General features: G+C 36.9%; 2 protein-coding genes and 1 pseudogene across 5 annotated transcripts; 1 reads left to right on the top strand and 2 right to left on the bottom strand.

Annotated features, from left to right (window-relative positions):
* Positions 1–26,815: 26,815 nt before the first annotated feature.
* Positions 26,816–35,312, top strand: LOC123001788 (60S ribosomal protein L4-like; annotated as a pseudogene).
* A 2,879-nt stretch (positions 35,313–38,191) lies between these two features.
* STK31 (serine/threonine kinase 31) lies at positions 38,192–111,393 on the bottom strand. The gene is made up of 23 exons (XM_057304403.1): positions 111,354–111,393; positions 111,215–111,267; positions 105,151–105,249; positions 101,231–101,305; positions 99,588–99,746; positions 93,611–93,969; positions 92,478–92,652; positions 86,230–86,345; positions 84,057–84,216; positions 81,154–81,276; positions 75,967–76,146; positions 74,241–74,357; positions 72,511–72,630; positions 71,101–71,232; positions 69,795–69,896; positions 67,911–67,991; positions 66,171–66,296; positions 65,216–65,341; positions 64,948–65,034; positions 64,121–64,270; positions 60,734–60,856; positions 46,893–46,961; positions 38,192–38,419 (listed from the first exon to the last, which is right to left on the bottom strand). Exons 1-23 carry the CDS (start codon positions 111,379–111,381, stop codon positions 38,192–38,194), a joined length of 2,988 nt encoding a protein of 995 aa, XP_057160386.1. The 5' UTR covers positions 111,382–111,393.
* An 8,882-nt stretch (positions 111,394–120,275) lies between these two features.
* FAM221A (family with sequence similarity 221 member A) lies at positions 120,276–141,303 on the bottom strand. Of its 4 annotated transcripts, XM_044387161.3 has the most exons (8): positions 141,188–141,273; positions 140,548–140,736; positions 138,304–138,477; positions 135,193–135,383; positions 133,076–133,282; positions 129,196–129,303; positions 124,516–124,598; positions 120,276–120,796 (listed from the first exon to the last, which is right to left on the bottom strand). In XM_044387161.3, exons 2-8 carry the CDS (start codon positions 140,613–140,615, stop codon positions 120,728–120,730), a joined length of 900 nt encoding a protein of 299 aa, XP_044243096.2. In that variant the 5' UTR covers positions 140,616–140,736; positions 141,188–141,273; the 3' UTR covers positions 120,276–120,727. The 4 variants fall into 4 exon arrangements, with proteins under 4 accessions (XP_044243096.2, XP_026363452.2, XP_026363444.2 ...); XM_026507667.4 differs by lacking the exon at positions 140,548–140,736 and having other exon boundaries at positions 141,188–141,303; XM_026507659.4 differs by lacking the exon at positions 141,188–141,273 and having other exon boundaries at positions 140,548–141,079.
* Positions 141,304–144,179: the final 2,876 nt, after the last annotated feature.

Raw genomic sequence — 144,179 nt, 5'->3', positions numbered from 1 at the left:
AAATTACAAATCAGCAGGCAAAGTATATAACAATATGCAAGAATACTCATTCCTGGGACCCTCCTGAACAAATGCCAGAAGTCTCCACATACACGGTCTTAAACAATTCTCACAACATTGTGAAAATGCAGTATTATCTTCATTTTACAGGTAAAAGAACTAAGAGAAATCAGTAACTTAAAGTCACTCGGTTAGTAAGTGATAAACACCCAGTTCTGGTAGATTTCCTAAACTCATGTGTGTTCCTCTACACTCTGAACAGGAAGAACAGGTGCCATCATAGGCACTGAGGGATAAAAAGTCTACGCTACGGACCGAATTGTGTCCCCCTAAAATTCCTATGTTGAAGTCCCAATCCTAACGTAATTGTATTTGCAGATAGGGTCTTTACAGACTTAATTAGGAATAAATGAGGCCATAAGGGTGGAGCCCAGATCCAAAAGGATTAGTGTTCTTGTAAGAAGAGATACCAGAGGGGCACCTGGGTGACTCAGCCAGTTAAGTGTCCAGCTCTTGGTTTCAGCTCAGGTCATGACCTCAGAGTCATGAGATGGAGCCCTGCATCAGGCTCTGAGCTCAGAGTGGAGTCTGCTTAGGATTCTCTCCCTCTCCCTCTGCCCCTCCCCAGCTCACTTGCATGCCCTCTCTCTCTCACTCTCTCTAATAAATAAATAAATTTTTTAAAAGAAGAAGAAGAAGAAGAGATACCAGAGAGCTCCCCCAACTAAGGTGCACAAAAAAAAGGTCAGGTGAGCACACAGGGACAACACAACCATCTGCAAGTCAGGAAGTGGACACTAACCAGAAACGCCATTGGCAGGAATCTTGATCATGGACTGCTGGCCTCCAAAACTGTGAGAAAATAAATTTCTGTTTGAGGCACCCACGGTACAGTATTTTGTTATGGCAGCCTGAACAGACTAGGACACACTACATACCCTGTGAACCCCCTCACTCTTCTCTAATCCTCCCACCATTTCTTCTTTCACCTGTTGCATTTGTCCGCAGTCCACCCTCTCTCCTACCGCCAATGTGATCTTTTCAAAAGGCAGCCCTGACCCTCACTTTCCCTGAAACACCTCCACTGGCTTCTGAACTGTCAATAAAAAATCCACTCTCATAGAGTTTTCAACATCATGAGGGGAAATCAGAACAGACATAAAACAGGAGTATAAACTCCAATCTCCTGAGCTGACGAGTCTCATCACAAAGCCCCAATCTGCTTTTCCATTCTTACCTCTGACCACTTATACCATACCACTCCCCAACACATACCCTAACCAAATATAAAATATCCTAAAATATATCTTATATCATATTCTCTCCCCCTAGAAATGCAGTTTTCCCTCATTTCATACTCTCCTCATCCTTCTGGATAATTCCTATTCACCCCTCAAGATCCACTTTACTTCCTCTTTGAAACTTTGAATTATTTGGTCTTTTAGCTATTGACCCCTTAGATATTAACCCCTTATCAGATAATAATTTGCAAATATTTTCTCCTGTTCTGCAGGTTGCCTTTTCATCTTACTATTTCTTTTGCTGTGCAGAAGCTCTTTAGGGTGATATAGTTCCACTTGTTTATTTTTGCTTTTGTTGTTTGTGCTTTAGGTATCAGATCCAAAAAAACAAAAAAAAAACCAAAACATTGACAATACCCATGTCAAGGAGTTTTCCCATGTTTTCTTCTGGAGTTTTATGTGTTAGGGTCTTTAATCTATTTTGACTTAATTTTTGTAAGAAGTGTAAGATAAGGGTTTAGTTTTATCCTTTTACATGTGAATATCTAAATTTCCCAGTATCATTTATTAAAGAGATTGTCTTTTTCCATTGAATATTCCTGGCTCCCTTGTCAAATATTAGTTGACCATATATACATACATCTGGGCTCCTGATTTTGTTTCACTGGTCTAGGTGTCTGTTTTTGTGCCAGTACCATACTGTTTCGATTACTATAGCTTTATGATATAGTTTGAAATCAGGAAGTACAAAAAAAAATACCTCTGGCTTAGTTTTTTTTCTCAGGATTGCTTGGCTGTATGGGGTCTTCTGTGGTTCCATATGGATTTTAGGATTGTTTTCCACTTTTATAAAAAACACCATTTGGAATCTTGACACGGATGGCACTAAATTTACAGGAGGCTTTGGACAGTATGGACATTTTAACAGTATTAATTCTTTCCATTCATGAACACAGAATACCTTTCCATTTATTTCTATCATCTTTAATTTCTTTCATCAATATTTTTAGTTTTCAGTGTAGAGGTCTTTCATCTCTTTGGTATAATTTATCCCCAAGTATTTTTTGATGATATTTTGTTTTAAATGGGATCATTTTATTTCTTTTTCAGATAATTCACTGTTACTATATAGAAACACAACTGACTTCTGTATGTTGTGTATCCTGCAACTTTACCAAATTCATTGATTAGAACTAACAGTTTTTGTAAAGCCTTTAAGATTTTCTATATATAATATCATATCATCTGCAAATAAAAACAGTATAGTCTTCCTCCCAATTCTGATGCCTTTTATTTCTTTTTCTTGCCTGATGGCTCTAGTTAGGACTCCCAGTACTATGTTGAATAGGCGTTATTAGAGTGGACACACTTGTCCTGTTCCTGATCTTAGAGGAAAAGTTCTCAGCCTTTCATCACTGAGTTTGATGTTAGCTGTGAGCTTGTCATATGTGGCCTTTATTATGTTGAGGTATGTTCCTTCTATACCTAATTTGATCATGAACAGATGGTGAATTTTGTCAAATGCTTTTTCTGTGTCTATTGAGATGATCACATTGTTTTTTCTTTCACTCTATTAATGTTTGATTTGCATATGTTGAACCTTCTTTGCATTCCAGGGATAAATCACACTTGATCATGGTGAATGATCCTTTTAAAATGCTGCTGAATTCAATTTGTTAGTTTGTTTTGTTTTGAGAATCTTTGAATCAGGATATTGGCCCATGGTTTTCTCTTCTTGTAGTGTCCTTGTCTGGCTTTGATATCAGTGTATTTCTGGTCTCATAAAAGGAGATTTGGGAGTGTTCCCTTCTCTTTGATTTTTTTGGAAGACTTTGGGAAGGACTGGTAATTGATTCTTTTTTAAATGTTTGGTAAAATTCACTTGTGGAGCCATCTGGTCCCAGGCTTTTCTTTTCTTTTTTAAAGATCTTATTTTTTAAGTAATCTCTCCACCCAACATGGGGCTCAAACTTACAACCCCAAGACAAAGAGTCACATGTTCTACTGACTGAGCCAACCAGGTGCACCTGGTCCCAGGCTTTTCTTTGTTGTGATATTTTTTATTACTGAATCAAGCTCCTTATAACCAACTGATCTGTTCATATTTTCCATTCTTTCTGATTCAGTCTTGGTAGATTGTATATTTCTAAAAATGTTTCCATTTCTACTAGGTTAGTCAGTTTGTGGGCATATAATTGTTCATACTAGCCGCTTATAATCTTTTGTATTTATGTGGTATCAGATGTAGTATCATAAATATTCTTATAGAGATATTCTACACATTTAAAATAGTATATTTTTTATTCTTTTCCTTACAGAAATGGTAGTATACTATAAATGTTCTTCTGTGTCTTGATTTTAACTTAACCTAAAGCCATTCGATATCAGTACATAAACAGTATTCTTATTTTTTCAGATGCTCATAGTTTTCCATTGCATGGATATATAATAATTATTTACCCACTCCCCTTCTGTTGTACAATTAGGTTGTTTGCAGGCTTTTTCCATTATAAACAAAGCTGCAGTGAATAGTCCTGCGCTGAGTCATTTCATACATGTAACACTTACCTATTTTTGTCCATTGCATAGGTATAACATTTGCAGAATTTCCTCATGGGCCTTCAGAATTAATCCTGTTAAAGAATTCTCCCCACGTGCCTACTTTCTTGCCATTCCATTATTTTTCTTCTTTGCTTTCATCTCCATGCCTCTTCTAACTAGCACTGTCAAAATCCTTTCTGTTTTGCACTTAAGAAACATGAGGTTCATAATGTTCATTTTCAATCTCAAAACTAGATGCAAACACAGGAAACATGCTGAAGATTGATAAGTTATGTAGTGACTACATACAGCCATGGTTGCTATCATATCTTTGTTAAAGGCAAGCAGAGATTATATGTTTTGGCTCTGGAGTGTAGCTTTGTTCCTTATTTGCAACTTTGGGTAAAACTGCAGGTTAAGGAGTTTCTACAGCAATAACAAAAAACATGTATTCTTCATGATAGAGCCTGTATATCCCTAGAGCCTCTGTTTTGGCTCTATGTTTGGCTTACGAGCAATACTAATGAATAAAGTCGTCTGGGTTCTCTCCCCAGAAGATTAAAAGTAGTACAAAATAAAGCTAGAACTAGACACTAATAACAGCCTGAAGTGATGCTTTACAGTGAAGGTGAGGCATCTAAATGATAAAAACATAAAATAGCAATCTAACACCATTTAATGTAGAAGAAATACCCTATATAGGTAAACTGTTCCTGAGGGCACCATAACACAAGTAGCCAATGAACCAGAGTCACTGAAATACTAAATCATGGTTATTCTGTTCTTTTTAAGAAAGCAGAAAAAAGGGGAAGGGGAAAGATTTCTTTATATATAAAAAGATAAAGAATATGTGAAGAAAGATTTTTGTATTACTTTATCTCATCTAATCACCAATCACTTTGAGTAGACATTATCATTCTCATGTTACAGATGAGATTCAAAGAACTTAAGTAATTTGCCCAGGGTTACCCAATTACTCAAACTCAGGTCTAACAGATTCTGAAGTCCTTATTTTTAACACTATATCACACACTGCCTCTCTCGCCATGCTCACTGCTACACTGAGGATTAAAGGGCTGTGAGCCAACCCAGGAACTTAATCCCTGTTCATAACATCTATGGCATGAAAGGGTGACCTGTGTCAAGCAAACTGCACATGAATTTTAAAAATCCAACATATTCTTTCCTTGAGTTCTTCCTGTAATTGATTTGTTATCCCTTCAAGTCCTACCTAGCACAATGCAGGTAAGAGAAAACATTTCATAAATTTTTGTTGGGTTTTTAACCAGTTTCCCATGTCTTCATATTGTCCATTTAGACTTCTATTTTAGGTGCATCCTTATAATTTCCTAATATTTGGTAAAAATACTTTTATGGAATTAAGACATCTTTGTCAATTATGTATTATATACAATGGATGAAAGCATTTCCTCCTACAACTCTTGCGGCAGAAAGTTCTCTCAAATAATGCCAAACACACACTAGGTACTTAAGAATTTGCCAGCGAATGAATGCATAAATTAATGAATGTAGAGTGTGGCTTACAAAAGGTAGCTCAACTTTGGCAAACTGGTTTGCCTGGGGGATCAGAATCTGAAAGCAGACCAATTCACTGAAAATCAATTCACTGAATGAGCAATTTGCCAGTATTACAGCAAAACTGAAACAAATTGGTGAATTGATTACTTGACAAATTAATCATCTGGTAAATTGATGTTGGCAAACAACTTAATAGGTAAATTGGTTGCTTGAAAAATTGGTCATTGTTTTTAAAGCACTTCTTGAACAATGACTGAGCCTTGCATTTTAAAAGCAGAGATCTACGGGCGCCTGGGTCAAACCATCTGTAAAGTGTCCAACTGCTGATTTTGGCTCAGGTCATGATCTCAGGGTCATGAAATGGATGGAGCCTTGCATCCAGCTCTGTGCTAGCTGTGAAATCTGCTTAAGATCCTCTCTTTCCCTCTCCTCCTGACCCTCCCCACGTTGCTCTTCCACCCCACCCCTCCCCCCCAACTCACATGCACACAGTCTCTCAATAAATAAATAAATAAATAAATAAATAAATAATTTTTTTTTTAATTTTTAAAAATTAAAGCAGGGATCAAGCCTGGACTGTCTCTGTGGCACTGTCCATCTGATCAAGTCATATGTCAAAAATCCATCTATTTAAGTTCTCCTCCCCTTTACCTAGGTGACCCTTCCCTTCCCTTTTATGTGTCCTTCTACTCCTCTAGCTACTGCCTCCTGTCACAATAAATTTCCCTTTCTCTTATCTCTAGTACATGCTCCCATTGTTCCTGTCAGGTCTTCTGCTCTGGGAGCAAACTGTTGAATGTTTTTATCCTTTCCACTCTTACTCTTTATCACCCGAGTTCTACCCTAAGCTTCTATCAACATTGTAGCCTATTTGAGGCAACATTTGGTGAGAAAAAAAAATGTGTTTCAATAGGGAACTATGCATTGTCTAGAGGATATCCCTCCACGTCATATGATTCTAACCTTTCATCCTTGAATACTCTCTACATACGGCACACTCTGACAGGTTATCTGATTCTAGCCCTATCCATTGTCTTTGTTTTACAACTCTGATACGTCTGTTTTTTTAATTCTCTTTTTTTAAAAGATTTTTTATTTATTATTTGAGAGAGGCAGGGGGAGGGGCAAGAGGGACGGGCAGAGGGAGAGGGAGAAGCAGACTCCCACCTGAGCAGGGAGCCCGATGTGTGACTCAATCCCAGGACTCTGGGATCATAACCTGAGCCAAAAGCAGATGCTTAACCAACTTAGCCACCCAGGTGCCCCTTTAGTCCTCTTCTGAAATGGTTATAACATCTGCCTAATTCCTTCAATGAATGACTTAAATAAAATCTTTAACATATGTTCATTTTTAAATCTGTATGAGAACCATGATTTTAAAAATATTATCTTTTAACACACTCCTTTTTCCTCTACCTTACTTGCATTTGTACAGTATTAACAGTATGGTCACTGAAATGGGACTATGTACTGATGTCTACGGTCTTGAATAGACATTACAAGCCTGAGTACCTTGGTTCACTGGTAACCTTTGACCAACTAATACTAATGCTCACAGTATCTTCTTTGCCTTTACTTTTTACCATAGTGAAAATATTTACAAATAGCTGAACCATGAGTTATTTTTAACATCTTTATTGATACACAATTTCTATATACCATAAAGCTCACCCATTTAAAGCATATAATTCAATAGTTTTTAACATATTCATAGAGATGTGCAACCATCACCACAGCCAATTTTAGAACATTCTCATCACTTCAAAAACTCTCCATATGGATTATCCGTCATCCCGCATTTTGCCACAACTCCCTTCATCCCTGGCAACCACTAATCTAGTTTGTCTCTATTAATTCACCTATTCCAGATATTTAGTATTAATGGAATCATGCACTATGTGGTCTTTTGTAACTGGCTTCTTTTACTTAGCATAATGTTTTCAAGTTTAGTCCATATTGTAGTGTGTATCAGTAATTCATTTCTTTTTATAAACAAATTACCAAATTATATTTCACTATATGGATATACCCATTTTATTTACCCATTCATCAGTTGATGGACATTTAGTAGTTCTACTTTTTAGCTATTATGAATAATGTTAGTAAACATTCTGTACAAGTTTTTATATGGACATGGGTTTTTATCTCTCTTGGGTATATACCCAGGCTGGGTCATATGATAACTCTGTTGAACCTTTTTAGAAACTACCAAACTATTTTCCAAGGCAGCTGCATTATTTAACATTCCTACCAGCAATGTACAAAGATTCCAGTTTCTCTGTCAACCATCTCTGTCAACACTTGTGATTGCCTCTTTTATTGTAACCATTCTGATAGGTGTGCCATGACGTATATTTTGTAATTTACATAATTGATTTCACTTTCTCATGACCACTTTCATATATATGACCACTCATATATATGTGACCACAAATTTCTAAATTCCCCTTGGAAAGTTTTTTGGGGGAAGGGTGGAATGTATGTCTTATGTTACTCATTCATAACTACTCCTCTGACTATCTTTCCTACTCCTTTCCTGGCTATCCATGAAGATACTATCATTTCTCACTACCATTATCTATGGATGCTTCATGTTATCTAACTTAATGTAAAAGGGTGAGAGAAGAGAGTTGGTCTCATGCTCATTCTTCACACCACTTTGGAACCATGTAACTGTCACATATATCTGATTTCTTTGTACAGAAGTCATTCTTGTATATCATCCTTAACAAATCACTGCTGCTATTTCTTACAACCACATGGAAAATACTGTCAGTTGTCGTCCTATATCCAGGCTTTCCTACTTCCTTTACTAATAAAGTATTTGGTTTTAGCTGGGAACACAATTGCTAAGTAAAGAACCCAATCTCAGTTTCCTTTGTAGCTGGACATCATCCTGTGACTAGTGGTTAAGCATACAACTTCTGAAACATCCTCTTAAAAGGAAAGGTTATACTCTTCCCTTTACTTTTGTCCTTCTTCCTCAGGTGTGGACATGAGGTAGTAAGCCATCTTTGAATGTGTTAATGAACAAGTTTAACTTCAGGATGGCTAAGCAGCAAGAGAGGAGTTGAGTCTCTAACACCATGTAATTGCCATGCCACCTCTAAGCTATTTATGTTTAGACTGCTATGTAAGAGAACAAACTTTTGTCATGTTTAAATCATTGTAATTTTGGTCCATGTTATGGCAGCCAGATCTAGATGTCAAGTAGTATATGCCATCACCATAACTCCCCGGACCTACTATCTGGCCCACTTCCAAACTTGCCAAGGTAATGGTTTGCTCACCATTTTAGTCCTATATTTATAGACATCAGTGATCACACATCTTCCTCTGTTGATAAGATCCTTTAACATTGATATTTCTCAGCCTCTCTTATTCAACAGACCCAGCACTTCCCTTCATATCAGTACAATACCAATGAATGCCAAAGTTAATCAGATTCTCACAACTTAGCGTAGTGTTTTTATCTCTCTTCCTTAGCATACTCCCGAAAATAGCATTTCCCCTTTTGTGATAGGTCTGTTTTTCTCTTTCCTTTCACTATTAAACTTCTCAAAAGAGTAACCTACAAATGATATCCTCATGTTTCCCAGCATACTCTCTATATTAGTCATTGTTTTTCAGAGAAAAAGAAAGAGAAACAATAAGTATTTACGTACACAAATGTGTGTCTGTGTATGTGTGTGTACAGATACAGAAAGATTTTAAGGAATCGGCTCACATGATTACGGAGGTTGGCAAATCCAAAATCTGTAGGGGAGGCTGCCAGGTTGGAGACCCAGGGAAGAACTGATGCTACAGTTTGAGTCTGACCGCAGTTGGCTAACAGAATTCTCTCTTCTTCTGAGGATGGTCAGTGTTGTTTGCTTGGTTTTTTTAATTAAGGCCTCAATTACGTGATGCAGAGAGTACTCTGCATTACTTGAAGTCTACTGATTTATATGTTAATCTAATCTAAAAAATACCTTCACAGAAACCTCTAGAATCATGATATCTCATATCTCATTCTGTTCCTTCAGCTTTATATAAAGGGGAGCTAGAGACTATGAAACCCTAACTGTTTTAAGGTTTGGCATGTAACCTTTTTGCTGATGAGAATTCATCAAATCTCAAAAGATGAAAACTAACATCCTAATCACTAAACCCGGTGTTCTTTCCCATCATTCTGCCCCTTGATCTCTCTGTGACCTCTTGCCCTCCCCACAGTTGTTTAAGAATCCAATAAAACCTACTTAGTTGTTCAAACTACTTCAATTTGGTTTCTGTAGCTTACAACCAAAAGAGTCCTGGCTAACCCTCCATGGCTAGTTCTTAATCCACTGATCTTCTTGCTATACCACTTTCTTTGAGAGATTTTATCTATGCTCATAGCTTTAATTCTATCTCTGATAGAAAGATATTGGGTGTGGAAGCTTTTGGATCTCAGTTTAAGCCCCAGCTCTGCTAATTAGCACCTGAGCAAATTTATTTAACCTCTCTGAGACCCCAATCTATAATGGCACAATAAAATATACTTTACTGAGTAAGTTAACAGATTAAAGTCTAGAACATGGTAAGCATGCAATAAATAATGTTTCTCTCTCTGCCTCCCTTTTCTAAGTAGACGACCACCAGGACCAGCACTTCGGCTCTCATTTCTCTAACCACATACGAGTTTAGCCTTTCTCTCTGCCTGCCAGTCATTTCCATTCAGTTGTTCAGTTCCAAATATTACATGTTTAACCTGCCTAAAGGTGAGACCATGGCCCCCTTAAAATCACTTCATTATCTTACTGTTTCCCTCCACAGTATCACTGTTTTCCAAAACGAAAGTTCTTTGATTCCTCCCTTTCCGTCAATCAGGCACCAGGATCTTTCATTCTGTGCTTTAGAACGTGTTCATTCCCTTTCATTTCCATACTATCATCATAATTTAGATCTTAATCACCTCAAGTCTCAACTTTCCCCTCTGGAGTCTTTTCCCTGCCTTTAGAATATCTTTACTCCAATCTATCCAAGGCCAGGTTAAAGATCAGAAAATACTTTATTTGACCACGTTGCTACTCTTTTTAAATGGTACCTCAAAGATTACAGAATAAAGAACAGCTTCCCAGCCTGGTATTCAAGATCATGAATGATCTGATTCCAACTACTAATCTTCCTCCACAAACCTTTTACTTTAATCAAAGAGGTTTTCAAATGATGCCCAAACATATCCGGTATTCTCCACCTCTCCATACTGCAATACTTTCCCTGTCACGTCATTCTTCTGAACACTACCCACTTCTATCTATCTATCTATCCTACCCCTATCCTTAGAGACCCATCTAAAATACAATCTACTTTGTGAGTCATCCTGGATGACCCAACCCAAAGTAAACTCTTAATCCTCTAAAGTCCCTTTGTTAAGGTCCCAGGAAGAATAGATGAAATACTAGAATTAGGATAATTTGAGGAGAGTTTAATCAAGGAACTAATTAGGAAGTCAAATCAACAGTTAGCAGTCAAGGCCTTCAGGCTGAAGAATATATCCAATTACCAGCAATCATGCAGGGAGGGAGACTGGGAGATTAAATAACCCAACCTTACACTTCTTCCTTCGTCTGATTCCTACCATCACTTTCCATAATCTGAACCCAACCAGAAACCAGAGGTTAGGGAAGCCTACTGATGTAGTCAACGTTCATGACACAGAGTAAAGAGCAGAAGGGTGGGGAGTGGATCTGAAAGAATAAAAAGATATTTAACATTGTAGACTACAAATTTTCTAGTCACTCCCATGAAATCATAGCAAAAGTATTTTTAAGCAATTACTTTGAAATGTATCAAAAAACAAAATGGATTAAAAGGATAGATAGATAAAGCAAGTATGGTAACATGACAATTATAAAATTTAGAGTTGGATATATTATGTTTTCTACAAAATGCAACATTATTCCATGATTGAAATTTTTCATAATTAAATATTAAAAGTAAAAAGGGAAAAGGTGTTTAAAAGAAGCAGTAAGACTTTCCTACTATATGACAAATTATCTTTTTCCTCCATACTCTTTATATTTTAAGCGTAGCTTCATATTTCAGTTTGTCATAACCAGGCTACTGAAACCTCATGAGTGAAGAAATTTTCAAAGGGTCAGGAAACAAAACATTCCGCTTGTTGCTGTTGTCATGATTGCTGCTTTTTAACACTATCTTTTAAATGTGTAAATGTTTCTTCCATAACAAATACTCTGTTCCAATTATATCATTTTTCCCTGGTCTTCAATAGAGATAGAGATAGTCTGATACAGAGAAAAGAAAGGGAGGAGAAAGAGGAAAGAGAGAGAGAAAAGGGAAGGGAAGGGAAGAGAAGGATAGGGAAGACAAGACAGAGAGAAGAAAGGAAGAAAAAAGACATCATTTTTATAAGAATGGTTTGAGGGTAAACAGAATTCAAAAGAAAGAATATTCATAAAATGGAGTTTGGCACTATGAGTTGGCTTTCACCCTCAATGTTTGCAAATTTATCACCATCAGAAATCAAATATGAAATACTTTTATGCCCTCTAAAAGACTGATGGTCTATGAAAGTCCAATGGCTATTTCCTACTGCACAGATGTCCATTTTGCAATTCTAAGTAGTATTACAACACAGGTTGGGGGGAGGGTGGGTATGTGATGAATTAGGTATGGAAAAAGATCATTCCCTGCCTTCCTCTTCCAACTCAATGCAAATAAGACATTGACTTTGCATAATACTGTGATCACAATACATTTACCTACAATGAGGAAATAATCTTACCTGCTGCTACAATGTCTGTCCTCTCCGATGAAGGGAGCAACCACATATAGTCTGTTCTATCCTGTGTCTCCAGTATCTGGTATCCTGCTATGCACATGATAGGAAGATGCCTTACAAATCTTTTGGGTTGTATTTTGAGTACACAAGATGACAAAGAGAAGGACAGGAAGCACAGTGCAATGGACAATGGAGAAATTAAGGGGAAAAGTTCACAAGGCATGCACAAGGAGTAGTGTGTCATCCCCCCCGCCCCCAGCCCGAGGTCAACTGTTTTCCAAGCTAGCAAACTAGGCAGGATTCTCTCCATACTTGTTGACTAAGCCCCTTTCCATTTCACAGATCTGGTCTTAAGAGAGATTAAAACAATCAAATTATAGTCAATCATTCCAGATTTAAGAGCAACCCTTTCATTTCTAGTCTAGTCCGATATATTTTTAACTTAAACTTTAACCTCAGACGGCAATATTTTCCATTTCTAAGTTTTTGTGTTGAAACCAGTTTATCAGTTATGTGGCCATGGGAGATAATTTTCTGTGTTTTATTTCTTCATTTGTAAATAGGGATTGTTGTATTATGTCACTGGATCATTGTGTAAGCTTAACTGAGATAATATATTTAAAAGGTATTTTATTATATATGTCAGGAATTTTTATCTTTACTGACTTTCAGTTTTTTCACCCACTTCCACCCCAGTACACCTTCTTTAAACCCCATAGCAAATATAAGAGTATGTCTCTCCTTTTTGATGGTGGTGGGAAAATTGGGAGCCACCTGCCCTGGAAGGCCTTATTTGTCTGACATCCACTCACATTCTTCCTTGTGCTACCTATAATCCACAGACATGCGCCACCTATAAGTTCAAATATCAGGAAATCCTGTTAGTAATGACCGTAAGTGGATATCTCAAATTTCCCATGCAAAGGGAAGAATCTATAACTACGAAAAACATTATAGAACTGTCAAAATTATACTAACTCAACTACATTCATTATGAGATATAATGAATTCCATCCATTCTAAGACTATATAAAAATGAAAGATTTTCCACCAATAAAAGAGACAAACAAAAACTGCAAATGTTTAGATTGCCCTATCTTTCAAAGACTTTCCAAGCTATTTCTAAGGACTATCTCCATTAGTTATTCAGCTTGGGTAGGGTAGGAAAAAGAGCACCACAGATTGTAAGAGATATCCAAGTCCTGGGATGTGTGAGTAACTTTGAGAGCACAAAACAGCCTTTTTGTTGTGCTTACAAAAAACATTACCAACTCCTATCATAAACAAAGGGAAAATTTCTCTAATATATAAAGACCTACTAAAAATTCCAGTGGAGTGCCTGGTCCGAGATGGTGGCATATCAAGACCCCTGAACTTACCTGATTTCATGGATGTACTGAATCTACACCTACATATACAATAATTCCTCCTGAAGAACTGAGGACTGAATGAACACCTTCTGTAGGACAACAGGTACAGGAACCATATAAAAAATGGCAGGAGAGACAGAAACATGGTAACATCAGGAACTGTACCACAAATACTAGGAACTACAGTAGGAAAGGATAGCACTGAGAGACCAAACACAGATTCACCTGACCTGGGGCACAACATTAAAAACAATTTAAAAGGCAACTAGACTTTAAGTGAGGAAACCCATCTACTAATCTTAGAGGATTCACCAAATGGTGGGGGAACTGTTGGAATTGTCTCCAGAGTCATAGCTGCTGGCAACACCATGGTTTACATTTCCCTTCCACCTTGGTAGTACAGATAAGAACATGGTCATGGTGCTCCAGTTGGCCTGCCACCCCAGTGAGCCCCAGATGCCCATTCCACACTAAGTCTAGCAGTCCCCCCAAGGTGTCCCTCACCTACCGGTGCCCACCCCAGCTCTAGCTGTCCACCAAGGTTGCCCCAGCACGGTGTCCACCAGGAAATCCCCACCCTACACCCACTACAGTAAAGGCAATCTCATCAAGGCTGCCCAGGTGCAAAGAATCCCCACAGCACCCCTGGCTGACCCACTTGAGTTCCACCTGTCCCACCAGGACATCACCTGCACAGAGTGCCTCAGCCACACCCACCCCAGCTCCACCCAGCCAGCCAAAGCCACCAGGCACACAAAGTCTATACAGGGGACATTCCTACACAAGACCACTCCTTCAAGACTGGGAAAGGCAGCTATTTCACCTAATTCATAGAAACAAGCACAGAAAATCAAACCAAAGGAAGGGACAGAGGAATATGCTCCAAATGAAAGAATAAGAGAAAACTTGAGAAAAAAACTAAACAAAATGGGGATAAGCAATCTAACTGATAAAGAGTTCAAAGTATTGCTCATAAAGCCCCTCACCAGACTTTAGAGAAGACTGGATAATTTCAGTGAGAACTTGAACAAAGAAAATATTGAAAGAACCAATCAGAGTTGAAGAATACAATAAGTGAAATAGAAAATACACTAGGGGGAATCAACAGCAAATTAAAAGCCACAGAAGAACAGATCAGCAACCTAGAAGACAAGGTAGTGGAAAGCAACCAAGCAAAACAACAAAGAGAAAAAAGACTTTTAAAAAATTAGGATAGGTTAACAGACCTTTGGGACAACATCAAGCATAATAACATTCACATTATAGGGGTCCCAGAAGGAGAAGAGAGAGTGAAAGGGGCAGAAAAATTATTTGAAAAAAATAATAGCTGATACATTTGTGGTGAGCATAGCTTAATTTATGGAGATGTTGAATCAATATGCTATACACTTGAAACTAATGTAACATTGTATGTCAACTATACTGAAAAAATATTTTTTTAAAGATTGAGAATAACTGGACTAGACTATTCCTCCATGTACCACAATTTTTAATATTTAATGCACATTTAAAAATTATGAAAAGGGTTACCTGGATAGCTCAGTTGGTTGAGCATCTGACTCTTGATTTCAGCTCAGGTCATGATCTCAGGGTCATGAGATCCAGCCCCACATCTAGCTCCATGATGGGTGTGAAGCCTGCTTAAGATTCTCTCTCCCTCTGCCCCTCCCCACATGCAACTCTAAAAGTTATGATAAGATATTAGGTAAAGACTAGAGAAAATTAGAATAAAATACGGACTATAGTTTAAAAATACTGTATCAGGGCACCTATGTGGCTCAGTTGGTAAAGTGACCAGCTCTTGATTTCCACTCAGGTCATGATCTCAGAGTCATGGGATCCTTCAGACTCCAGCTCAGTGCAGAGAATCTCTGTTTGAGATTCTCTCTCCCTCTCCCTCTATTCCTCCCCCACTTGTGCTCTCTATCTAAAACAAACAAATAAATCTTTAAAAACAAAAATACTGTATCAACATTAGCTCATTAGTTGTTATATATGTACTACAGTAATGTAAGATGTTAATAATAGGAGAAACTGGGAACAGGGTATTTAGAAATCCTTTATGTTATATTTATAACTTTTCTGTAAATCTAAAACTATTCTAAATTAAAGCTTAAAAAAAAAGAAAGGAAGGAAGAAAGAATAACTAAAAATTTCCCTAACCTAGAGAAGGAAACAGACATCCTGGTACAGGAAGCACAGAGAAACCCCCAAAGAAGATGAACTCAAGGAGATCTACATGAACACACATAATGGTTACAATGATAAAGATTAAGATAAAGAGAGAAATTTTAAAGAAGCCAGAGAGAAGCAAATAGTTGCATACAAAGGAAGCCCCCTAAGGCTATAACCTGATTTTTCAGCAGAAACTTTGTAGGTCAGAAGAGAGTGATATTACATATTCAAAGAAGTGAAAGAAAAAAAACCTACAACCAAGAATATTCTACCCAGCAAGGATATCATTCAGATTTGAAAGAGAGATAGTTTCCCAAACAAGTTAAAAGAATTCATCATCACTAAACCAGCCTTATAAGAAATGTTAAAGGGACTTCTTTAAGTAGAAAAGAAAGGCCATAATTAGAAGTAAGAAAATTATAAATAAAAAGATGTAAAATATGACAACATACATATAAAATGTGGAGAGGGAAGTAAAAGAGAAATTATTTTAAAATGTGTTCAAACTTGAGTGACTATCAATTTAATATAGAGTGCTATATACTTAGAATGTTATATATGAACCTCATGGTAACCACAAACCAAAAATCTATAAAAGATACATAAGAAATAAAGAGAGAGAAAGCCAAGCATAACACACACAGTCATCAATCACCAGGAAAGAGTACAAAAGAAGGAACAGAGAAGACCTACAAAAACGATCATAAAACCAGTAACAAAAGTACATAACCATCAATAATTACTTTAAATATAAATGGTCTAAATGCTCTAATCAAAAGACACAGGGTGGATATAGTGGAGTGCCAGAAAAATGGTGGAGTAAGAGGACCTTAAACTCACCCCAACCCATGTTTAGAACTAGATATCACTCCCATCCAACTCAATAAACTGGAGAGCAACTGGAAGACTAGCAGAACAAACCACAACTAAACGTAGAGAAGGAGCCACACTGGAAAGGTTATGAAGGGCAGAAACAGTGGTTGGGAGCTGCCCATAGGAGGGATGGGGCTGCAGGTGCAAAGAGGGAAAAGCACCAGGGAGCCCACACAGGGAAAACAAATCCCCACAATGTCTGTTCTTGAAAACCAGAGGGAATGAAATATATGAGTTTGTATAATCAGTGGGACTTGGAGCCTGGAGCTTTAAAGGACTCAGCACTAGGCAAGCAAGTAGGGTTAGTGATAGCTGGGTCCCTACCCTTACAAAGACAATAGCCCACAGAGAGGCAACGTAGAATCAACAGTTTGCACAATGCCTGGGCAAACGGGAGGAAGATTTGGTTATAAGGATTTCAGAGGGTGTTACGGGGCTTGTCTAAGAACAAAGTAGCTGGCAGTCACCATTTTCCACTCCTGCCCTTCAGGATAAACACAGAACCACCTGCAGGAGGCAATGCTGCACAGACACTTGCTATCCAACCTGTTAGCAGTGTGCTCCGCCCATGAATTCTCCCGAGGACTTGCCCACTCTAAGCCTGCAGGCTAGTGCCCTAGGCTCAGTACAAAAAAAAATTTTTTTTCAGTGCAAATTTTTTAACACTGCCTGTGCCCCACCCAAGTACCACCTTGAATGCCATGACCCCAGGACCTATCATATTTCAGGAGATCTGACCTAGGAATAGCTCCCTCTACTTCTCCCTCTGCCCCTACCCCCACTCATTCTCTGTCTCAATTAAATAAATAAAATCTTAAAAGAAAAGGAAAGAGGGGTGCCTGGGTGGCACAGCGGTTAAGCGTCTGCCTTCGGCTCAGGGCGTGATCCCGGCGATCCGGGATCGAGCCCCACATCGGGCTCTTCAGCTATGAGCCTGCTTCTTCCTCTCCCACTCCCCCTGCTTGTGTTCCCTCTCTCACTGGCTGTCTCTATCTCTGTCGAATAAATAAATAAAATCTTTAAAAGAAAAGGAAAGAAAAAGACTATCTTCCTTGATTATAACATTTATTTAACTTTCACTTTGTATTTTTTTAAACATTTTTCAAAACTTGAAAGAACTTGCTTTTGTTTTATATCATCCTAAAACTTCCACAATAGCTTACGTTTGTGAAGCACATTACCAAGAATTTTCAAAGACATTATCAAAATCTCTTCAATAGGTCCAAGAGGTAGATACTATTTTATCTCAATTTTATAGAAAAGAAAGTAGAAACCCAGATAGAAAAAAAGTGACTTGCATAGTGTAATATTGTCATTTATAATAAGAATTACATACATTTGGTCTCTGTCCCTGTTCCTATCACAGAACTCCTAAAACCCTTAAAATTTCCAAAGTGATAAGAACCATAATGGTGCTGTGATATCCTAACAAACCTCTTTCAAACACACCAGAGTTTACATTAATGTAGTGAATTTTAAAAAGCCGGGTAAACCAACTGTGCAATCCCACTGTTAGAACTTTCAATCCCACGGTCAGAACTTTCAATCTCACCCACCGTGACCTCCCAGGAGGGAAGAGGAACTGGAAGTTGAACTGATAGTCAATGGCCAATAATTTATCAATCACACCTAGGGATTGGGTATGGAGAGCTTCTGGGTTGGTGAACATGTGGAGATTTAAGGAGAGTGGTACACTCAGAGAGAACATCGAAGCTCCATGGCCACATACTTTCCCACCCATCTCATCCTACGCATCTCTTCCATGTGGCCGTTCCTGAGTTATATTCTTTTACAGTGAACTGGTGATCTATTAAGTAAACTAGTTTCCTGAGTTCCTGAGCCACTCTAGCAAATTAATCAAGCCTAAGAAAGAGGACTCAGGAACCTCTAATTTATAGTCAGTTGGTCAGAAGCACCCGGATTTGTGATTGGCATCTGAAGTAGGGGCAGTTTCATGGATCCTAGCCATCAACATGTGGAAGCTGACACCATCTCTAGAAAGACAGTATCAGAAATCAGTTGAATTGTAGGACACCCTGCTCATGTCAGAGAACTGCTTGATGGTGTGTGGGGGGGGGGGGGAATACACATCAGAATTAGAATCAAAAGCATACATAGTAATGGAGCAGTTTGGCTTAAAACCTGATACCTATGACCCCAAGTTTAGCTCTAATTCAGATACATGCATCTGAAACACATATTATCTACCAAGAAATTTTTGGTTAGAATTCATTATGTTTGGTAGAATTCCCCAGGGGAATCCGTCAGGCCCTGGACTCTTGTTTTTGGGGAAGCTTTTGATCACTGCTTCAATCTCTTCATAATCGGTCTGTTTAAAAAATCAATTTCTTCCTTTTTCAGTCTTGGTAGTTTATAGGTTTCCAGGAAGACCTCCATTTCTTCCAGGTTGTTTAATTTATTGGCATAAAGCTGTTGATAAAAGTTTCTAATGATCCTTCCTATTTCATTGGTGTTGGTTGTGATCTCTCCCCTTTCATTCATAATTTTATTAATTTGGGTCCTTTCTCTATTCTTTTGAATAAGTCTGGCCAGTGGCTTATCAATCTTATTTATTCTTTCAAAGAACCAGCTTCTAGTTCTGTTGATCTGCTCTACTGTGCTCCTGGTTTCTAATTCATTGATCTCTGCTCTAATCTTGATCAACTGCTTTCTCGTGCGTGGGTTAGGCCTGTTCTTCTGTTCCAGCTCCAGCTTCTTGAGGTGAGAATATAACAACTGCATTTTAGATTTTTCTATTCTTTTGAGTGAGGCTTGGATGGCTATGTATTTCCCCCTTAGGACTGCCTTTGCAGTGTCCATAGGTTTTGGACATGCCCCCCTATGTTTACTGCAGCATTATTTACAACAGCCAAATTATGGAAGCAGCCCAAGTGTTCACTGATACATGAACGGATAAAAAGGTGGTGTGTGTATACCTACACACACAATGGAATATTACTCAGCCATAAAAAATGAAACCTTGCCATTTGCAACAACATGGTTGGATCTAGAGAGTATAATGCTAAGCAAAATTAGTCAGAGAAAGACAAATATCATATGATTTCACCCATATGTGGAATTTAGCAAAACACCCGAGCAAAGGGGAAAAAAAGAGAAACCAAGAAACAGACTCTTAACAATAAAGAACTGATTGTTACCAGAGGGGCAGGGATGGGGCTTAAAGAGTACATTTATCACAATGAGCACTGAATAATGTATAAAATGGTCGAATCGCTGTATTTATTCACCTGAAACTGATATAACACAATGTTAGCTATGCTGGAATTAAAAACTTAATAAAAAATAAAATATAAAAAAAAAGAATTCATTATACTTGATAGTCTTTAAATTATTTGAATACTTTCTAAATTAATTATAACAGTAAATATAATCATACTACAGAAAATTTAGAAACTTAAGAAAAAGAAAAAATTACTATTACTATTATTCTAACATATAACCTTATTATTTTCCCTTTAACATGGCACCATAATGCAGAGACTTCTTGAATATACTTAGAGAAAACACATTTAGCAAATAAGTACAAGACCATCAGTAGGAAAATTACCTTTACCCCCCAGTTCAAATTCCTATGTTCTGATTATTGGTGCTACCCTGTCTCTTTCTGCTCCTGTTTCCTGGATCTTTGTATTTTCTCTTTGACAAATTAGACCTGGTTGTTACAGTCTCTAATTTCAGATCCTTGGCTTTCACCTAGAAACTGAATATCTTAAATCTCTAGTCTGTGATGGCAAAAGTACCTGAGTTCATGGAAAGAATGCCAGGATCTACTAAAGGATCAACCATGGAGCCAGAGGGTAGCATTATAGTTTTTGTTGATCTTGTCCTGGACCTTGATCTTTAAGTTGCTTCTAATTTAGGTAATTTTAATCATTAACTTAATAGTTCAGAATCCAGACTTCTGTTCCACCTTCTAAGTCCAATTCAACTAACTAACTTAACCCTATCTCGTCCTACCAGAATGAACTGAAAAAAAAAAAAACATTAAATTAAGTGACCTATGATATATTTACCTAAAAGAATACTTTCTAAAGCCATTTTAAAAGGTTTATGCAAACTTCATAATAATATGAAAAAGTTATGATTTTTATCTGAACAAACTATTATATATCCAACATTAAAATAACAGATCTTTTTTAACCTCTGCAGAACAAATGAAATGGAAAACACTAATTTTAAAAAATTATTTTTTTAGGCTGTTGAAATGTGGTATTTTATTTCCACTTATTTTTATTTTTGAGGGAGAGCACACACTCGTGCTCAAGGGGGGGGGGCAGAGAGAGAATCTCAAGCAGGCTCCATGCCCAGCCCAGAGCCTAATGCAGAGCTTGAACCCAAGGCCCTGAGATCATGACCCAAGCAGAAATCAAAAGTCAGACACTTAACTGACTGAGCCACCCAGGTGTCCCTTTTACTACCTCTTATTTCTATTCTACATTTAGTAATAAAAAATAAACATTACAAAAAATACAACTTTAAGAAGCAACAAAAAAGTCTAAGGTATAGTTTAATACCTCTCATTTCTTAATTTTCAAAAAGCAATACATAAATAATCAAATTTTCCTTTGTCAATTCAACCAGAATCCTAAAATTGTCAAAAGTTCTCTACCTAGGAATTGATTCTCAACTTCTAGACTGCCATAGTCTTCAAAGTTTCCAATTTCTTTATTCCCAGATTTGGTAGAACATTAAGAATTGAACGATGCCTCTGAGTATGCAGGAGAGCATACCTAGAAGAGTCAACAGTCTTAAACAGTAACAGTGAAGAATACAATAACTGTGAATGAATTTTCTATTTCCCAAAACTTTTTTAAGGAAAAAAAAAAGATATCCATCTTTTAAATCCCTCAAATGGCCTGCTGTAATTTCTACTCTTCAAAAGTGTATAATGAACACAAAAAGTTTGGGAACACTGAGGTATGTAACACTTTTCTATTCTCTCTACAGGTAATGCCTCTGTTCCCTTTCTCTCAAACACTGATAATAAAGAATGAAAGCAAAAACTATTTAGCCTGTGTCTGATTTCCCTAAAATTGAGAGGCATTTCCCTCAAACTGGTGTGAGAGTTAATACACTCACCTTAATCTCTTACTCACACCAAAACTGACAGTTTTGATTCCATATTACATTATTTATTTGTTCTACATAGATGGTCCCTGGCACTGGCTTTGGCCTGAAAAATAAGCTTCAATTACAAACTGTTTCTATTAAAGGGAGCATATCTCCTACAATAGAGTATTTTGATTAAAAAATTAAACTTCCACAGATATTAAAATTTATTTCTTTACACATATAGTGAATCTTTCTGCCAGCCATTCAAGAAAATTATCTCTACACTTGAAACTAACAAGCTTCTAATTTACCAAAGTAGTGAAATAACATATGGCTCGTGACCTAAGAACATTTTATTTCCTATACAGAAGTTATCCTTCCATTTCATTTCAAGAGAATAAGGGGAAATAGATTTTAACTCTCAAGAAGGTAAGGGGAGCAAAAATAGTGGAGATGTACTTCATTTTGTTCTCTAGAATGGAGTCTCAGGTAGGTGTGCTGACCCCAAGATTGACTCACCTCTCCTAGGAGATACTCCTGTAGGATTAATGGCACTTACAAAGAAATTCTTATTTCTTTTTTTTTTTTTTTTCCCACAGATATGCCTTGTCTCAAAAACCATACTGAAGATTTTCTAGAATAAAGACTCATACCTCCTGGTGTCTTCAGCATCTATCCTGGTGTCCCACACGTAATTTCAACGATGATAAATGTGATCCTTGTCAAGAACCTAGCCCTTCATGCCTCACTTTCCTTCCTCCTCTGTAAAAGAATACTACTACTTGTACTTTATAGGGCTATTGTGAAGATTAAATGAGAGAATGTAGACATGATGCCTAGCACACACTCCACCTTGTGCACTACAGTAATTGTGCGTAGGCTTTCATTATGAAACAAAATAACATTTCCACACGTCATGAATTTTTAACACAAAAGGAGGTGAAAATTGAAAGCAGTAGATCAAACTAACAACCAAAGTATATTTTAAAATCAACTGTTATATCAGGGTCTGAAGGTTTACTTAATTATACTGATGGTGTTCGGGCAGGCCACCCCATAATGTGCCACTTTGGCATATGGATTATTTGAGCGGAAGGCAAATCAAGGCCTACCAGACTCAAAGAGCTTTTTACCTCCCCCTTAACTACAAAAAAAAAAAAAAAAAAAAAAAAAAAAAAAAAAATTTAGATATGGGGCCTATACCAGGAAGAGAGCTATTACGAGAGATAATCTTTTCATCAGAAAGACTTATCCACATGACATGGCAAACATTTGTTTACCAAAAATTTGCTCTTCCCATCTTCCTGTGAATTGTCTTCCTTCCCTTTGGAGCCCCAGATACCTACCCTTTTCTCTTTAGCCCAAGATGGCAAATAAGCCTCAATTGCCTGTCTTTGACCCTCTCATGCCTCTGTCAAGCTCCCATACATACAAAATTAAATTTTCTTTTTAATTAATCTGTCTTATTTTGATGTAATTATTAGACCAGCCAAAGAACCTAGAAGAAAAGAAGGGGAAGGTTTTCTTCCCCTACAACATTAAAGCTATCTAGGGCTACTCTGGCTCAGATTTTTACTATGAATGTGCTACAGTCATGTTAGAAAAAACCACATACCTTTCCAACTTGGCAAAAATAAAATGAAATAATTTTGTCAAGCTCATTAATTTGTAAAAAATCAAATTTAAAATAACCTGTAAGCACTACAAAACAGAAAAATATATGTCATTTAGCTGCAAAAAGTTTATTGTTTAAAGAAAAAGCTGAAAATTCTTATAAAAGCCCAAAAGAAATTATCCAGGTTTTCCTACTATAGCAAATTGTAATCACATATTTATCTGCTATGACCGATGCTTATGTGGGGACTGAAAAGATATCGTGGAAATAAAATTTACTGAATCATAAATCAGATTGAGGAAGATGATACAACCCATGAGTCAGGCAAGTACAATAGTGATGATCAAAATTATGCTGGCATTTTTCATATACATTTTGTCATAACAGTTGTAATTTGTAGTTATCAGCTGATTATCATAAGTGGAGCTGATGCTAGGAAAAAATGAATCATGAGTTTCAAGTAAAAGCAAATAAATGTTAAAACATTAATCTGTATAATATTTTTGGACAGTTATAAAAACATGATGATAATGATCTAAGTCTGTACCTTATTTTATATTGCCCAAATATCTGTTGTAAAATTCCCTCAGCAGTAACTAATCTTTCTCTAAACAAACTAGTAATGGTAAAAAAAAAAAAAAAAAAAAAAAAAAAAAGTATGGGGTGGAGATTCAGTGAGGAGAAAAGAGGGGAAAGAGGAGAGAGAAGACAAAGGAAGGGAGAGAAGGTTTGCAAGACAGTTACGCAATATAGACATTACTTACCTTTCAAGGAAATGAAGAACAGTAAAGATCGTCAAAGTTCCAGCACTTCAGACTATATCTATGACTCTTCCTTGTCAAGTACAATTGAAAGAATACATGAAAAGCAGAATACAGTGATAAAACAGAAAGTTTGCCAATAATTTAATTCTTTTTGTGGTCCTATTTTTCTGGAATATCCCTTTTTTCTGTAAAACAAAAATCCTTCTGAAAACAACTACAATGCTTATTCTCCATGAATCTTTCCACCTTATATCAAAAATTCCAAAACGTGACATTAAATTCTTTGAGAAAGACATCTCTACTTACACTAAAATTCTCCCAACACCTTTTATTCCGAATAGCTTCATTCTATGAAAAAAAAAAACAAACCCAAAACTATTATGTTTCGTAGACAGCTTATCCAATATCCTCTCCTTAAAAGAAAAAGACTTTAAATTGAAAAATCCTTCCTCTGGTTATTCCAGTAGACATCTTAATTTATTTGACTATACTATTACATTTTTGCCTCAATGATTTTATTCTCTAGTATGCAGAAACAAATTGATAGTTGATGACGTCTAACACAGAGAGAAATTGAGGATTCCTTTAAGGGGAAGAAAAAGAAGAGAGAGTGTTTTTGGTTAAAATGGATTTCAACATAGTTAGGCTCTATTGTCCTTTAAAAATGACAACATTCTTTTTTGCCATTAGAAACAGAAAAATATTTTTATCTAGGAGCCATTTTAAACTATGAAGGATATTTAAAGTTAATCTTTTTATCCTTTATTAAAAGAAAATAAAAATGAAACAATCACTTCTTAAAGAATAGATTTATCAATTCCTACAAAACAGCCTTCAGAAAAATGATTCAAATTATTCTTTATGTGTATTTATTTAATAAATATTCACTGAATGCCTGTCACTGTGCTAGGTATAGTCCCAAACCTTATGGAGTTTATATTTAAAGAGATAATCACACTAAGGAAAAATTATAATTGTGATGATTTTTCATTGTACAAAAATATATGAACATTTCCATTTCCATAAGTAATTTTAACCTTCTTACAATAATCATTTCAAATAAGTGATAATATAAACATACTTGCAGCATGACCCAAAACTTCTGACCTGGACACTATGGAGTTAGAAAGTCAAGTTCCAGGCAAAAGAAATTGTGGCAAAGACTTCTGAACAATAAAATAAATATATAACCTAAATTACGTTAGATCTTAATGAAAACGAGATTTACTGTACCCTTACCGAATAAACAAGTCTGATTGCATTTGGAAGTTACCTTCAACTAAAACCCTTCCTTGCAGATGCTTACCCCAGGATGCTGTGGGTCCAGAGCTACCCCTGGTGGCCATACACAAACTTACAGGAAACTGTTCTAAACCATTTAATGGAAATCTATTAGAAGTTACGCCTCTGTTGGATGTACTGTATGGTGACTAGCATAATAAAAAAAATTAATTAAAAAAAAGAAGTTACGCCTCTGTTGATCAAAAGTATCTCTCAAGAAATTATTATTTGATAACTGGGGGAAGTTTTAAATTTTTCATGAAAAATAAATTTAAAAATATTACGGCAAAGTATAACAACATGTTAGTGGCAAAATTTAAATGATAATATATGGATATTCACTGGAAAACTCTTTTTTTTTAATGATTTTTTATTATATTATGTTAGTCACCATACAGTACTTCCCCGGTTTCCGATGTAAGGCTCGATGATTCATTAGTTGTGTATAACACCCAGTGCACCATGCAATACGTGCCCTCCTTACTACCCATCACCAGCCTATCCCATTCCCCCATCCCCCTCCCCTCTGAGGCCCTCACTGGAAAACTCTTTTATCTTTGCTGTATGTTGGGAAATTTTCATAATAAAATGTTTAAAAAATTAAGAATTTTAAAAAAGTGTTCCATCACTGTTATTCATAGCACAAACACATTTTTAGGTAGTGTTTCCTACCTACATAATGTATGTCTTCACAATTCATCCTTTTGTAACAGTCTATGATATTGACATACAATGAATTATTAAAGGATTCACTTGTTGGGACGCCTGGGTGGCTCAGTTGGTTAAGAGTCCGCCTTTGGCTCAGGTCATGATCTCGGAGTCCTGGGATTGAGTCCCACATTGGGCTCCCTGCTCAGTGGGGAGCCTGCTTCTCCTTCTGACCATCCCCCTCTCTCTCATGCTTTCTTCTTCTCTCTCTCTCTCAAATAAATAAAAACTTTGGGGCAAAACAAGGGTTTATTTGTTCCACATTTATTCAATTTCCAATTTAACATCTAAAAATGCCTATTTTTGTTTCTGTTAAAACATGTTTCAAAGACAAGTTTTTTAAGACTGATATCACTGGGATCAAAGAAGATAATCATTTTTATGGCTCATGACACATTATCAAACTACTTTATACCAACTTCACACTGCTTTCATAAATGAAAACTGACACCAATTTAACCACAACCATGGAACCTGGCCATTTTAATATTTTGCTGCTTTACTAAGCATAAAAATATAATTCAGAGGTTAATTTGCACTTCTTTTATTTTTGAAAATTTTTAACATATTTATTTCTGTATTCATCTACTGGAATCTTAATAATTTTCTTATAAATTTGAATTATCGCTTTATGTGTTGTAACTAGTAACCCACTATCTCCTAAACTCAGGCAAGTTTTTCTCATCAGCTACCATCCTTTACCATTTCATTATGTTTATTTTTATATTTTCTAATCTGTCAGTCTCATCTTTTGTGATTTCTTCAATCCACTCAGAACTAAGAAATAGACTATTTCTTCATAAATATAATAAATATTTTAAAACATTTTTGTTTTCTTTTTTCCCCAAAGGAGCCACAGGACTGAAAGGAGCATGGTCCTCTCATGCCTGGGTCCCCACCCCCCACCCCCCACCCACCCCCTGCCCAGGGCATATGCTCGTCCATTGATGTCAGTGTACTCCAAAAAGGGGGAGCCATCTGGCAAAAATACTACTTTTCCTGCTGGGTTCAAGGCTCCCATTTGACCTGATACTGTGAACTTTGTTCACCAACTTGTGCAAAAAAAAAACACACAGCCCTATGCTGTCAGTGAATAAGCCAGTCATCAAACCAGTACTGAGTCTTGGGGTACTGGCAGATCCATGGCTTGAAGTCCCAGAGTTCGAGGTGGTAGGACTCACTGTTCTGGCCAGGGTGCTTTTGGAAATATGTGTCGTGGGGGGCTGCACATTTGCACCAACCAAAACCTGGAGCCATTAGCACTGCAGAATGAACACAACTCAAGCTATATATCATCTGCTCTGCCCTGGCTGCCTCAGCCTTACCAACACAGGTCATGTCTAAAAGTCATCATACTGAGGGCAGTTAGGATGGCAGAGGAGTAGGGGTCCCCTTTTTCAACTGGTCCCCTGAGTCGAGCTGGATAGGTACCAGACCATCCTGAACATCCACGGAATCAGCCTGAGACACAGGAAGATACATCTGGATCTCTACAAATGAACATCTCCAGAGATGAGTATTGAGGTACAAAGCGGGGAGCTGTGAAACCACACACAGATATCGGAAGATAAACAGAAGAGGGAGTGAGCCGCCACGTTCGGGCACTGGGAAGCTGTAGCCACCTGCACTGGGGAGTGGGCAGACTCGTGGACCAGCACCCGCAAGAGAGCAGACTGAGACCGTGAGCCCGGGAACGCGCATGACCAGTCTGAAAACCAGAGCTCCAGAGTGCACAAACAACACTGAAACGGAGCTCCAGAGCATGCAGGGGCAGCTGCCGGTGTTAGAAACACAGAGGACAGAGACGGCCGGCCCTGGAAGTGAGGGCTGGGATGCCAGGTGTGGGGCGCACATCCCGGGATGCAGCAGCGTTGAGCAGCACCAACAGAAACAGAGTTAAAGTGGCCAGAGGCGCCCAGTGGAGAACTGTCTGCGATCCCTCTGTTCTGAGACAGAGGCTGAGATTCGGCCACTGCTGCTCTGACTCTCAGAAGAGGCACAGCAAACCGCCAGGGAAAGCCGCCAGAAAACAAAAGCCTGGAAATACTGGCGCACAGTGTGCCCATACCCATCCCCCCTCGCAGGGGACATGGAGACTCTACCCAAACATGGTTGCCTGAGTATGGACGTGGCAGGCCCCTCCCCCAGAAGGCAGGCTGAAAAATCAAGAAGCCCACATCCCTAAGGTCGCTATAAAACAAGTGCACACTGCCTGGGTCCTGGTCAATAATTTGGGCTCTGGACAACCCCACAACCTTTGCTCATCAGAATGACAAGAAAGAGAAATCCCCCCCAGCAAAGAAAAGACAATGAGTCTGTGGCCTCTGCCACAGAACTGATGGATATGGATATAACCAAATTATCAGAAATGGAATTCAGAGTAACAATGGTCAAGATGATGTGTAGAATTGAAAAAAATATTAATGAAAATATTAACGAGAATATGGAATCTCTAAGGGCGGAGATGAGAGCGAATCTGGCAGAAATTAAAAATTCTATGAATCAAATGCAGTCAAAACTAGATGCTCTGACGGCCAGGGTGTATGAGGCAGAAGAATGAATCGGCGAATTGGAGGATGGGTTAGTAGAAGAGAAAGCTAAAATAGAAACTTGGCTCAAAAAATCCAATCTCAAGAATGTAGGTTACGGGAGATTACTGACTCAATGAAACGATCCAATGTCAGAATCATCAGCATCCCCGAGGGTGTGGAGAAAAACAGAGGTCTAGAAGAGATATTTGAACAAATTGTAGCAGAAAACTTCCCTAATCTAGCAAAGGAAACAAGCATTCATGTCCAAGAAGCAGAGAGGACCCCTCCCAAGCTCAACCACGACAAACCTACGCCACGTCACGTCATAGTGCAATTCGCAAATATTAGATCCAAGGATACAGTATTGAAAGCGGCCAGGGCAAAGAAATCTCTCACGTACCAAGGCAAAGGTATCAGAATTACGTCAGACCTGTCTACACAGACCTGGAATGAGAGAAAGGGTTGGGGCATTTTTAAAGCTCTTTCAGAGAAAAACATGCAGCCAAGGATCCTTTATCCAGCAAGGCTGTCATTCAGAATTGATGGAGAGATAAAGACCTTCCAGAATCGCCAATCATTGACCAATTCGTAACCACGAAACCAGCCCTACAGGAGATATTAACGGGGGTTCCATAAAAGTAAAAAGGCCACAAGAGTGATACAGAACAGAAAGTCACAATCTATAGAAACAAAAGACTTCACAGGCAACATGGCATCATTAAAATCCTATCTCTCAATAATCAGTCTCAATGTAAATGGCCTAAATGCTCCCATAATGACACAGGGTTGCAGATTGGATAAAAAGACATGACCCATCCATTTGCTGTCTACAAGAGACTCATTTTGAACCTAAAGATACACCCAGACTGAAAGTAAAGGGATGGAATACCATATTTCACACCAACGGACCTCAAAAGAAAGCTGGGGTAGCAATTCTCATATCAGACAGAATGCATTTTAAACTAAAGACTATAGTTAGAGATACAGAAGGGCACTATATTTATCTTAAAGGATGTATCCAACAAGTGGATATGACAATTATAAATATATATGCCCCCAACAGGGGAGCAGCAAGATACACAAGCCAACTCTTAACCAGAATAAAGAGACATATAGATAAAAATACGTTAATAGTAGGGGACCTCAATACTCCACTATCAGCAATAGATAGATCACCTAAGCAGGAAATCAACAAAGAAACAAGGGCTTTGAATGCCATACTCGACGAGTTGGACCTCATAGATATATATAGAACACTACACCCTAGAACCAAAGAATACTCATTCTATTCTAATGCCCATGCAACATTCTCAAGAATAGAACATGTTCTGGGTCACAAAACAGGTCTCAACCGATACCAAAAGACTGAAATTATTCCCTGCATATTCTCAGACCACAAAGCTTTGAAATTGGAACTCAACCACAAGGAAAAATTTGGAAGAAACTCAATCACTTGGAGACTAAGAACCATCCTGCTCAAAAATGATTCGATAAACCAGGAAATCAAAAATCAATTTAAACAATTTATGGAGACCAACGAGAATGAAAACACAATGGTCCAAAACCTATGGGACACTGCAAAGGCAGTCCTAAGGGGAAAATACATAGCCATCCACGCCTCACTCAAAAGAAGAGAAAAATCTAAAATGCAGTTTTTATATTCTCACCGCAAGAAGCTGGAACAGCAATAGAGGAACAGGCCTAATCCACACACGAGAAAGCAGCTGATCAAGATTAGAGCAGAGATCAAAGAATTAGAAACCAGGAGCACAGCAGAGCAGATCAACATAACTAGAAGCTGGTTCTTTGAAAGAATTAATAAAATTGACAAACCACTGTCAAGACTTATCCAAAAGAATAGAGAAAGGACCCAAATTAATAAAATTATGAATGAAAAGGGAGAGGTCACAACCAACAACAATGAAATTGGAAGGATTATTAGAAACTTTTATCAACAGCTTTATGCCAATAAATTAAGCAATCTGGAAGAATGGAGGCCTTCCTGGAAACCTATAAACTACCAAGACTGAAACAGGAAGAAATTTATTTTTTAAACAGACCAATTAATTATGAAGAGATTGAAACAGTGATTAAAAACCTTCCAAAAAACAAAACGCCAGGGCCTGATGGATTTCCCGGGGAATTCTATCAAACATTCAAAGAAGAAATAATACCTATTCTCCTAAAGCTATTTCAAAAAATAGAAACAGAAGGAAAGCTACCAAACTCATTCTATGAGGCCAATATTACCTTGATCCCCAACCAGGCAAAGACCCCATCAAAAAGGAGAATTACAGACTGATATCCCTGATGAATATGGATGCCAAAACTCTCAACAAGATCCTAGCTAATAGGATCCACAGTATATTAAAAGGATTATCCAACACAACCAAGTGGGATTCATCCCCGGGATGCAAGGGTGGTTCAACGTTCACAAATCGATCAGTGTGATAGATCATATCAACAAGAAAAGAGTCAAGAACCATATGATCCTCTCAACTCATGCGGAAAAAGCATTTGACAAAATACAGCATCCTTTCCTGTTTAAAACCCTTCAGAGTGTAGGGATAGAGGGTACATTCTTCAATCTCATAAAAACCATCTATGAAAAGCCGACAGCAAATATCGTTCTCAATGGGGAAAAGCTGGAAGCCTTTCCCGTAAGATCGGGAGCACGACAAGGATGCCCACTCTCGCCATTATTATTCAACATAGTACTAGAAGTCCTTGCAACAGCAATCAGACAACAAAAAGGGATAAAATGTATCCAAATCGGCAAAGAAGAAGTCAAACCATCTCTCTTCGCAGATGACATGATACTCTATATGGGAAACCCAAAAGAATCCACTCCCAAACTATTAGAAGTTATAGAGCATGAATTCAGTAATGTGGCGGGATACAAAATCAATGCTCAGAAATCAGTTGCATTTCTATACATGAACAATGAGACTGAAGAAAGAGAAATTAGGGAATCCATCCCATTTACAATAGCACCAAAAATCATACATTATCTTGGAATTAACTTAACCAGAGACGTAAAGGATCTATATTCTAGAAACTACAAATCACTCTTGAAAGACATTGAAGAAGATACAAAACGATGGAAAAATATTCCATGCTCATGGATCGGAAGAATTAACATAGTTAAAATGTCCATGCTACCCAGAGCAATCTACACTTTCAATGCTATCCCGATCAAAATACCGATGACATTTTTCAAAGAACTGGAACAAACAGCCCTTAAATTTGTGTGCAACCAGAAAAGGCCCCGAATCGCCAAGGAATTGTCGAAAGGAAAAACAAAGCTGGGGGCATCACGTTGCCAGATTTTAAGCTGTGCTACAAAGCTGTGATCACAAAGACAGCATGGTACTGGCACAAAAACAGACACATAGACCAATGGAACAGAATAGAGAACCCAGAAATGGACCTTCGGCTCTTTGGGCAATTAATCTTTGACAAAGCAGGAAAAAACATCCAGTGGAAAAAAGACAGTCTCTTCAATAAACGGTGCTGGGAAAATTGGACAGCTACATGCAAAAGAATGAAACTTGACCACTCTCTCACACCATACACAAAGATAAACTCCAAATGGATGAAAGACCTCGATGTGAGACAGGAATCCATCAAAATCCTAGAGGAGAGCATAGGCAGCAACCTCTTTGATACTGGCCACAGCAACCTTTTTCATGACACATCTCCAAAGGCAAGAGAAACAAAAGATAAAATGAACTTGTGGGACTTCATCAAGATAAAAAGCTTCTGCACAGCCAAGGAAACAGTCAAAAAAACTAAGAGGCAGCCCACGGAATGAGAGAATATATTTGCAAATGATACTACAGATAAAAGACTGGTATCCAAGATCTACAAAGAACTTCTCAAACTCAACACGCGAGAAACAAATAAACAAATCATAAAATGGGCAGAAGATATGAACAGACACTTTTCCAGTGATGACATACAAATGACTAACAGACACATGAAAAAATGTTCAAAATCATTAGCCATCAGGGAAATTCAAATCAAAACCACACTAAGATACCACCTTACACCAGTTAGAATGGCAAAAATTGACAAGGCAAGAAACAACAATTGTTGGAGAGGATGTGGAGAAAGGGGATCCCTCCTACATTGTTGGTGGAAATGCAAGTTGGTATAGCCACTCTGGAAAACAGTGTGGAGGTCTCTTAAAAAGTTAAAAATTGAGCTACCCTATGACCCGGCCATTGCACTACTGGGTATTTACCCCAAAGATACAGACATAGTGAAGAGAAGGGCCATATGCACCCCAATGTTCATAGCAGCATTTTCCACAATAGCTAAATCGTGGAAGCAGCCGAGATGCCCTTCTACAGATGACTGGATTAAGAAGATGTGGTCCATATATACAATGGAATATTACTCAGTGATCAAAAACAACGAGTTCTCACGGGGCGCCTGGGTAGCGCAGTCGTTAAAGCGTCTGCCTTTGGCTCAGGGCGTGATCCTGGTGATCCGGGATCGAGTCCCACATCAGGCTCCTCCGCTATGAGCCTGCTTCTTCCTCTTCCACTCCCCCTGCTGTGTTCCCTCTCTCGCTGGCTGTCTCTCTGTCACATAAATAAATAAAATCTTTTAAAAAAAAAAAAAAAAAAAAAAAACGAGTTCTCAACATTTGCTGCACCATGGACGGCACTGGAGGAGATAATGCTAAGTGAAATAAGTCAAGCAGAGAAAGACAATTATCATATGGTTTCTCTCATCTATGGAACATAAGAACTAGGAAGATCGGTAGGAGAAGAAAGGGATAAAGAAAAGGGGGCAATCAGAAGGGGGAATGAAGCATGAGAGACTATGGACTCTGAGAAACAAACTGAGGGCTTCAGGGGGGGGTGGGGGAATGGGATAGGCTGGTGATGGGTAGTAAGGAGGGCACGTATTGCGTGGTGCACTGGGTGTTATACGCAACTAATGAATCATCGAACTTTACATCAAAAACCAGGGATGTACTGTTGTACATGTACCAGCATTATCTGGTACTGTCTGGTGACTAACATAATATAATAAAAAATATTATTAAAAAATAAATAAATAAATAAATAAATAAATAAATAAAAGTCATCATACTGAGGATGTTCCCAACCTTTCTTTGGTGGTTGAAGATAGAGTTGAAGGCTACAAGAAGACCAAGGAGGGGGTGCCTGGGTGGTTCATTGGTTGAGCGTCCAACTCTTGATTTCAGCTCAGCTCATGATGTCAGGGTTGTGGGATTGGGCCCCATATCGCGCTCCATGCTCAATCGGGAGTCTGCATGAGATTCTCTCTCTCCCTCTGCCCCTTCCCCTCCCCGCACATGTGTGTGCTTGCTCTCTCTCTCTAAAATAAATAAATCTTAAAAAGAAAAGAAGAAGAAGAAGAAGAAGAAGAAGAAGGAGGAGAAGGAGAAGAAGAAAACAAAGACGACGACGATGACCAAGGAGGCTATTTTGCTTCTTAAGAAACTGAAAACCTGCTGGGCTGAAGCCTTTATTTGTTGGTGCAAGACTCTAGTGATTTTTCTGCCTCAGTCATAGAAGCCCATACAGAAAAAGGGGCCAGAAACTCAAAGTAGTTTGGAATGCTGAGCCCCCTACATGGCGAGCAGTTGTTCTGCAGAATCCCATAGTCCTGTGATGGACTTTATAGGAATGAGAAATAAACTTTTGTTAAACCATGAAAGAGAGAAGGAAAGGAAAGGAAAGGAAAGGAAAGGAAAGGAAAGGAAAGGAAAGGAAAGGAAAAAGGAAAAGGAAAAGGAAAAGGAAAAGGGAAAGGGAAAGGAAAAGGAAAAGGAAAAGGAAAAGGAAAAGGAAGGAAGAGAGGAAGGAAGGAAAAGAGAGAAAGAGAAAAAAGAAGGGAAAGAAGGAAGGAAGAGAGAGAAGGAGGGGGAGGGAAGGAGAAGGGAGCGGAGGGGAGTGGAGAGGAGGAAAGGGGAGGAGGGGAGAGGGAGGGAGGGAGGGAGGAAGGGAAGGAAGGAAGGAAGGAAGGAAGGAAGGAAGGAAGGAAGGAAGGAAGGAAGGAAAGAAGGAAAGAAGGAAAGAAGGAAAGAAGGAAAGAAGGAACGAACGAACATAAAGCCTGGAATAATATCAAAAAGGTCTATGCCTCTCTGCAAATGAGAGCTGGGAAAGGCAAAATGAGAAACAATCATACTCAGCAAAGAGGACCCTGCATCATCTATAATGAGGGCAATAGTATCACCAAGGCCTTCAGAAACATCCCTGGAATTAATCTACTTAATGTAAGAAAGTCAGACATTTTGAAACTTGCTCCTGGTGGGCATGTGGGACTTTTCTGAGTTTGGACTGAAAGAGCTTTCCTCGAGTTAGATGATCCATATGGCACTTGGCCATACTCTTGAGGTTGCCTCCCTCAAGAGTATCCTACAACCTTCCCATGCAGAAGATGTTTAATACAGACCTTAGTAGAACTTTGAAAAGCCCAGAGATCCAAAGAGCCCTCTGAACCCCGTGCAAGAAGAGTCATCGCGGAGTCTTAAAGAAGAATCTGCTGAAAAACCTGACAATCATGTTGAAGCTAAACCCACATGCAAAGACCATGCACTGGAACACCATTCTTTGCCAGGCCAAGAATCACAAGTTCCAGACAGATCAGAGACAGAGGGAGATGGAGAGGGAGAAGCAGACTCTCTACTGAGCAGGGAGCCTGATGAGGGGCTCGATCCCAGGACACTGGGATCATGACCAGAGCCAAAGGCAGACAGTTAACCGACTGAGCCACCCAGGTACCCCACCCATAAATTTCTTTTGAGAAAAAAGTTTATATTCTTAATTCTCTCCTTTTCAGTACCTTGATCTAAAACAGGACATTTTCTTTGCCTGATTTACTTTAGTGAAATGTACCATCCTTGACCCCTTCCTCACCTCCTTTATTTCCCTGCCCAAATCCTCCTCTCTGGTTATTTTACTTGAAAGTAAACAGAACTGTGTGATTCAGCTGCTCATAAGTTCATAATAGTCTCATCTCTTATAGAGCAACTCACAACCCTCTGTGATCTGTCCCCAAAATACTTTTCCAGGCCTATTTCTCAGCTCCCCCATAATGTCCTATACTCCGGCCAAATTCTTGTCTTTTCCCAAATCTACCGCTTTGAGCTTTCTTAATTCCCTTGGCCTGGAATACCTTCTCCAATTCCAAACAAGTAAAATCCTACTGCTCCTCTAAAATTGTTCAAATGTCTATTCCTCAACCTCATCATTCTTCTCTTGCATTCCTTTCTTGTAGTGACATACATTACTGCTTTTCTTATAGCTTATTATACACCGCACCATTATCAAACTGCCCATAGGGCAGTGAACATATCTGCTTGGCTTTGCATTGCCTTTACACATATATACACATATTTCAAGAAACATTTGTGGCATTGAAGAGATACTTAAAAAATTATCTCCTTCCATCACACATCATTATTTGCCATTTTAAAACAATAAATAAAAAACTACCTCAGTATGCCAAAAAATGTGATTCTCACCCCAGTTTCACAACAGGGAAGCTGCTAGGTATTTGTGAAAAAAGGGAGCTCATCAATTTTGGCAAACACTGGGCTAAATAAACTAAACAGGTTTCAGGGGCACCTGGGTGGCTCAGTCAGTTAAGCGTCTGCCTTCAGCTCAAGACATGATCCCAGGGTCCTGGGATCAAGCCCCACATTGGGTTCCCTGCTCAGTGGGGAGGCCTGCCTCTCCCTCTCCCACTGCTGCTCCCCATTTGTGCTCTTTCTAATAAATAAATAAAATCTTTAAAAAAAGAAAAAAGTAAATGGGTGTCTTCTAGACAACTTTTTAGAAACTTACCATCTAATATGAATAATCAATCTCCAATTTACCATTCATTATTTTCCAAACAACTAATCACAGAACTTTTTGTGCTGAACATCGCAAGGGACTAGTGTTCAGCAAAACACATTTGGAAAATGCTGGTCTAATTCTTTATTTTAAACACTGGTATAAATAAAGTGATCTATTCTTTGTTCTCTTTAATTATCCAACTTTATTTTAAACCTAACTACTGTGTCTTTACAACTGAATCAGCTAAAATTAAGGTCTACTATAAAACAGGAAACCCAAAAAGTAGCAATGGTTTGAATATGTGGCAATGGTTCTCTTTAGTATGCATTAGAATGACTTAAAGTGCTTGTTAAAACACGGATTTTCAGGCTCTACTCCTGGATTCTCATTTAGTAAATCTGGAATGGAGCCAAGAATTTGCATTTCTATTAAGTTCCCAGGTGCTGTTGAGGCTGCTGATACTGGAACCATACTTTGATGTAAGGCTTTATTCTCTCAAGTAATGTGAAAACTTGAGGCTACTACAGAGGTTCCAGAATGATTAAGGACATTAGCTCCTTCTAACTTTCTGCTCCATCATCCCAGTCATAGGTTTCATCCTCAAAGTCACCTCATGATGCAAGGAGGCTCCTTAAATTCTAACCACCACATTCACTTCTAGGCAATAAAAAAAGGGGTAAAGGCAAAAGGACACATCTCCCAGCTAAGTCAGCTCATTTTAAGGAGCCTTATTTGCAAGAACTTATTGAAAAGGCCTCAACTAGTGTAGAAAATGGTAAATATAGTCTTTTAGACAAGTACACTGCCATCCCAAATTAAACTGGAATCTATTACCAAGGAAGAAAGGATGGCTGGGTTTTAAATAGGCAACTAGAGACTCTACCATACTACTTTAGTCCACATACACTTCAATCACCAAGTTCAACTGGTCTGCCTTCTAATTATTTCATAAATTTGTCCCATCTGTTTCACCACTATCTCTACTTTCATATATTTCTCACCTACTTTATTATATTAGCCTTCTAAACAGTCTCCCTACCTCCTATCCTAGTGGTAGGTAGATGGATTTTGTGAGGAACTAAAGCTGTTTAAAATTCTTGAATGATTCCACGTTTTCTATAAAATGATTAGGTAGGTCTGAGCATTTTATTATTTTGTACAAAGCCTTTATCCACCTACTATATGACTATTTCCTGCCTTCTATTTTGTACTATTAAATGCAGCAAAAAGTTTCTCCCTTCAGTGTTTTTATCAACATTTTCTCTGCCAATTAAGATACTCTTTCCCCTCCTTCGACTTTATTACTCATTCTATAAAATTTAACTAACGTACTATATCTTCCAGAAAGCCTTCCATGACATCCCTCTTCCACAGTATGAGTACCCATCCTGTGTATGCCTATAAAGCTCTGTACAGAGCTAACACTGATTATACCACATTGTATTATGAAGATTTGTTTCTATCTCTGACTTTCTCAATAGATTGTGTGCTTTGTAAGTATAAGGACAATGTTTTAATTACATTTATATCCCCAGAACTGGGTACAAGGCCAATTATCTGTTGAATGTACCACCATCAGCTGGCTCATATAACTGAACATCTGTACTGGATTTGTCCAAATATCAAATAACCTTGTCTATTACAAGGATCATAGTCTATGCAATATCAAAAGGTACTATAGACAGAAAATCCTTCCTTAACAACTCCAATTAAATGAAATTTCAAACTATACAATTTTTTGCATAGCCAAACATCTTTTATTTTTCACAACTGGAATACCAAAAACACAACCCAACTAGCTCCAGAACTCTTCCAGATTTTTTTTCTGTTTATTTAACCAAACTAAACAAAGTTTTAAAAGGAACATCTGTAACAAAAAAATACTAATCTATCAATCAAAGTCAGATTCATAATTTCTTGTCTTTTCCTTATATTTATCCAAGTTCTCCATCTTTAATTCTTCTTTTTCTTTATATTGGTTATATTCAGTATCTTTTTCTGAGTTTGGAGTTGATTTCCCCTTTGGCACCAAAAAACATTCAGCATTCAAAACTTGTTCAGCAGTCATTGAACTTCTACTATAGATCAAGCTATAGAGGAGGGATTTGATATTATAATCCTGCAAGGAAAAAGACAGGTTACAAAACAAAAATAAAATCAAAACAAAAGGACAAACCTGAAATAAGGAAGGAGGATCCATTTCAAAAACACTTTTAATCTATAATACAGAGCTAACATCAATTTTTCCTATTTAGATTTTTTAAGATTTCTACAAAATTCAACTATTTTATTGGAAAGGAATTATTACTCCAATAATAAAACAATGGAATTAAATCACAGGGAGAAACTGTAATAGGAAAGAGAATTGCAGCTAAAATATCTCAAAAACAAGTGAAATTCCAAAAAAGAATATTTTAAGACTACCACTTTTTCCTCTTTTTTATGGCACTGATCAGAGTTTGACACTGAAAACTTTACACTGAACCTTCTTTGGAAGGGTAACCTCCTTTACTGGTCAGCTGCCTATGGTTTCAGTTTTGCAGTGATCTCCAGGAACTCCTCTACCACCACTACCATTATCATCATCATTATGGGGAACTAGAATTTATTAAGTACCACTATTTCAAGGAAATATTTCAAAGTTATTTGTATTATCACATGTAAATAACACTATAATACTGCTCTTCCATTATTTCCACCTGACAAAGCACCTGGGTATGCCTTTTTCTTTTTCCCTCTATGATGATTCCAAATAGAACACACTTGACACTGAATAAAAATCACCTGTTTATTGCTAGTGTCCTCATTAAATTCTAAGATCCTTAAGATCAGAAATTTTAGATTATCATTTCATCCCCAACAACTAGCACAGCGGCAGGGATATAGCAGATATTCAGTAAATACTTGTTATATTAATGAATGCCAATGCCCATACTGTACTCTACAGAATATGTGTCTAAACATGTTCAAAGACAGCACCTTTAGCAGGTATAAACTTAACTAAAATTTACAAAATCTACAGGCTCCTAGGTGGCTCAGTCAGTTAAGCATACAACTCTTAGGGACGCCTGGGTGGCTCAGATGGTTAAGCGTCTGCCTTCGGCTCAGATCATGATCCCAGGGTCCTGGGATCAAGTCCCGCACTGGGCTCCTCACTCAGCGGGAAGCCTGCTTCTCCCTCTGCCTGCTGCTCCCCTGCTGGTGCTCTCTCTCTCTGTCAAATAAATAAATAAAATCTTTAAAAAAAAAAAAAAAAGCATGTAACTGTTGATTTTGGCTCAGGTCGTGATCTCAGGATCGTTGAGACTGAGCCCCACATCAGACTCCACACTGGGCATGGAACCCACTTGAGATTCTCTCTCACCCTTTCCCTCTGGCCCTGTAACCCCATGCTTGCACTCACTCTCTTTCTCCTTCATAAAAAAAAGAAAAAATTATTGCTGGGAAGTAAGCTGGTACAGCCACTGTGGAAAATAGTATGGAGGGTCCACAAAAAATTTAAAATAGAACTACCATATGATCCAGCAATTCCACATCTGGGTATTTATCTGAAGAAAACAAAAACACTAACCCAAAAAGATATATGCACCCCCATGTTCACTGCAGTATTATTTATGATAGCCAGGATACGGAAACAACCTAAGTGTCCATCAACAGATAAATGGATAAAAGAACATGGTGTAAATTATAGAAGCAGCCCAAGTGTCCACCCATAAATGAATAGATATAGAAGATGTGGTATACACACACACACACAGGAATACTATTCATCCATAAAAGAAAATGATATCTCACCATTTGCAATGACATGGATGGACCTACAGAGTATAATGCTAACTGAAATAAGTCAGAGAAAGACAAATACCATATGATTTCACTCATGTGAAATTTAAGAAACAAATGAGCGAAAGAAAGAAAAAAGAGAGACAAACCAAGAAACAGACTCTTAACTATAGAGAATAAACTGATGGTTATGAGAGGGTAATGTGGGTAGGGGGATGGGTGAAATAGGTGATAGGGATCAAGGAGTTCACCTGTCATGATGAGCACTGGGTGATGTATGGAATTGCTGAATCACTATATTGTACACTGAAACTAATAAATAAAACACTGTATGTTAACTACACCAGAATTTTTTTAAAAATAAAGTGCTATTCTATGGCAAAAAAAAGAAAAGAAAATATGGTGTGTGTGTATGTATATACATACATACATACATACATACATACACACACAATGGGAGTATTATTCAGCCATAAAAAAGAATGAAATCTTACAATTTGTGACAACGTGGATGGATCTTGAGTACAATATACTAAGTGAACTAAGTCAGAGAAAGACAAATATCACATGATCTCACTTATATGTGGAATCTAAAACAAAACAAAAATAAAAACCAAGGTCATAGATACAGAGACCAGATTAGAAGTTGCCTGAGGCAAGGGGGTGGGAGGGGGGTGGGCAAAACTGGTGAAGGGGGTCAAAAAAGTACAAACTACCAGTTATAAAATAAATAAGTCATGAGAATGTAATGTACAGCAGCATGGTGACTACTTAATAATACTGTACTGCCTATCTGAAAGTTGCTAAGAGAGTACATCTTGAAAGTTCTCATACGAAGGAAAAAAAATGTTTCGAACAATGTATGCTAATGGATGTTAACTAGATGTTATTTTGGTAACTATTCTCCAATCTACACAAATATCAAATCATTATGAAACTAAATGTTATGTGTTAGCTAATGTTATGTGTCAATTACACCTCAATTTAAAAAATGGAAAAATAATCAAATTTTGCTACATGATATATGTATTTTTGAATATAATTTAACCACTCATGAAATTGTTTTAAAAATAAAATCTATTTCATAATCAATGCAATACAATAAAGAGTAAAATAATAATAATGTCTTTAAAAAAGGGGGGAGGTATTATTTTCCCAACTACAAAAATAGTATATCATTAAGCCCGCAATTCTCCACAAATTAACCTATTAATTCAAAATACTTACAAAGTAACAACAATGTTTCTCAGAGGACTTAACAAGTTGGTGCCAAAATTCATAAGGAAAAATAAAAGGGCAAGAATAACAAAGACAATGTTGAAGAAAAACATAAGGAAGGAAAGTCAAAACCCTATTGTATAAAGACACAATATTTTAAACCATGGAACCCCACAGTGTTGGCACAGGGAATCAATAAATAAGCCAAAGAACAGAATAGAGCCCCAAACAGATTCCTGAGTACATGAAAACCTGGCACAGCACAGAGTGGCATTATTTTTTTTTTTAAGATTTTTCATTTATTTATTTGACAGAAATAGAGAGAGCCAGTGAGAGAGGGAACACAAGCAGGGGGAGTGGGAGAGGAAGAAGCAGGCTCATAGCGGAGGAGCCTGATGTGGGGCTCGATCCCATAACACCGGGATCACGCCCTGAGCCGAAGGCAGGCGCTTAACCGCTGTGCCACCCAGGCGCCCCTAGAGTGGCATTATTAATCAGGATAGACTGACTACTGAATAAATGGTGCTGGGTCAACTATCTGTCCACATATAAAAAAAAATTTTGAACCTTTACTTCATACAGACAAAATATATATATACTTCATATATACAAAAATGGATTCCAGAGAGGTTGAAAATATAGGGGGAAATAGAGGAAAAAGGCAAGTTCAAAAAATGGCAGATGAAGAATATTTACCAGAAAAAATATAATAAAGATTCATTCATTCAAAAAGTATTTATTTAGGTCTTAACTATGTATCAACTATTGACACTGGGGATACAATGATGCATGACACAAAGCTCCTGCCTTTACTGAAAGTACAGAGCAAATACAATTTTTTTTAAACTTAAAGAAATAATAATCTGTCTTTAAAAGGACACATACATACATAGACCTTCCTATGTATGTATCTATAATCTGGCAACTTCTAATCTGGTCTCTGTACCTATGACCTTGGTTTTTGTTTTTGTTTTGTTTTAGATTCCACATATGACTTTCTGGAAAGATTCACAAGAAACTAGCAATACCACTGGGAGAAGAGACCTAGGTAGCTGGGGGACATATCAATAGGGATGTGCTTCTCTGTGTAACTTTTTAATATTATATCACACACGTGTTATATGAAAGAACATCTATTTGAAGGAACTACCTTCAAATAAACATAAGAGTTGTACAATAGAGAATGAATTTATCTGAACTTAGAAGTACTTAAGCAAAGGCTGAAGGCCATTTGTTGGACCTATTACTAAAGAAATTCTTCTAGGGGCTGGGAATTAGTGAATTAATTATCCTCTAATATCTGTCAGTTACATAATTCTATGATTTCTCTCCACTTTTGATATGGCCCCTGTAATGTCTACATTATAGTTCCCTCATTTGTTTGGTAACTACATATGATAAAGTATATAGATAAAGACAATCCCATTCCCAGCACTAACAGCTGTCTCAGATCACACAAGCAAGTACTACATAAGCCAAATATTTTTCTAATTTTAGATCTCCATAAGCAGCTACCCACATTAAATAAGAACTTCTTATATTTATTCACCTTCTTTATTCATACACCTAACAGAGTGCCTAGCACACAGCTAATAACTGTGGTAGGCAACTTCTAAGATGTTGCCCGTTGATCCCTACTTCCCAGTATTCACATCCTTATGTAATCCCTTCCTCTTGAGTATGTGATTAACCTAGTGAGTTGGTTATGAAAAAACTATGACTTCAGTCTAGCTAACAGACTTTCTGCTCCTTTCTCTGCTTATACACTTTGATGGAACAAGCTATCATAATGGAAATATGGCAAAGAATTGAGGGCAACTTCTAGTGAACTAGAGGGGAAATGAATTCTACCAACAATCATGTGAGCTTGAAAGCAGATCTTCCTCAGTCAAGCATTAAGACAGCCCAGTCAACAACCTGACTGCAGCCTGTAAAAGACCCTGAAGCAGACCCAAATAAGCTATGCCCAGATTCCTGACTCACAAACTGTACGACAGTGAATGTGTGTTAAATCACTAAATTTCAGGATAATTTGTTGCAATGTAATTTTTGTATCAGGTCTGAAAGAGCAGGAGTTTCAAGTGTTCACTTTGGGTGAAGCTACAACCTCTAATGTAGCAGTACTGGTATTTTTCTAACGACAAGAAATCTGGATCCTGTTTTTTAAAAGTATAAAGTGTCATCACCTTCTTTGTTATCCCATTCTATACTACAGCCAGTAAGCGTAATAAACAATTTAATAGTCTCCCAAAAGTTGTCTCCAGTGTTTTTTACTCTTATCCAAGAAGTATGGCAAAGCTCCTTAGTAATCATGTCTAATGTGTGTTTTTTAAAAGCTAATTTCATGGGATATTAGATGTTATAAAACACAATATTTCTGTGGTCAAATAAGTTAAAGGACTACAGAGTTAAATGAAACTGTATGTGTTCCTTCATTACAGTGCAAATAATCAAAATGGCATGAGACCATATTATCTGGAAAGAAGAAATAAAACTGTTTTTATTCATAGACAGATGACATGATTATCTATAGTGAAAATCTGAAAGCATCAGAAAAAAACTTCTGGAACTAGTAACTGATTATAGCAAGGTTGCCACATATAAAGTTAATATACAAAAGTCAATCACTTTCCTATATACAGCAATAAACAAGTAGAATTTGAATTTAAAAACAATACCATTTACATTAGCACACCAAAAAAATACTTAGGTATAAATCTAACAAAATAGGTATAAGATCTACATGAGGAAAACTACAAATCTCTGATGAAAGATATTAAAGAAGAACTAAATAAATGGAGAGATATTCCATACTCATGGATAAGACGACTCAATATTGTCAAAGTATCAATTCTCCCCAACTTGATCTATAGATCCAATACAAACCTAATCAAATTTCCAGCATGTTATTTTGTGGATATGAACAAACTGATACTAAAGTTTACATGGAGAGGCAGTAAGACTTAGACTAATCAACACAATATTCAAGAACGAAGTTGTAGGACTGACACTACCCAATTTCAAGACTTAGTATAAACCTACAGTAATTGAGGCTGTGTGATATTAAAGAATAAACCAATAGGTTAATGGCACCAAATAGACCCTTAAAATATAAAATATAGTCAACTAATATTTGACAAAAGGGAAAAGGGAATACAATGAAGATAGTCTTTTCCTCTTTTTTTTAAGATTTTATTTATTTATTTGAGAGAGAGAGCACAGAGGGAAAGTGAGAGGGAGAAGCAGACTCCTTGTTGAGCAGAGAGCCTAACGTGGGGCTTGATTACAGAACCCTGAGATTATGACCTGAGCTGAAGGCAGACACTTAACCAACTGAGTGACCCAGGTGCCCTGAAGATAGTCCTTTCAACAAATAGCACTGGAACAACTAGACATCCACATGCAAAAAAATGAACCTATGCAGAGACCTTACACTCTTCACAAAAATTAGCACAAAATAGATCACAGATCTAAATGTGAAATGCAAAACTATAAAATTCCTAGAAGATAACAAAAAAAAAAACCTAGATGAAGTTGGGTCTGGTGATGACTTTCTAGATACAACACCAAATGCCATTAAAGAAAAAACTGATAAATTAGACTTCATTAAAATTAAAATTAAAAATTTCCGCTCTGCAAAACACACTGTCAAGAAAATTAAAAGACAAGCCACAGATTGTGAGATAATATTTGCAAAAGACATTTCTGATAAAGGATTGTTTTTCAAAATATACAAAGAATTCTTAAAACTCAACAATAAAAAAACAACATGATTTAAAAATGGACCAAAGACCTTGCCAGACACTTTACCAAAGAAGAGACACAGATGGCAAATCAGCATATGAAAAAATGCTCCACACATCACGTCTCATGGAAATGTAAATTAAAACAAGATACCACTATACATCTAGAATACTGACAACATCAAATGTTAGCAAGGTTGTGGAGCAACAGGAATGGTAATGCAAAATGGTACAGCCACTTTGGAAGACAGTTTGGCACTTTCTAACAAAACTAAACATACTCTTACCATATGAGCCAGCAACTGTGCTCCTTGGTACTGACCCAATGAAATAAAAATTTATGTCCACACAAAAAGCTCCACATGGATGTTTATTCATAAATGCCAAAACCTATAAGCAACCTAGATGACCTTCAGTAGATGAATAGGTAAATAAACCATGGTACATTCAGAAAATGGAATATTATTCAGCACTAAAAAGAAATCAGCTATTAAGCCATGAAAAGATCTAGAGGAACTTAAAATGCATATTACTAAGTGGAAAAAAGTCAATCTGAAAAGGCTACATACTGTATGATTCCAATTACATGACATTCTGAAAAAGGCAAAACTGTGGAGACTGTATCAATGGTAACCAGGGGTTTGGGGAAGGCAGGGATGAACAGGCAGAGCACAGAGGATTTTTAAGGCAGTGTAAATACTCTGTATGATACTATACTGGTGAATACATGCCATTATACATTTGTCTAAACTCACAGGAATGCACAATGCCAGAAGGAACCCTAATGTAAACTACAGACTTTTGGTGATAATGATGTATCGATACAGGTTATCAACTGTAACAAATGGACCGTTCTGGTTAGGGATGTTAATGGACAGACTATCCATATGTGGTAGAAATGGATATATGGGAAATCTCTGTACCTTCCTCTTACTTTTGCTATGAAGCTAAAACTGCTCTTAAAAAAAATTAAGTCATAAAAACAGTTGTAATATATATTTAAACAAATATTTTTTTTCTTAAAAAACGGCATGAGAACTTTTAGAGCTTGATTATTATACTTCCATAAACTCATTTACTGCCATATTTATAACCTCTTAATATCAGGTCATACAGGACTATTCCATTTCAAAAGAATTTAATATTTTCAGGTCTTAGTGTAGGTTATTTATTGTCTTTACCTGGAATACCATCACCTCATTCTATCTCTTGTAAACTAATTCAATCTGGAAGATTCACCTCTAACTACTTGGTGGCATTTTCTACCTACCTCTCTTCCCTCCACTTTCCTCTGCAGAATTAAAAATTAGCTTCCTCCAAAATACTTTCTTAATACCCTACTTAGAAATCTTGGTTGTTTATGTGTTCACATTTCTAAATTATTCATTTATTCAATGCTGCAATCCTGGTAATCCATCATCTAGTTCAGTTCCTAGAGTGGAGCAGCTACTCAAAATATGTTGGCTGAGTACATACATAAATGGCAAAGCAATATGAATGACAGATATATGACAAAGAAAAGACACAGCTAGATACTTATAAAAATTAGTAAAACATTAATTTTAATATAATATGATCTTGGAAGATAAAGCAAAGACTATTTTTCTTTAAGTATTACTTACAACATTATATAATTTGTGTGACAAATGTACAATCCAGCAATATTCTCTAGCAGTAATTTTCTGGCAGCAGTGTAAGGCACTTGAATTTTTTTCAATCTTTGTTGTGAATGCTATTTTGCATTCTTACAAAAAGCAGAGGACATTTTCAGTCAAATATTTATGTTTACATTACTGCTACAACCACAGCATATGTTTCCAACCATTAAATCACAAAAAGGTCACATACCAAATTAAACTGATCCACTTTTGGGATTCCATCTTCATTTGTCTCAAATTTCTGATTTTGAACAGAAAGCTGTTAAAGAAAATGAGAATGGATAAATTCCCAATGTAACAAAATACCAATCCTACAACACAGTCAAATTTGGAACTCTTCACATCCTGGAGAAAAGAGAACAGCTCACTCAAAGAACACACATTAGCTCTTAGAAGATAAAAAACACTTTCATGTTAATAACTAATTGTTCACAGGTAACTAAACAGTTCTTGGGGCTCCTCAAGTATCAGTCAGAGTTGATGAATACACTATAAGCAATTTCAATACTTCCTCCCCTTTCAAGCAAATAAATCAAAATTAAGTATCTATACCATGCTAATTTCATACATTAAGTACAAGGAAAATAAATCAAGCATGTTTCTTTCCTCCCTAATTCTTAACCTATGTTCAAGAAATACATGTTAAACTTTTAAAACTATTAAATATGGAGATTTCTTACATACCCAAAATATTCTGAATTCTACGTATTCATCACCCAACCCCAAAACCATCAACCCTATGCATAAACCTATATAAATTATTTTTGAGGTAAATCCTATACATCTCATAATTTCATCTGTAAATATTTTAGTACATATTTCTAAAAGTTAAAGTCTTTTATTTTGACACAATAACAATATCATCACACTAAAAATTCAGTAATTTTTTTTTTAGTAATTCTTTAATACAGGCATACCTCAGAGATATTTTAAGTTTGGTTTTAGACTACCACAGTAAAACGAATATCACAATAAAGCAAGTCAAATGAATCTTTTGGTTTCCCAGTGCATGTAAAAGTTGTATTTATATCATACTGCAGTTGATTAAGTGTAACATTATGCCTTAAAAAAAAGCCAATATACATACCTTAATTAAAAAATACCTTATTGCTAAAAAATGTTAACCATCATCTAACCTTCAGTGAGTCATAATCACTGATCACAGATCACAATAAATATCCTAATAATCAAGAAGTCTGAAATATTACAAGAAATACCAAAATATGACCCAGAGACACTATGTGAGCTAATACTGTTGGAAAAATAGCATCAACAAACTTGCCTGACACAGAATTCTGCACCTTCAATTTGTAAAAAAATGCAGTATCTGCAAAATGCAATGAAGTGAAGCACAATGAAACAAGATATGCCTGTATAAAATATCCAGTTTTCAAATTATTTTTAAGATTTTATTTCTGAGTAATCTCTACACCCAACGTGGGACTCGAACTTACAACCTCAAGATCAAGAGTCACATGCTCCACAGACTGAGCCAGCCGCGCACCGTTTTCAAATTTATAATCATCCCATGTCAGAAATTATTTTACTTTTTATATCAGAAATTACTTTATATCAGAAATTACTTTACTTATCAGAAATTATTACTTTTACATAGTTTACTTAAATCCAGATCCGAATAAGTTTAAAAATGAGCAAAAGGACTTAATGGTTTCTTCCTGTTCCTCACCACTAAGTAAAATTATGTTGGAAATAACAAAACACACCAAAGGAGGTCTCTGAAAGGGTAAAGAGGAAGACAAACTGGTTAAAGACCCCAGGACTGGAGTGTCTTATGACATCCACATCCAAAACAACAAAAAATGACTCAACGAGGATAAACCCAAATTAATGAAATTTCTGAAAACTAAAAACAAAACAAATCTTGAAAGCAACCAAAGAAAAACATTACCTACAGAGAAATATCAATTTGAATAACAGAGGATTTCTCATGTGAAACCATGGAAACCAGAAAAAGTGGCACAACATTTTTCAACTGCTAAGAGAAAAGAACTTTCAACCACAAATTCTATATCCAGTGAAACTATCCATCAGGTAGAAAAGGTGAAATCAAAATGTTCACTGATGAAGGAGAACTAAAAGAATACATCACAAGAAGACGCATTCTTAAAGACTGGCTAAAAAGTATTTCAACCAAAAAAGAAATGAATTTTTGGGACACCTGGGTAGCTCAGTTGGGTAAGCGTCTGCCTTCAGCTCAGGTCATGACCTTAGGGTCCTAGGATTGAGGCTTATGTCGGGCTCCCCTCTCAGTGGGTCTCTGCTTCTCCCTCTGCCCCTCTCCTGACTCATGCTCTCTCACCCTCTCTAATAAATAAATATAATCTTTATTAAAAAAAAAGGAGGGGCTCCTGGGTGGCGCAGTCGTTAAGCATCTGCCTTCGGCTCAGGGCATCATCCCGGCATTCCAGGATCGAGTCCCACATCGGGCTCCTCCACTGGGAGCCTGCTTCTTCCTCTCCCACTCCCCTGCTGTGTTCCCTCTCACTGTCTGGCTCTCTGTCAAATAAATAAATAAAATCTTTAAAAAAAAAAAAGGAAATGAATTTTTTTAAAAAGTATTGGAGGGGCGCCTGGGTGGCTCAGTCATTAAGCCCCTGCCTTTGGCTCAGGGCGTGATCCCGGGGTTCTTGAATCAAGCCCCACATCAGGCTTCTCCACTGGGAGCCTGCTTCTTCCTCTCCCACTCCCCCTGCTTGTGTTCCCTCTCTCGCTGGCTGTCTCTCTCTGTCAAGTAAATAAAATCTTTAAAAAATAAAAATAAATTAATTAATTTAAAAAGTATTGGAGCATCAGGAAGGAATAACAATGGAAAGAACAGAAATATGAGGGAATGCTAAAGACTATCCTTCTCATCATAAGTTTCCTAAGTCATATACAATGACTTTATACTATATATAATGACATTATACTATCTGATGCCTAAGACAATGATAGTTAAAAGTGGGTAGGGTGAAGGAACCTAAACAAAAGGCTTCTACATTTCACTCAAAGTGTTGAAACACGGATACCAGTAGAATGTGATAAGACACATACAAATATTGTAATATCCATACCAACCATTCAGAAAAATATAGAAGGCAATACACTCAAAACACCATAAATAAATCAAGATCAACTCTTAAAAAATGTTTAATGGAAGGCAAGAAAAATCAATGAGTAAGAAACAAACAAAACAAATGATAAAATGGTAGATTTACCCCCAACATATCAATAATCACCTTAAGTGTCACAACAACATGGCTGGACCTAGAAAATATTATATTAAAAGAATCACAGACTTGTACCCCTGAAACAAATACATTATATGTTAATAAAAATTAATAAATTTTAAAAAATGCAATTAGAAAAAAAAGGAAATAAGTCAGAGAAAGACAAATACCATATGATTTCACTTACATGTGGAATCTAAAAAACAAAACAAACAGTGTTACATGCTGAAATAGATTACTATTTCCCTTATCTCTGTTATCCTACATCTTCCAATGTATATGAAAGCTTTAAATTCCTATATTAAAACCCTTTATAACTGAAATATGTAAAGTGTGGCTTCTGTTTTCCTGACTAAACCCTGACTAACAGAGTCCTCACAACTATGTCCTATCCTGCATCAAAGCAAAGCAAATTGCAGATGATAAATTAGAAGACACTAAAAAGAAAATCACAGGCTCAAAAATGGTGTCACTCAGGTTAAGGTCCCACATCAGTAAACCATGACTTACTACTTAACCTAACTACAGCTTCATTCACTCCCCCAGGAATGTAACCTCTAACTAACCAACATGGGAATTCCCTGGTCAGCACAAGAAAATTTACTGACAGATGCCCTCCATCCCCTATAGGAGGATGATCTTGCCTAAAACAATGGAATCTTTGCAAATAATTTTTTTCTTTCTATTCCCTCTTTACCTTTAGAAGTCTTTTCTGTTCTGTAACACTTTGGAGTTCCCTTTTACTTACTAGATGGGATGCTGCCCGACTCATGAACTGACTAATAAAGCTAATTAGATCTTTAAAATTTACTCAGTTGACTTTTAGTTATTTAACAAAGTCTTATCTTCTAACAATCCTGATCTTCCAACAAGGCTCTTACTAACAAGCCATAAGAGATACTGAACTAGCACACCGGTTTAAGGATAGAAGAGAAATTTCAGAATTCATAAGACAGTAAAAATGCCAAAGCATGATTCCCAGAAGAGAGGATGAGGGAGATGTAAGAGTCAAAGAAGACAACAAGCTGTCGGCTCAGATGACTAGAAAAGACTGTCTGGGGAAGGCTGGGAGAAACAGGATTGTGGTAGAGAGTATGCATTCTGGAGACAGACTGGCTAGGTTTTAATCTTCTTAGCAGCCAATGGATCTGGACAAACAACCTAATTTCTCTTTGCCCCAGTTTCCTCACTTATAAGGCCACAGCAAGAATTAAGTTGGATAAATACTTGCAAAGTAACTGATACGTAGTAAGTACTTGATAAGTGTTACCTATATTTGTTTTTTAAATTTCAGGTAATTTGGGACATCTGCATTAGCAATGTGAAATGCTGTCTTTATGAGGGTGCCTAGTTTTATCACCAAGAATAGCTTGGTAATTAAACATTGACAATAGCTGTATCTGGCTGAAGAGTATAAAGGGTTTCATTATTTACTGTTTTTGTGTGAAACTTTCCACAACAAAAACAAAAACTCAGACAACAGCTTTGCTTGTCCTAATTGGCCTGCTTTTATCTTAGAGATAATGGTTTGTATCACAGACTAGATTTCCTTTCTTACAATTGCTAGAAGAAAGATTAGAGCATTCCTAGTGGTTTATTCATAGAAAATATATTCATCAAGGCTGGGAAACAGGCTTGTTTTTCAATCAATACTATTCCTTATGGGTGTTAATTTGAGGTCATATCTGAGCTCAATGAACATGACCATGATCATTCTGCAGTGTCTGCTACAAGGACAGAATGGCAACACATGAATTGTGTATAGCAGCTCTAAACAGGTTTCTGTGGTATACATTTTGTTGTTGCTGTTGTTTTTAGATTTTATTTAGTTACTTAGAGAGAGAGAGCAGGGGGAGTGGCAGAGAGAGAGGGAGAGAGAGAATCTTAAGCAGACTCCACACTGAGCGCAGAACCAGATGCGGGGCTCACCCAAAGATCGTGACCTGAGCGGAAACCAAGAGTGAGACACTTAACCGACTGAGCCACCCTACTCTCATTCATGGTTCATTCAACTCTTATGTTCACACCCTTTTTTTTCTTCCTTCTTCTTTTTTAAGATTTTTATTTATTTATTTGAGAGAGCAGGAAGACGTGAGAGATCACAAAGGGATAGGGAGAAGCAGACTTGCCTCTGAGCAGAGAGCCTGATGTGGGGCTTGATCCCGGAACCCTGAGATCATGACCTGAGCTGAAGGCACACTTAACCAACTGAGCCACCCAGATGCCTCCCCCTTTTTTTCTTTCTTATCTACTTTCAATTTATCATGTCTTGCACTGTTTTAAAGTACTTCTGTGAACTGATTGCCTTGTATACTTTCTGGAACAAGATAAAATATCTAGTAAATTAAGGTAAAGTTGGCCAGCCGGAAAGCATATGTACGTAATTGGAAACTCTGGCAAGAGCATCAGGTTACTGCCATAAATGTGGGAGCTACTAACAAATAAATGGTACTAGACACTATGAAAGTAAATAAGAACACCTAAGGAAAGGCTACACAGTGAAAATTTTAGAATGTAAGCAAAATCCTTGGGGACACTAACAGCTAATAGGAAGTAAAGAAGAGTAAAAAAAGATGCCCAATCACAAAGGTCAAAAAAACTAAGAAGTGTCACAGAAAATAATGGGTAAAGGAATTACTGTGGATTTCTTGTTTTGTTTTTTGATATACCAGACTTAATAGCCATATTTTTAGACTGAAGGAAAGGTACAGAATAAAAAGAAATACATTAAAGATGCAAGATAAAAGTAGGGTAAAAGTGATGTTTGAGAATAGAAGATGAGAGAATGGGGTCAAGGCCACATGTGGATGGCCTGCACTGAAGGAATATTTTCTCTGAAATTGGACTAGAAGACAGAAAATTGGGTAAAGAAATGATTCGTTTGTAAACAGAAGAACTGAAATTTGAGAGAAAGCATGTATGATCTCATTTTTTTTCAAAAAAATAAGAGGCAGAGACTACTGAAAAGAATGAGGGTACAATTTCAATAGGTGCTTGAGGAAAGCTATAAAAGGTTTAAGGTAATCTCTGAGGGAAATATGAGAATGAGCTGGCTGTGGGCAAGTAAAAGGACTAAAAGAAAGCACTGAGGACCCAAAAGAAATTAAACTGATGTGGTGGTAACATTCTGCAAAAGCATTCAGCTTCCAAGGTAAAAGGCATTCGAGGGATTCCAGCCAAAATGGAGTAGTCCCATTCAGCATCAGTCTTAGCAAATCTGGATATAATACAATACGCAAATATAAGAAGACTCTGAAAAGTGGAAAGAAGAAGGTGAAGTAGCTAGGGACACCCTGGGACTTGAGTAATGACACAATGGTGAATTTCCTGAGTTTCCCTTTTGATCTTCCTATATCCCAGAGGGAGTGCTAGAGAAGCCTGCAATTCAGACACACCAAGAGCCACAGATCAAAAAAAAAAGCCCCTAGAAAAGCCTGCTCCCTCTAGCCAAAGAACTGGGAACAGGGTGGTCCAGCAGCAGAAACTGTTTTTGGTAATATTCCCTACTCCAGCCAAATACCAAATGAAAAACTCCCCCTTCCCACCCAGTGTCAACAGGGCTGAGTGGGAAGCTGGACTTCCACCCCCACCATCAACAAAGAGGCAGGACAAGGCAGTGTGAGATGGCACTAGCTGGCACTCTACCCAAACGGTACTGTCAGTGGGACCCAGCAGGGAAGCTAACTTCCAATCCTATTCAGAAGCAACAAAGTGGAACAAAAGCAATGTGAGGCAGTGTTAGTGAGACTCTATTTTTCCTTCTCCACTCCCCAAGTGTCAGCTGGACCCAGTGGAAAATAGAACTTCCATGCTTACCAGGCCTCAACAAGGTATGAGGAAGTAAAATAAGGTGGTGGTGGTAAAGCAGTATGGCTCCTGCTCCCCAGTGTCAACAGGAGATGAATTTCCACCACCACCCATCAGCAATGAGAAGACTCAAGGCACTCACTGCAAGTCAGCATTCTACTTTTGCTGGGGTGGTGTCAGCACAGCCCAGTGAGGAGATAAAACTGTACACTACACCTAACTGGGGGCCTGTGTGCAAAACAGGAAGGTTAAATAGAATCAGAGTCTCAGAACACAATACACAAATGTTCAGGATATGATCAAAAACCACAAGTCAAACTAAGAACAAAAAATCCCAACCTGAATAAGAAAAAGGCAACCAACAGATACCAAGATGACACAGATGTAGGGATTATCTGACAAAGATTTTAAAGGAGCCATAATAACAATACTTAGAGATCAATTACAAACACCCATGGAACAAACAAAATAACAGAAAGCCTCAGTAAAGAAAAAAAGAACAGAATTTTTTTTTTTTAACTCATTGGATTGGCTCAATGGCACGAGGCATACGACAGAGGAAAGCACCAATGAAATTAAAGAAAGAAAAATAGAAAATACCCAATTTGAACAGCAACCAAAAAATGGACGGAACCTCAGAAACCTGTGAAACAATAACAAAAAGATCCAAAACTTATGTCATCAGACTTTCTGAAAAAAAGAATGAGTGTAGGGCCAACAAAATATCTGAAGAAATAATTGCTGAACCAAATTTTACAAATTTGGTGAAAACCATAAACCTACACATTGAAGATGAGCAAGGCTCAAAGGAAATAAACCCAAAAATATATGCCAAGGCACATCGTAATCAAACCGCAGTAAACTAAAGACCAGGAAAAATTGTAAAAGTGCTAAAGAAAAACATCATATTACCTAGAAACAAATTATTCAAATGACAGTGGATTTCTCATGAGAAACCATGAAGGCTCAAAGAAGGTGGCACAGCATTTTTCAAGTGCAAAAAGAAATATAAACCCAGAATTCTACACACAGCAAAAAGTATTCTTCAGAAACGTAAGTGAAACCAAGATTCTCTCAGATGAAGGAAAAAAGAAGAATCTGTCATTGGCCGACTTATCTTAAAGAAATGGTGAAAAGACATTCTTAAAACAAAGGAAATGACAAAGAAGAAATACTGAAACATCAGGGATGAAAAAACAATAAAAAAAGTAAAAATATGGGTAAATAGAATAGATTATCTTCAAAATAACACACTTTGGGAGGTGAACTCCTCCAAGCTCTCTGCACATGGATCCAATAAAAAAGGAATGGTGAGTCTCAAGGTCTTGACGGGTCTCAAAGGAGGTCCAGAAACACAGGAAATTCCTGTACAGAGGAGAACACTAGAAATGTTAGTGGGTTTATTCAGTCTGGAACCCTTAATTCTCTGGCATCCAACTCTGCAACAATGACATCGATTCCACTCAATCTGCTTAAAATGTTAGAATCACTTCCAGATTTTAGGGGGCTGCCACCCCTTTTCCTTCTCCTAAGATTTCTTCCTTATTGGAATGTTCCTGAGAGGCACACATCACAGGCTACATGAGCTGGATCTAAAGGAATGACAGGATATGGAATATTATTTTTCCCACTGTCTCTTATTTTTGGATTAAGCATCAAAACAAAGCATAATGTGTGAAAAGTACACCTAAATAGAAAAGAAATGTTAAACATGTCCCTGCAAGACTTTCTAAGAGGACTTCTCACTAAACAGCTCATAGAAGATAAGGTTAGAGATGCCTTGAGAAGCAGATTATATAATGTTAGGACTTCACAGTAATCAGTGCGATGACATTTATTGGTAACTTATTCCTAAACCCTGGACCCCCTTCGGCAACTATTCATCATCAGCTTCAGTGATGGCTATGCCTTCAAGACTTAATAATATGTTTAGTGAAGGGAGAAGGTGGTCTGCACAGAGCCTCAAAAGACTTGCTCCCTCACAAGGATGATGAAATAGTTTCTTAAAGTACTTAGTTTAGTGCCAAACATGCTTTATGTGCTCCTAGCAAGGGAGGATATAATCATCATGTTATAAACAGACATAATGTCCTTAAATTAATAATGTTTGGTCATACTGTGGGAAAAAATCAAATAAATGACTTTTATAAAATTTATTCACACTTGAAAATAAAAATTTTTTTTAAATGGGGAAGAACTTTTTTAAGCATATATAGCAGGCCATAAAACATACCTAAAATTAAGGTCTTAAAGAGGTAAAGAGAAGAAAAGGAGTAAAAGGGAATACAGTATAGTCTGGATTTTCTATGATGGGGTTCAACGCTGATGAAGGAAAGAAGAGAAGCTAGGAGGTTGCTGATACACGAGCAGAAGAGACAGTACACAAAACGTATTGGAGATTTAAAAGCAGTTATAGTAAAACGAGAGGTTAGAGAATCCTGTCAAGATAAAAATGCATTGGATTGAATTCTACTACTTCTGTGAAAGAAAAATCACAGGGGATCACAAAATCCTGGTTTTAGAAGGTAACTGAAATTGCAAGAAGGTATGCATCTCAAGTTGTTGTCCACAAAACCCAAGGTTAGTTGTTCAACGGATCAGTAGGACTACTAACATCTCCTAGAAACACATTAGGAGTTGGAATTTTTAAAAATATTCAAACAAAGCTCCAAAGAAATGTACAAGGAGCCATAAATAAGAAATGATTAGATGAACTCACCAAGAAAACATGGTATACTTAAAAAAAAAAAAAAAAGCCTACTACTTCAGTACATAATTGTGGCTAAAATTTAAACATTCATTCTGATATCATAAAGACATGCATTCACTCAATTAATGTGTGCGTGCCTCTTCTGCACCAGGCACACTACAGATATAGCAGCAAATAAGAACACGAGCTGTGTCATTCTATTGGCAGAAGCAGACAACAATAAACATAAATAAAAAGAAAAACATAGTACGTTGGGAGAAAACTAAAGCAGGGAAAAAGGTTGCATTTTAGACTAGGCTGAAAAAGTGTCATTTGAATAAAAGAAAGGCGCCATTCACTTCTCTTTAAATTACTCAGCTTCCTCACAGCAGCACCCACACAAAAACAGAATTTTTGTGTTTCAAAAACATTTTTTCAATACAACAATGTCAGAATTGCTCTAATTTTTAAAACTAACTTCCAGCAAAGCCTTTAAGGATTTCATTATAACCGGGGTGCTTGAGTGGCTCGGTCAATTAAGCATCTGACTCTTGGTGTCGACTAAAGCCATGATCTCAGGGTTATGATCTCAGGGTCATGACATGGAGTCAGTAGCAAGCTCTACACTCACTCCAAGCCCACCTGAGATTCTCTCCGTCTCCCTCCCTCTCCTCTTCTGCCCCTCCCCCTACTCCCATGCGCACGCAGGCGGGCGGTCTCTCTCTAAAATAAAATCTTTAAAAAAAGAATTTCATTATAACCTAAAAAGAATTGAAGAATCTTCTTTTAATTTTTTTTTAAGATTTTATTTATTTGTCAGGGAGAGAGAGAAAGCACAACCAGGGAGAACAGGAGGCAGAGGGAAGAGGGTCCCTGTGGAGCAAGGAGGCCTATGCAGGACTCGATCCCAGCACCCTGGGATCATGACCTGAGCTGAAGGCAGACACTTAACAGACTGAGCCACCCAGGTGTTCCAAGAATTGAAGAATCTTATACAAATGACTTTAAGATAAACAACCTTTCAAATGTACCAGTGAAAAGTTATGGTTTACTGGAGGTAGAAGGGTCAAGAAAACTCAAAACGCCAGTTTTCTGTAGTTGAAAGCAGTCTTCGGAATATTTCCATCATTTAATCCGGGTATCATAACAAAAAATTACTCAAAACCAAAATATCTTATGATATGACCAAAATATCTATTTTAGAGTTTTAATATCAAATAAGCTGTTATTTTTATTTTTGCTAATTCTAAAACTTTTAAAAGCCATAAAGTGACAGTCATCCATTCATGGCCCTGGAAATAAGATCCTCTGACAATGAATGGTTCCAGTTTAACTCTGAATAATCCCTTTCAAACACAGCCCCTAGGTCTTGACTTTCTGTCATTTTATAAATTTTGCTCTGTATGTTTTTCCTATAACTTGCCTAATTCTTTGAGAAGAAAGATCAAAGTATACATAATCTTTGGTACTAAACTAACTTTCCTATCAATAAAATAATTTTTTAAAAAAAGAGCTTGAACTAAAAAAACCAAAACTTTTTTTTAAATACCACAATAGCTCCAAAAAAGGAAATACTTAGGTATAAATCTAACAACACACGTATAAGGTCTCTAAGCTCAAAATAACAAATGCTGATTAATGCCTTTCATTTTTGTAACAGTGTCTTTAGAAAAGCAAAGTTTTGAATTTTGATCAAATCTGAATTATTGATTTTTTTCTTTTATACTGGATGTTTTTTAATATCCTATTACAAAAAATCTTTGCCAAACTCAAAGTCAATAAAATTATCTCCTATGTTTTATTCCAATTTTAAAGACTTAGGTTTTAATAGTGATTCTAAGGGGCGTATGCACTCCAATGTTTATAGCAGCAATGTCCACAATAGCCAAACTATGGAAAGAGCCCAGATGTCCATTCATTAATAAATGGATAAAGAAGACATGGTATACATATACAATGAAATATTACTCAGCTATCAAAAAAATGAAATCTTACCATTTGCAATGACATGGATGGAACTAGAGGGTATTAGGCTAAACAAAGTAAGTCAATCAGAGAAAGACAAATATATGATTTCACACATATGTGGAATTTAAGAAACAGAACAGATGAACATAGGGGAAGGGAAGGAAAAATAAAATAAGATGAAATCAGAGAGGGAGACAAATCATTAGAGACTCTTAACTATAGGAAACAAACAGGGTTGGTGGAGGGAATAGGGGTGGGCAAATGGGTAACTGGGTGATGGGCATTAAGGAGGGCACTTGATATAATGAGCACTGGGTGTTACATGCAACTGATGGATCACTGAACTCTACCCCTGAAACTAATAATACACTATATGTTAATTAATTGATTTTAAATAAAATAAAATAAAATAAAATAAAGACTTCAGTTTTACATTTAAATCTAATATACATTTAGAGTTAATTTTTATAAACTGTGCAAGGATTAAGTCAGTTTATTTTTTATATGTAGATATCCAATTGTTACAGCACCATTTGTTGAAGATGATCCTTTTCCTCACAGAATTGCCTTGAAATCTTTGTCAAAAATCAACTGATCATATATTTCTACTATTTCATCTATTTCTACTGCCTTTATTCTGTTCCATTGATATGTATGTCTAACTTTACACCAACATCATAATGTCTGATTCATTATAATTTTATTAAGTCTTAAAATCAGATAGTTTAATTTTTCAAAACTGTTTTAGCTACCCCAGTTCCTATGTATTTTCATATTAATCATTCCTGATTGTCAATTACTGTTAAAAAAGGGGAAAAAAGGCCTAGAAGCATTTTTGTTGAAATTGTATTGAATCCATAGACTTTTTTAAGAATTCACACCCAGGGGCACCTGGGTGGCTCAGTCAGTTAAGCATCTGCCTTCGGCTCAGGTCATGATCCCAGGGTTCTGGGATTGAGCCTCATGTCAGTGAGACTTCCTGCTCAGTAGGGAGTCTACTTCTCCCTCTCCCTCTGCCCCTCCCCCACCTCGTGTTCTTTCTCTCTCAAAAATAAATAAAATCTTTAAAAAAGAAAAAAAAAAAAAGAATTCACATCCATACAACATTCAGTCTTCCAGTCTGTGACCATGATACAGCTCTCCATTTATTTATGTCTTCTTTAATTTCTCTCAACAATACATTATAGCTTTCAGGGTGCACATTTTTTGTCATATTTATCCCTAAAAATTCCATGTTTGATACCCATGTAAATGATTTTTAATTTCAATTTCCTGTTTTTGTTGCTTGTATATAGAAACAATTATTATACTGATTTTGCATCCTGCAACCTTGCTAAACTTGTTAATTCTAGTAGCTCTTAAGTACATTCCTAAAGATTACACATAATTAATCCTGTCATCTTTAAATAAAAACAGCTTTGCATCTTCTTTTTTAAACTGTATGCATTTTATTTCTTTTTGTTGCCTTATCCTACTGGCTAAAACCAGGATCAGCAAACTATGGCCTGCACGCCAAACTATGCCACTGCTTATTTGTGTACAGCCTATAAGCCAAAAATGGTTTTCACATTTTTAAATGTTTAAAAGAAAATTAAAGAATACTATTTCATGGCACATGAAAATTATATGAAATTCAAATTTCAATGTCCATAAACAAAGTTTTATTGGAACAGAGCCATTCATTCATTTATGTGTATTTATGGCTACTTTCCACAGCAGCAGAGACCATATGGATCCCAAAGCCTAAAATATTTACCATCTGGCCCTTTATAAAAAATTTTGCTAACCCCTGGGCTAGAATCTCCAGTACAATGTTAAGTAAAAGAAGTAAAAACAGACATCCCTTCCCTGTTAATACTTAACCCCTCATAATTTGTAGGAAGAATAAATTTAAGCCATGAATAAAAAAGCAGTTATTTGGTCTATAGTGAAAGCAGGAACACTCACTCAAGGCTCATTTAACATTTTCCACATATGCATGAACTGTTTATAGATTAATATAGGACAAAATCATCTTTACTGTTAATCTTGATTTAATAAAACTAACACAATAGCATGATATGTAAAATATATATCAAGCCAATTGGTAGTAAGTATACAATAGGTGATAGGAAGTATACAACTTACAATAAAACTTTTTTTAAAAAGGGAAAAAAACAATTTTCTACTAAATTTTTTTACTAAAGAGCTACCACTGCTTTTTATCCAGAGCAATACGTTGAGGAAAACCATTATAAAATCATCACTTTATATACTTAAATATAAATAAATATATTTGCACATACTTATACATTTTTATAAATACAACTAATCTATTTCAATAAAAAAATAACATACCCATAATAAAAGGCAGCCATAAGCATACAAGTCAGAACTTGGAGAAGCAGGCTTTCCCATTTTCAGTTCAGGTGATATTAAACTCAAGTCACCAACCACCATATTCACTGAGGCTCGCTGACTCTGCAAGAACAGTAAGTTAAATATTTTAGAGGCAATACAGATGAGGTAGCCTTCTGTGAAGTCCTCTGCATTTAATCAACACAAAAAACAAAGTTATTTGAAATATTTCATCCTCTCTTGCTTTCAAATATTTTTACCCAATTTCTGCTATTATAAATTGCTCTTAAAATCAGTCTCATAAAATTGACAGTGAGACTTTGGTTACATTTCACATTACAGACTCAAGTAGATTCAAAACCAAGGAACACCGATTATTTAAACATTTGGAACCTCTTTTAATAATAAAGTTCATAAGGGCAAGAAGGAGTGCTATTCTCTAATTTTGAAAATTCTAAATAGCTTTTTTGAAAACTGGAAGTCTACAAAGTACTTTCCTTCCTTACTGATTATTTTCTAAGTATACCATTTCTTACGTGTCAGGTCAGTGATAAGAACATGAACCCTGGATTCAGACAGACCTTGGCTGCAATTCCCACTCTCCCATTTACTTGCTGTGTGATCTTGACTTTAAACTCTTTGAGCCTAAATTAACTGTAAAATGGAAATATCTATCTCACAGAGTTACTGTAAAGATAAAAGTAATTAGCACAATAATTACTATCACTAAAAGTTAATTACCTCCTCTCCTCCCACTACCTTTCCGGTGTGGTCAAAAGTCCTATAGCTAAGGCATCACCTGAGACCTTGTTAGAAATGCAGAATCTCCCCCAGAAATGCTGAATAAAAATTTGAATATTAACAAGATCCCAGGTGATTCATATGTACTGTAAAGTCTGAAAAGCAATGATCTTGACAACAGACTATCTTTCAAATTTTTCTTCCTGATTAATACTTTAATCTGAGAGCAGTATGAAAAGAGTGGAGCAAAGGTGAGTTTGAGCAGTATTTCAGAGTAAGTAATTTTAAATGAAGATTAAAACAATGTTTTGGGAGATAATAACAGTTGACAAATCAGTATAAAAGAGGAAAAATAGTCATGATATACATAGTTGTGCATATGGCATGCTCAAAAGGTAAACTAACCAGGATCCCTAAGAGTTGAGAACTTTTTTAAACTCCTAATTCAGTCATTTTTCTTCAGACATTACCTTAATTTTCAGATAAATATGATAAAAAATACTTCAATAAATCTCCTTTGTATAAATCTTTCTTAATCCAGCATTTCATTATAGTTTTACATGTTCATTTTCTCATCTTTTTGAGCTACCATATGAAAACCATTAAGACTACATATACACAGGTGTCATTACCTTATGACTTGCAAATGACCAAAGTGTAAAGCATTAAGACTTACACTAGTCAAAGGGAAACTGCTCAGACAATAAAATCTTAGCAAGAATGTAGAGAAACTGAAATCCTCATACATTGCTGATGGGAACGTAAAAAGATGGAGCCACTTTGGAAAACAGTTTAGTTGCTCAAAAAGTGAAACAAAGAGTTACCATATAGCAAAACAGTTCCACTCCCAAGAGAAATGAAAACATATGTCCACACAAAAACTTGTATACTAATGTTCACAGCAGCATTATTCATAATAATCAGAAAATAGAAACAACCCAGATGTCTGCCAACTGATGAATGTAAAAACAAAATATGGTATATCCACACAACAAAATATTATTTGGGCATTTTTATTTATTTATTTATTTTTTAAAGATTTTATTTATTTATGTGACAGAGAGACAGCCAGCGAGAGAGGGAACACAGCAGGGGGAGTGGGAGAGGAAGAAGCAGGCTCCCAACGGAGGAGCCCGATGTGGGACTCGATCCCGGAACACCAGGATCACGCCCTGAGCCAAAGGCAGACACTTTTAACGACTGCGCTACCCAGGCGCCCCTATTTGGGCATTTTTAAAAAGGAATGAAGTTCAGATACATGCTACAAGACACATGAACCTTGAAAATGTTACGCTAAATGAAATAAGCCAATCACAGAAGGCCACATATTGTATGATTCCATTTATAGGAAAGGTCCAGAATAGTAAATCACAGAGACAAAAGTAGATTAGTGGTTTCCAAGGGGCTGTGTAAAGGAGGAAATGGGGAGTGACTGCAAATTTGTATGGGGGTGTTAAAAATGTTCTGGAATTAAAGAGTAGTGATCAATACACAACTTTGTGAATATACTAAAAACTAGTACTGAATTGTACACATTATGTGAATTATATCTCAATAAAGCTGTTATTTTAAAAAAGAAAACTGTTCCCATGTGATCATGTATATTTTGAGCCTGCCCATTCTACAAAAAAAAAAAAAAAAAAAAATCACGGTATGCTCTTCCATTGTCTAAAATCTCCTATCTTTAGGAGTGCCTGGGTGGCTCAGTTGGACAAGCGTCTGCCTTCAGCTTAGGTCATGATCCCAGGGTCCTATGATCAAGCCCCACATCCATCGGGTTCCTTGCTCAGCAGGGAGCCTGCTTCTCCCTCTCTTCCCCACTCATTATCTCTGTCTCTCTCTCTCAAATAAATAAATAATAAAAATAAATTTTTAAAAAAAAACTCCTATCTTTACTAATTGCCTGTTCTGAGGCACTAAGATTATGATACCAAATTAGCAGCTAACATAGTTGAACCATCACTTAAACTAAATGGAAATATCCAAAGTTCCCAAGTTTCTAAAAATATCTCATTAATCAAAAAATTAGCAAAGTATGTATATCTATATTTAATCTACTGGTGGGAGAAGGCACCAGCAGAAAGGGAGATAGGAGATGGCCTCCTGGTTTTCCTTGTGTATTTACAAGCAATTAAATATTTCTTTTTTTTTTTTAAAGATTTTATTTATTTATTTGACAGAGATAGAGACAGCCAGCGAGAGAGGGAACACAAGCAGGGGGAGTGGGAGAGGAAGAAGCAGGCTCATAGCAGAGGAGCCTCATGTGGGGCTCGATCCCATAACGCCAGGATCACGCCCTGAGCCGAAGGCAGACGCTTAACCGCTGTGCCACCCAGGCGCCCCTCAATTAAATATTTCTTGATGATGATAAAATAATTAATCATTAGTGTTTTCAGTGCCATTGACTGTAATGTTAGGTTGCTCTTAATACTTAGAGTTAAAAAATATAATGCACAAATCTAAAAACTCTTGTTCTAGCATCTAGCACCTAGCTAGTAATAGTTAGTTGCTTACACTACATGACACTACATGCTTAACCAAAACAAAGTTCTTAGAATAAATTACCATATCATGTAAAAGGCTGAACTAATGTCTAATAATATTAAATGAAGTCTAGAACCTATTTGTAAAACCACAATACTTTACCCCAGATTTGGTGAAGTCAAAATCTCCAACAATTCCTTGTTCACGATTTAAAGCAAATACATTGTTCTGATGAAGTGATCCATGAATTATGTCAGCCTTGTGCAATGTATGCAGGCCCTGGGCAACACCTTTCATGACCTTTAAAGCTTCCTACAGATAAGTACACACAAAAGATGTCAGAAAGTCGGCATATCATTTTAATACCTGAACCTTTCCTTTAATTAAAAGACTTTAACAGACGTGAGTAAAGCTTCTTCCAAATGAACCTTTAATAAGAATACAGCATAGAGAAAAAATAGAAGACCAGAAGCCCTGATAACGTAACACCATACACATATAACTTAAAACACTGCAGTCTCTAAGAAGACTTAGATTACAAATAATGTGCATATAAAGCATCTAGAAAAGAGAGACTAAATAGTGTTACCAGGTAAGAGGAATCAGGGCATCCTCTATTTTTATTATTAATTCAAATTTACAATGCAAATTAAAGCTGTCACTTATGCACTTACAATATCAAGCGCTATACCACACAATTTACATACAGCACAGCTTAATGGTTATAAAGCATGGGTTTTGGTTCCAAAAGACCTAACTTCAATTCCCATCTCTGCTTCTTGTTGAGAGTCCTGTGCGAGTCACTTAAACTCTGTGAGCCTCATTTTTTTCATCTGTATATAACAGGATAACTCATATCACAGGATTGATGTGGCAATTACAAAGCATAATACCAGTCAAAAATTTACATAGTATATAAAGCATACAGTATGCCTTCTAACATTATTTTCTCATTTAATATATCCATGGAAATAGTGGTTTTTACTTACTTCTGAAGTTAAAGGCACACTGGCTTGAACAGCACTCAGATTTGCCCTAGGATAGTATGGGACCATCAGATAAGCCATAGGATCAGACTAAAAGCAAAACAGAATGAAACTCAAAGTGAAAAATTCTTCAATGTATTTTTAGTATACATCAATTATACAAGATAACTTCTTCTTTATGTTAAAAGGAATAAACTACCTCTCTAAAGCTTGGAGCTAAAACTTACTGTAAATAAAATGTTTTCGGCAAGAGATTAGCTAAGAACTTTACCTTACATAAAAATAGGAATATCAATGGTAGTAATCCAGACTCTTCTTTAGTTTTTCTCCAAGCTCTGTGATAGGCGGCTGCTCTCTGAATCACCCTGGCTTCTGTGTCCACATCTACAGAATAGCCCTGAAACCAAAAAGAGAGGCAATGGTAAACTCCAACATTAAAAATCTTACTCTAATTATACATCATTTCAACTTAAACATAGTGATTTTTATATAAATTAAGTTATATCTAATTTCATCTTTTAATTGTATAAGTAAGTAAGTACCTTTTCTATCTGCCTTGAATGCTATAATTTACAAAAGAAAGAACAATTCTGCCTGTACCTTAATATACATTCTATAATGCATTGCCACTAGGGCCAAATTAATTATCCTATTATGATTAACAGTTTCCCAGCTCAATAAATAAATCAAATAACAGAAAATTGTATTGGCAAAACTGTTGAAATTTCAAAGAGAAGTGTAAGTAAAGCAAGAATTTTAAAAGGTTATTGGATAGAATGTAGTAAGTTCACCCAAAAAAGAAAAGCCAAGTATATCCTATTAAAGATACATATTATTTAGGGAAATGAGGAAAACTCTGAATTCAAAATTAGTTCTGGCAGCCAAACAGGAAACATAAGCATCATGCCAGTCAACTCAAATAATTTTTTTAAGGGAGGAAGAGGGGGCTGTGGGGCGGAGGAGGGGTAGACAGAGAGGAAGAGAGAGAGTCTCTAACAGGCTCCATGCCCAGCATGGAGTGCAATGTGGGGCTCAATCTCACAACCCTGAGATCACAACCTGAGCCTAAATCAAGAGTCAGACACTTAACCGACTGAGCCACCCAGGCGCCCCTCAACTCATATAATTTAGAAAACAAGCAGTGGATTTTTCACTTTCCTGAAAAGTAATACCACCATTCCCCCTTTATACTTCTGAATCTTCCACAAGACAGAACTTAAACTTACCTTTAAAAGAATTATCTTCCCATTAACCTCAGAACAAACCAAAGGGCGCTTGCTGCTAAGTTCCTTCATGGGCTCAGCATCAAGAAGATCCCGTTCCAAACTCATAGTAAGAAGACCACCAGAGTTCTAGGCACAAATTTTTGTTAAAGAATCCAAACCATCCCAGTACTTTTATATCATCAACATAATTAGTTACATGCTATGAAATGATTTGGACATCATCAACCCTACTGGAGAAACTTGTAAAATAAAAATACTGAAAGCTTCCTAGTTTTTCCAGTTCCTGTCTCTTGAAGTCTTCTCACCCAAAGTGTAATCAACATACATTTAATGGCTGCTACAGTTCTAGAACAAATTCTGAATATGACTGGGATTAACCAGATATGCATCCAAAAAACCCTGATGTTTACTTGGAAGACTTCATGTGTTTCCTAAAAATATTAAAATGATGACAGATACAAAGAAGGTTGTAGAATAAGAATGAGAAGTATAAAAATTATGACTACTATCAAGTAATTCTAACACCTCTGCCCCTGTTTGAAGTGGAATCCTTGAAAGTGAAAATGGTTTTCAAATATTTTAATTCTATTAGATATTTCTGCCACTTTTTAAAAGGAATAAATTTTTTGGAGAAAACCTGATGATCAACATTTTAGATCAAGGTAAATTTATTGTGGTGTAATTTTAGTAAGAGGGGTTGTGAAATTATTTTCTTGTTTTTATTGTTATGTGTTGTCAATGTTATTTAAGTAAACCACAAAATATAATCAACCTACAGAGGTTTCCTGGGCATACATCATAGTCGAACACCTTAAAATCATTAAATGAGTCCATCGGCTATGATTAAAACGTTTTGTAATCTTCCACAATAAAGAGATCAACACACTTCTAATTTTTCAAGTCCTACACAGCACACATACTCACTCATCCATCCTACATGAGTGTCTAAGCTAAAGTTAAATAACCGCGAAGAAAATCCCACATTATTTTAAAGTCTAGTCTAGAAAAATTTTACAGTAATTGCTTTAACAATTTAAGGTGACTTTAATCTTACATATTCATGAGTTCATAACTCTATGTATACAACCATATCTGTACTATATTTAAGCTATTATTATGAATTTAATGACAATCTTAAAGAATAGATCTTTCATCCAATCCCTCATCCTTAGCAGGCAATATAAAACACAGAGCTAACTGATGCTGCCCTGAGAGCCAGAGTTTACCAATCCTGCTCCATACCGGCCTTCTGTCCAATGCATTGATCTCCCAGGCTTTGAAACCTGCAGGCCTAGAAAACTATGCCCATGTCAACATCTCTACTTAACCAATTCTCTAGAATTCTTTCCCAGCCTGCTTTAACTTAAAAGATATTTTCTGCTTAAATTCCTCATGACGGGCAATGTCCTGCTTTTATTCTAACTCTTGAAACAACAGCTAAAATTGCTTTACCACTTCAAAAAATAAATACCTGTAATTCAAACAAGTGGCATGCAATGTACTGTATAGATATGAGGAAAAGAGAAAACAGAGAAAAACATGCAAATTAATATAAACGTTAGAATACAATACGCCAATACTAAAGATAGTCTTGAGGAAAAGTTCTACAATACCCAGAAACTATTCATCAGGAACATCTTCATAGTAAGGATGGCATAAATTTAACACTGACACATAATTTTATATCATCACTTTTCAACCCTCTACAAAGTAGTGATTCTCAGGGGCAACAAAGCTTACCATGTACTTAAGTAACCCTATTTCAGGATAAAGCAGAGGCAGCTCAGGGAACCATTTCTGTACCAAGCTATTCAGCTTCTCCTAAATTTAAAAAATATTTTTTATTATAAATCAATATATATTCAATTGTGACGTGTTGCTCTTCAGGAAAAAATAACATACTAGTATCTCCCTTACTATAAATCTAACAAGATATACAATCTAATAAGATGTATAACCTAATAAGATATGTAATCACTGATTCTGCCTTCTACTACAAGAAATATCAAATGAAAACCAAAAGGCATCATTGGTCAGAGTTACCATCTGACTAACAGAAGAAAAACTTAATTATCAATTTTATCTTGGTATACATATATAGGCACAAGATCTTGCCTAAGATCAAAGTATACACTCACTTCCAAGCTAAAATGAAAATGTGTGTTGATAACATCAATTTGCATCATAAAATTGTCATCTCTCAAAATATTAAGAACATACTGACACTTTAAAATAATACCTATTTCATTTAGAAAGGAAAATATCATAAAAGCCTTGAAAGAAACAAATATACAGCTCTACAAAAGCCACTTTGAAGCAAATGTGAAAACTGAGGATCCTTAGAAAAGTCGTTTGTCACATTTATTAAGTAAAACTTCTAGACACTTGTCAACTCATTGGGAGATAGCTATTTTATCTAAGGTTCATAAGGTGAATAACTAAGCACACACAGATCAATTTGCTAAATTAAGCATAACGCTTAGAATGTCTATATTTTCTTTTTTTCTTTTCTTTTATTTAAATTCAATTAACATAGAGCACGTTATTAGTTTCAGAGGTAGAGTTCAAGTGACTCATCAGTTGCATATAACACCCAGTACTCATTATATCAAGTGCTCTCCTTACTGCCCATCACCCACTTACTTCATCCCCTGTACCGCCCCCAACTCCAGCAACCCTGTTTGTTTCCTGTAGTTAAGAGTCTCCTATGGTTTGTCTCCCTCTCTCATGCGTATTATTTTCATTGTATTTTTATTGTTCAAAGCAGTGTTTACCTTACTTGTTCCCCCATAACATCCCTGAAACATAAAATATAATATTATTTCCATTTATTTATTTATTTATTTTTGAGTGAAAGAGAAGCTGCACACATGAGCAGGAGGGAAAGGGCAGGGGGAGAAAGAACCCCAAGCAGGCTCCACACCCAGTGCAGAGCCTGACACAGGGCTCGATCTCACAACCCTGAGATCATGACCTGAGCCAAAATTGTAAGTTTAACGTTCAACAGACTGAGCAACCCAAGCATGTCATCTTCTTTCCCTTTTAAAGAGAAAATACACAGACACACTCTCCCAAGGTCACAAAATATTAGCATAAGGATGGAGACTTAAAGATGTACATTCCCCCCAAAATTCAGGTAGTTGCATTTTGTTATATTCTTCAACTAAATTATGCTGCCCCATTAATGTTTTCATTGCAGCATTAGATTGAAACAGTGTTGATTTAGATTTTATTAAAGGAAAAAATCTTTATGTAAAACAGAAATCAAGCAATATGTAGAAGTATGCTTGCAGTATAATCTCCACTCTTGTAAAAACAGGCAGAAAAAAGACTAACAGGAAGTTAAGTGAAAAGTTAACAGTGACTACTACTGTTATAACTGAATGGAAAAGTTACAGGTGATATTTTTTCTTCTTGATAATTTTCTGTAATTTCCACATTTGGTACAATAGTTATGAATTATCATCAGAAATTAATATCTAAATTCACATAATTACTATGCAAACATAACTATGCAAATATAATCTCTAACCTTGTCATTATAGTCCACTTCATAAAATGGATATATGAATTCAATTTCTACAGTAAAAACTAATTCAAAACTAAAAAGAACTAAATACTTACATATTCCTCCTGCTCACGATAAATTTCCTGAAAGACTCTATCACGCAATTGAGTTATTTCTTGTTTTATTTTCTCAATTTCAGATTCATCATGGTCATCAGACTTTGACCAGAAAGAAAAAAGTGACTTTACAAGCTTATTAAAGTAGACCAAAAACAAGTCTTCCTAATAAGAATGCAACTTCTATAGCAAATCACTCTGATTTCTGTGTATCCGTCTGTATCTAACAGATAATAGACCCTCATAACACTTACTTTTTCTAACAACGACTTTTCCCAAACTTACAAAAAGGAATAAAAGATAAAGACATAAAATCAACACATATTTTTCTTGTCTCTTACTTTGCTGCAGAATTTCTCTAAGAAGATGACCAACTGCCATTATAAAGTAAATGTCAAGAATAGGAACCAAAATATAACTAAATTCCTTGGAATTGTTTTCTACATGAGATTTGGTTAAAAAAAAAAGAGTAAATGTATTTATGGTGTGTCTATTAGAGGAAAGACAATGTAGGCCTCAAAAAGACTCCTTAAAACTCCAACAATAAACCACCTTAAAAAGTATATATGTTTTCTATGTTATAGTTCTCCAAAAGTTAAAAAATTAAACTAAAAAAGACCCCATTCCCCACAGTCCAGAATAGGATTAAAAAACTAGAAAAAATCTTAAACCATTAAATTAGTTTCACTCCAAGTCCAATCAAGTGCTCCAAAGAGGAAGAGCCAACTCAAGTTGGATTAAGACATAATGTAGATTGCTTTTGTTCATAAATCGATCCTCAGGGGAACACAAAGAATTACCAGTTTATTCAGTTTCAAACTGAAAGAACGAGGTTAGTAGTACAGATTAGAGTTCTGAATTCTTCCAGTTCTATTATTGTATGAAAACAACTTAGAATATTTAGGAGGAATAGTATGTCCAGCCATTAAAAAGAGAGCTAACAGAGAACATCATGATCTTAAAAATACCTTATGACAAAATTCTACCTTTAGGGGATACCTTGAATGTAATAGGTTTGTATTCTATTAGGTCTTGTAACAGTCTAAAACAGAAGAATTTTTAAATTGTTCTAAAATATTTATGTTACTAAAAAAGGCAGCCATGTGGAATGTTTTCAAAAAACATCTAATGATATGTTTACACTATTAATATAATAACTTTTCATACATAGAAAAAAAAGATAAGATATATAAAACAAAATGTAAATAAGAATTCTATTTTAAAGAATGTATTTACGCATTACTTTCAGGAAGCAGAGCAAAATGAGGTACACATGGAATTTCATAAGAACCAAGTGTTTCCTTACTTCTTCCAAGTTATTCTTTTCAACCAATTTCCATCTCAGTCGAGCTTTTAGGTTTTTCAATGTCTTTTTAATGGACAGCAAGTGATCCACACTGGGGCTCTTATTTAAACATTCAATAATCTGCTTCTTAAACTAAGTAAGAAAAAAAGTTATTACATTTTCAAAACATAGACAACAATATTTACTGAAGACATTTACTGACCATTTCTTATTTCTCTATTAAGATTCACCTAGTATTTACTGAGTTTGGATTGAAATAAGAAATTCCACAATTTTCAAAAAGACAACCTACTAACTGATTTCTTAGTTATCCACATTCCTATTCAGGAGAATATGAGTCCCAGCAATCAGAGTAGCAAAGGTAAGAGAAATATTTCAAGCTAAGAACTATCTATATCTTTGCTAGATATGATGCAAACTGAATTTCTAGTGAGGATATAAATTAAAATTACCTTCCCCAAAGAAGTGTGACAATATGTATCAACTTTTAAGAATGTCGATTCCTTTTGACTTAGTAATTAACAATTTTTAGGAATCTGAGGAACACATAAAATTATGAACAAAGATTATGTACAGTGTTGTTTATAGTTAAAAATAATTGGAAGTAACCTTAACATCTAACACAGATGAAGGTTAAATAATATTATACATCTATGCAAGTGATGATGCTTTAGTTGCTCAAAATGACAATATAAAATCATTAATCACATGGGGCAGTATTTATAATATACTATTAAATGAAGAAACATTTTCAAAACAGTTTATAAAACAACACAATGCACATGATATATGTACATATATATAAGTCACCCTCCAAAAAGAAAATACTCTGAAACTAGCCCTGAGTATCTATCTCTTAGGCTAAGGAAATTATTATCAATGCTTTCATTTCTTCTTATCTTTCTGTATTAGCAAATTTTCTACTGTAAACCTGCACAGGTATAAAGATAATGATGGTAGAGATTAGGTTTAATTTTTTTTTTTGAGATTTATTTATTTTAGAGGGAGAGAGAGCATGAGCAGGAGGGGCAGAGGGAGAGGGAGAGAGAATCCTAAGCAGACTCTGTGCTGAGAGTGGAGCCCAATGGCAGGCTCCATTCTTTGACCCCGAAATCATGACCCAAGCTGAAACCAAGAGTTACTCAACAGACTGTGCCACCCAGATCCCCCAGTAAAGGTTAAGTTTTGAAGAACACAAGGAAATCAAAGATTTAAGGCAATCCAAAAATTTAATATATTTTTACCAATTAAACCACTGTTTTCACTGCAGGGTGATTTAATTACACATCAGATAACTATACTGTTTTTCTAGCAATAATAATTAGTTACCTATACACTAGGTATTAAACTACTTGAGAAAAATTCAAAGCATCAATATAGAAGTCCAAAAAAAATAAAGCATAATCCAACCTCAATACTGTCCTTGTACTTGGATTGTACTGTAGCAATAAGCCTTTCCTCTGAACGGATCTTTTGTAGCACTTGACTATATGTATTTAAAATGATCTCCTTGTCTGAATCACCTTGCTCCTAAGTGAAATAAATCATACATATGGAATTATTCACAAAAGAGTATCCAAAATAATTTAAACCTCCAATAACAATGAATAAACTTTAAAATGCCTTTTTAAAAATTCAGTTTTTTCAAAGTATTTCTTAAACACATATCTTTTTCTAGACAGAAGAGAGACTGATGTCAAAGATGTTAATACAGAAAATTTTGCTTCCATTACGTTATTATTCCTACAGCTTTCTAGAGTAGTGTTAAAGGAAATCAAGGATACCACTACACTAAATTTTAGAACTAAACAACACATAGAACTTCAACACTTTATTTTTAGAAATCATCTATTAACAACCACTTCTAAAATCAAGTCTGAAAAAGAGGTACAAACTCTCAGTTATAGAATAAATAAGTCATGGAAATGAAAAGTACAGTATAGCAATCGATAATACTGTAATAGCCTTGCAAGGTGACTGACAGTGACTAAGATTATCCTGGTAAGAACGAAGTATACAAATGTCAAATTACTATGTTGTACACCTGAAATTAATGTAATATTGTATGTTAATCATACTTGAACAATAAAAAATAAAATAATAAAGTCTGACTAAACCATCTAAAAATACTATTAAAAATTATTTAAAAATAGGGAAATACAGAAATGTATATGCATTTTTCAGTGCCAACCTGAATAAAACTGCAAAAGGTTAAAAGAAGCAAGTAAAAGGAACAATATAACCAAAGAAACTTTGATAAGCAGCCTGAAAAACTGGGAAAAGAGTCCCACTGAACAATAATAACATTACAAAATGCTCTTTTGAGGAGCTACACTAATTTTTAAATTGGCATGACAATAGAGAACATACACAGAACAGAAAGGGAGCTACTAATCAGTCTTGTATATACTTCCAGAGCTTTCCCAGATTTTATCTTAATTTTTCACAAATTCTAATAAAGTCTTTTCTTAGTCATTGGGTATGATGGACTCAATCAAATGACACAGAAAGCTGATACACTCAGATTAAGAGTAGTTTTCCTAGAATTAAACATTAGATTTTATTTTTTTAACATGAAATGTCCTATTAAAATGAAAATATCAGGTGATGGGTATTAAGGAAGACACTTGTTGTGATGAGCACTGGGTGTTAAATGTAAGTAATGAATCACTAAATTCTACTCCTGTAAGCACTATTACACTATATGTTAACTAACTTGAATTGGAATAAAAATTTGAAGAGAAAAAAAAAGAAAGTACACATCATTTAACAAACTGATGGTTACCAGAGGGGAAGGGGGTGGGGACATGGATTAAATAGGTGATGGGGATTAAGGCGTGCACTTGTCAAGATAAGCCCAGGATGATGTATGGAAGTGCTGAGTTAACTGTACTATACACCTGAAACTAATGTAACACTGTATGTTAATTAACTGGCATTAAAATAAAAACTTTAAAAAAAAAGAAATTATCACTGTGGAAGAATAAGAATTTGCATTGTGTTTGGATTAGAATTTAACAACGTTACTATTTCAAATAGGTCTATAAGAGGAAAACTAAGATCAGTCTTCATACTTTCTAATTAGCAAGAAAAACTATATTGCTTCAAAGGAAGCAGTAATACAGAATATCAATACTCACAATCAGAGATATCTCCAGCTCTTTGCAGACACTTGACTCACTCTTCTCTAGGATTTCATCCAGACTACTGATTGTGTCTTCAGAAGTTTGTGATTCTTCCACAGAGAGATCAAAAGCCTCATTTGCAAAAAATTAAAACATGAAAGTGTCTCATTTAATTATTTCAATTAGTATTGTGTCCTTATACCTAAAGCAGAGCATTAGCCTATGCACTGGGCAATGTGGGGGAAGTAAGGATACACATGAAAGATAACGTACTCCCTCCCAAAACTTACACATCAAAAAAAAAAAAAGGCACACACATATCACACACACAAAACACAGATTTTTTAACATAATCTGTGGTTAAGAGAGATAAGAGGAAAAGTATGAAGAAAAAAAAAAGAAGGAAACAGAAACAAGACCAAGACTTTGTGAGGATAGTAAAAGAAGCAGTCTGACTAAAAGCTGGTTAGAACCTTAAATGCTCAGGTGAATAGTTCAAATCTGATAGGTAGTAGGCAGACAATGTCAGCTCTTTAACAAAAAAGGCATATGATTATGCCTGGTATTTAGTAATGATCTACTAAGGATTTAGGAATCTGGAGATTAAAAATTAAAGATTAAACACAGATGACTTCCATCTCATTAGGAAAACAAAGGTATTTTCTATCAGGAAATAAGCTTTATAATAAAGTGTTAAACAGAATAAAATCATGGGCCCAAATTATAATATAGAACATAAAAGTCATAAGCAGTCACTTTGATTTCAGAAATTAGATATGTGATTATGGAGATTTGGAACAGCTATGGAAATGAAAGAAAAGGATACATAATAGTCAACCTAAGCAGAAAGACATTCTGATCAATAACAAATTACAACAAAGAAGCAACTTAGTTATGTTAATATATCCAAGTACCAAAATGAAGAGTTCTGGAGGTAGCTCGAAGATTAAGGACTTTTTCCCCCCAAAACGAAGCTAGAAATACATATATGTCAATCATTCACACCGATAAATGACACCTTGGGTGTCCTTGCCCTTGCTGAGAAGGTTGTAAAGCAGACAGAAGAACAGAGAAAACAGAGAATCAGTAACAAAATAAGGTTGAAATTTAATTAGGGTTCCAAATATATTAATACAAAACTACATGCCCCCACAGCTTTTGGAAAATTACATGGTGTTTTTACAAGAATAAATAAGAACTAAAAAGAATAATACACAAAACACCATTTCCAATATCTAGTATCAACTGAGATTAGTATTCTCCATTTATGTCAGATACCTTTAAGATATTTAAGATATCTAAAACTTAAAAGACTTAAACACTCTCAATTAACATATGTTCAGCATGAGTAGTTAGCCAACTAATGTTAAAACATACATGTCTTGCTAAAAAAGAAACAAAGAAAGCTCTACTACCATCTAAATCACATGTATATACAATAAGACCCTTATCTCTACACTATAGCTATAGAAAATATACTACACTTGTAATAAATTGCAGTGATACTATCTTATACCTAGAACGGCTTATGAAACTGTTTTTCATCTATGTTCCTAGAGAACACAAATATGTAAATCCCTCAATCCTCCATCCCAGCCCTCTTCCCCTCAATCCCTCTCTTCCTCTTCCTTTCTTCTCCACAGAAAAGAAGTTAATTATACTTGGAAAATTATTTAAAAACCCATATACCCTGGTTTAGGCTACAACACCAACACCACCACTGGGCAAGAGCTTTTATTACCTTTACAGTGTTCTGGAACCATGCTACAAGACGTTGTAGAGAAACCTCTGTTTCATTTCTAACACTGGTGAACTCCTCTCTTTTATCACACTTCCAGACATAAAATTTCTTAAGTATTTCTTCAGAGTTTGTCCCTTCTTTGGCCTGTCCATATACTGCCTCTAAAGAGGTTGACAAATCCTATAGAAATATATTCTGTTTATTAAAGTTTATTAACTTCATATTAGGATTCAAGCACCATATGAAAATCTGTGAGACAGAAAAGTAGTATGTTGAATCCTTATCCTTAACAATCTTATAAATTAAACTTAGAAACATTAGATATGAAAATATAAAACTACCTAGAAGGTGATTTATTTGGACTATAGCAGTAAAAGACAAATAATTCCAATTAAGGAAGACACTAAACATATATATGAACTTAAAAAGCATTTTAGAAAGGACTAGAAGAGACAAGAGAGCCTAGGGGCTCTAAGAATAAAACCCTAGAAATGTCACTGAGACAAGAGGAAAACTTACAAAAATCCCAGAAATTTTTATCCCAAAACTCTAAGAAACCCTTGGAAAGACAGAAGATAATTGGTGCTTAGCAATGAGCAAGTCACTGCAAAATGGAGGAAGGCTTGTACCACAGCAGAAAATAGCATGTGGGAAAAGAGAACCTTCTTCATATGCCCTTCTCTCTCACACTATAAAGCAGTAGCACAAAGCAAGAAGCAATATGTGTATACAAGTACAGTACAGGAACCTAGATGAGGCAAAAACTGATAACCAGTACAGAAAAGTTGGCCATCCCCTAAGCATTTTCTTTTCTTCCCTTTCCCCCTGAATACCTGGTAGCATTTACACCCAAGGGTAATAGCCCCTGAAAAAGACTAGTGTCTAAGGCAGAGGGGCTTGTAGGTGCACTGAAGAGTAAGATCATTCAGAAGAAAAGCTTACAGGAAGTAGGTGAACCCAAACTGTAACCCTAGAAGCTCTGAGAAACAGCCCCATCCTATTCCCTAAACCCATCTGAAGTCTTTGAAGTTTTATTCCAAGCTTTCACCCCACCCTAGGACCCCTCTACCACCCTATCCCATACCTACACTACAGCACAGAACTAAGATAGCTTATAGTTCCCCAAGGGAATATGAGATCTTTGAGGGGAGGTACAGAGGAGGATGAAATGTGTGACTAACAGGAGAACTCTGAAAGGAATGTAACAAACCAAGCCACCTTATAAAAAGGAAGCAAAATCAAGAACTCAAAATAAACATAATACTCTCAACAAAAAAAAAGAATACTGAAAACACAAAGCAAAACCATGTACTTATAAACAATGACCAACTGAAGTTATTAGGTATAAAAGAAATAATCTTTGAAATAAAGAACACAATGCATTCACTAAATGGCAAAAAGGATACAGCTAGAGAACCAATTAGTGAGCTAGATGGTTAAGTCAGGATTCCTCAGATCCCCCCAAAAAGAAACAGAAAGGGATAAAAAGAAAAAATGGATGAACAATTAAAAAATGTAGAGGTCCTTGGGGCGCCTGGGTGGCACAGCAGTTAAGCATCTGCCTTCGGCTCAGGGCGTGATCCCGGCGTTATGGGATCGCGCCCCACATCAGGCTCCTCCACTAGGAGCCTGCTTCTTCCTCTCCCACTCCCCCTGCTTGTGTTCCCTCTCTCGCTGGCTGTCTCTATCTCTGTCGAATAAATAAATAAAATCTTTAAAAAAAAATGTAGAGGTCCTTAAATGCAAGCAATTGTTTAAATGTTTAAATAAGATATCCTGAGACAGGGGTGCCTGGGTGGCTCAATTGGTTAAGCATCTGCCTTCAGTTCAGGTCATGGTCCCAGAGTCCTAGAATCGAGCCCCACTTTGGCTCCCTGCTCGGTGGGAAGTCTGCTTCTCCCCCCGCTCCTCCCCCTGTTCATGCTCGATCACTCACTCTCTCTCTCTCTCAAATAAATAAAATCTTAAAAAAAAAAAAAAACAAAGATAACCTGAGACACTAAATACTTTACAAAATCAACCACACAAAACCCTCTTTGAAAGTACTCTTAGAGAGGGGCACCTGGGTGGCTCAGTCAGATAAGCATCCAACTCTTAGTTTTGGCTCAGGTGGGTCATGAGATTGAGCCCTGAATCGGGCTCCAAGCTCAGTGGGGAGTCTGCTTGAAAATTCTCTCCCTCTGCCCCTCCCCCCACTTGCACACATGCATTCTCTCTCTCTGAAATAAATAAATTTTTTTAAAAAAGTACTTAGAGAAAACACTCCAATACACAGAGAAAACCAAAAGATACCCAACAACTTATGAAATAAGAATGAGAGAATAACTCTAAAGCTTGTTATCTGAATTATCATTTAGAATATCCATAATACTCTGATTAAAATCCTAAACAATTATGGCTGTTTGGTTAGCTGATTTGGGGGAGGGAAATACACAGAAGGAAGACACACGAAAGACAAGTGAGAATGTTCTAAGATATCAGTGGTAGAAGGTAGAAAAGGGGGGAAAAAAGAAACCATGATAAACAGAAACACAAAATAATTACAGAAATAAGTTCTAGTAAAACAGTAATTATAAACATATAAATCAAGTTACCCATCAAAAGATAAATTTATACATTAGATTCTTTTAAAAAATGATGCATTCATATGTTGTCTAAAAAAGACATTCAATTTAAAATAAAGGGTGCCTGGGTGGCTCAGTTGCTTAAGCGTCTGCTGTCGGCTGAGGTCATGATCCCAGAGTCCTGGGATAGAACCCTGCACTGAGCTCCTTGCTCAACAGGGAGCCTGTTTCTCCCTCTCCCTCTGTTGCTCCCCCTCTCCCCCTCCTTGTGCTCCCTCTCTCTTTCTGTCAAATAAATAAATAAATAAAATCTTTTTAAAAAATGAAAATAAAGGGGGCTCCTGGGTGGCACAGCGGTTAAGCGTCTGCCTTCGGCTCAGGGCGTGATCCAGGCGTTCTGGGATCGAGCCCCACGTCAGGCTCCTCCACTATGAGCCTGCTTCTTCCTCTCCCACTCCCCCTGCTTGTGTTCCCTCTCTCACTGGCTGTCTCTATCTCTATAGAATAAATAAAATCTTTAAAAAAAAAAAATGAAAATAAAATAAAGGGAGGGGGAAAAAGAAAAGATAAACAGAGCAAATGATAACCAAAAAAAAAAAAAAAAAACAGGTAGAAAAGGAATTCTTAAAGGAAACAATATTTTAACACCATAAAGGAAAAATAAGGTTACATAATGGTTAAAAAGAAAACAGTTTAAAATACATAACAATCATAAATAATTTAACACCCAACCATACAGCACCAAAATTTTTTTAACAATTTAAAGAACTAAAATATATAACAAAAATATCGCAAAACTGATAAACTGATCAGACCAAAAAGTAAGCAAAGATACAGAAGATTAAGGGTTAAAATAATAGCTATACATCAGGAACTGCACACCAAGAACGCACAGAATGTACTTTTTTTTTTTTTTTAAAGATTTTTATTTATTTATTTGACAGAGACAGACAGCCGGCGAGAGAAGGAACACAAGCAGGGGGAGTGGGAGAGGAAGAAGCAGGCTCCCAGCGGAGGAGCCTGATGCGGGGCTCGATCCCAGAACGCTGGGATCACGCCCTGAGCCGAAGGCAGACACTTAATGACTGTGCTACCCAGGCGTCCCGGAATGTACTTTTTTAACTTATAAGGAACAGTCATGAACAATCAACCATGTATTTTAGGCCACAAAAGAAGTCTCAATAACTGTTGAGGAAATCAGAAATCATGAACTTTAATTTCTTTGACCTCCATTACTGTAGTATAAGTTTTATTTCTTAAGTACTTGAAGAATATAAGTAAATATCAAACTGCTTCACCAAAATAGAAGTTTAAAGAATATTCTGGTGACCGAGGGGAACAGTAGAAAGAGAAACAAACCAGATACAGCAAAAAGTCTCATAAGATTAAACTTTAAGAAAAGAGTTTTTAAAACGATCTCGGTTGCAAACCTATGTTTACTAACAGTTCACAAGAAGAAATAAACCTTTACAGGGTAAACTAAAAATTGCGCTGTAGACATACATTCTTACTACACCACTGCCCTTTTGTATGCAAAGGTTACTTCACTATTCTGGAAGAACTTATACTATACATGGTATCTTCTAAACTACATCTTCCTCCAGGCAGACAGAAAGACAGTGCCCAGATGTCCCCAATATCCTTTTCTCCAACTCTCTACCAAACTCATTCGCTGCAGTCCAAAATGAGACAAGGATGCCAACTAGCACAGCCACGATTTAACTTACTAAAGATGCTGACCAAAGCAGTAAAAGTTCAAAGATACATAAAAAGTAGATGGCGAAGAGGATTGTTGTTTTCAAATGATATGACCACAAAGAAAGCTCAAAGAACATTAATAGAGAAATTAGAACTAAAAGAGAGTTCAGGAGAGTTGCTAGAGACATCAACAGTAAAAAAAATAATAAAAAATAAATACATACACACATAAATAAAACAGTATTCCACTACACCACCAAAAATAACTAAGAAATGGAAAGTAAGATAATATACACAAAAGCAACCAAAAGCATACATATTAAATGAAAAAATGCCAGAGGCCTCTTAAGAGAAAAATTTTAAACATCAGCAAAGGACATTAAAAAAAAGATCTGATTAAGTGAAGAGAAAAATCACGTTAATAGGTGGAATGGGTCATAACACTGTTACACGCCCGTTCACTCCAAATTAAAGTCATTGCTGAGATGGCAGGATAACGCTGAAGACAAGGGTCCATAACATCCTATAGCTATTGTACTCTAGCCCCTAATCCTGGATCAGGACTCCTCTCCTAAACTCTTGACATGTGACCCTACCAGATTTTCGCTAGAATGCAACAGACAACAGGGACTCACGTGCCTGCTACTGCTTCTGTCTCCATGAGTTTTCCCAGTGAATGCCGCCCTAGCAACCCTGATGTGTCTGACCATTTTACCTTATTTGCAGGATAGATACATATACATACATAAACATATTAAATAGATTAAAGTAACATTTTAATTCTATCAAAGAGAAACTAGAATTCATCAAAGAGAAGAAAAAGTTTGCAACCATCAGTACTATCTGGAGTCTCAAGGTAAATGCCAATTTCACCTCTCAAATGATAAACATATTTTAATGTATATACATCTTTTTAACTTCTAACCTGCAATGTTTTCAAGCGTTTATTAAGAGGTAACTCATCTACTTCCAGAATAAAAACTTCTACTGCCATGTTCAGTTTCTGTTGCACTTCATTTCTTTTGGCAATCAAAATATTCCCTTCATTCTGGAGAAAGAAAACAGAATAACCATCATTAACACATCAGGTGGTTTTTTTTTTTTAACACATTGACCTATGTCAAAAAAAACTGATGTCTTAAAGTGAGTAAAATTTAACATTACATTCTCCAAACACAATAGCTTTTAAGACAAATATTTCTCTCCTGAAATCACCAAACTCACAAAGAGCTTTTCTCTCCCTTAATTAGAAATAAGACATTTAATAATCCTGCTCTGATTTTTCCCATTATATGTACAACACTGAAATTTTTGTTTTTCTTTATGTATTTTTTTTATTTATTTATTTTTAAAGATTTTATTTATTTATTTGACAGAGAGAGAGACAGCCATCAAGAGAGGAAACACAAGCAGGGGGAGTGGGAGAGAAAGAAGCAGGCTCCCAGTGGAGGAGCCTAATGCGGGGTTCGATCCCAGAACGCCAGGATCATGCCCTGAGCCAAAGGCAGACGCTTAATGGCTGAGCCACCCAGGCACCCCAAAATTTTTGTTTTTCTTAAGAAAATTATATAAGTTCCTATTATTAACTACACACTAACTCCCTCTTACTCCCATTCCACCCTCAAGTCCTTCATCCACTTATCCTTCAAGATTCAGTTAATCTCCACCATGGTAAAACCTCCAATTTGTCTAAGAGGCTATGTTTGGAAATAGGCATATGAGAGAGATTATATTCTAGTACTTATGAAGCTGTACTGAAACTATTTATATGTATATTCCATACCCAAGAGAGAGGATCATGTCTTACACAAATTTGTGTCTCTGCTACCTATAACAGTGTCTGGTACACACACTTAAGAGCTTGAATTTTAGAATATTCTTTTTTTGTGTAAGCTCAACCAGACCATTTTTTTTTTTAAGATTTTATTTATTTATTTGACAGAGAGAGACAGCCAGCCAGAGAGGGAACACAAGCAGGGGGAGTGGGAGAGGAAGAAACAGGCCCCCAGCGGAGGAGCCTGATGTGGGGCTCGATCCCAGAACGCTGGGATCACGCCCTGAGCCGAAGGCAGACACTAAATGACCGCGCCACCCAGGCGTCCCTCAACCAGACCATTTTATAACTATATAGAAAAAAGAAAGAATCTCTTCACCAAAAATACACATGGCAATCAAGTTAAGGTAGTGTGCAAAATACATAAATGAAAATAATAATACTAGGACCTAAATTAAGTTCAATAAGGGAAATAAAATGGCAGGGTGCCTGGGTAGCTTAGTCGGTGAGGTGTCCACCTCTTGATTTCAGCTCAGGTCATGATCCCAGGGTCCTGGGATCAGGCTCTCTGCTCAGCGGGGAGCTTGCCTCTCCCTCTCCCTCTGCCTGCCACTCTGCCTGCTTGTGCTCACTCTCTTTCTCTGTGTCAAATAAATAAAATCTGTTTAAAAAATATTTTTTAAAAATCTACCAAAATACCAAGTCTTGGGGCTACATTAAACACTCTCCCTCTCTGTCCTGAATCACTTTCCTATGCTCAAACCAGAAAAACAACAAAACAAAAATTAAAATGCAGTTCTTTTTCATCTTATTACATGAAAATACATCATTAATTATTTTAATATTGACAATACAGCTTAAATGGAAAGAGAATACAGTTTGCAGTCAGACACATCTAGGTTCAAATACCATGTTAACATTTAGAACTATATAATCTTCAGTAATTTCCTTAAACCCGGTAGGCCTCAATTTCCTCATTTATAAAATAAAAGCAAAACTGTCCATTCTAAAAGTGTAAGAAAAAGTTTACAAAGTACCTAATAACATTACCTGTGTTTCATATAGATTCAAAACTTACTGATTCTGCCACTTTTTTCTTCCATAATCAGAAGAAATCAGTTAAGGGTCTAACATGTAAAATGACACAAATACAAGCCCTTCTTCAAATTTAACACTCCTGGCATTTCCAAAGTCCTAGTTATTCTGTTCACGTCTCACTTAGAGTCAGCTAGGTTCCCAACTGGGCAACCTAGGTATGAACTGGGAATAAGACTTTCAGGGTACAATCCTCAGAGGTAGAAACCACCAGTAATTCAGATGGGCAACTCCAAACACAAGTATAGAACTCACAGGTACTATGGAAAGCTATGACTGCGGTAAGTATCTTTATATGAAAAACAAGGAGTTCTGTTCAGCTCAATATAAACTAAAGAAAACTGTGAGAGGAAATATACTTGTACCTATGCTAATAAATATTTCATAGGAAATAATCTGTTCTTTATACCCTCCCCTACCCACAAATAACCACCTCTCAATAATGGGTGGCTTAAATAGCATTTAATAGTAAGGCAGAGTCCAGCACTGCAGCATAAAACACACCATGCAGACCTAAAAACAAAATACATTAGCAGGTGTCACAGCCACACTGGCTTACAAGCTTCATCCCCCTCAAAAGCTGCCATCTTTGACGGGAATAGTTTCCAAAGTTCCTCAAGGATAGTATGCCCAGTTGCAAGAGCCCCCACCAAGTATGCGTAGTTTAAAATTCCTCAAGTTCAGATATAAAATACCAACTAGGGAGATTTACCTAACCAATGTTCATGCAAAAGGGAAAAAGATTTTGTTAACACTTTATCCACAATCGCCATTTATCTATCTTATCTTTTTTTAACAAGGCAATAAAATTAGGAATCAAATTACTAATATGAAGATGCTATAAAAATTAAAGATTTCATGCAAAGTATCAATTACTATAATATCTATAATCCTTTCTCAAATGATATCCCCTTATGATCAACAAATAAAACCATAATAAAGAAAAAATCTTGACCCACCACATTTTCACAAGTTTTTATGTTCTCCTGAGCAAGATTGTATTCTGCCCAAATTCTCTCTAATTCAGTCAAAGAAGCCGGGGTAGTAAAGCACTCTTCATCTAACACTTGCATAGCATCTGAAAGGTCTTTTCCAAAACGAACATTGATGTTGACATGTCTATTTAAAAACAAAAGCAAAAAGGAAAAGATCAAGAAATTTATAGGTTGATATGAGAGAAAGTTTCACTTAAATAATAATAGTCTGAAGTTACAACATACAACATTGTCTATGAAGAGGTACTTGCTAAAACCTTACATAAAATCATAAATTAACTGGTATAACTTGTAATTAAAAAAATATTTGATTCATGGGGCACCTGGGTGGCTCAGTTGGTCAAGCACCTGACTCTTGTTTCAGTTCAGGCCATGATCTCGGAGTTGTGGGATGGAACCCTGCGTTAGGATCCACACTTGGCAGAGAGTCTGCTTGAGATTTTCATTCTCCCACTCCCTCTGCCCCTGCCCCCCTGCTCATGCTTACAGACACTCTCTCTCTCAAATAAATAAATCTAAATTCAGAAAAAAATATCAAATAAAACTTTTATTAAAAAACTTTTACACGGGGCGCCTGGGTGGCTCAGTCCATTGGGCATCTGCCTTCGGCTCAGGTCATGATCCCAGGACCCTGCTCAGTGGGGATCCTGCTTTTCCCACTCCCCCTCTGCTAGTGCTCTGTCAAATAAATAAAAATAAAATCTTTAAAAAAAAAAAACTTTTCCATAAAGGATAATAACTTCAAAGTCTGCAGAACATTAAATGATATCAAATAGACCTTCAATGCTGGTATACAGTTAGATTTCTGAATAATTCTTGAAAAACAGTAGACTTAGCCAATCTTGCTTACCAAGACTGCAGGCACATTAGTCCCTGTACCCTATTAAGCAGACTAGCATTTGTGGAGTTGAAAAAAGGAAAAAAAAAAGAAAAAAAGCAATTGGAGAAGCAGGCCAGCTAGCAAAACCAACAAGGTCCATCCATATTCTTTTCTCTAGTTTCAAACTAGACTGCCACCATTCTAATAGCACATTATTTCCTCAAAAATGTACTAAAATATATTGGATTATTTTGGTCCTAAGTCTGTCTCATAGCTGTGGCAGTGTAGCCACTTAATTTTTGGTAGTGCATCAAAAGTTAATTAGGCTCTAGAGGGACAAAATTATTCAAACTATCTAGAGGCTTGTAAACCAGATGACAACTGATGGGACTTATACTGGGGAATATAAATTTCCACTGGACAAAACACCAACACAGAGTATTAATTCGGACGACCATCTTCTTACTGTTTCAACGTATGTGAGAAAATTAATTACTGATTTAAGTTCTTTGTGTAGCATGAAAAGGGAACTAAGGTATCTTGAGAACTCTTTTTTTTTCCACATTCCAGAAAAGAATGACAAATTATCCCTAACCAACAGTAAGGCAATCATCTATTACTTTAAAATACCTAAGTAAATCATATACAGAGTCTGACAAATGCTGAATAAACTCTGCACAAGACTTGCTAAACAATTTCTTCTCTTCTGGTCTTCCACAAAGACCACTTTTCTTCTGACTATACAAAAACCACTTTTTCTTTCAAATCTTTAGTTTTGGTATAAGCCTAAAAATAACACCAAGCAATACAAATGGGCATAGTAGCTTCCCATCAAACTACCATTTAGAACTCATGCTGATTTTTTAATTTCACTCTCATAGGTGACCTCTCATATAACTCCATGTAGTGACAAAGGAATGCTGACACAAACACTATAAAATTCATCTCAGGAATGTGTTTTTAGTTTCTCTCTTTAAAGCCATAAAAACATAAAGATTAAGTGTCAAAGGAAATATGGTGGGCATATAATTTAAACAAAGAACTAATTAGCAATTATTTTAAATTATCCTTCTCAAAGAGCCTGGGTGGCTCAGTAGGTTAAGTGTCTGACTCTTGATTTCAGCTCAGGTCATGATCTCAGGGTTGAGATTAAGCCCCAAATCAAGCTCTGTGTTCAGCACCGAGTCTGCTTGAGATTCTCTCTCCCTTTCCCTCTGCCCCTCCCTCTGCTTGTGTACTCTCTCCCTAAATAAATAAATCTTAAAAAAAAATAAATTAAAATTAAATTATCCTTCTCAAAAATATGCTTTTACCTACCTAATTTCTTTCAATATTTCAACCTTAGCTGCCAGATTTTCCATTCTGGTACCTACATGAGTCTTCAGAGTGCTTTCTAAATGTTTTGTCAAATCCATGGTAGTTGCTTTCTCTTGCTGCAACGAAAAACAAACACATCCTAGTGAATCTCAAACAAGAAACTATATTTCTACTGTCACTTAAATGATTTTAAGGCAAAACTAAAATTTTAAAGGTTAAAAATATTGGGGTACCTGGCTGGCTCAGTTGGTGAAACATGCAACTCTTGATCTCAGGGTCATGGGTTTGAGCCCTATGTTGGGCATAGAGATTACTTTTAAAAAATTGGGGGGCACCTGGATGGCTCAGTCAGTTAAATATCCAACTCTTGATTTTGGTTCTGGTAATGATCTCGGGGTCATGAAATCAAGCCCCACATTGGGCTCCATGCTCAATGTGGAGTCTGAGATTCTTTCTCTCCCCCTCCCCCCCACTCATGCTCTCTCACTCTTGCTCTAAAATAAACAAATAAATCCTTTAAAAAAGTTTTTTTTAAATCTTAAACCACAGGACAACTGATTTCCCTACTAGTTGGGATCTGAAAAAAATAATCTATTGCAGTCTTCTGCCTTCACACAGATTACAGACTCTTATCTTTCATTCTAATAAAAAGCCAAATAGAAACAAATTTCACATATTTTATGTCTTAATACTTAAATTTCAAAAAGATAAGTAAAAGATCCCCAGAGACACCAAATGATTATCAATGACAATTTATTTTTTTGACAAAGTCCTGTGTCATTTTATATTACAAAACAATCAAAAACATCACTTCCTTGACCCAAGGTAGATTAAACTCCCTGATTCTGAGTGGTATCTCAAATACAAGTCTACCATGATTATCTAAAATAATGTATAGAGCAGTAATATGAATAAGGACCTAGCAGTTTTATTCTAATTACATTCCAAACCAGATATTACATAAACATAGAAATTTTACTCAGTATTTGAACAACACGCTCCTTAGTTCTCATATTCTCTCAAATTCTTCAGTTAAATAAAAAGAGAGAACCAGCATATACTGAATGTTTATGCTTATTACTAGTATGCTACACTCAGATATGTTCATGTCCTTCTGCTCCCATTTGTTGAGTAGGATGACCATGAAGAATCAGTTATGTTTGTTCTTAATTCTGTGTATATCCACTGTAATTGTTATAATATAATTACTCCAAAAATACATAAATCTAAGAAATAGGAGTGGGAAAATAAAAAGTTGTTAAATCTTTGAAAATGTACTTAATGTTTTACAAAGACATTAAACAAATCTTTAATACAAATTACTAATGAATTATATGTGAAAGAGAACTATAAAATACTGAGGAAAAGAATCATTTAGATCTAAAAGAATTGTGAAATTAAACTGGTTCTCAAATATCTTGAGCTTAGTAGTCCACTTGTATTAAAAAAAAAAAAAAAAAAACCTGGGAATCAGATGAAAACAATAAGAATGGTTTTCAAGACAAAGAACAAATAAGACAAACAGAAAAGATGGCAAATTCAAACCCAACCACATCAATTACAAGAAATGCAAATTAGCTTAACACTCCAATTAAAAGATAGGAGATTATAAATCTGAATGAAAAAGCTAAGATTTAACTATATGCTGCTCATAAGACACACTTATTAGATATAAAGAGACAATATAATTTTATATTAGATATAAAATTAAGGGATAGAAAAGCTATACCATGCAAACAGGGCTATATTAATATCAGGCAATGTGGACTTCAATAGAGGGAGCATTCCCAGAAATAAACAGGGATATTGCATAAAGATGATTCATCAGGAAGACACTATTCTGAATGTGCATGCAACTAATAACAAAGTTTTAAATTCACAAAGTAAAACTGAACAGAAAAAAGGAAGAAACAGACAAAACCACAATAATACCTGGAGATCTCCTCTCTGGGTACTGACAGAACAAGTAGACAGAAAAATCAGTCCAGATACAAAAGACTTCAATACCACACTATCAGCTATATGATTTGATTTCTAAAACACTCCAGCACACAACTGTAGAATATATTTAACTTTTTAAAGTATGTGGAACATTTCTGAAGACAAACTGTACGCTGGGTAATAAAGTAAATCACAATAAATTTAAAAGAACTGAAACCACAGAAAGTATGCTCCCTAATACCAAGGGATTAACTAAAACTCAGTAACAAAAATATACTGGGGGAAAAAATCTCCAAATATGTGAAAATCAGACAACATATTTCTAAATAATTCATGATTCAAAAAAAAAATCACAGAATTTTAAAAATGTTTAATTAATGAAAACAAAGTATCAAAATCTGTGGGCTACAGATAGAGCAGTACTTAAAAGGAAATATCTTTAAATGTTATGAAGAACAAAAGATTAAAAACTATATGAATTTCCATCTAAAGAAGATAGAAGGACAAATTAAAGAGGAAGGAAAGCAATCATAAAGTTTAAAAAATGAATTAATAAAGTAGAAAAGAAATAAATTTTAAAAACCAACAGATACAGAAATCAGTACTTTGAAAACATTAAAAACTTCAGGATTCTGATCCAGCATGCAAAAAGCCTGGAAGTCACTACCCCATCCTAACAACAAGTAAAAAGCTGAACAAACTGAAAAATCAACAAGCGTTCTTAGATTTTAAGAAAGATGAGGTCACAGGGCAAACTGCTGCCCCCAAAACTGGAGAGACAGACATGGAAATAAAAGCCATTCACAACTTATATGGAGCAGCAACCTCTGAGGGAACCAGTCTGGAGCAGGTAAGCCTCAATTTCAAATGACAATTGCTGACGACTCAGTTTGAATAACTCAGAGTTAAAAACTCCAGGCAGACCCAATTATCAGGATGCCTCCACTTTTATATAAGAGTTTTACCCCCAGGATCTCTACAACGTTCTCACAGTATAAATATAAGAAAAAAATCTCCTCAAGCTTCCAAAATGGAAAGGGGAAAAGGAAGCATTTTACACCAGAGTACTCTGTTCTTAACAAGATCTGCCCTCCGGGAAATTTCTTTTTAAGATTTTATTTATTTATTTGACACAGAGAGAGGGCGTGCACGTATAAGCAGGGTGAGCAGGAAAGGGAGCGTATATAGTAAAAAACAAAAAACACAGTTCGAAGACACAAAGCAAGAATCAGACTCAGACATGGCATGGATAGATGCTGGAATTGTCAGACCAGAAATTTTAAACATGATATGATTAATATGCTAAGGACTCTACTACATAAGTAGACAGCATGCAAGAACAGATGTGCAATGAAAGCAGAGAGATGGAAATTCTAAGAAGCAGAAATACTATAGATCAAAAACACTAGAGCAGAAATGAACAATTTTGATGCACTTAATCAGTACACTGGTCATGGCTGAGGAAAGAATCTCTGTAACCCAAGATACGTGAGTGCATATGTCCACAAAAAGACCAATACAAAAATATTCACAATGGCTTTATTCATAACAACTAAAAACTAGAAACAAACACCCTAAACACAAACTGTGGTATACCGCTACAATGGAATACTACTCAGTAATAAAAATGAACAAACTTCTAATATACGCAACATAGATAAATCTCACGCATTATATTCAGTGAATGAAGCCAGACACAAAAGAATACATATCAGAGGATTCCTTTTTTTTTTTTTAAAGATTTTATTTATTTATTTGACAGAGAGAGACAGCCAGCAAGAGAGGGAACACAAGCAGGGGGAGTGGGAGAGGAAGAAGCAGGCTCCCAGAGGAGGAGCCTGATGCAGGGTTCGATCCCAGAACACCGGGATCACGCCCTGAGCCAAAGGCAGACGCTTAACGACTGAGCCACCCAGGCGCCCCCCAGAGGATTCCATTTTTATGAAATACAGGACCAGGAAAACTAAACTATGGTGATACAAATCAGAATAGTGGTTGCCTTGAGTGGGAGGAAGAGAGGTTAGACTGTAAGGAGGCACCAAGGAACTTTGTGAAGTGGAACTGAGCATTTTTTATCTTGAGTGGGTAAAGCGGATGGCCTGTAATCCATTTACACTCTTCATGGAAGAGGACAGGGAACACTCCAAGAGAAAAAAAAAAAAAAAAAGGCAGGTAATTAATCTCCTTATCAACTAGACCTCTAAAGAAACAGACTATTTTCTAAGAAGAAGAGATCTTATCTCCAAAATGCCCTTCCTTAGGAGGATGTCCCCAGATAAAAGGTTAGTTATGGGGCGCCTGGGTGGCTCAGTCTGTTAAGTATCAGACTCTCAATTTGGGCTCAGGACATGATCTCAGAGTTGCAAGATCTGGCTCTGTGCTCAGCAGGGAGTCTTCTTGGATTCTCTCCCCCTCTCTCTCTCTGCCCCTCCCCTCTCCCCAGCCTCGAGTTCGCTCTCTTTCTCTCTAAAATAAATAAATAAATCTTTAAAAATAAAAATAAAAGGCTAGTTATAATGGACAGAACTCAAGATTTATGGATTAATGAGGCAGAGCTCCCTGGAGAATCCCACATACACATTTAAAGCCTGAAAATTGAGTTCAATTACCAATGGTCAGTGATTTAATCAATCAGACCTAATGAAACCCTCATTAAAAAAAAAAAAACAAACTTCAAATAATTAGGTTTTAGGGAGCTTCCAGATGGGTGAACAAACCCATGTACTTGTAGAGTGGTAAGCTAAAATACCCCTGGGGCGCCTGGGTGGCACAGCGGTTAAGCACCTGCCTTCGCCTCAGGGCATGATCCCAGCATTATGGGATCGAGCCCCACATCAGGCTCCTCTGCTATGAGCCTGCTTCTTCCTCTCCCACTCCCCCTGCTTGTGTTCCCTCTCTCGCTGGCTGTCTCTATCTCTGTCGAATAAATAAATAAAATCTTTAAATAAATAAATAAATAAATAAATAAAATACCCCTAGCTCCCCTACTCCACCTTTCACCCCCATTATAACTTCCTCTATGCATCTCTTCCTTTTATTTGGTTGTTCCTGAGTTACATCCTTTTTAATAGAACTGTAATCATTAAGTATAGCACTTTCCTGAGTTCTGTGAGTTGTTTTAGTGAATTACTGAAGAGGGGAGTAGGGATCATAGGAACTCTCAAATTTACAGGCAGAAGTGTAGGTAGCCTGGGAACCTTATTGTGACTGGAATCTAAAGTGGAAGAAGTCTTAATGGGACTGAGTCCTTAACTTGTGGGGTCTGTGCAACTCCTGGTATTTAGTATCACAAATGAATTGTAGGACACCCAGTTGGTGATGGTGAATTGGAGAAACAGTGTTTGGATGGCACATTTAGTGTAAGAAAAAACTTACGCATTTGAAAAGTACACAATATTCTTGGAGGGAAAAATGCCCTGAATCCATGAGCAAATCTTGAGACCTAACTACCATAAAAGGAAATACATGCAGATAAAGGAGCCTCTTAAGCAACACAAGGAAGCAGATTAAGCAATTTAAGAGGTTTATCATCCAAAATGCAATGCATAGGCCTAAACCAGGATCCCAACTAAGAAACTAAGGGACATTCATAGAACAACCCAGGAAATCTGAACACTGGATATTAAAAGATATTAAGGAATTACTGTTAATATTTAAGTATGAACAGTATTACGGCTATCTTTTTCAAAGTTATTTTATACTAGAGGCACACACTAAAACATATACAGTAGAATATTATGAATGGGATTTGTTTTAAAATAACTCTGGGGCGCCTGGGTGGCTCAGCTGGTTAAGCGTGTGCCTTCGGCTCATCGAGCCCCGCATCAGGCTCCCTGCTCAGTGGGGAGTCTGCTTCTCCCTCTCCCTCTGCCCCTGTTCGTGCTCTCTCTAGCTCGCTCTCTCTCTCTCAAAATAAAGTAACTCAGGAGGTATAGTTTAAAAAAAAAAGACTGCCCATGTGTCTAATAATTGTAAAAACCAGGTGATGAATACATAAGGTTAATTATTCAACTCTCTCTCCTTCTGGACTATTTGAAATTTCCCACAGTTAAAAGTTTTTAAAAGAACATAAAAGGAAATGTAAATGAGAAAATTATTAATCTTTCAAACATTCAATGAAATCCAAAGATGATTAGTTTGGAGCGTAAGAAAAAATTTCATCTATAAACAAATATAAAGAAAGGAGAGAATGAGAGAGGAGGAGAGAAAGGGAAGAAAACAAAAAGTGACAGCAAATTAAAGAGCAGACGAGTATACAGATTACCCAGATGGTTGTTCTTTACCTCACACCAGTGAACATACCATACCTGCAGCTCCTGGGCAGTCTGTTCTACTTTGGATTCCAGAGCTTTATAACTTTCAAGAAGAACCTCCTTCTCTGTTTTAAGCCTTTCATTTTCTTCAATCAGTTTCTGGTCCTGCTTTATTTTTGCCAGGCTGACATTAGACCCTAAATTAAAGTCTCCGACAGTCAAATTTTCCCTATTAAGAACAAATTGACTCATTTTAAAAACCAAACTGTGTTAAGGCTGACAGAGATCATAAATCTAAACTAAATCATCTCGAGCTTTTTATACCATAATATATCTTAAGTTAATTTTGAAAACTAATTTAAAACCTTTATCTAGTTCAACATTTAAAAACATTTTAATGCAAACTAGATTTTATAACTGAAGTCATACTTCAAAAACAATGCTGCCAACACTTAAATATATTCCAACTTGTAGCAATATCAACTCCAGCAAATATAGAAAAAAGCATTCTTTATCAGTTTCTTCCAATTTCTCCTCCCCATCAACCCCACTCCATTTGACAGTTTTGTTTCTAAGATCCGAAGAACAGCTACATAACCCAAGACATGGCATCATGACTTGGATCATGAAACAGAAGTTTATAAATGGTTTGGTACTTAGAAACATTAAACATGGCTTTCTGCTTCAAATTTATAATTCAAGATTGTCTAAAAAGTGAATTCCCTTTGTAAGAATCAAATGCATCATAACAAGTTATCACAAGAAGAACAAAGAGTTTCTCTTTTGTTAAGAGGAAAGGTAATTCCCTAAAACTCATTAAAATATTCTTAAAGCCATAGGAAAACTTCAAAGTTTATCTGAAATTGTAGCTGTGCCTGAATAATTCAGATTTAGGGGTATATTTTTATTTTTGATAAACATATTCAAAAGATAAACATATGAAGAGCTGGTATGTGAACTTTAAAAAACTGAGGAATGATTTTTCTTTCAAAATGGCTTTTAATGAAAATATTCCTGCAAAAGTAGAGAGGAATACATGTTTGAGAAAAATAGAAATGAGTATCATCCTTCAAAATCACTGGCACAGATGAGGACTCCAAAAACATAAGCCTTGGCTTCTACTATGACAAGAGTTTCTACCATGAATTAGAAACTAGTTAAGACTAAAAACCCCACAACCGTCTTACTTTGGAAATGTCACATGATTTCCTGCATCATTTTCATTCTTCAAGTCAAGAGTCATCCTCCCACTTAAGCGCCCCTTTGGCCGGGTGAAGGCTGACTGGTTTGATCTATGCCCCCATGAGGGAATGGGGCTTTTGAGGTTCCTGAGGACAAGCTGACCAGGATCTGATTTTTTTTCCTCACAGGTATTAGTGCTGGAAGCAAGTTTGCATTTTTCTGCAAATCCTTTCTTAGCCACCTCCTCCCCTATATCCACACTGCCATACTCAGCCTGGGCAATAACTGTTCCATCTTGATAGGTTGCTTTAATTCTCATTTTTATCTCCTTTTCAAAAATCAAGCTCCCCAAAAAGGTTCTGCCCTAAGAAAGATGGGGGAGGAAAAAAGATGTAAACCAACTACACCAACATGTTTTTCTTCATTTACTTTGTTTCTACCCAGTTTTTCAAAATCATAATTCTTCTTTCTGAAAACTCTATGAAAGTACTCTTACCTTGTTATTGGCTATATGCAAAACACACTTCTCCATTTGTATGAATACATTCTAATTACACATTTAGAGGAGAAATCTTCCTTTCCAGAAGTAGAGGTAATACCTGCATAGGCATCCATATTTATGAATTTTAAAATGTGTACCAATTAAATACCCTAGAATAATTGTTTTAAACCAAGCAGATGGTGTTGACCATTTTGGTCCCAATGACATGAAATGGTGTCCTGATGGGGTGCCTGGGTGGCGCAGTCGTTAAAGCGTCTGCCTTCGGCTCAGGGCGTGATCCTGGCGATCCGGGATCGAGTCCCACATCGGGCTCTTCCGCTATGAGCCTGCTTCTTCCTCTCCCACTCCCCCTGCTGTGTTCCCTCTCTCGCTGGCTGTCTCTCTGTCACATAAATAAATAAAATCTTTAAAAAAAAAAAAAGAAAGAAAAAAAGCAATGGTGTCCTGAGGAGTACAGCACATAAAAATGAATTCTGGTATCTAGAAAAGGCACTCAAATTCAACAAAACTTTAAAAATAGTTTTACAGGGGCACCGAGGTGGCTCAGTCTGTTAAGCATCTGCCTTAGGCTCAGGTCATGATGCCAGTGGGATCAGCCCCCGAGGCTTGATCCACTCCACGGGGAGCCTGCTTCTCCTTCTCTCTCTTCACCTCCCCACCCATGCTCAAGCTCTCTCTCTCAAATTAATATTTTTTTTAAAAAAGACCAAATTAAAAACTAGAAAATACAAGCTAGCCACATTTAAATATAAAAGGAGGAGGAAGAAGGGGAAGAGGGAGGAAAGAGGATAAAGAAAAAATGTCAAGATCCAAGGAGGAGGAGGAACAAGAAGAAAAAAAAAAATTTCAAGGTACAAGAAACTAAATAACATTGGTAAAGAGTAACTATATTCTCTTTTTTAACTATACAGTATTATAAAGTATTGAAATGAGACCTATGTAGGAGTTCTTAACCTTTTCTGTGCCATGGGCTCCTTATCAGCCTGGTGAAACCTTTGGAATCCTCAGAAAAATGTTTTTAAATGCATGAAACAGGGGTGCCTGGGAGGCTCAGTCTGTTAAGTGTCTGCCTTAGTTCGGCTCAGGTCATGATCATGGGGTCCTGAGATGGAGCCCCACATCAGCTCCTTGCCCAGTGGGGAGCCTGCTTTTCCCTCTCCTTCTGCCTCTCCACCCCCTGCTTGTGCTCTGTCTCTCAAAGAAATGAATAAAAAATCTTTAATAAATAAATAAAACACAATACACAGAATTACAAAGAAAATTATTTCACTGTAATACATTTTAACCCCAAGTTAAAAACCCCTGGACCTAAAAGGGTACAGAAAGGGCAGAAGAGGGCAAACTATAAATGCTCATCATTAACCACCCAAAAAAAAAAAAAAAAAAAAAAAACTTTTTTTAATCCACAAACCAAAATGACAAAATATTTTAAAAGTTTACAAAAACACAGGTTTTATAAATCTTTCAAATCATAAAATTTTAAAATATGCACATCCTGAGAGGCTTGAATTTACCAAGAATACCAATATAGATAGCAAAGATGGTTCAGAAGACATCACCAACAAATGAGATCAAGCAAGCAAAGCTAACAAATTCAAAATATAATTCATAGAAATATATCAGATAAGATTTCGATCAATCAGAAAGTGGTTTTGGGTTAACCTCTTTCATACAAAAACCCTTGGTTTCAACTAATGTGACAATGTTGGGGTTTGGGAGCAAACAGTCAAGAAAGAATTTTTGAGGTGTCTTTGGTGGAAAAAGGTGGTTTTATTAAAGCATGGGAACAAGATCTATGGGCAGAAAGAGCTGCGGTGGGGTCATGAGGAGTCGCCCATTATATACTTTCAAATTGGGAGGGGGGTCAGGGAGAGCATAAGTCTCTAAGCAAGGTTTCCAGGACCTTGAGGGGCTGGCTGTTGTTAGGAAAAAGTCATTTGCTACTGTCTGGTAAAACCTTAGTCAGGAGACCCTTCAGATGTCTATCAGTGGGCCATATGCTTAGAGGATGACTGCTAACAAGAGGGGTAGGTAGAGATAAAGGAAGTTTCCAAATGAATTTACGTGACAAAGGAGACCTTATTACATGATAAAGGAGACTTGCAGGATTTTGGAGGTCGGGCTAATGTTAAGCTAAGGTTGCCTTTTGCTTTTAGCAAAGTATTAACATCAAGGCTGCAGAGTTCTTGAGTTCCTACCGGAAGGACACTCTGCCTGACTCAATTTTTTTTTCTTTTGCCTTTGTTCACATCATTACCTTTAAGCTGAAAGTCTATCAAAAATCAAGTACAGGGGCGCCTGGGTGGCACAGCGGTTAAGCTGCCTTCAGCTCAGGGCGTGATCCCGGCGTTATGGGATCGAGCCCCACATCAGGCTCCTCTGCTATGAGCCCGCTTCTTCCTCTCCCACTCCCCCTGCTTGTGTTCCCTCTCTCGCTGGCTGTCTCTATCTCTGTCAAATAAATAAATAAAATCTTAAAAAAAAAAAAAAAATCAAGTACAACTTCTACTCCTAACTTCTACTCCTAAAATGTTAATGGAAGTGACAGTGTCTGAAAATTATTGCTGGAATATGTAAAATTCTTAATATTTCAAGAAACTCTGTCTTTGGGCAACATATGGATTTAAATGGAAATAATCTATTTTCTACAAGAGTACTGAATGCTCTAAAGGTATATTACTCCTTGCTTAAAATATGTTATGCAAAAATCTGATTTTTACACTTTTACCTGATGTCAAATTCCATTTAGTTATGGCCACCAATCACATTTAGTTGTTCAACAAAATTCTCCCTGAATTATACATAATCACAAAGACAGAACCCTAAACTTGGAATAAAATCTAGTTCTCCTAAATTCTAACTAACAAAAAGAATGACCAAATAGATGATACATGGGTTTTTTAATATTATACTTTACCATAATATTCTACACATTCTTTTTTAAATGTCAAATATTTAATTTTTATAGTGAGAAATATGTTATAGTTCCTCTTAAGTCTTGCATGCCAGAAAGAGATCTATTTATTTTTAAAACATAGTTATTTAAAAGATATAAATAAGATATTTCTTTTAAATAAATCTTGTCATTGTTTTAGAACACAGAGCTTTCAATGATTAAAAAAGGATGATGTCATTTTTCTAAGACATATCTCATTGTGTTTCCCAAACTGGTAAGCTTTATTCAAAACCAAGAAAGCATCACTTGCTTTCTATTTTAGTCTACCTAATCTTGTCTGGATAAATTAGAAAACAGGCTAAAAAGCCTTTAATCTGTTAAATCCAAATTCCAATCTCTAGCTCTCACTCCCTGATTCTACATAAAATTTTTAAAATAAGGAAGGCATTTAGGGCATAAATTATGTGATCTTCAGCATTTGTAACCACTATTCTGTGTATCAATTTCAACTGTGCTATAACATGGGTATGAAAATGTTGGTTTAAAACGTACTGAATGTATTTTAGTGCCTAGGTCACCTTCTGGAAGTGTCTCTCCACTCTCTCTCTTTTAAACTAAATCACTACTATTCATTCATTTGTTCAAATGCTGGATAAACTGGCTGCTCATCTAACACCTAACAGGCAAGATCAAGGAGATGAGGCATAGAAAAATGAATGAAATATTGTCTCCATTAAGACTGTCTTATCTCTACAAGCTCACTATCTTGTGTGGGCGGGGAAAAAATGCAACTCTACATGCCTTATACACTGAATGAATGAAACAGCTACAGGGGAATGGGTGGTGGATATTAGCAAAGACTTTATATAGGAAATTATATTTGAGCCTTGAGCTGAGAATTAATGGTTAAACATGGGCTTCTTAAGCAGAGACATTCAAGAGTAACTATTTTTTTCCAGAAAACATTCAGTTTGCTAAGAGTCTTTTACTGAACTTAAGCATGCAAATACAAATACCACCACCTGTAAAGAAGCTATGAAGCATACAAAACATTCCCAAAAACTAAAGTTTACTCCTCAGTTCCAAAACTAATTTTCATAAATGACCTTTTATTCTTGATTCATGTTTGTTTCAATCAACATACATTTTTTTATCATCTTACCATGAGAACAGCAACAGACTTGAGTTCCAGCCCTCACTCAACGTAATTAGCTTTATGACTATAAATAATTAGTCATCTAATTGTTCTAGACCCAATTTCTTCATTTATAAAATAACAAGGTGAGAGCAGAGGAATTCTAAGGTCTATAAATTTAAAATTCTAGGGTTCTAGGCATACAAGAAATTCAAAACAAGCCTCTACCTTGCTCAAAACATCTAGGTTAAAGGAAAACATAAAAAACTTCAGATTTTAAACCAAAATTTAGGGATGTAATTTTACAATAATATCTATGCTTTACTCTGAAAGTCTGAGTTCCAAGTACAGAAATATTTCTTATAAGTAACTATACTGCAGACAAAACTACACCCAACAACCTCCAAGATTCTCAAAATAAAACAAAACAAACAGAAAAAAAGAGGCAAATAAGTTTCTGAATTTTACTATCCCACAGTTATTGATTAAATCATTTTTTCATATAAGTCATTTGAGCTGCTAAATAAAAAAAATACAAATCTGATTACTTAGCAATAATATTTCAACAGCATTAACACCCACCAAAAGTACATCATTATTTCACAGGAGATTTAAAAGGAGGTAGAAGTCCCATAAGACTACCGCTGAAATTATCAGATGGCTGCCAGAATTAGGTTACTAACCCAAACTTTAATGGAAATGGATACAAACTAGAATCTATAGATACAAACTAGAATCTAGACAGAATATTATTGAAAACTACTACACCAAACAGTATGAACCCTTGCAAAAATGATATAAATCTGATTAATTCTCAACTCCAATGACTTCAGTTTTGTGATATTTATGCCCAGGGTTAGGTTAAAGATTACTTTTATTTAATAAATACTCTCTCAAGGGCACCTGGTGGCTCAGTCGGTTAAGCATCTGCCTTCGGCTCAGCCATGATCCAGGGGTCCTGGGATCGAGTCCTGCATCGGGCTCCCTGCTCAACGGGGAGTCGTCTTCTCCCTCTCTCCTACCCCCTGACTGTGCACACACTCTCTCAAATAAATAAATAAAATCTTAAAAAATAAATACTCTATCAAAAGCAAAAGATAACAATAATTATATTCATCATTTTCTCCATCATAAGAGACTCTTCTAAGCTTTCACATGAGAAGAAATTACTTATACTTATTCTGTAAATATATACACATATGCAACTCTGATCACTATGAATGTTTACCTAGCAAAGATGAGCACAAATAATTGCTTTTGAATCATATGATTCATATTTTAAAATTATTACATAATTACTTTTAATTATCCTATAATTAATATTTTCACTAATCTATACAGGCTTGTAATATATTAAAGAAAATCAGCAGAATTTTACTACATTTATATTTGGTTTCAAACACATAGCTTTACTTCCATTAACAAAAATATTTAAAATCTGTGACTTGCCTGATCAAACTGGGTAACTTCTTGGCCAGAAGGAATCTGTAGTCCCCAAAGTCTATATTTTTTGGCAACACTAGAAAATTGCAGATCCAAAGGAATCTCAACTATATCAGAGCGATTTAGAATTTCGGTATTTCCATAGTCAATGTATCTCACCAGACACTGGGAAAAAATGAGACAAACACTAACATGGAACTTAGATTAAACATCTCCAAAGAAACCATCAATTTGCTGCTTTCTGTTAATTACCTGTAATTACCTCAGGGCATTTTACCTCAAACTGACAAAATGTATTTAGAAACAAGACCTTCAACAATATCCTCAAAATTAAGAAAATCCATGGTCCAAGAGATCCCAGTAATCTCTGTTTGGTACTAGTGAACTAGTTACCAACAGTACTATTTCCAATAGTACCAAACAGTACTGTTTCCAAGACTACCATTTCTCATTACGTTTGTTTTTTTTTAACAGCTAGTATTCAAATAAACATAAATCTATGAAGCTTATGGCCTCTCCTATCTTGAATGCTAAAAATCAATCAACATTCCTAAATTCAAGTTGGAAACAGTAAAATCTGAAAAAAAAGGCAAAATTATCAAACTTCCTTGTTAGACCTAGGAAATCAATCAGTCCCCTCACCTCCAGCTCTGTATCTATTTAGAAAGTAAAAAAGAAAAGGAGTTTATCACAAGGTCAAAAGCCATCTTGCCCTTAATTTTAAGAAGTTAAAGCCAAGGCAAAAGCAAACACAATATACCATCTCCAGTTGTCAAACCGTGAGGAAAACGTCTAATTAGAAAGGTCTATTTCACTAAGATAAACCATAACCTCGGACAGTAATAAATCGTGAAATTTTTTTAAAAAAGTTATTCTGAGCATTACTCAAGTTGTTTCATCTTATCATCTCCTTATTACACAAAGAAAAATATCTATAAAATATATACGCATGAGAAAATATTTGAAGTCCAGTAAAGCAGATACAGGAAAAAAAAAAGCATTAAGGAGAGCCTACAGCGATGCTTTTACACAGCCTGCAATATGCAATTGCCACCAGTTATTCAGAATCTCATCTCCACAAATCCCCTTAAAATCTCCTTCAAGTTCATAACGTAAAAACTCAAATAGCTAAACACAAAGAAAATTCATCAAATTTAACCAAAGCATGAAAAAGCAGCAAGTCAGTCTTCATTAACAATATGCAAATCAACTAAGCAAAAGATAAAAAGAACTTCTTAAGAACTTCTTAAGGACAGATCAAATGTTCTTTTCCTACCCCATCTTAATAGAATGAACTTTTTAAAGTCACTTAGCAAGACCCAAACATGATGATTAAGAGCAACTGGTCAGCAAACATAATCTACAAATTATGTAATCTACTCTTGGACAATCTCTGGTAATTATGTGACAGCTTAAATTCAGAAGAATACTCCTGAATGTGACCTGGATTTTTTTAAGCAATTCATTTCTTTTCTGATCACTAGGGGGAAAAAAAATGTTTAATCAATTTATAAGTTCAAATGAACCAGATCTCTTTACTACTATGTATAAGCAATGAAGGGCTAAATAAGCATCAAATTTTGGAGCCAAAATAATCATTGCTCAGGGGAAAAAAAAATAAAAAACAACAACTAAACACTTGTTCCTGCCTTTTCATCACTGATGATTTTCAGTACTTTGCATCTGTACCAACATTTATCTTCAGAAAATAATCCGCCATAAATCTATAAAAAGAAAAAGAAAGTAAAATCATTTAGCATTTTAATGACTCAAAGCATGCTAAGTAAATCAGAATAATGGTTAGCATTTATTAAGCACTTACTATCTGGCAATAAGCACTTTATATATAACAACTTATTTTATTCTCACAACCATACGAGGCAGATACATTGTGTTCACCGTCATATGCCCAAAGTCATAAGCCAGTAAGTAACAGAACCAGGACTCAAAGTCAGGCAACCTGACTTCAGAGTCCATAGTGCAAGTCTGCTTCCAAAAAAGAAAAAGAGGAAAGACATAAAAACAAAATTCAAAAAAAAAGCATAAGCATCAAAGTCTTAAAATCATGCTCTTTTAATGTCTAAAGACATAAATGATACAATTAATTATTCTTAAAATAAAAACATGTCAAGAACATGCCACTTAAGTCTAATTCTCAACCATGTGGGATCCATGTGTCCTACCATCCAAGAAACATTTTTATACTTTTTACTTTATATATAAAGACTCTAATGCTATTAAATGGATAAAATTAAATTAGATAAAATCTTTAATACTGAATTTTCATTTAAGTTCATATTTTAATTTAATTATGTCTAATTTAAAAAACAAAGGAAAACTAACATACTTTATGTTAATCTCTCAACCTCAGCACTATTAACATTTTCAGACAGGATAATTCTTTGGCAGGGAAATGGGGCAGGGTCTCTCTGTCCTGTGAACTATAGGATAGTTAGCAGCATCCCCCTTGGCCCCTACCTACAAGACCCCAGTAGCACCCCCTCCAGTTGTGGCAATCAAAAATGTCTCCAGACATTGCCAAATATCACCTGGGGACAAGGCGCGGATACAAAATAGAGTGCTAGGTTGATAACCACCTTAAATCATACATTCTCAATGCGGGAAATCTCATTCCCAAGGAGTGAAAACTGGTTCGGGGAGGGGGGTATCTTCAATATTACAACAGTTTGTATCCCTTCAAAGTTCAAACCTACCTGACAACATAAACAGATTGAGTATCTATGGTGTTAATATGTCTTTAGGGGAGGAGAACCATTAGGGGAAAAATGCCTTAGAAGGGCATAATGAAACACCAAGAAACACTGCTTTAAGTGAAGTATAAAAATTACTTTTAGGTGTATCACTGTGAGGTAGGACAAATTCAGAGATTCTGAAGCAAAAGACATATACATATTAAATATAAAAATCCTTAGCTCCCAAAGCAATAAAGTACAAATCAATTCAGACACACAATGGATATCTAACAAAGCAAATGTTACAAAGGATAGGTGTGTTCAATTAGCACTTAACTCTGGTTCCCTCAGTTAACACTCAACAACTGGAGGTCAAAAGAGGGCAAAAATGGCACGGTACACTCTCCCAACCATCTAACTATATTTTTCAGCAAGCAAAAAGGTTTAGTAGCAAAACAGCTGATAATCAACAGCCCTAATCAATTTCAAACTCTGCAAGAGGTCATATTACCTTTAATTCAGACTTTGTAATAATACACCAATAAATTTAACAATCCAATATAAGACAAGTGACAGAAATGGGGTATAACTGCAACCCAGTCCAGGTAGGGGTGGGGATACTTAGAAATCGAGAAATAGAGCTGGGACTCAACAAAGTTGAAGAATCTGAAGTTCTTGATTCTGTTAGTGTGAATAATCACAAGCTTCATAAATACAAGTCTCTTGCAAAGAGATGTGTCTTTAAAACACAGTCAGAGGGGTGTCTGGGTGGCTCAGTCAGTTAAACATCTACCTTCAGCTCAGATCATGATCCCAGGGTCCTGAGATCAAGTCCCACATCGGGCTCCCTGATCAATGGGGAGTCTGCTTCTCCCTCTGTCTGTGCTCTCTCTAAGTAAATAAATAAAATCTTTAAAAAATAAAAAATAAAACACAGTCGTAACTATATATTCACTCCCATTGTCCATGGTCCCAAACTTTTCCTCTCACAGCTTCACTATTTATAGCCCATGACCTGACTACATGATGAGAGGAAGAGAACCCATCAATCACTATGGAAAATTTACAAAGTATAATCCATTCATAAGTAACCAAAGGATGCTGAATAATCATTTATAATAAGAAATCCATTATTGAAACTAGTTTTGAATTTTTTGTAAAGCAAGTATTTTGCATTCAAAAGAGGAAAAGTGGGAATGTCTTAATTTGTAACTCTACTAAAGTCTACAAAGATGCTTTAAAACCTAAAAATTTACAAATTACACTCCCTTATCCATTCTAATGTTCAGCTCCAAGCTACATTCTTTCCTTCTAATTTCTTCTTTTTACACATTGTCATATATGCCATTGGGGTTTAATTATTTTAAAATAAAACTAATAGAAGCACATTAAAAGAAAATCAAAGTACATCAAAATGGGTAAACAGTAAGACTTCCTTCCCAACACTCTTCAACTTGGACCACCTTAAAATAATTTTACATTTACACTAATTTTACATATATGCTAAAATACATTTGTTTTTTATTTACACAAATGGGCTCATCTTATGTACACTATTTTAACCACCTAATTCCATATCAAAATATAAGATCTAGTCCCCCCATTTAAATAACCAGAGCTGGGGCACCTGAGTGGGTTGAGCATCTGCCTTCTGCTCAGGTCATGATCCTGGGGTCCTAGGATAGAGCCCCACGTGGGGCTCTCCCTGCTCAGCTGGGGGTCTGTTTCTCCCTCTCCCTCTGCCCCTCCCCAGCTCATACTCGCAGGCTCTCTCTCTCCCTCACTCTAAAATAAATAAATAAACCTTTTTTAAAATAAATAAATAACCAGAGCTTTGAGCTGGGTAATGCAAACAAGGCATTCATGGCACAAAAGTTAAAGAGGCACTCACTCTGAGGTGTGCCTTAGAGTGTCTCCTTAAATTTTAATTTTAATTTAAATGCCTCCTCATCACTCTCATACTTTACTGGTAAGAATGAAAACTGGTTCAGTACTTTGCCAAACTATTTGGCCAGTATCTACCAGGGTAAAACATGCCTGCTGTATGACTTAGCAATTCTACTCCTAGATATATACTCAAAAGAATTAAGTTAATACATCCAATAAAAGGCTGTATAAGTATTTCATAGTAGCTAAATTCACAGCAGCCAAAAACTGCAAACAATCCAAATGCCCATCAAAGGACAATAAATTGTGGTGTATTTACACAATGAAATCTGCAGGGCTTCAAAAAGAACAAACTACCAATACACCAATATGCACAATAATATGAAAGAATCTCAGAAATTCTGTTGAACTAAAAACACCAGATACACACAAAAGAGTAAATACTGTATGATTTAAGAACAGGCAAGTGGTGACAGAGTCAGAATAATAATTAACTCTTGTTAGAAGGACTACTGACCAAGAATTGACTGAGAAAAGGCCTGCAGGAATTTTCCAGGAAGATGGAACTGTATCCTGATCTGGGTGGTGATTATATAGATGCATACATATGTAAAAATTCATGAAGCTGTACAGCTCAGACATGAACACATTACTACATTTAAGTTATACCTCAATTTTAAAAAAAGAGAAAAAGATCATCACTCTTCTCCATAAAGATTACTTCTACAGATTTTTTTTGTCCATCAGTATCAAAGGCAAGGACTCTATTTTGTTCACCACTGTATACTCAGTGCTTACCACAGTACCTGGTACATAGCACATAGTCCATAAGTATTTTTGAAAGAATAAATTTATATGACTACGGTTTACATAGTTCTAAAACTTTGCCTCTTCTTTTCAAATATATCAAAAATTCCAACAATTACAAAATCTAAGACATAAGAAAGCTATCAAGAGATGGAATAATTATATCCAAGAATATGGCTCACCTTCTTTGGATCAAGATTCCCAAAAACTGAATTGGCATGGGGACAAACTTCAGACAATGAGCAACCAATCTTCATAATATCCTTATTTCTATTAATACTCTAGAAGAAAGAATAGCTACATTATAAGATTCAGTAAATTATTATTTGACAGTGTTACATAATTGAGAGTTCTATTACCCTAATATTTAAAAGATTTTGAAGCATTAGAAATTAAATCAAATTCTTGCAGCAGTATTTTTCATAATTCAAATGAGTTCTTTATAAGAAATGGTTCTAGGTATAGAAAATTTTTACTTTGCAGTGAGTTCAGATTACTTGGAATTCAAACTAAGATATCAAATACTATTAAATCATAAGAGGAGGTAACTTTAAGCAATATCTCTGGATTGTACTTTAGATCAAATTCTAATTGCTCAAAATGGACAACATATTTTAGTCAAATGACATGTCTTCCCATATATTTGTTGTTGTAGAAAGGAAACAAGTAAAAAAATTCAAAATGTATATAATCCTCTATACACAAATACTGCAATCTAGTTAGTAAATTCATTTCTCATGGGTATAGGCTAACAGTTTTAAAACTCCTTTAGGTGTACACTAGGATTGAACAAATAAATCAATATACTACAGATAATTGGAGCAGGGAGGAAAAAATTACAAACAAGGTGAGAAGGCTAGTATGAGCCTACACTGTTAGATTAGAATTGGAAGTTATTCATATAAACTCATAGTATATGTCTGTGTGCACATATATGCATATATGAAAGAAAGACACACAGAAATATAGATGTGTATATGTGTAAGTTTTTATACATCTATACTTCCCAGCTCTGTCTGCTGAGAGGGCCCAAAAGCAATGATACTCCAGTAGCAGTAAGCACACCCAGTGTCAAGATCTTGATTTCTAAACACCATTCTCCAATAAAAGTAATCAGAGTTCCTTGGAGAATGGTAGATTTCAGGACTAGAACAGGGAAATAAAAGATGATCCTGGAACTTTTGATGGCATTCAATATATTTCAACTATAGGAAACAAACAGAGTTGCTGGAGGGGAGGAGGATGGGGTAATTGGGTGATGGGCATTAAGGAGGACACATGATGTAATGAGCACTGGGTATTATATAAGACTGATGAATCACTGAATTCTCCCTCTGAAACTAATAATACACTATATGTTAACTAAATTGAATTTAAATAAAAAAATTTTTTTAAAGACTACTAATTTTACAACCTTCCTGTAAGCCTAAAGTTATTCCAAAATAATTAAATATATATGTTCTAAAAAAATATATCAGCAAAATATTCAGTAAGGTTAGAAAGAACATGATTATCTCTGATGACTGAAAAGAAACTCAGAAAGAGCCGTTCCAAAGACATCATGATGAGTGTCAGTATCACTATACAGTAAAAAAGGGACCTGAATTGAAACTGATTCAAAACACATTACAAGCAGCCTTTGTGAATAAACCCTCAGAATTAACTCTCTAAAGTTCAGAATACACCAAAATATTCTGCATAATTAGACCATATAGCTATCTGGACTAAAATAAATGGAAGCTCTTTCTTTCAAACAAAAGTGAAGGTCAAACACTTAAAATTCCTTCATCTGCTACTCATCCCACTGGGGCTACCAAAAATAGTGTACTCATATAAGTGTAGTGTACTCATATAAGTGGCTTATAAGGCAGAAATCCATAGTGGCAGAAAAGCAGAGAATATACATGGGCAGATCTTCGTCTTGATCGGCCTCCACATATTTGTAAATCTCTACTCTTTATTTATATCCATTCCAACTCCTATCAAATTTTACAATTCGTGCATCTGACTTTGGCTCAGGTCATGATCCCAGGGTCCTGGGATGGAGCCCGACAATGGAGCCCGGCCTGCTCAGGGGGGAACCTGCTTCTCCCTCCGCTCCCCCAGCTTGTGCTCTCTCCCTCCCTCTCTCAAGTAAATAAAAAAATTTTTACAATTTGCTTCTTGATATAATCAATCAATTCATGTGACTGCCATTAGTAGTTTTAGCCCTTAATCTTTTCATCCATTTATGACATGTTTCCTAACTTCTTAAAACGTTTAAATTTTTACAAATCCTCAACTTTGTGGCTGAAATCAGAGGTTGGCAAATTTTGGCCTCCCCACTTGATTTGGTAAATAAAGCTTTAATGGATCACAGCTCCATCTATTTATGTACTATCTATGGATGCCTTTGCACTACAAGAGCAGAGCTGACAGAGTTGAATAGTTGCTATAGACTATATGGCCCATTATCCTTAAAATATTTACTATTTAATCTTTTACAGGAAAAGTTTGCTGACTCCTGGTTTAAATAGTAGCTCTGAATTCAATCAACAGCTTCACATTACAGTCAACTGAAATCAAAGCCTACAGCTGCACTGACCAAATACAACAGCCAATACCCACTATAAACAGCTGGTCTGATTTGCGATGTATCTAAAATACATACCAGATTTCAAAACTTAATATGAAAAAGGAAAATAAAACACCTATAAATATATCTGTGCTGACTGCATTTTGAAATATTCTAGATATACTGAATTAAATAAAATATATTTAATATAATTGATTTCACCTTTTTTTTTTTTTTTTTTTACTTTTTTACGTGTCTGCTAAATTTCAAATTACTTTTGTGGTTCACATATTTCTACTGAACAGTGATGATCTAGAAAAATCTTTTTTTTTTTTAAAGAGATGGGGGAGGGTTAGAGAATTTTTTTTTTTAACTTTAGTATTCTTTTTTTTTTTTTTAAGATTTTATTTACTTATTTAAGAGAGAGAGAGAGAAGCATCAGAGGGTAAAACAGATTCCCCACTGAGCCCAGAGCCTGATACGGGACTTGATCCTGGGACTCTGGGATCATGACGTGAGCAGAAGGCAGTCACTTAACCAACTGAGCCACCCAGGCACCCTTAGAGAGAGAATCTTAAGCAGACTCCACATCCAGCATGGAACCCAATACGGGGCTAGATCCCACAAGACCAAAATCAAGAGTCAACGCTAAACTGACTGAGCCACCTAGGTGTCCCTAGAAAATCTTATTTAAGCCATGAGCTTAAACATATCTATCACCTAACCTAGGACACAGTTGCTATTAATACAAAGACAACAGGCAGAGAATATGGCACCCTTTAGGAAATATCCAAATAAGCAGAGACACATATTTACCACAAGTTTTCTATGAGTATCACCCCTCTACAATGTTGTCTACATAGATGTCAAAACTCTGGGTTAATCATATTCTTCTACAAATTTTCTTCTCATAAATTCTGTTTTCCATACTGCCAATTCATTCCAACTGCAAAAGAGTTCTTATACTGCAGAAAGTATAGAAAAATGTCATTCCCTTCCCTCCCACATCATACGTAGTTCAAAAAATTAAAAATTAGTGAGTAATTGTATGCACTAGAGGGATTCACCTTCTTAAATTCTGGAACATAAGCATTTTGGCGCATTGATTTATATTTAAAACTAAGCAAAGTTATCTGACTTGAAGTCTGACAGTAGAAAATTATAGGGTTCCACTAGTGCTTCCAATTTTATGATGAAAAAGTTACTGTATCTCAAATTCAAAATTAAGCCATTAAAGAAAAATGACATTTTAAAAACACAGTATCTTTTTTTTTAATTTTTTAATTTTTTTTTTATGTAAAGTTCGATGATTCATTAGTTGCGTATAACACCCAGTGCACCATGCAATACGTGCCCTCCTTACTACCCATCACCAGCCTATTCCATTCCCCCACCCCTCTTCCCTCTGAAGCCCTCAGTTTGTTTCTCAATGTCCATAGTCTCTCATGCTTCATTCCCTAGTATCTTTTAAGAAACAATCTTATAAAAGACCCCTAGATGGGGCTGTAACTTCACAAATACAAGTATCTAGGCATATTCAGTAATTTATGCAGCCTAGATTATTGGTATTAAATTGAGTGTAATTCTGAAACCACAATTATAATCCTGCTTTCTTTTTTAAGTCAGTGTATTATGAGTATTCGTAACTCAGGTAGTAAGTCTCAGCTGTAGCCATTTGTCTTCTAATAATGTCTTGAGTTAAATAATGCTAAGAATAATTAGGCACTTTTGTACGGAACCAGAAAAGACCCCAAATAGCCAAAGGAATGTTGAAAAAGAAAACCAAAGCTGGTGGCATCACAATTCCAGACTATAAACTCTATTACAAAGCTGTAGTCATCAAGACAGTATGATACTGGCACAAAAACAGACATACAGATCAATGGAACAAAATAGAGAACCCAGAAATGGACCCTTAACTCTGTGGTCAACTAATCTTCAACAAAGCAGGAAAGAATGTCCAGTGGAAAAAAAGACAGTCTCTTCAACAAATGGTGTTGGGAAAACTGGACAGCCACATGCAGAAGAATGAAACTGTACCATTCCCTTACACCATACACAAAAATAGACTCAAAATGGATGAAAGACCTAAATGTGAGAGAGGAATCCATCAAAATCCTTAAGGAGAACACAGGCAGCAATCTCTTTGGCCTCAGCCACAGCAACTTCTTCCTAGACACATCTCCAAAGGCAAGGAAAACAAAGGCCAAAATGAACTATTGGGACTTAATCAAGATAAAAAGCTTTTGCACAGTAAAGGAAACAATCAACAAACCAACAGACAACTGACAGAATGGGAGAAGATGTTTGCAAATGACATATCAGACAAATTGTTAGTATCCAAAATCTATAAACAACTTAGCAAACTCAACAGCAAAGAATAAATACTCCCATCAAGAAACTGGCAGAAGACATGAACAGACATTTCTTCAAAGAAGACAACCAAATAGACACATGAAAAAGTGCTCCACATCACTCGGCATCAGGGAAATACGAATCAAAACCGCAATGAGATACCACCTGACACCAGTCAGAATGGTTAAAATTAACAAATCAGGAAATGACAGACGCTGGCGAGGATGCGGAGAAAGGGGAACCCTCCTATAATGCTGGTGGGAATGCAAGCTGGTGCAGCCACTCTGGAAAACAGTAGAGACCTTCCCCCAAAAAGTTGAAAATAGACCTACCCTATGACCCATCAATTGCACTACTGGCTATTTGCCCCAAAGATACAAATATAGTGATTGAAGGGGCACCTGCACCCCAATGTTTATAGCAGCAATGTCCACAATAGCCAAACTACAGAAAGAGCCCAAATGTCCATCGACAGAAAAATAGATAAAGAAGTTGTGGTATATATACACAAAGCAATACTACTCATCCATCAAAAAAAGGAAGGAAGGAAGGAAGGAAGGAAGGAAGGAAGGAAGGAAGGAAGGAAAGGAGGAAGGAGGGAAGGAAGGAGGGAAGGAATCTTGCCATTTGCGACAACGTGGATGGAACTAGAGGATATTATGCTAAGAGAAGTCAATCAGAGAAAGACAATTATCACATGATCTCACTGATGTGCGTAATTTAAGAAACAAGGCAGAGGATCATAGGGGAAGAGAGGAAAAAATGAAACAAGATGAAACCAGAGAGGGAGATAAACCATAAGAGACTCTTTTTTTTTTTTTAAGATTTTGTTTATTTATTTGACAGAGAGAGAGCCAGCTAGAGAGGGAACACAAGCAGGGGGAGTGGGAGAGGAAGAAGCAGGCTCCCAGGGGAGGAGCCTGACGTGGGGCTCGATCCCATAACGCCAGGATCACGCCCTGAGCCGAAGGCAGACACCCAACGACTGAGCCACCCAGGCACCCCTAAGAGACTCTTAATCTTAGGAAACAAACTGAGGGTTTCTGGAGAGGAGGGGGATGAGAGGGATGGAGTGGCTCAGTGATGGACACTGGGGAGCGTATGTGTTGTGGTGAGCCCTGGGTGTTGTGTAAGACTGATGAATCACAGACTTGTACCCCTGAAACAAATAATACATTAGATGTTAATTTAAAAACTTAAAAAAAAAAAAAGAATAATTAGGCACTGAGAATGACAAGGATATCTATATTCTTGGGGTTTTATGTTTGTTTTTACTGGGCAAGACCTGAGTTAGTGGAAGAAGGGGAGGGAGGAGAAAAATCAACCAGGCTCTTTACCTGGGCCCAAAACGTTACTGCATCTTCCACATGACTTCCAACCACATCTTCAACTAAAACCAAATCAAAATGCAATGAAAATTAGAAATTAATCAAGGTCATGTAGCTCTTACATCCAAAAATAATTTTGTGTCAGTACCTTTATTGTAATGCATATCTTCATCCATCTGGACAATCCCTGAAAAACTAAAACAATTCAATACCTTGAATTAAGTTCAATAATCTGTCCATTTACAGTGAATAAAGACTATATAATGTTCGAATTCCTACGAGTAAGTTTTGTCCCTAAATAATCAAAATTCAACTTTTTCAAAAATAAGCTCAGAGATCTTCTTCAATAATTAGTTATTTTATTTGAATATACTGTATTCTGCAATTTCTTCATATACAACCTTTGAAATTATCTCTTCAGCCAAGCTGTTACAAATTTACACTGTAGTGGATAACCAGAATATTTTGATCAGTTACATAAATCAATACTTCAGAGCAAAGTGCATGCTGCTTTCCATTTGGGAGGGCATCATAAACAAAAAGCACTACAAATATATAGAGAACACAGGATAATCAATTTTAAAAGGTACAGTGGTTTCTACTTTTGAAGATATCCTGCAATAGAAGACTGCAAAATGAATCAAATTTTGCCCATTACATCAAAACTAATTTTCATTACATAATATACTCTCCAACTCCAAAATGTTTCAAAATAAATGTTGACTAGTTTATAATTTTATCATTAATACACTAGAATACTGCACTTTACGTGCCCAAATGTTAGTTCTCTGAAGGAAACTGAAAACATAGAGTTTTTAAGAGCTTTAAAAGTTAACTAAGAACAGTGCTACACCAAAGTTTCAAATGCTTTCTCAACTACGGAAAGAGAAAAATGAACTGTCACAGAAAAAAAAAAGTCAAAAAAAATTTTTTTAATTTATTCTTCTGATTTTTGTTACACCTTAAGTTTTTTCACATACATTAAGCAACATGAATATATCTTAAAAACAAGTATCGTTCTTCCACTAACGGTAAAAAATATATATATTTTTTTTAGTTGAGCAAAAAGTTGTAATACCAAATTGGAATCTGTTTAGAGAGACTACATTTCTCTGGAAGCCATTGCCTTAAATTTAGTAAAACTGAAAATGCCTGGAAATCCCAAGAAACAAACTATAGTTTCATCTTAAAACCTTATTTTAAAGGCGGTCAAAAAGCCTTTACCCACGATAATTATGAAGAAATTGATGCTGCACTCGCTTCCTGCAAAACTGGACTACCAGATGGCACTTCCAAAACTCCAATTCACGGCAAGAATTTGGAATGAGCGAGTCCTGGTCGCTCCTCGACACCCATTTTATGTGGGATTTTGAAGTTTAAATGGCACAGAATCTGCGGGAAGAGAGAATTCCACCCCACTACAGGCCTGAGAGACCCCATCTCCACTAAGAACACTCAGGCCTGAGTTATCTGCAAGCCGGTTTTGCCTCCCAGCACCGTAACTCAAAAGCTGGGGTGCCCGTCACCCTCAGAAGTAGGCAGGCGATTCCAAGGCTGAGGAAGGCCAGGAAATGGGCCTCGCCCCATACTTGGGAGACCTAACCGGCAACCACGGGTGAAAAGACGGTCCTGGAAGCGGCCGCCACCGAACCTACCAAAATGACTACTACTGACCTCACACTTTCCGCCATAGAAGTTCTAGAAAAGTGCCCTCAGCCCCAAACGCCGGGCCCTCAGTCCTCCGCCCACCACCGCAGCCAGCCTTCAGCCCCCAGTCGCGCACGTGCAGAGACTTACCGCGCGCTCGGAGGCCGCTCAGGCTTCTCGTTGCGCTTGCGCGCACGGCGCTGCGCCATCAACCGGGCTTGCTGGGAGCTGCTGCTTCCTTCACGTGGCCACAAATCCTGGGGCCTGGGGCGGGGCGCGCCGGGAGGGGCGCGCTGGGCGGGGCTGCGCACGTGGAGAGCTCCGCACAGAGTCTGCGCGCCAGGGACTTCTGGGCGTCTTCGCCCCACACTGGCTGGTTTGATGGTAGGTTCGTTTTACCAGGCTACAAATAATGACGGAAGGTAGTGGTTTGAATTTCATAGTCCTAATTTGCTCACGGTGATGTAGATTTTAAAAGAGCCAAATTAGAAGTATCCCCAACATTCGTCTTACAAGATGGAAAGTGAGTTCAGTAAAAAGGAAAATGTAATTTTTAGATTAGTAGCTTTACTATCATTTCTCAGCCCAACCTTGGAGTCAGAGCTTTCCCATGTTGCAGCTTTTTCACGACACTAAGGGACAAAAATTAATATAGCTTAGCTGTGCAGATATATGCAGATCTTATATTTTGTGGCAAACCTTGCATAACAGTTGAAAATTATCTCTGTTAATTTTTAACATCTTGATTGATGTATGATTGACTTGCAATAAACTGCAGGTATTAATGCAAAGTTTGATAAGTGAACATATGTATACACATACTCAGGAGGTAACAATCATTTCCTTCACTCACCCCCAAAAGTTTCCTCATGCCCCTGTAAAATACTTGGCTTCCCCCACCTACCCCATGTGACAGGTTCTGCTTTCTGTCACCCTACATTAGTGCCATGCCGCAAGTACATTCTATCGGATTTCTTTCAGCGTAATTATTTTGAGATTCATCCATTTTGTCAGGTATATCAACACTTTATTACTCATTACTATTGAGTACTATTCCATTGCATGAATATAACACAGTTTATCTACCTTTTGATTAGAATTTCTTTTCACTTTTTTTTCTAAGTAGGCTCCACCCCCAGCGTGGAGCCCAAAACCTGACTTGAACTCACGACCCTGAGATCAAGACTTGAGCTGGGATCAAGAGTTAGACAATTAAGGGATTGAGCCACCCAGGTGCCCCTTGATAGACACTTAGATTGTTTCCGGTTTAGGATTGTTTCAAATTAAGCTGCTATGAAGGATCATGTGCAAATCTTTGTATGGGCATATGCTTTCATTTCTCCTGGGTTAATACCTACCAGTAGAATCGTGGGGTGATATTGGTATGTGTGTTTAAATTTTTAAGAAACTGCTAGACAGGTTGGTGAGTTCAAGCCCGGCATTGGGTTCCACGCTGGGCATGGAGCCTACTTGAAAAAAGAAGAGGGGCGCCTGGGTGGCACAGCGGTTAAGCGTCTGCCTTCAGCTCAGGGCATGATCCCGGCTTTATGGGATCCAGCCCCACATCAGGCTCCTCTGCTATGAGCCTGCTTCTTCCTCTCCCACTCCCCCTGCTTGTGTTCCCTCTCTCACTGGCTGTCTCTATCTCTGCCAAATAAATAAATAAATAAAATCTTTAAAAAAAAAAAAAAAAGAAGAAAGAAAAAGAAACTGCTAGGCTGTTTTTGTAAAATAGATTTACTATTTTTTATTTGCACCAGCAGTGTTTAAGCAGTGTTTTCCAGTTGCTCCATATCCTCACCATCATTTTATGTGGTCAGTGTTTTTAAGTTCAGACATTTATGTACAATGGTATCTCCTTTAATTTGCATTTTAATTTGCATTTCTCTGTTGACTAAAAATGTTGACCATCTTTTCTTGTTTATTTTCCACCCATACAGCTTCTTAAAGTGTCTTTTCAAACTTGTTCCCATTTTTTAAATGAACTATTTTCTTACTGAGCTTCGCACTTCATTATGTACTGTGGCTGTAACTCCTTCAAATTTGCAAATATTTTCTCCCAGTTTGTAGCATATGTTTTCATTCTCTAAAAAGGATATTTCAAAGAGAAGTTCTTAATTTTGATGAAGTCCAAATCATAAGTCTTGTATTTTATGGATCATGTTTTCATGTTGTATTTAAGAAACTAACCCGGTTCACAAAACTTTTCTATATTACCAGAAGTTTTGTATGTTTAATTTAGGCTTTGTTTAGATCTATAATCCTTTTTGAGTTCATTTTTGTATAAGATGCAAAGCATGAATCGAAGTTGATAGTTTTGCATTTGGATGTCTAGTTTTTCCAGCACCATTTGTTGAAAATGCTATTATTTTTCCATTGAATTGCCTTGACATCAGTGTCAAAAATCATTTGACTGTATTTGTATAGGACTATTTCTGGATTCTCTGTTCTGTTACACTGATCTATTTGCTTTCTTTAGTCTAAAACCACACCCTCTTGATTACTGTAGTTTTATAATAAGTCTTAAAAACAGGTACTGAAAGCCTTCCAATCTTGTTCTTTTTCAAAGTTGTTTTAGCTTTGCAATTCTGTTTTAATTTTAGCATTGTCAATGTCTACATACACACACAAAGTCCGCTGAGATTTTTATTGGAATTACATTTAATCTATACATGTTTGAGAATTGACATCTTAACAATATTGAGTCTTATGATCTATGAACATTATATATATCCCCATTTATTTATTCCTTTATTTCTCTGAGCAATGTTTTATATCGTTCAATATAAAAGTTTTGTACATTTTTGTCTAATATATCCCTAAGAATTTTTTATGCTATTGTAAATGGTATTATTTTCTTAATTTCTAGTTTTTTTGTTGCTAGTATATAGAAATTTAATTTTTGTATATTGATCTTATTTTCTGCATCCTTGCTAAATTTATTTCTAGTGAGTTTCATTTTTTAATATATTTAATAGAATTATCTATATATATGATGTTATATTCAAATAAAGACCTTTCCTTTTTCCTTTCCAATCTGGATATCTTTTATTTCTTTTATCTTTCTTTATTGCAGTGGCTAGAACCTCCAGTATGTTGAATAGAAGCGCTGAGTGCAGTCATCCTTGCCAAGTTCCTAATTCTAGGAGGAAGGCATTTAGCTTTTGGCATCAGGTATGATGTTAACTGTGGGTTTTTAATAAATACCTTTTATCAGAGTAAAGAAATTACCTTAATTCTCGGTGTGCTGAGAGTTTTTATCTTGAATGTGTGTTGAATTTTGTCAAATACTCATACATATATTGAAGTGATCATGTGGTTCTTTAATTTGTTAATATGATAAATTACATTGATTAATTTTCAAATGTTAAGCCATTTGGATATTGGATATTGGATATTGGATAACACCCATTCGATCATGATGTATTCCCTTTTTACGTATTCTTGAATTATATTTGCTAAAATTAAGAATTTTTGCATCTATGTTTGAGAGGAAGTAGTCTGAAACTTTCTTTTCTTGCGATGTCTTTGGTTTTCATATCTGAATAATGCTGGCCACATAGAATAAGTTGTAAAGAATTTCCAACTTCAATTTTCTGGAAAAGGCTATATAGAATTAGTAATATTTAATCCTTAAAGATTTGGTAAAATTCACAGTGCAGCCATCTGGACCTGGAATTTTCTTCATGGGAGTTTTTAAGTACAAATTAATTTCTTTAATTGATATATGGGCTAATAGTATACAATATAAGGCTAATCAGGCTATCTATTTATTATTGAATGAGCTTCAGTTTTTGTATTTCAAGGAATTTATATCAATCTAAGTTGTCAAATTCATTGGCATAAAGTTGTTTATAACATTTCCTTATTATCCATCTAATATCTGTAGAATCTATAGTGATGTCATCACTCTCATCCTAACATTGATGTTTGTGTGTTCTTTCTATCCTTTGCTGATCAGTCTAGCTATATCAATTTTACTGGTCTTCTAAAAAAAAACTGTTTTGTTTTATTCATTTTCTCTATTGCATTTCCGTTTTCTATTTCTGCTCTGGTCTTTACTATTTCCTTTTTCCTATTTATTTTAGTTTTCATTTGCCCTTCTTTCTCTGGTTCCTTAAGGTGAAAAGTGAGGTCACTTATTTGAGATCTTTCTTCTTTTCTGATATAGGCATTTGGTGCTATAAATTTTCCTCTAAGTACTGTTTTAGCTGAATCCCACAAATATTGTTATGTTTTCATTTTCATTCTTTACAAGTACTCTGATTATTTTTTTTCTTTGACCCATGGATTATTTAGATATATGTATTATATAACTTTGAAATTTTTGGAGATTTTCCAGATATGTTATTAATTTCTAATTTAATCCCATCGTGGTCAGAGGACATCATAATCTGAATCATCTTAAAAGTATTGAGACTTGTTTTGTGACCTAGAATATGGTCAATCTTAGTAAACATTACCTGTGCATTAAAAAAAAAAGAATGGGTATCCTACAATTATTGGGTTGAGTGTTCTATAAATGTCAATTACATAAAGTTGGTTAATAGTTGTCCAAGTCCTCAGCCTCACTGACTTTGTGCCTACATAATGCTTTGGTCAAGGGAGGCCTCTGGGTCTGACCCAAGCCTGCAACATCTGAAAAATATCTAGGGCATGAAGAAAGAGCTATTAATGTAGGCCCAAGGATTCTATCAGCTTCTAAGTATATCTAGCCCAATTATGTATATTTAGCTGCTTCAGAAATAAAGAGTGGGGCCAGACCCATTACACCCATTGGGATGGACTTTGGTCAGGACTCCATTTATCACTGGGCTTGCATAAAACCAGAGTACCACAATTGTGTTTGGGGTACTTTCAGATCCAAATTAGCTCAGACCCTATATCCAAAAGTCCCTGGTTGAAAAATCTGAGTATTCTTCTTTCTCCACTGCATAGTTACCCTGGTAAATAGCTGCCTCTTTAGGGAAGGATTAAGGTGATATTTATCATATATACTTCAGGACCCCTTCTCAAGGGAATCTGGGCTTTCCCTTCCATTAGTGGGCTTTGTATCTGACCTGCCTGAGATCTGAAAACTAGTTCTAGTAGTTATATAAGTGGATATACCAGTCAAATAACATCCTAATCAGTTGTCCTTCTATCTTGCCCCTTGGAACATCATGATCTTAAACTCCTTCACAGATCCATACCTTGGTACCCATTAATTATGCCCATTGGGCATCTCACAGTTAGGTTCCACAACTTGGCCTTCAACCTTCAATCATCTACGCTGACATCAAGGAGCCCAGTATCATGGCAGTATCTTCTACCATCAATTCTAGCCTGTAGAGGTCAGCCACAGCCATGCTTCTCAAAGTTGCTGGTACACTCTTCATCATTACATTTTTTTTGCCTTAGTTATGAGTATCATCTGAGCCTTCCCAGGGAAAACACTCAAGTGGTAGCTTCTCAAGTTTCAAACAACAAATCCATTCTAACACTGCAACTCCCTGAGCTTTATGACCCCTTCCTCAATACCACACCAAATAAATTCTAGCATTCCCACCATATCTTCCAGATGCCATCCTAGCAGTATATTAGGACCAACTCCAGATATCTAAGGGATTAAAACCCAAGTCAGGAGTTTAAGTGCTACCATGTTACTCTTTCCTATCAGGCCTTATATTCCATTCCCCTCCAACAGCCTCGAGACCTACTCCCAGGCATGTTTCCTGGGTTCCTGCCTATACATTTTAAACAGAACCTGCAGTTCATTCAGATCGTAACCTATCCTCCTATAGAAAGGACTGTATTTCCCTACTTAGGGTATGCTGAGACCTGATGCTAGTTATCAGTATGGAGTTAAGGAGAAGTAGCAGGGGTGAGTCTTGAGGAGAACAAGTATCATCTTACAATGCAAGTGCCCCAGATAAATTCTTTGCAGGATCTCCAAGCAAGTGAAGGCTGCTCTCCATCAGCAGAGTGGAGGAGGGGAGGCCACTTCTGCGGCTCAGAGAATCAAGGAAACATGAAGGGTTCAAGATTCTCAGGTTCACCAACACAAACCTTCCCATCTTATGATTCAACATTCCAATCTTTTCCTGTCAGCATGCTGACTTTGTTGGAGGAGATAATCGAGGCTGTGTCTTCAATTTCTTTTGCAGCCTTGCCACCTTTACTATTTGGGCTGGATTGTCAGCACAGATTGCCAACTTCTATGGATGAGATTTTCCTTAAAGGGTGCTATAGAGGCACTCTGGCTTTCACAGCATGCCTTGACTTAAATAGCTAACATGAACCTATGTCATTTTCTTTTTTCAAGGTTGTTAAAGCAGTTAACAATAACTAACCAATACCTTCATCTTTATAATTTCCATTAGTCCCATTCCACTGTAATGCCACAGTTACTATATAACCTAATACTTCACCTTCCACCTGCACTCTATCCAAATCCAGTACGGTAACTGTGACCCATCGACATGACAGGAGTTATACCACTAGCTATGGGGTCTTTATTGTCATCTATCCAGTGAATGATCCGGCCACAGAATCCTATTCAGAGGATTTGCTTTCTAAGTCCATTCCTGGTAATCCGTCTTGGCCTGGGTTTACCCACCATCTAAAAGCAAAGCCTAGGACATACATACAAGTACTCACATACAGGTATTTATTTGAGAAGTAATCTGAGAGAACCAGAGAGAGGGATCAGAAAGGGAGAAGTTAGGGGCACCTGGGTGGCTCAGCTGTTAAGAGTCTGCCTTCGGCTCAGGTCATGATCCCAGGGTTCTGGGATTGAGCCCCGCATCGGGCTCCCTGCTCGGCAGGAAGACTACTTCTCCCTCTCACATTCCCCCCTTGCTTGTGTTCCCTCTCTCGCTGTCTGTCTCTGTCAAATAAATAAATAAAATCTTAAAAAAAAAAAAAAAAGAATTAAAAAAAAAAAAAGAAAGGGAGAAGTTAGAGAAAGCTAACGTAAGAATGTATTACAGAGTTGGTCACTGCTATGGGTGACTGGTACTCAATCGCACAGTATTTTCTGAGGAAGCTTATGAAAGGCATCTCAGAATTCTCTTCCCAGCAGGTGGAAGAGAAAACATTTATCCATAAATCAAGGGTGATCCCAAGGTCATTAACTCCCCCATATCTTTCATACATCTATAATGCAGAGGGGCTCCAGTAGGCAATCCCAAGCCACACTGTCAGAGGATCCCTGAAGAAAAAAGCAAGGGAATCACAAAATTTTCTCAAGATGAAATACCATCAAATGGCTTTCATGAGCAGCTGTCAGAAGCCTGCCTGGAAGTGTTTCACAGCAGTCCTGGAGTAAGAGGTGGGGCCAAGAGGATTTGAGGTGGCACACAAGTTCAATAAAGTTACATACAATGAATAATCAACAAAACAACTTAAAAATCACTAGACACCACTAGAAAACGATTATATACTTTTAAATAAAGTTTTTAATTTAAAAACATAAATCAAGATTACAAAGTTTGAAAACTAAAAAATAGGGATTTTAACTATATTTTTAAAGAGTGCTTCGTATATATTTGTTCAAAACCCAAAATAACATACTTAATTTTTTAAAATAGCCTCAAAAAGTTAAATTGTGACAGACTGAAAACAGTTATTGTATTTTCAGGTTTTGACTAATATGAAAATAACCTCATTTGTTAGGAGAGATAAAAAGTATATACAAAATATTAAATCATAAATTTCGATAAAAGTAATATAAAGTATTTTCACTTGTTTAAATAAGTTAAAGAAACAACCAAAATGACATTTTTACTTAGTAAAAGAAGTAAATAATTTGAAAGAAAATAAACTGTATTATTATATTTAAATAAACACAAACAAGACCTATTTGAATGATGGTTTTAATTTTCCCAGTAATCTTCATGAAGGTTTTGTACTTGATGGCAATGGTGCTCTTCCTTTCTGCTTAGCAGCCTTTTCCATTTTTATCTGTAAAGTTAAAATATTTGTTGATAAAATAATTTGTAAAACACTCTAAAGACAAAAAGGTTGTACACACCTTATTTGGATTCATGTCTCATTTATCACAGCCATTTCATCCAGTTATTTAGCAGTGATTAAGCTGCTAAATTCTAAAGCCAAAATCTAACAAAAGGACCTAATTACATTTTTAAAATATGCTATGATTTCAACTTTGCTGAAGCAGTTTAATAAAAATAACGTACAGTGAATATTGCTTTGGAGAAAATAAGTTAACTCTAACTGCCACTAAAAAAATTATTTTATAAAAGCTTAAATACCTAATCTTACTTCCACTCTATGCACATTCCCTGAAGAACACACCTAATACAGCTGGATTATCTCTGGAACATGGGCTGCTTTAAGGATAATTTCCTAGAATTCTGGTTTTTACATTTCCACAGTTACCCCCCTGAAGGTTGTCCTCTAGTGTAACTGAAGCAAAGAAGCAGCTTACATACCCTAAGTTGTGGCCTTCTGACCTTTAGAAACATTTAAAGCCTTTCTACGGGAAAAAAAAGACCCCGAGAACACAAAGCCTACTTGCTTCTTACAATTCCCAGAGGTAGCACCCACTGCCCTCTCTGTGTAAGAGAAACGGAAAGAAAGTATGGGGCATGGTAGGTGGAGGGCCTCTTACCTTCTAAGGTGATAGGAATAATATCAAGAAACCAGAGGCGACTTGGTAAAACCAGTCTACCCAATCTCCTCAAATTGTAAATAACAATTTCCCAATAATAAAATTTATATATCTCACCTGTCTCATCCCAACTTTTTTCCCCTCTCTCTCCTCTGATTGGTTGGGTGCCTCACTCAAAAACCATACATTCATATCACTCTTGTATACTATGTTAGTCAACAGGTCATCTGAAGGACCCCCAAAGGAATAACTTATACTTAGGCAACGATTATAGGCTTTGACGTCACATGGAAGAGTATTTGAATCCCAACTCAACCATTTATTAACTATTTGAGGAAAGTTTTTTAACCACCAACAGTTTTCTCATTTGTAAAAAAAAAAAAAAAAAAAGTCACAGTAATATGTACTTCTCAGGGTTATTCTAAAAGTATAAATGAGATCATATATATATAATCCAGGTACTTAATAAGCAATCACCAAATGCTAGTCCCTTTTCCTCTCTCATTTAGGGCCAAGTGTTATATTTATAGTGACATCAAAAAAGAGACAAGATGCTAAGCAACCAAACAAAGAAAAAGCAGGGCTTCCTCAGTTGAAATAGTACTTAGCAAATACATCCATCTAATCTAGTGTCTGAAAAGCAAAGATACCTCCTCCTGTTCCTTTGTTTCTTTTTCAATCTCCTGACACTAACAGCAATAGCACCTCTCACCTAGTTCACACTTGATAATTGTTTCCTTAATAAAATTCTCCTTTCTTAGAGATAAGAGACCAACGGTCATCCACAAGGAAGAAAATAACTTGACCTAATATGTAAAAGACAAAATGAAGCAATCCTTTAGTAATACCTAAAAGTAATTAGTAAACTACGTTACCACAAAGGCTTCAATTATCAAAGCCAACTCACACTTTTGATTCTTCTCCACACTAAATGTGACCATTGTACCCAGATACAAGCAAAACCAGATACAGACATCGCCTTGCTTTCTAAAGGGGCCGTGACCCATCAGATTTAGCTTCCTAATCATCCCTTTTCCCTCAACAGTGCACATCTTGGTTTTTTGGAGTAAAACTCAAGTACTCACAATGCATAGAGTACAGGGAGCTCAGAGGAAGTTGTTTAGGTTTGAGCTTCTTAGTTTTTATACGTCATTAATCACACAGGCTGGAAAGTTTACAAGCTGTGTCTCACAAATCCGTAAGTCACACAAGCTGGAGAGTTATAAACGACATCTTGTAAATCCATAAACTCTAGGTCTATTTATAATAAGCAGTCTGGATTGGCCAGGTATATCCTCTAAAACAATCACTCCCTCCATTATCTTCCCACAAGCAAATACCACTGGCATGTTTTCAAGGCAGTTAGCACAACCCAGGCTTCTGGAGGAGGGAAGGAAGGAGTTCTAGAACCCTGTCCCTCATAAGCCTATGAAGGAAAAACTAAAATTCAGTGTGAACTCATGTATTCCAGGAACGGAGATCAATGCGATTAAAAGTCTAGCCGTAATGATGCTGTAAAAAGAGCCTTCTTTTTCCTCACTCTGGCCATTTCATCTTCCTCCCCTGAGATCCTACTACCTCCTCTTTCTCTTAGATGAGAGCTCTCCAGTAAGGTAGCCACTAGCCACATGTGGCCTGCTGAGCTCTTGAAATGTGGCTGGTGTGACTGAGGGAAATAATTTTAAGTTTTACTTTGGCTGAAACCAGACTTCTCTAGCCACACATGACGAACAGCTGCAATACAGGTATAGAACATTTTCATCACTGCAAGGAGTTCTATTTCTAGCTCTGCCTTAAATCATATCCAGGACTCTCCCCCTCTACTTCAAAATTCTTCACCAGGAAAACCAAGCTGAGCTCTTTGTCCCCTACCCCCTTCTTCTCCCCTTGGAAGGTGAATTCATTTAATGGTCTCCTTTGTCCACACCTTCAGTTACTCGACAAGCTACAACAAAAAGTGACAAGAGTGTCATTACTTTCCTGGCACTTATTACCTAGCTGGAGAGATAATAAACACCCACATAACAACTATAAAATAATCCTAAGGAAAACACTTTGGGAATGTACCGTGGGGCTGGATACCATCCCCCACACCTTATCAAACCAACATACTTTCATCTGGCAACAAACAAAAACAAAACTCTCAAATACGAACACTGCCATGAAAAACATCAAATGTCTAACTATATGACATGTATGAGAGTGAATATCAATTAATACATGTTTCCTTTTTCAAGTCTCCACAAATATTTATTGAAAACTTATGTACAAGGCACTGTAGTTTGTTCTGGGGAAAATATAAAGAAGAATAAAATACTGTTTATCCCCTAGGAGTTTATAGTGTGGTAGAGAACTGATGCAAATTATCATTACTGGAAGCTGGGAACACATCAATACTATAGTTGTTGAGCTCTGGGAATTCCTTAAATACATTTATATTTAGTGTTCAGTTTCTTAAAGGCTAGTGGGTAATTTTAACTTGAGTTTAGATATACCCTAAATGCACTGAGAAGAAATATTACATATTAAGAATTCAAGATACGGGGGCACCTAGGTGGCTCAGTCAGTTGAGTGTCCAACTCTTGATTTCGGCTGGGGTCATGATCTCGAGGTCTTGAGATCTAGCCCCACATTGGGTTCCTCACTCAGCGGGGCCTCTGTTTGAGATTCTCTCCCTGTCCTTTTGCCCCTCCCCCAACTTGTGTGTGCACTCACTCTTTCTCTCTAAAATAAATAAATCTTTTTTAAAAAAAAGAATTCAAAGTACATATAATTTACAAGTCTGCTGATAGCTGATGTTTATATTATTCACAATTTTATCCATATAGTCAATCTTTATGACCTTCATAAATTAACTATTGTATATCATATTATTCATTCATCCTATTTCTCTCTGAATCATTCTAAATATGTCTCAAGGTCTAACACCAGCTATAAGTAAAGACTTTATAAGTTATTTTTAATGATGATCCACAATCAATATGTAATTCTACTGTGTCTTTGTCACAAATTACATGCTTAATATAAGCAGGTATCACCACAGACTTACCCTTTCTTGGTATCGTCTTTCAAAGAAAGCCATATCATCCTCTTCAGGTCTCTTTAAGGAAGAAACTTGACTACTTGTACCTACTAATATGGAAAAAAAATTCTAAGTAATATATTTATGGAATCATAAATTCTGCTGAAATTAGAAAAAAAAAACAGAAAGAAAACTTTCCTCTTACTGGTGATTAATTTTTTATTTTTCAAACCAGAATGGTCTAAATGGTAGTTGATCCTACTACCTAACTCTTTTTTTTTTAGAGGGAGGAAGGGGCAAAAGGACGGGAAGAGAGAGAATCTCAAGCAGATTCTGCACTGAGCATGGAGTCTGACACGGGCTTCAATCCCAGGACCCTGAGATCATGACCTGAGCCAAAAATCAAGAGTCAGAGGCTTAACTGACTGAGCCACCCAGGCACCCCTACCTAATTCTTTAGAAAGCAGAGCACTGCAAGACAAAGTAATTTTTTTGGCAAACATTTTCCTAATGTGCAACTGGTTTGTATTAAATAACAACATATAGCTATTTCACACAAGAGCACACTTAGCTTTGTCCGACTACATTTTAAATTTTATAGCAAAACTAGAAATTCGTGTAACACCGTAACAGATAATGCACAAAAGTAATTACAGAAGATTTGTGCCATGGTCTGAATGTTTGTGTTCCCCTCAAATTCGTATGTTGAAATCCCAATGCCCGATGTGATGGTGTTAGGAGGTGAGGTCTTTGGGAGGCGCTTAGGTTATGAGGGTGGAGTCCTCATGAATGGTATTCGTGCTCTTATAAAAGAGACCCTACAAAGATCCCTCAACTCTTCCACTCTATGAAGACATAATGAGAAGGGGCCAGCTGCGGATTAGGAAGAGGGCCTTCACCAGAACCCAACCACGCTGGCGCCCTGATCTTGGACTTCCAGACTCCAGAACTGTGAGAAATGAATTTCTGTTGTGTATAAGCTACTCGGTCTATGGTATTTCGTTATAGCACCTCCAAAATACTACCTCCTTTGAAATTTTTCAAAACTAAAATTATTTTAGCCATTTTCCATGGTATTCACTTTTTAAAACTGTTTAGTTTGAGTTGTGAAAGGAATTTAAAATTGATTCAGGAAAGAAAACCCAGTTTTCTTTGTAGGTGCACTAAGAGCCCAGTTCCATGGAAAAGTTCACCTTCATTTCAGGTGAATGTGTTTGTTGGGTGCCTTCGTATCCAAAACAGAATATCAACCTGAACACATGTTCTAGTTTTTAAAGCATATAAATTCGCCCTCAACCAGCAACACAAAAATCATGTAACTCCAGACAATCACCACAGAGTATAACCACACTCTGTCAACTATCTAACAAAAGCCTTGTTGAGAAAAATAAGAAAAAAATACTTAGGGGGCGCCTGGGTGGCACAGCGGTTAAGCATCTGCCTTCGGCTCAGGGCCGGGATCGAGCCCCACATCAGGCTCCTCCACTATGAGCCTGCTTCTTCCTCTCCCACTCCCCCTGCTTGTGTTCCCTCTCTCGCTGGCTGTCTCTATCTCTGTCGAATAAATAAATAAAATCTTTAAAAAATATATATATTTTTCCTTGCTAAAAGGCAACCCCTTCATCACAAGAGAAACAGGAAAACTGAGATTTAGTTGTAGAAAGTGATTTCCACCAGAAACAGTTCATAGTCCATAATCTTTTAGGGTTGTACTTTTACCTGGGGCCTCTTTTTGGGGGGAGGAGTTATTTCTCATAGATGTTTGCTTAAAACAGAGAATATTCCCTATTGTCTCATAGAAGGAAAATCAGGTCTAGTCCCTAGAGAACAGGCAGGTGGTCCTCCAGGAAAGGAACCCTAATGGCTACTAGGTGACAGAGTCATTCTGCCAAGGTCAGGGGACAGAGTCAGTGACCCTCCCGCCCTGACCAGTCCGTAGTAAAAAGGCCTAACCAGGTGGGTGGGAGAGGTAGTAACTAGCTTCCAGTTAGACTCCCTAGCTCAGGAACGTCTGTGGTCTGTGTTTGAGTACGCTGGAGCTGGAGGGAGATGTTACAGAGTCTGGAGAAAGCGACTAAGAATAGGCAAGTGTGTGGGGGCACCTGGGTGGCGCAGTCGTTAAGCGTCTGCCTTCGGCTCAGGGCGTGATCCTGGCGTTCTGGGATTGAGCCCCACATCAGGCTCCTCCGCTGGGAGCCTGCTTCTTCCTAACCCACTCCCCTTGCTTGTGTTCCCTCTCTCGCTGGCTGTCTCTTATCTCTGTCGAATAAATAAATAAAATCTTTAAAAAAAAAATAGGCAAGTGTGAAAAAGATACAGGTTTCCTCCCGGGGGACCCACAGAAAGGGGGCACCACCAGTCAAGGGCAGTCCTGCACTTTTCTTTGAGAAGAGAATACACTGTGTGGGTTCTGCAGTTTTCAGGTAACAACTGAAATGATACTGAACAAGTAGAAAGTTAATTCAGTTTCCGTCCATGGTTCAGAAAACACAGAACACCTGTGTGCAAGGCAAGGCGACAGGTGCTGAAAAACAGTCAAGCTAAGATGTGACCCTGACCGGAAGGAGCCATCTAGCAGTGGCCACCAGACCCCTGCACACCATGGAGTGCTGTGTCCTCCGGGCCACGCAGAGGGAAGGACGGCTTCTGGCTGGCACCGTCAGGGAAGGCATTCCTCCATCTCTCCTCTTGGTACTCAGCGTGTCCTCTGTGCCTCTAGGTTACTGCTCGGCCTGGCCCATTCCAGGCACTTGCTCATCTTCCTTACCTTTCTTCATGGTGTGAGGAATGGAAGTTTGAGAGGATAAGATCCTGTCTCACAGGTGCCTAGTGTGTGTGGAATTGTGCTGTGGAAATGTCACTCTGTCTTGGTTTCCAGAAAGGTGGAAAAAATTGGGGGAAAGGAGAGCTAAGATGGGGTGGTAAGGGTATGGTGTCTTAGTCAGAAGGTGGGAGCGAAGTTATACCAACAAGCAGTTTTAGTACGCAGCTTAATCCAGATGATAGGAAGAGTACCAACACTGCCAAGGACCTCGAGAAGGGAGCTGGAGGCCCTCAGCCACGTAGGTTAGTCAGCAGAATCGGGAAGCTCAAATCCTTTCCTATTATCTAGTCAAGCTCAACCAGAGCGTATGAAAAAATAATGAATAACTAGAGGGTCTTCAATTTCTGGAAAGTAGAAAGATCAAGTTAACTCAGCAGCCCCCAGCAGCCCCCTCCCCCACCACTAAAACACTGAAGTTGAATGTCAGAAGCACAGAGAAAGTTTTGGATATCTTCTTTAACTGTGTTTTTGGCCTTTTGGTCCGTAAGCGATCGCGATGGAGAGAGATGCTATCCCAAAGGGGAAAGTTTGTAGGAACCAGAGTAGTTGAGCCCGACCGTCCCTGATGCCTTTAGACTCGCACGAAATCGTGGCTACAAGGACTCTCCCGCGTGAGTCAGCCACGCAAGTCAGTGGCCACCATGTAGGACGGTCTGATGATGGTCCACCAGGTCCTGAGTGAAGAGGCCCCGTGGCCCAAGGCTCTGACAAGGGATACTCTGAGGCCAGAAGACAACCCACACGAAATAGTCCAGCACCAGGACGGTGACGAGAGAGAGCAAACGTCTGGCTGGACGGAAGCAGGCGAAAAAAGCCCTGCCAGCCTCAGACTTCATCACCACCATCTTGAAAGATCTACACCCTGAGCCTTGGGACGGGGAACCGTCTCCGTCTCCGTCTCCGTCCCCTCCCCCATACCGAGAAGGCCTGGGTAACCGGTTTTTCAGGACCGCGGGCAGACCACTGCGCCTGCGTCTTCTGAAAAAAAGTTCTTAAGGACCTTGCGTCACTGCATCATTGAGTGTCAAACTATAGAGACATCTTTAAAATCCAGCACTGGTATAACTTTCATTAGCACTGAGGAACCTGTAATAATACAATGAGTATCTTTCTAATAATGGAAAGTGTTTAACTGATCACACCTTCCCCTGTGCCTTGGCTGCCACTACGCTCAGTCAAAACTGAAGCTTAATTACGTGAGCAGCAATTACAACCACCTTGAAAGTTGACACAACGGTGTCCTTTTTCTTGGTTTTGATTTCTTCTATCTATATTTGAACATTACTTTGTTGAGTGTTGTTTGTGTAAGCAGCCCTAAAATCCCTTGTGGAGAAAGTCAGGGTACGTGAAAAGGTTGTATGAAAATACAAATAAAAAGAAAATTCTCATTTAAGAATATTTGTAAATATTAAATACCTAATGCATCATAAAAAATCCTTCTTCAATGTTTTTTTCTTGTTTTAATACAGGAAATAGAATACTAGTGCTTAAAAATGAATATAATTCATATATATGTATAATGCATATTTATAATTTATAAGTATATGTATAATTTATAAATGACAAAACCTTGCTAACCTATACTTATCACCAGATTACATCCTGCTTGGGAGAGCCACTAGAGGACTCTTATTCAGCCATCAAAGCAATAACGTGTAAGGTTTTAAAACTTTAAATTATTATGTTACTAGAATCCTCATAATACTCAGATTTAGCAATTTTCAAAAAAAAGATGTTTCTTGCTTTTTCTCAGTACAAGGCCAATATAAAAATAAAAGGATAACCAAATTGTGGTAATGTTGAGGGAAAAAATCTAGAAAAATGAATCAATCTACATTCTTATTTACTACATCCAAAAATATCTGTCAGTTTAATTTCATTACCATCTGTCAGTGTTTCTGGAGAAGAACTAGATGATGCCTGAAATGCTTTTAGAAATGGGTGGTCCATGGCTGTAACTGGAGAGTCTAAAAATTCAATTGAAGGTGCACCTAAGAAAAAAATATATGAAGAATGAAAATTAAATCTCCATTTGTTAGGATACAAAACAGCTATTTTAATGCAAAATAAATTAGAACCTCAGCAGAATAATTAGAAAAAAACTTTCTATAAAAAAGAAATTTTTATTTAGATTTTTATCTGTCATATAAAGTAAAGGGAATTAGGTAAAAAGTATGTTTGTGCTTCTCAGAGATCTTTTTTCACAGAAAAAAAATTATGCATGAATGTAACTATGACAAAGAGGTACAAAACCTTAATATAGTCACAAAAACATTCAAAAGCAAGACATTCATGACAAAGAACCTGTAGTTGAATAGGGCAGAATAACTGTATTTTTACTCTGTTCCTCACTGGGAAACCATCTCAAAACAAAGTATGAAAAATTCAATGAAATGAGGAAACATCCACATCCCCACACCACAAAGTTACAAAGACCAGCTGCTAAATACATTGACTTTTGGACCAAAAGGAAGGAAGCTGCGGAGAAAATTTATAAGTGCTCTGTCTTCTTCACAAACCACCACCTCTCCTACATCCCTCTCCCATACAGCGGATAGAGGAAGGAAATAAACTTTTAATCTTATTTGGTTTTTAAAATGAGTCCTTTCTTATAACCTAAACAGTGTGGGACAATTGCTCATTCTTTCAGCTTCCTGCCCACTCCTTCCCAGCTCCTCTCTCCTGGGGCTGTAGGGAATATAAGAGAAGGAGCTCAGGTCCACTGAGGTCCTTGTGCTGTGCTCTCAAATGCTCAAGGCTGGTAAGTGGTGATTTCATCTCGCAGTTTGGTAGGGCCTGACACTTGCTCTCACTGGAAGTACAGACCCCTCGATGCCTGCCACTTCCGCTACTGAATCCCCCAGAGCTCAGAGGACCCACCTCTAGCTCTGCTCAGGATCCCCTTGCTATGACAAATGTCATGGCAGGTCTACTGCCTTACCGCTCAGTTGCCTTCCAACCCACCCACTAGGAGCTGGGCATTATGGACTCCTTCTGCATCATAAAGGAACCAAATCAGCAAATTGTCATCTCTGTCCAGGACTCTACATGGCTAGTAGAGCAGATGTCCCTCGGCCCCAGGCTCCCCTACATCTGAAATCAAGACAAAGACATCTTGTTTCCTCTCCTCATGCTCACCTTTCCTCACCCCACCTTCCCTCAGGGGCCAAAAGAGGGAGGTTTTCTCTCTTTCTGTTATAAAGTGGTAAAATACTAGAAGGCACTAGAAGGCAAAGATGCGAGCTATTCCCACTGTTACTTAGCACTGTTCTGTAAGTACGAGCCCTTGTAATTAGTCAAGAGTAAGAGCCAGAAATACTGGAAAAGGCAAAAATACCACGATTTACAACATCAACCAAACATTTATTTTAAACTCTAAGATTGAGAAATAAATGACTGGTAACAAGAGCAACATAAGACATTAGCTTTTTTTTACAAACAAATAATAATGAGCTAGAAAATATAAAAGGAAAAAACCCTATGTATGATAGCTATAAAAAATGAAATATGCACAAATTAAGAAAATTAAGAAAAATGAAATACCCAGAAAAAAATTAAGAAAATTAAGAAATGGATTGAGGACTTTCATGAAGATAGCTTCAGAATTCCACTAAGCTACACAGAAGACAAAAGCAGAGACTTAACATTTTAAAATATCAATTCTTCCTACATTAATCTATACATTCAATATGATATCAACTAAATAAGAGAATGTTTTTATAAAAATAGAAGGTTTTGTAATGATAGAATGTTGTCAAAAACTAATGCCAAAGTTCTGAAAAAATCAGAGAGTAAGACTAAGTCAGGAAAATTCTTAAGTAATGAAATGAAGTCATAATTATTAATTTATTATAAAGTTGTAGTATTGAAAACAGCATGGTAGCTGCACAGAAATGGACAACAATGAGGCAGACCAATTGGCAGGGGACAATTTCAGGACAGAGCCCAACCCTATCACTTACTAGCTGAATAACAAAGAACAAGATGTTGTACTTCTCTGTGCTGAGTTTCCTTATCTGTAAAATAAGAGGAGTAAGAGCACCTAACTCAGTTATTGTGAGGGCTAAATGAGTTAACAGATGTAAACAGGCTGGAAAGACTCGTGGAAGCACAAAGCTGCAATCACCATCAGCATCATTATTATCATTATTTTTTGCCATTGGGAACTGGATTTTCTGAAACTGTTCCATGGGCTTAACACAATCATGCAGCCATAAAAATTTAAAAATGATCTATTTATGGAATTTAACAAGCTAGCTGTAAAATAACCTAGAAGAGAAAATACATAGATATACCAGAGGAATCTTGGGGGGAAAAAAAAAAACCACAAACAGGAGGCATTTACCGAAAGGTTAGTATACAGAATATATAAGACCTCCTACAAATAAATGAGAAAAGACAAAAACATGAAAGTGAACAAAGTCTATAACAGACAAGTCACCGAAAGTAAAACAGCCAATAAATACGAGAAGACTCTCATCTCACTAATAACAGGGAAATCAGACTGAAACAATAACACTTTCACAGGTCAAACTGACAAAAAATTGGGTTTGACGATATCAATGATCAGCATAAATGTGAGAAACAGGGAAGCTAAGAAATCTACAGGAAGTATGAACAAGTACAGCATTTTTGGAAGGCAATTATGATAGAATGTATTAACAAAATTTCACACACTTCAACCCAACAATCCTACTTCTCTGTATCTACCTTAGGGTCAGATTTCTGTAGCATATAAGGAAGCAAGTTCAAGGATGTTTTTGGCAGGACTAGTTGTAAAGGAAAAAAAAAAAAAAATTGGAAACAATCTAAATGCCATGAACGAGGTTTAGAAAAACTGACAGAATAGCTCAAAAAACCTGATAAATTGACAGCGTGGAATATTATGCAGGGGTTTAAAAGAATTAAATAGATTTGTGTGTTCTGATCTGGTATGACAGGACTTCAAATTTTTTCCAAGTTAAAAACTATACAAATATAAGCTAAAAAAGAAAAATGAATCATCAATTGATGACAGCAAATTACCCTCTGGGAAAGAATCTGGGGTAAAGAGAAGTGTTCAAGGGGCCTTACAATACTTCATTTCTATTGTTTGAATCTTTTACAAGAAAATATTCATTTATATGTATGTAATTTTTGTACTGAAAAAAATTGAATACAAAAAAATACATACACATAGAAGTATTTAAAGTGGATAGGAACCATATTCTTTTCCCCAATCCTATTCAACTTCAGAAGAACCCAAAAAGAAAAAAAAGAAAAAGAATCCAGCTACCTTCAATAGTTCAAGATACATCCAACTGAACTTTTTCCTATATTACTTAAAACTTTCATGTATGCAGGCAGTGTGTGCATACATTGTTATAAATGTGATAACACGTATACATGTGCACACACAGACATAAGCCTGTTTCTAAAATGAGATGGCTATAATGGCAAAAAAAAATTACATACAATAGGGCAACAGGTAAAGTGTATCATATCAAATCAAAGAAATACTCAGTTATTACAAACTACAAGGTTGTGGGTTGGGATTTGGGTGCAAGTATTGGGGTAGGAATGATCTTTTTCCTTATGTTTTCTAGAATGACCATATATTGTATAGTGGCAATGAAACCTTTATAAAAAAATAAAAATCAAATGAGAGAATGTTTTCTGGAAAAAACTAAAGAATATATAGTGTGAAACAAATATAGGGTTTCACTATCATCAGCACACATAAAAACAGTATGACAAGCTCGCATTGCATAGATCATCACTTACCAATCCCACTGTCATCTAATCGCATGTAGCCTTCCGCCAGTGAGCTGAAGCCTGTTAAGCCTCCCATTGCTGCACAGGGAACATCCTGTCCCACTGGCTTTCCCTGAGCCAGTCTTTCTTGCTTAGTTTCCACGACTGTGTCATGAGCATATGCAGGCTGACCACAAGCACAAGTGAAGCAGCTATGGAATCCTGAACACTTGGAACCTGAATCAAGATGTAAAGGGAGTTAAAGGTCTTTAAATATAGGCACTAAACTGTCTGCCCTAAAAATGCTCAGCTTGGCCACAATCACCTGAATCTGGATCCCTCCTTATATGCTGTCCTCTGGCCTCTAAAACTCTAGCCTCCAGCCCCTGAACTCCCTCCCAGCCACTGCTCTTACTTCTAGAAAATGCTGAAGTGTAAGGTAAGTGAAGGTAAGGTAAGGTATGTACCAGGAAAAAAGTATTGGAAAAACCAACAAGGACTGAAAGAAATTGGGTTAAGGCTGGAAAGCCAGGAAATGTAGGCCCTCTCCTCAAATACGGAGTTAAAAGCAGGCGTGGACAGCCCAGTGGTAGGACCAGGTGAAGAGATAAAGTGGAGGCCTCCCTGTGGATTAATGCCCCATAAAAGCCTTATAGGAAAGCCAACCCATGACACAGAAAGGACACAATGGAATATTGTTTAACAATAAAGAGCAAAGAAGTACTGATACATGCTACAACATGAATGACTCATAAACATTATGCACAGTGAAAGAAGCCAGTCACAAAAGGTTACATATTCTATGATTCCATTTATATGAAATGTCTAGAATAGGCAAGTCCATATAGATAGGAAGTAATTATTGGTTACCTAGGGCTGGGGGGGAAGAAGGAATAAGGAATGACTACTAATGGATATGGAGTTTCTTTCGGGCGTGATGAAAATGTTCTAAAATTGTGGTGATGGCTGTACAATTCTATGAGTATATTAAAAACCACTAAACTGAACCCTTGGAATGGATAAGTTCTACGGTATGTGAATTCTATCTTAATAAAAGTGTTATATATGAAAAAAAAAAAAAACATTGAAGAGGAGGCCAGAATACACCATTAACAAAATTTTACACTCACACTTCTAAAAAAATGTGTATGGGAACCAAGGCACATAATAAATAAGTTTTATCCAACTACTTCCACACTAAACCAGTGAAATACATTTATTCCTGCCACTGTCATTAAAAATATTTTATAACATATTTCAATTCCAATTACTATGAAAATTAGAATAACTATCTCCTGAAGAAAATACTGAACTAATGCCCTACCTATGTCAAGGGGTTTTTAAAAGGACGGTCAAGTGAAAGGGAATATAGGATGGGGGCTGGGATTTGGGTACAGGTATTGAGGTAAGGGGTGCTGTCACATAGAAAGTTAAAATTGTTATGTCACCTTTTGCTTGTCCCATCAGCCTATGTTTTAGGCAATAACATACGTAACCTACAAGCAAATTATAAAAATTTTTTTCAACTTATCAGATCCTTTTTTAACCTCTCCAAAGAATTCAGTTGATAAAATTCCCATTCAAAAATTTAAATCTGGTGGGGGGGGGGAATGGGATAGGCCGGTAATGGGTAGTAAGGAGGGCATGTATTGCATGGTGCACTGGGTGTTATACACAACTAATGAATCATCGAGCCTTACATCGGAAACCGGGGATGTACTGTATGGTGACTAACATAATATAATAAAAAATCATTATAAAAAAAAAATTTAAATCTGGGGCACCCTCAGTAGCGCACACAACTCTAAATCTCAGGGTTGTGAGTTCCAGCCCCCTGTTGGGCATAGAGCCTATTTAAAAAATAAATAAACTAAAATTTAAATCAAATCACATCTAGGTATTCTTTAAAATCTGTAACTATCATTTAACTTATTTGAATTCCATGAGATTAGGGCTTATGATTGCAAAACATACAAATAACTCAAAGTTATTCCATAAAATAACATTTTAGAGTAATTGTCCATCAAACTTTTCTGAGTTGTTTAATATTAACTATGCAGCTGAATAAAACTGGCACAAAGACGCATTAAATATTCAATAGAGAAAGACGAACATTCTGTCGGTGTGTTTATAATAATGTAACTCACAGGCATTGCATAGAAAGCCGGGCGCAGCGCTGTGCTGATCGGCAAAGTGCTTGCACCTGCAGCGAACGGGCCGCGCGCCGTTCAGAGGGACGTAAAGGTAAGCCCTGCACCGGCAGCCGCTCACTTGGCAAGGGAGACTAATGGGGCGCTGCTGGGGAATCGTTTCAAAGTCAGTTTTATGTTGTTTATACCTAAAAAATAAAATAAAAAGGGAAGAAATAAAAACAATGCAGGGATTGCTGGAAATTACAATCTCTATTCTGTTAAACGCAAAATTCTTCTTTTGTATTATTTTTCTGCTCTTCTTAGTAAGGCAAAAATAAACTCCCTTACAGTATTTCTGTCAGCCGGCCCACAAATTGCTTTGTAGGAAAAAAACCTTCATTCTTTTAGATTGTTATTTTTAGTTATTTAAGAAGAATTTTCACAGCAATATACAAAGAAATATAATTCCCTTAAAATACCACTAAAGATTCTTTAATATAGACGAACAACCTGAGAGTGTGGAAAAAGTTCTTTATAAAAATTCTTTTTATCAAAGCACATTACTTAAATTTATTTTCAGAGGTTTGCTATTTAAAATTGAAATGAGTTCAATAAACATATGAATGTAATTTATTTTAATATATTTAACTTTTAACTTCAAAATAAATTGTCAACATTTTTAAAGCCAAAGCTCTTTGTTAAAACACTGTAATTTTCTTAAATAGGCCACTCACTTCCTGCTCTACCCAATAAAATAATATTAAATTTATTATTCTTAATGTTAATCTAGGTAGTACAAGTTAAAATAGCAATGAGATACCATTTTTCACTTAGCAAAGAGAACCAATGTTTTTTTTAAACTATACATAATTCACAATGCTGTCAAGAGTATTATAGGAGAACCTTTTTCATTTAATGTGTCAAGAAACTTAAAAAGATCTATCCTTTCCATGGTTTGTATAATTTCACATACAGCATTTCCTAATGTATTTAATTGTCAAATCACTGTTACACACCTGAAACTAACATTATATATCAACTATACTTCAATAAAATAAAAATAAAATCATCAAATTTAATATTTTTAAAAAACCATCAAGTCAGAGTTCATTGTTCAAAGATACACCTCAAGAAAATAATTCTGTGTATAGAAAGAGTCGTGTGCATAAACATAGTACCAGCAACAGTACTTACAATAGCAATACACACACATACACACATACACAACATACTAATAAGGGAATGAATAAGTAAATCAGTAGACAACAGTTTTTAAAATTTTTAGCAGTGAAACCCCTCCTCTAAATAAAATCTCTTACAGAACCATAATATATAAAATAGATAAAAGCAGAATTGGTTAAAGCAAGGGAAAGAGCCAGAATTAAAGTCTGTCCTTCCTCTAACCTGCCCTTCCACGTGATATGCTGAGACTCACTCACAGCTCTGGGGAACACACAATGAGCACCACTGGACTAGGTAGAATATTGAACAGATATTTAAAAATCTTATTTGTGGGGGCGCCTGGGTGGCTCAGTCGGTTGAGTGTCTGCCTCTGGTTCAGGTCATGATCCCAGAGTCTAAGACCGAGCCCTTCATCAGCTCCCTGCCCAGCAGGAAGCCTGCTCCTCCCTCTCCTCCCAGCTTACACTTGCTTTCTCTCTCTCTCTCTCTCTCTCTCTCTCTCTCTAGCTCTGTCTCTCTCTCTCAAATAAATAAAATCTTTTTAAAAAATCTTATTTGTGATAACTACATAACAATGTGGAAACATATTTCTGTGACTCTGTCAAAACCTTGTTCAATATTTATATGCACATATCATTAACAACCAAATGAACTATGTAAAGAAAAAATACATGAATGTAGAAAAATGTATTGATAGCAGCTGGCTTTGGGGGGGGTGAGTTTTCTATTTTTCTCTATATTCTTCACTTACCTTAATAATAATTATAATATTTATAATAGGGAAAAATAATAGTTCAGACAGAGATCTCACTGAATGACCAGTACTGAAGAACTTTTCCACGGAAGATGCGTTGGGTTCATTTTGAAGGTTAATTCCATGCTACATAATTACACATATATGAGACTGGCATTAAAGTTGTACAAGAATAAATGATAAAACCAACACAAATTTACCAAACTCCTCTTGAACTCTGAAAGATAGCAACATAACCCTCACCCTCCATTCCTCCACAGTGTTTTCAGCTCGGGTTGCTAAATAAGTTTCAAGTCAATCTATACACGACATTACTCATCCTAGCAACTGCTTAACAACCTTTGGCAGATGGCAAGTCTGTATGTAAATAGCAACCATACAAAGTCTCTCGTGCGAGAGCCCCCAGAAACTATGAGAACAGGCCGGTTCTCCTTCCATGCTTTGCTTGGAACAGAAAGTTAAAAAGTTTGTTACCTGAAAACACATAATAGGTTCAGTGATTTTTCCAAGAAGCAGCTTTGTCCTTTTGAGCTTTACAACTGTGACCTGTGACAGCAGTAAAATGTAAAGTAGAACACAACAGACACAGCCAAATGCACCCCTCGGGTACAGGCTATACACACCGGTGACTGGAGCCTCCTGCATTTTCCTTCCTCCGTGTGCCTTACTTGGAAAAGGACCATTTGTAATAAAAAGCTGTGTGCTTGTATTTTTGTGTGTCTAAAGAAAGGTATCAACACAACACGTTTCTTAAAGTACAAAGGGAGATTAGGAAATCGAAGGAGAAATGCTTCTATTTGTAGGTCGGTAACCTGTTCAGTGTGGGTCAACTCAAGCAACTCTTAAAGCAATTTTGCATTCCGATGACCCATCCTTTACTAACTTATCCAGTCATGGGAGAAGTAGACCCCTGGCAAAGCGGCAGGGGCACCCATCTTTTTTACCAACTGCAAAAGAAGAGATGCTTAGGGTGATGGACTCCATAATGAGTTTTAATAGGATATAAGAGACATTTTTAATTATAGCAAAAAAATAAAAAAAAACCACTTTAGACAATTTCTAGGGTATTATATAAAAGCCCACTTTTAAATATTTCTCAATTATCACAAGAAATGTTCTTTATAAAAGGAAGATACGCTCTGCTACAGTTTTATATTTCCTAATCACCAGAAAACTTAGCAATATCTTACCTATGTGTACAAAAACACAGTGTCTCTGGACCCACAAGCTTACAATCCATTCCAGCTGGTGATCGCCAACTCACAAATAATCTGTTCTGTAAGCGCATAGGTAATACTTTTTTTTTGTATTCTTCATATTCTTCAGGAGTAAAAAGTTTCCCTCCATCGTCCTCACCGACAATTCTACAACAAAAAACTTCTCTTAAGCCTTGAATATTTATTTTCCAGGTCAAAAATACTAAACTCTAAAATTAAACTATACTTGCATAGCCAAAAGAAATGCTGCTTCAGATTTGATTTTTTCCCTCAGGCTTACGTTAATAGCAAAATTACACACAACAGGAATAAAGCTTTTGCTTCCCAAGTAAAAGATGATGATAAATAAAAGTCAATGAACGCATGACATCTGACTTTACTGATCCAGGTTTACCACCGGACAATCACCACAAATTCAATCTCGGTTTCACCTCTGATTCTGAAGCACACATGTTCATTCTTTAAAAGAGTCTAAACTGCTAAAAATTCTAATATTTTCCTCCTTTAAAAATAGTACTCCCCCCAAAAAACAATAATACAAAAAACATCATCACAGAAGACAACATGGGTAATGCGAACCCAACCCTGGCCAGGAGTTTAAACCCACAAATACCCTTGGATCTGCACAAGCTCAAACCCACATCTATCTTGAGTACTCATCATTCAATTCCAAAACTTCGACTTCAAAGTTTTATGGGAAGAATTAAGCCACCACTATTTCTTAATTTCTGAAGAAATTAAGAGTTAGCCTCCCTAGAGAAAAAGGAAACACAAGTAAAAGAATTTGTTCAGAATTTAAGAAATTTCTCCTTGAAAATATTGCCCCTTAAAAGTCATGAAAGATGTTGTTTGTAGAATGCTATTTAATTTTTTGTGCAATCCATACCTTTTTCCACACTTTCAAGCCTTTAGCTGAGGTAGATAAATAAAACCAACTGAGGAGCTATGAAACTATCACAACTGTCTTCCTTACTTAAATAATTTAGATACACAATAGTAAAAAAAAGAAAAAAGAAAACAAAAAACAAAGGGCATTTTATTTTTTATTTTTTTTTTAAAGATTTTATTTTTTTATTTATTTATTCGACAGAGATAGAGACAGCCAGCGAGAGAGGGAACACAAGCAGGGGGAGTGGGAGAGGAAGAAGCAGGCTCATAGGGGAAGAGCCTGATGTGGGGCTCGATCCCACAACGCCGGGATCACGCCCTGAGCCGAAGGCAGACGCTCAACCGCTGTGCCACCCAGGCGCACCCAAAGGGCATTTTATTCTGGGAAAAGTTTTGGATCATTTCACATTGTATGACATTATAACAGCTACCATGTACTGGGGGGGAAGATCAATACAGATCTTTAAAGATAGCGATTATTTGTATTTGACTGCTAAACCAGTACAGCTCAGAGTTACAGTAGTTACAGAATCCGCAAGGGATCTAGTTCAAATGCAGATTCAGGTTAATAGGTCTGGAGTGGGACTGAGAGCCTGCATTTCTAACAAGATCCCAGGTGATGCCTGCACGGCTGGTCCATGATTACTACAATTTGAGTAGCAAGGCTCTTTTACAGTGAACCGTTCCAGGTTATTTATGTTTGCAAAAATAATTTTCCACCAGATCCTAACATTTTCTGTACCAGGCAAGAGACCACAGGTGGAGGCCCACAATCCACATATCTAACATCTAAATATCTGTTATCGATCAACACCAAGGCCCAGCAACTTGCTCCCAGGGAAAAGCCCTGGGGACCTGTAGGCTAAAGAAGCCGGCCCAGCCCTCGGTGAGCGCTGGGTGGAAACTGTTCTAGGCCCAGGACTCCTGGCCTTACCTGGACCCACCTGACCCGGGGATGAGGCTCGACCCATCAAGCTCCTCATTCTTACTTGTCTGGCTCAGAATTACTAACCATTTCTAGGTGTTACCCAAAATTATACCACCGAGACAATCAGAAGGAGTGAAGGTCAGTGATGGAATCCGCTTGCCCTAACAACGGGTGATTTGGGGCGACCACCTTTAAGCAGAGCGGTCCCTCTCAAAGCCACTGGGATTTCCCAGGCGAAGCAGTGACTGCCTCACTTCCAGTGGATATACACACATTCTTCCCCCCCCTCCGCCCCCTCCCTCCGGCCAAACCGGCCCCCCACCTCCTCCCGGACCCCGCCACCCTTGGCGCCCTCAACCCCACATCCTCCTACTATAATCTCTTCAGCAATTCCCACTCACCCAATCTCCCAACTGCCAAAAACCTTTCTTGGGAGACCGGAAGAAATAACACGTCTTCGCAGGTGCATCAGCCTTTGTCAGGGCCCAGGGCAGCGAGCCGCGTCCTCAAGCCAAAGGGGCAGCTATGTTTCCACTTCCGTGAGAGGATTTTCTCCGGAACCACCGAAACTACATCAGTCTGTCTTTCTCCTAAAACCAGCACCTCGGGGTTGGAGCACGTTTGGAAGTTCAGGACACACCCTATTACTAAACTAACGTGCAAACGACGTCTGCTATTTCTTATAAGGCCCGAGGACTCCAGGTGTAACTCTTCAATGGCCATTTAGAAAAAACAGTTGGACCTCTGCATAAATCTAAGAGTTAATAATCCGTCTTGGAAGGGGTCGAACTGGGAGAGCTCTTAAACAGCCTCGGAAGAGACGTATTAGAACTACACGTCATTACAATATTTAATTACAAAAAGACGAAACTTAAATCAAGATAAGTAAGCCTCCCTCAGCAGCCGGGGAACGGATTCCGGGAGCCGCGGGGGGAGGGCGCCGGGCCCCTGTCCGCGCCCCCCCCCCCGCCCCCGCGTTCCTCCGGCGAGGGGAACGGGGCCGGCCTGGGTTCTCCGGGCCCCGCCGAGCCGCAGCCTCACCTCCGGTACTCCAGGTACTCGTCCACGGCCGCGGCGCCGCCGGAAGGCAAGGTCAGCCGCTCCATGGCCGCGGGAGGCGAGAGGAGCCCGCCCCGCGCGGGGGCTCCCGACCTCGGAGGAGCGAGACCCGCCCCGCCGCGGCCGGCCGCGCCCCCTCCCGCCCGCCTCCCGATTGGCCGGCCCGGGGACGGCGGCGGGGGCGCGGGGCGCGCGTTGCCACCTGGCCACCTGCTCTGGGCGGGAGAAACCTTCCGTCTCCCAGCGCAGCCCACCCCACTCCGGTTGCTGTTTACCGCGGGCGCAAACCTGATGCCTCTTGCCTTTCCCGGGCCTCGCAGGTCTCCTTGAAAGGTAACAAGTGACAAGGGAGTGCAATGCCTTGAATATCACGGACGCACAGAACATGGATTATTTCTTCGTACAGAGCTTTTCGCTGATTTTGTGGCCGGACTCCCCGAATTCCCCAGAAGTGTTTTCAGTATCGGCGTTTAAAAGACTGCGATGTAAAATCAATAGCCCGGGGTGTCTGCGTCCAGTTTGGGTGGCATGGAAGCACCGTGTTCTTCCAAGGAAGTGAACAGGGGGTTTAAGAGGAAACAAGGAGAAACAATTTTTTTTACACCTTTGAAAGTATTCGCCACAAAATCTTTTTTAAAAGATTTATTTATTTATTTATTTTAGAGATAGTGCTGGGGAAGGGGCAGAAGGAGAGAGAGAGAGTCTCAAGCAGGGTCCGCGCTGAAAGGCGGAGTCCCATCCCGCTGGATCTCAGGACCCTGAGATCAGGACTTGACCCGAAACCAACAGTGCAGGCTTAACCGACTGTACCAACCAGGTGTCCCAACATAAAATCTTTTTTAAAGCTGAATTACTATGCGATTGGCTTAGCAACCCGGAAAAGGAGTAGGAAATCCCTCACTACTCAAGGAGTCCTTAAACTCTGAGGCTCCCTACAGGTCACCTTGAGGGCTCTCTACAAATTATCTCTGAGTAATAATTGGCCAACAGTAAGAAAAATAATTCGTTGAACTACAATACTTAATTTCAAAAAGTACTTTCCTGAACACTGTTCTTTAGGTCCCAAAGACAAGATATTATGTAGACAAAGTGTTTACATGCCCCCTCTTTCTTTTCAGTGTTGTTTTCCTTCCTAAAGTCAGTCCTCCTTCTCAAGGAGGTCCCAGTCCCACTTTGACATCCTCACTACTTTTTGTTACTCTCCGCCAGAATATTATCTCATAACTTGGCTTAACCAATAAACTGAAGCCTCCCAAACACGTTAGCATTTTATAGAGACAAAGAGCTTTCAGCAGTCGGATAAAGGAGTGATCCTAAAGTAGGGTTATTTTAGGGGAAGGAGCCATACTCTCCCATCACATCTTGCGGGCTGCTGCTGCCAGTTTTCTCTCTTTATGAGCTCCTACCCCTGCTTCCCCCCCTTTACTTAAGTAATCTTTCTACCCCAGCTGGGGCTGGAACTCACAACCAGGAAACGAAGAGTCACATGCTCTGTCAACTGAGCCAGCCAGGCACCCCAGCAGTCCCTGCTTTTAAGCAGCAGCTAAGCTAACATATATAAACAGCAGAAAGTGCCACACTGTGTGAGCTTATAGAGAAGTGGCAGGGAGTGTCTATGTAGGCAAGTACAAGTTAATGAGTCCAGAGGGAAATCGTTAAAATAGACTTAGTGCACCTGTGGACTCTTCCAGGAAGATGCTGGAGCAGTAAACTCTGACCAAAGAAGTCAATGAAAATATGAGACACGACAAATAAGACTATGGAACAAAATAGAAAATGTTATTCTAACCTTTTATGAAATTGACACCTTTGCTAATTAAAATAATATAGATGGTTTTGACCTCTGCTTAAAAAAAAAAAAGTATCATAGGACTATAATTTCCTCCCTGTCTTAATTGATCTAGGAAATAGGAATGGACAGAGGGACATGAAATAGGGACAATTGCCTTGGTAAGTATTAGATATTTTACATATATAGTCCTCATAAAATAAGATAGGAATTATCAGCATTTTGCAGTGCTGTGTAAGTTAAGGATGTTTTCTTCTGCAAATAATAAAATAAACCAACTGACAGTGGCCTAATTAAACAGGGGTTTTGTCGTTCTTGCTGTTGTTACTCTAAAGAAATGTTGGGTATAGGCCGTTGAAGGCATTGGTTCAGGGCATTTTCCCCGTGGTTACAAGAGATCCTGAAATCATACCCAAATTCAAGAAAGAAAGAAGGGGGCAACCAACACCAGCTATTCCTTTTTATCAAGTAAGAAAGAGTTTTCCTAGAAGCCCCTCCAAAGCCTTTTCACTTACGTGTCATTGACCAGAACTATGTCACATGGCCACTCCTAGTTATACTAAAAGAGGCTGGGAAAATGAGTACAGTACTTCAGTTTCCCAGGCTTTAGGAGAGAGGAGGTCAAGGAGAGCGTTAAAAACATAAGTATTGGTTAGTCAGACCATAAGATCTGTCATAGCTCGCCCTTTGAATTGCTTCATATCCAAGCACGCCTTTCTTCCCATGCAGGCATTTTGCAGTGAATGCATTCACCAGACCCTAAAGGAAAGCAACCCGAAGTTTCAGCCACCGATTACATCCACCTTGAAGTTTGGAGTCTCTGCAGTCTGCTCTGCCATTCACTCTTAAATGGTTTGGCAATTGATAGCTGAAAGACAAGACAGTCGTTTGTCCCCTCACCTTCCCCAAATACCCAATATTACAGTAATAAGGGTAGACTAGGATAATTACAATAAAAACTCTCACTCAGATAAGGGGAGAATGGGAAATACACAGAAAACACTAGTCCATGGCAAATACCAAATCCTACCAGGCAGCAATAGTAATGACTCCAAGTTCAGCAATGAAGAAAGTTCCCTGCATGACCCATCAGATCGGGCAGACTGATTATGCTCTCTGGAAGGATTTCCCTTATCCATCCCCTCCCAAACCCCAGTGTACCTCTTTGGAAGATATTTTTATTCT

The sequence above is a fragment of the Ursus arctos genome, unplaced genomic scaffold (assembly GCF_023065955.2).
Source record: "Ursus arctos isolate Adak ecotype North America unplaced genomic scaffold, UrsArc2.0 scaffold_3, whole genome shotgun sequence".
Taxonomy (NCBI): domain Eukaryota; kingdom Metazoa; phylum Chordata; class Mammalia; order Carnivora; family Ursidae; genus Ursus; species Ursus arctos.
This window is presented reverse-complemented; position numbering and strand designations above follow the sequence as displayed.

Coding starts and splice junctions, on each gene's coding strand:
- STK31 (XM_057304403.1), bottom strand. CDS start 111,381: ATGGATGAAGATATGCATTACAATAAAG. Junction 101,306..105,150: donor GGAATCTTGATCCAAAGAAG/GTGAGCCATATT, acceptor TTCTTTTTATAG/ATTTATGGCGGATTATTTTC. Junction 66,297..67,910: donor TAGGGTTACTTAAGTACATG/GTAAGCTTTGTT, acceptor ATTTGTGCCTAG/AACTCTGGTGGTCTTCTTAC.
- FAM221A (XM_044387161.3), bottom strand. CDS start 140,615: ATGCACCTGCGAAGACGTGTTATTTCTTCCGGTCTCCCAAGAAAGGTT. Junction 129,304..133,075: donor ATTAGATGACAGTGGGATTG/GTAAGTGATGAT, acceptor TTTTTTTCTTAG/GTGCACCTTCAATTGAATTT. Junction 124,599..129,195: donor TCCAGAAACACTGACAGATG/GTAATGAAATTA, acceptor TTTCCATATTAG/TAGGTACAAGTAGTCAAGTT.